This window comes from Coregonus lavaretus (genome assembly GCF_964263955.1).
Source record: "Coregonus lavaretus genome assembly, chromosome: 25".
Taxonomy (NCBI): domain Eukaryota; kingdom Metazoa; phylum Chordata; class Actinopteri; order Salmoniformes; family Salmonidae; genus Coregonus; species Coregonus lavaretus.
In genome coordinates, this window is record NC_140012.1 from 32,899,271 (window position 1) to 33,019,224 (window position 119,954).

Genomic DNA, 119,954 nt, shown 5'->3' on the forward strand with positions numbered 1-119,954 from the left:
GAGAGAGAGAGAGAGAGAGAGAGAGAGAGAGAGAGAGAACTTCAAGGCTCTAAGAGTGCCAGCTAGCCTTTAAAGCCAGGATATCAGTCAGTGATCTGGAGTGTGTGCAGTAAGTCTATAACTCATTGTGAGAGCCGGAGAGAACGTATGCCATAATAAACTACCTGCACTGTCTAACCCAGGGCAGAGGGTATACACAGCTTAAACACACACACACACTGCTTAAACACACAAGCCCACTCCCCCTCATCCTCCTTATAAACTCAGTAAACTTTGGTAAAGTCTCTGTGTCTGTCTCTGTCTGTAAGTTGTGTACAGTGTGAGTCAATTTGGCTGATGGAAGAATTCCATTTAAATTAATGCGCAGTAACCATGACCTTACTGTCTGTCTGTAGAATGAAGGCATCCATGTATGCATAGTTTACCAGGAAGGAACTATCTCTACATTATTTGATCTAATCCTGATATCATGAAGTGGATCTAAAGCAGTGTTTCTCAACATGGGGTGCTATTACCCATCGGAGTAACTGGCCTATAAGCAGGGGGTACTTTGGAAGACTCATGAGAAAATAGACGAGCAGTCGTTCATGAGGGGGTACTTCAGGCAGAGCAAAATCTAATTAGGGGTACAGTAACCCAAAAAGATTGAGAACCATTGAGGACATTCCTGTACCTTCGTACCAAGGGATTAGTGCTCGGGTCTGGTCCTGTACAGTTGGTGTGTGTGTGTGCGCGTGTTTGTACTTCTGTACCTTCATAGCAGGGGATGAGTGCTTGGGTCCGGCCCTGTAGCGTAGGAGGGATGATGGAACAGTAACCATGGGGAAGGATGTGCTCAGAGTCATAGTAGACGTTCTTCCAACGGTGGGCACAGGCCTGCATCAAACACATGATGAAAGGTTCAGTCAGAACAGAGAGACAGACACACAGACACTAACAGACAGAGAGACATGGCATCTCACTCAGGTATGACTGGATCTGCTGGCCTCCTCTGAGAGATAACTGAGAGAACGGACAGACAGACAGAAACAACAGATAGAAGCACATGCGCACACACACACACGCATGCACAAACACACCCACCCCATCCCACCCCCACACACATTAACCAATATTGCGCATTCACAAACACTTGCAGCGACATAATAAGTGTATTCTCCATTCTACCATCCGGATTACTTCACTCAATGTACGCAATAGTTCTTCCGTAACTCGATATCCACAAAGCAGAAGACAAGACCGACTCTGTATTATGAGAGCTGGAGTCAGTGTGTCTGCGTCCCGAATAGCAGCCCTATGGGCCCTGGTCAAAAATAATGCACTATATAGGGAATAGTGGGCCATTTGGGATGCAGCCACTGTCTCTGTGGCTGCCAAATTAACTGTTCTCAGAGAAGAAGGGGGATGAAAGCAAAGCCAACTTTGACCATAACGGCCCTGGTCTCATTGGTCTGTGGTGTGAATATCTGAACATCAGCTTAAGAACAATCCCTGCTTCCAAAACATACATTTTATATGCGGTGGGACGAGATGCTAACTCCTAGTTAGACCTAACTCATAACATCTTCATGTTAACATTTCAGTTGCTTCCCAGGTCTCTTTTCACACTATTGAACCAAACTGTGCTGACTCTTATTTTCTGGCCAGCACCGTTCCTGCAACTATGGTGGATATGTAACCAGGCCAGCTAAGTGCAGCTTGGTTCAGGTCAGCTAAAGAACATCTTGAAAAAGAAAGGGAGAGCCGCACACTCTAGCTCAGATGCAATAATGTAATAACCAACGTTTCAACAGACAAGCTGTCTTCATCAGGGTATAATGACAAACACTGCGGGTCACTAGTTTATATAGTTTGAAAAGACACACACAGGTGTCTGTAATCATGGCCGGCTGTGGCTTGATTTCATTGGTCGATTTACAGATATAAATAGAACATATAAAAAAGCATGAATGGATAACATATGATCATAGATACGATTTGGCTACATAGGCCTACAAACATTATTTACAATGGATAGTAAAAACACAATCCCAAGAATGGCTTTAGATCAAACTCTACATTGAGACCGAAGGGAGCAAGGGTCTTTAAATTAAAGATCCAGGCAGCCTCTTGTTTAAACATCCCCTGCTTCCAAAATAAAGAACATCCCCTGTCTCCAAAATAGCAATTTTATATGTGGTGGGATATAAATTAACTCAACATAAGATGTTAATAATAACCTCTGAATTCCTATCATTTCTCTTAACATGTTCATAGTAACACCCTGAGCTCCTTTCTAGTAGCCTACTCGTTTCACACTATTGTGCTGGCCCGAGCCAAACTTTACAAGCACAGGAGGATTTCTTCTTTTCACATGTCCTTTTCAGCATGCTTCCAGCAACTGCGGTGGATGCATAACCACTAGGGATGTAACTATTCACAGATATGCATCTGTCCCTGTGCGTTGGTCAGCAGGACCCCAAATGTTGCATGCATCGGTCAGAAATCAATTCAAATTGACGGTTCACTAAAATGTTTTGCTCAAATTACTTTCTTTCTACCTTCTGAAAATACCTCTCATCTTTTGTGACAACTGCATCCTATCCTTCAGTGTCTAACTAAGCATGTAATTATGTTGACAGTCATTGATTTACAAGGCATTTTGAATGCCGAACAACCCCAGGCAATATCAGCAGCCTAGTCAAACTGCGTGCTGTGCGCAGATTCGCGCTGACCAACGAGACCGGCTATTCCTGATCTGGCACATCTATCTGCCCATCACCTTCAGCATTCAAATGTTTGTAAAATGGCTTGCGCAATATTAGGCATATTAGTTGAGTTACAACCCATGTAATTTGCTAGTTTATTTTATGAAATGTGCTGTTGAAAATTGTGTTTTACCAGAATAAAAGTAGCCTAAGTTATCGCTGTAGACACAACTCATCTGGCTATAGGTAGGCTACACGCTGATCGGGGATTACATTAGATTTAATTTTGATTGTTCAGGTTCACCATCAGCAATAGTTTGGTAGTTTTGCTTGAATCAATAAGTAGGCCTATACAGTATATAGTCCCTTTTAGACATACAGGGTAAAGTTGAAAAAATCATAACGATGACAGCAATAATTTTTTAAAGATAAATATTGATACATTACTATCTCTAACACTTTTAATCTGCAAAGATTACAAATTCATTAGTGGCTGATGGTGATTCCAGATCAAAAGTGTGGGGGTGGGGTGGGGGACAAAAAGCAAACTAACTGATAGTGGGTGGTAGATGCCCAGAATCGTTTCAAACTAAAATGTACCGTTCCTGTATGATATCGGAGCCCATGTATCTAGATACGTATTGAATTGTCTTGAAAGGGAAAGATGCACATCTCTAATAACCTGGCCAGCTCTGTACAGCTTGGTTTGGCTCAGTTCAGTAGTGTGAAAAGCCCTTAACCAGTTCTATATATGCCATTTAGCAGACGCTTTTATCCGAAGCGACTTACAGTCATGCGTGAATACATTTTAAGTATGGGTGGACACGGGAATCGAACCCACTATCCTGGTGTTGCAAGCACAATGCTCTACCAACACAATGCTCTACCATGCTCTACCAACTGAGCTACAGTGTTCTCTACACTGCTCCTCAACTGAGTTCCTAAAAGTTCTTTACACTAGGCTTGGGCGGTACCAGATTGTCATACCTTCATACCGACCTTGTGCCATCCCAGGATATTCGGTAATAAATTCTTATTTACAATGACGGCCTACACCGGCCAAACCCGGACGACAATTGTGCGCCGCCCTATGGGACTCCCAATCACGGCCGGTTGTGATACAGCCTGGAATCGAACCAGGGTGACGCCTCAAGCACTGAGATGCAGTGCCTTAGACCGCTGCGCCACTCGGGAGCCCGAGCAATGCTAACAAATACATGTACTATCCCATAGCGAATGCTAACTAAATGTTAACGAGCGCATTGCGAAAATTTTATACAGTCTTTGACCTAAACTGTTGGGTTTTATTTTTCTCATAATTGGATCTGTATGTGATGAATAGCTTGGAAGGAATGCATTAATGAGGAGCACTGTACTGATATGGATTGTTTCACATAACAGGCTGTTATTCATGTGGGGAACGTTAGGGGTAGGACAGATAAGACTTGTATTTCTTACAGATACGAACACTCTCTCTTTGTAGTCTGTGAAACTGTCCTTGAACATGGAGTACAGTGGAATGGTGTCTTTTCGGTGCTGACTCCGCAGGTTATTATCATAGCAACTATGCCTGGCAACAAATGGAGTGCCGAGGAGTTGGGACCAACCCCTGCGCCAACGGATTGGCTGAATGGAGTCTGGACCACACTCAGTCCTTTGCTCTGGTTGGCCAACAGAAGAGGTAGAGGCTTTCTGTCAGAGTATTTGAAGAAGAACTTAGAACAATGGATCAGTTCTCAGAGTGCCCTGCATGGTATCTCAGCGGACCCGTATATACGAACCTTCATACTTATCATACATACATTTTGCATATAATAAATTAAGCTTGGATTGAAGATCTCTTGATTCTTATTCCAATACCAGATTTGAATTACGCAATTTCTAACAAAACTATTTGCAGGACAGACATCCCAGCTCATAAAGTTATACAAGTGACTCAAAAATGCTACAAGCAGTTAGACAGCAAGGCTCTTGATCCAGGAGGGGATTCTCTGCTGTTACCAAGCGAAAGCTTGATTTCGCAAGACTCTAACCACTTAGCTAGATAGCACATTTTAGACAGTTAACTTAATAGTTATAAGATATCTAGCTGGCAAAATGTAGTTGTGAATTCCATACTTTAACTAGATCACCTGGCGCATGCTGCACAACAGTGAGTGACTCACAAGGTTCCGGTCTCTTGTCGTTGTGTGCTTGTAAACAAACACCACGTGACGGGGGTCTACTGGTAAGCTTCATAATGAATAATTATGTGACAGGTGAAATGAAGAATGCAATCTTCTTTATCTCCTAACGTATTGCACAACTTGACCGCAGGTATTTACTTAAAAAGTAGCTACAAATATTCACATTTATTAAAATACTTCAAAGAAAAAAATATATACGGTATTGACGGTATTGAAAAACCATCCCGTGGCTAATTCTCGTATACCCCAACTCACAGACGTAAATAGATAAGCACTGTAAATCATAGTAACCTTTTTTTTAAAGAAGTGACCTCAATTTCAAGTTCATGTTCAAAACGTTATAGTGCTGTTTCTGTTATGTTAGTGTGAGTCTGGATAGGGAGTAAAGCATTGAAATTCCTTCTGTCCCAGAAAGTTGTTTTCTTCATTAATATTGAGTGTTGAAAGTGTTCCTCTAAATAATCCCTTAGCCTCTTGCATTTTGGATAAACATTCCAGAACTATCTCGATCTCTTTGTGTGTGTGTGTATATGTGTGTAAGGTTTGGTTTTACTATCCTTGTGGGGACCAGAAGTTCTCACAAGGATAGTAAAACAAAGAAAATGTGCCGGTCCCTACAAGAAAAAAGGCTATTTTAGGCTTAGGGGTTAAGTTTAGGGTTAGGGTTACAATTAGGGTTAGGGGTTAAGGTTAGGTTAAGGGTTAGGGATTAGGGAAAATAGGATTTTCAATGGGAATAAATGTTTTGGTCCCCACAAGGATAGCAAAACAAACGTGTGTGTGTGTGTTTTAAGTTAACCCATAAGAGTCTAAGCCCCTTCTAAGACAGGGCTTACCAACATATTCAAATAATGATTGACATATTTTCATTAAAACCATTATTTTGATTAATTTATTAATACTATTTCATCCTTCCACAAGATATAGTCCCGACACAAATCTAGTGTTGCTACCCAAGCCGGCTGGTCGATGTTCAATCGGTTCGGTTGCTAGAGATGCGACCAAGTCGTTCAGTCTTTTTGTTCTGCATCTATGGACGCGACCCAGTCGTTCGTTCTAAATGTTCTATTGCCATACTGGCTGGCAACGTTCTCATCCCTTGCTTGCTAGCTAGCCAACTATGGCTAACTTACAGTCACATCAAACAGTGCAGCCAGAATAACAACAAAGTAGCTTCATTTGCATTTGTTTAAGCTATTTTCTAGTGACATATATTTGGATACATCCATAACAATGAGCTAATGATGCACAATTTCACTTGGCATTGAAAATGTGCTCTCTAGTAAGGACACTGTTGTTCAGAGGAGCTAGCTAAAAACACAGCTAACACAATCACTTCAAACTGAAGTTGTAAAGACTGAAAACTAGCTGCACTTCGTTTCGTTTGACCTGTTTTCTATTGATATTAATTTGTATATATCCATACAATATTCTGATTCATGATTTCGACTGGCTGAGAAAAGCTGCCTGTCTGTCTCATCCCAACACGTTCATTACTATGTGACAGCTGGAGATCAAATTTGAATATTGAAACAATGTTGCAAATGTCGGAGAGACAAACAGCAAGGTTTATACAAATCTTTGCTGTTGAAAACTAAATGTTAGTCTAAAAGAAATGTGAGATAATGTTTAGATGCTTTTTATAGTGGAGATCAAGTTTATAAATTGCCTTGCTGGGCTGATGAGACAGTGGATTGCGCAGTCAGACGGAACAGAGTAAATAGGCATCTTAACGTCATAGATTTAGCCAGTGGTAACTTGTGGAATAGACACTGGCTGGAATGCAGTTTTAACCAATCAGCATTCAGGATTAGACTCACCCGTTGTATAATAAGCTATATGGACTGTTTTAAGAAGGTCATACCAAGGATCATTCAGCTATTTGATATTGAATTTTAAGACCCTTATAATATCAAAAAATATTATTTAAAAAATATATATATTTGGCCATACTACTATTAGCCCATACAAACACATTGAATAACAGATTCACTACATGGAACAACAGATAGTCCCCCCAAAAAATCAAAAGGAAGTTTGTTCTGAAGTGTCTGTCCTATATCTGAGAGATATAATAAATATCAGGAAACATCTTTTTAATTTTATTTTTACATGTATTTAACCCCTTATTATTGGCACTAATAAATCTCCATATATACTTCCATAATATTTTTCAACTGGTACTGGGGGACCTTCAGAGAAGTCTTGTGAGGCCTGTGGGCATCCTAGAGCAAAACAACATGTCCGTGTTCGTGAAAGTCTCACCTTTCCACAGAGGGGTCATATTAGTTTGTAGCCCAAACCGTTCGGACACTACAGATTTTGTGAGAAGACCGATTTTTGGGATGTCTCATGGTCTGACAAACACCGCTCTAGCTCTGTCACCTTTCACCTCAGATGCGGAAGTGTGACATAGGCGGATGCGGTGGATTGAGACGCAACAAATGCAAAACAGATATCTCTAGCTTAAACTGACAGATTTCTATGGGGAGTTTTGTATTATGCTAATTCGATTTCCGCAGGGGCGCGGACATCGACCTTAGGGGTTTTTAATAGGAAACTATGGCAGCAGCCTCCAAGCTTCTTTGCACAAATGGTGCCACAGAAATGTGGTCAGAATTTAGATTACATTACAAATGACAACCTGTTCCCTAGATAGTGCACTACTTTGATCAAAGTGGTCCTCTGTAGCTCAGCTGGTAGAGCACGGCGCTTGTAACGCTAAGGTAGTGGGTTCGATCCCCGGGACCACCCATACACAAAAAAATAAAATGTATGCATGCATGACTGTAAGTCGCTTTCGATAAAAGCGTCTGCTAAATGGCATATTATATATATATATTATTATATTATAAAGTACTTCTGGTCAAAAGTAGTGCACTATCTATCTAGGGAATACATCCCCCTGTAGCTCAGTTGGTAGAGCATGGCGCTTGCAAAGCCAGGGTTGTGGATTTGTTTCCCACGGGGGGCCAGTATGAAAATGTATGCACTCACTAACTGTAAGTCGCTCTGGATAAGAGCGTCTGCTAAATGACTAAAATGTAAAATGAATAGGGTGTCATTTGGGATGCAGTCTTAGACAGTGGTGCAAAGTACTTAAGTAAAAATACTTTAAAGTACTACTTAAGTCGTTTTTTGGGGGTATCTGTACTTTACTATTTATATTTTTGACTACTTTTACTTAAATACATTCCTTAAGAAAATATTGTACTTTTTACTCCATACATTTTCATTGACTCCCAAAAGTACTCGTTACATTTTGAATGCTTAGCAGGACAGGAAAATGGTCCAATTCACGCACTTACAGTGGGGGAAAAAAGTATTTAGTCAGCCACCAATTGTGCAAGTTCTCCCACTTAAAAAGATGAGAGAGGCCTGTAATTTTCATCATAGGTACACGTCAACTATGATAGACAAAATGAGAAAAGAAAATCCAGAAAATCACATTGTAGGATTTTTAATGAATTTATTTGCAAATTATGGTGGAAAATAAGTATTTGGTCAATAACAAAAGTTTCTCAATACTTTGTTATATACCCTTTGTTGGCAATGACACAGGTCAAACGTTTTCTGTATGTCTTCACAAGGTTTTCACACACTGTTGCTGGTATTTTGGCCCATTCCTCCATGCAGATCTCCTCTAGAGCAGTGATGTTTTGGGGCTGTCGCTGGGCAACACGGACTTTCAACTCCCTCCAAAGATTTTCTATGGGGTTGAGATCTGGAGACTGGGTTGGCCACTCCAGGACCTTGAAATGCTTCTTACGAAGCCACTCCTTCGTTGCCTGGGCGGTGTGTTTGGGATCATTGTCATGCTGAAAGACCCAGCCACGTTTCATCTTCAATGCCCTTGCTGATGGAAGGAGGTTTTCACTCAAAATCTCACGATACATGGCCCCATTCATTCTTTCCTTTACACGGATCAGTCGTCCTGGTGCCTTTGCAGAAAAACAGCCCCAAAGCATGATGTTTCCACCCCCATGCTTCACAGTAGGTATGGTGTTCTTTGGATGCAACTCAGCATTCTTTGTCCTCCAAACACGACGAGTTGAGTTTTTACCAAAATGTTCTATTTTGGTTTCATCTGACCATATGACATTCTCCCAATCCTCTTCTGGATCATCCAAATGCACTCTAGCAAACTTCAGACAGGCCTGGACATGTACTGGCTTAAGCAGGGGGACACGTCTGGCACTGCAGGATTTGAGTCCCTGGCGGCGTAGTGTGTTACTGATGGTAGGCTTTGTTACTTTGGTCCCAGCTCTCTGCAGGTCATTCACTAGGTCCACCCGTGTGGTTCTGGGATTTTTGCTCACCGTTCTTGTGATCATTTTGACCCCACAGGGTGAGATCTTGCGTGGAGCCTCAGATCGAGGTAGATTATCAGTGGTCTTGTATGTCTTCCATTTCCTAATAATTGCTCCCACAGTTGATTTCTTCAAACCAAGCTGCTTACCTATTGCAGATTCAGTCTTCCCAGCCTGGTGCAGGTCTACAATTTTGTTTCTGGTGTCCTTTGACAGCTCTTTGGTCTTGGCCATAGTGGAGTTTGGAGTGTGACTGTTTGAGGTTGTGGAAAGATGTATTTTATACTGATAAGTTCAAACAGGTGCCATTAATACAGGTAACAAGTGGAGGACAGAGGAGCCTCTTAAAGAAGAAGTTACAGGTCTGTGAGAGCCAGAAATCTTGCTTGTTTGTAGGTGACCAAATACTTATTTTCCACCATAATTTGCAAATAAATTCATTAAAAATCCTACAATGTGATTTTCTGGAGAAAAAAAATCTCAATTTGTCTGTCATAGTTGACGTGTACCTATGATGAAAATTACAGGCCTCTCTCATCTTTTTAAGTGGGAGAACTTGCACAATTGGTGGCTGACTAAATACTTTTTTCCCCCACTGTATCAACAGAACATCCCTGGTCATCCCTACTGCATCTGATCTGGCGTACTCACTAAACACACATGCTTAGTTTGTAAATTATGTCTGAGTGTTGGTGTGCCCCTGGCTATCTGTAAATAAATAAAAAAATCTAAAATTGTGCCGTCTGGTTTGCTTAATATAAGGAATTTGAAATGATTTATACTTTTACTTTTGATACTTAAGTATATTTTAGCAATTACATTTACTTTTGATACTTAATAATATTTTAAACCATATCCTTTCACTTTACTAAAGTAGAATTTTACTGGGTGACTTTTACTTGAGTCATTTTCTGTTAAGGTATCTTTACTTTTACTCAAGTATGACAATTGGGTACTTTTTCCACCACTGGTCTTAGAACCCAGTGGGGATAGTGGTCAGGGTTCCTTTGGGTGCTCATGGGGAGAGTTATATTCTCAACGGTTTTCCACATGCACACATTCACACACACACAGACACAAAGTTCAGCTCTTTTTCCCCATCATACTGGAGGATAACTCCAGTCCACATTGTTACACAGCCTATTGAAGCGGGTAGAAGAGTTGTGCAGCAGATTGTGGGCACAGAGAGAGAGAGCATCAGATGACTGTCTAGCAGAAGTATGGCTGTGTTGGAAAAAACGTGTTTCAGAGCAGAGCAGTCTGGCCTACAACACTAGCAGTACTACTGGTGCTCCAACAAGCTTGCTACTAAATCATATTCAGTACTACAACACAAACAGGCCTGACTCACTGTACCAGTATATTATAAACAAGTAATAAACTAGTAAGACCATAATGTTAATGTTTTGTTTCTCTGCCAGAATCAGAGACCAAATATGGAACTGTTCCATTGTCACACATGTTGCTGTCCAGTCTGAGAGCTGATTGGTTTAGACTTTCAGTTAAACACAGCTGATTGGTTAAACTTTAGGCTTTCCTTCAGCAACACACGGTTGAAATAACTGTACTTCAGGGGCTGTATGTATCTCAGAGTAGGAGTGCTGATCTAGGATCAAGTACCCCCTGTCAATGTAATCTTATTCATTGTGATCTAAAAGACAAAACTGATCCTAGATCAGCACTCCTACTATGAGACGCTTGATACATACAGCACAGAGCGACATCTGCCAAGAAGCCGGTGCTCTCCTCTTGCAGAGAAACGTGAGTCCACATGAAAAACAAATGTTATCAACCTGCTCCCCTCAGAATGGATAGTAGTTTGATCCTGAGATATGTCTATACACAGCGTACCTCTACAGGGGCCCATGAACACGTGGCTCTGGAACTTCACTATCATTCTGTTATTACCAAACCTGCTGGGGAGTTTAAAACAACTACTTGGACAATCTGCCACTTGATTTGCTGTAAAAGTTAAGGCCAGGCACCAAACCTTCATATGGTAATTTTTTACCCTTAATCATATCACAATCAACTTTTACCAGTTGAATGTAGACACAAATGAAATACTTTTTTGTATAATTGTATTTTTGAAATGTGTTATTAAAATATGCAAATGATATATGTCATTAAATATTTCATATTTGCATATCACACAAATCAGCCGAAATATTTTTGTTTAATTTCGCTAAGACACTCCAGGACCAGACTTTTGGATAAATACTTTTCTTCATCTTTCTATCTCTTTTGGCGCATTTCTTCAAAGATACTTTTATCTAGAATAAAACATTTACAAAATATCAATAACTCCCTCCGGGCAAGTCTGGAGAATATATCTAAGGATAGCCACACAACATTTGGTGAATGCAGATGCTTCTGAAGCTGAGAAAAATGTGTTGGCATGTTGGAAGAATCAGACTTTCGGGAAATGGCAGTTAAAGACAAGTACACTGAATTTAGACTACAACAAATGCCTATTTAGTCCCAATCACCATCCCTTCAAAGTAAGTTACTAAATATAGTCCAGTTTGTAACACGGTATGAAATGGGCTTTTAAATGATGTGTAATTTAATGAGCTTTGAAAATATTTATGTATGTCCCTTTTAGTGATTACATTTTACATTTTAGTCATTTAGCAGACGCTCTTATCCAGAGCGACTTACAGTTAGTGAATACATATTTTTTTATACTGGCCCCCCGTGGGAATTGAACCCACAACCCTGGCGTTGCAAACGCCATGCTCTATCAACTGAGCTACATCCCTGCTGGCCATTCCCTCCCCTACCCTGGACGACGCTGGGCCAATTGTGCGCCGCCCATGAGTCTCCCGGTCGCGGCCGGCTGCGACAGAGCCTGGATTCGAACCAGGATCTCTAGTGGCACAGTTAGCACTGCGATGCAGTGCCTTAGACCAAAAGTCATAACATTTTTGATGACAGTAGTATGATAAACTAAAGAAAATCTAAATGTTCATAAAGTTTTTGACATTTGTATGTTTACTTTTTGAAAATATTTATATTAATGGACCAAAATACCAACAAATCTCAAAATTAATGTCAAAAATGTCATTTCAGCCTGTGGTGCCTGGCCTTAACTAACATTTTGGTATCACTTAATTTCAAATATATATATATATATATATATATATATATATATATATATATATATATATATATATATATATATATATATATATATATATATATATATTACCTTTATTTAACTAGGCAAGTCAGTTAAGAACAAATTCTTATTTACAATGACGGCCTAATTTGATGAGTCCTTTTTTTTTCTCAAAGGGATAAGGTCTTAAGAAAACAGCCATCACCTACAAACAACTATAATACTGGTGCATCAAAGCTGGGACCAAGAGACTGAAAAACGGCCATCACTAGCACAGAGAGGCTGCTGCCTACATACAGACTTGAAAATCACTGGCCACTTTAATAAATGGAACACTAGGTCACTTTAATAATGCAATTTTAATAATGTTTATATATCTTGCATTACCCATCTCATATGTATATACTGTATTTTATACTATCTTAATAATGTTTACATATCTTGCATTACCCATCTCATATGTATATAGTGTATTCTATACTATCAATTGCATCTTAGCCTATGCCACTCTGATAATGACATTTCTCAACCATATATTTATATATTCTTATTCCATTCCTTTACTTAGATTTGTGTGTATTAGGTTTTTGTTGTGGAACTGTTAGATATTACTTGCTAGATATTGCTGAACTGTCGGGACTAGAAGCACAAGCATTTCGCTACACACGCAATAACATCTGCTAACCATGTGTATGTGACCAATAAATTTGATTTGAATACATTACCCAAGACAAACCACTCCTAAATCTCTTTATCTGTTATCATTCACGCATAATAACCATTGGAAGGGGTTTGAACATCATGCAAATATAATCCCTCCGCAATGATCAGATAATGGAAGCATTGAAATGGAGAATGACCATAGCAAAAAACATACAGTAGGTTTGAACACAAATTCTCAAGATTCCTCCAACTCCCATGAGGTGGGAAGCCTATCAACAAGTGTGTCAACACATTGACACCTGCCAGAGGTGTTTACAGACTGTCTCTACACAAGGCCAAGAGAGGCTACAAGTGTCCTTCTACTCTGTCTATTTCTCTACATGGGTTTATAGCCCTTACAAGTGTCCTTCGGCCCACTACGGACAACTCCAGCCTGCCTCCAAACCGTCCAGCCAGTCTCATGGCCATGGAATGTCCCCCAGGGCCATAGACAGGCTTCAGGGCCAAAGAGAGAGGCTTGGTCCTTTCATCGCCCACTGCAGGGTGCAGGAGTTAACACTTCATGAAAGTAAGGTTAGGAGACCACCACCGTGGAGGGGCCAGGGACTGAAGCCTAAACAAACCCAGCCAGCTGCCCTCTGATCTGGGAGTAAAGCGCCAAAAAGAGACCCTGGAGTAAAGACCCACGGCCACGCTAGCACTTCAGAGATTAGTACTGCAAATAGTTGGTCTGTTGATTGCTTTAAGATTACATAGGTGTTTTTAACTTCAACTGCTAACAGAATGATAGCGGCATGCATGGTTCACAGCTATCTTCGACAATAACCATTACAAGAAAACATAGATTTTTACATGCACATCTCACGCACATGCACACACAGAAAGACAGACACACACACACACGCACAGCTGCACACAAACACACAGGCACACACATACAGAAACACACACAAACTCACAAATAAAACAAATAAACAAAGAAGGATTTTTTTTTGTATTTTCACAGTCGCTGTGTCGTATAAGTAAATTATTTGGAATTAAGTTGTGTCCACTTATCCAATTCAAAACAATCATGCTGCATTGCCAAAAACATGTGCCTCTACTTGAAAACCAAAGAATGGAATAAAACATGCATTTGCCTGTTAAGGAGCATTTTGATATTAGGAAAAGCTGGGGTTTAACTATGTGGTTCAAGGAAAGACATTTGTAACAATGATGGTGGTTTAAACCCGGCAGCTTTTGCAAGCATACATGGTTTGTGTTAAACAATTGCTGAAGTAACTGCGTACATCAATCCAATGCTTTCAAATCCATGACAGAGAGTGTACAAGTGCATACTTCGGTAGACACAGATGAAACAGATTAAAACAGATGATCAGGGTCGTACTGTGAACTTTGAACTCACCAGTATTTTTCCGTTGGATTTGTCCTGCCGGGCGAGGCTGACCCCCATCCACTCATCATCCCTGTCTCCCTGGCACGTCTTCCCACAAGACTCCCTGGGCTTGTTCCCTACAGGAGACAGACAGAAGACAGCAGTGTGTTAACAATGACTGTAATATTTAACAAAGACTCAACAGATAAAAGGGATGCCTAGAGACAAGTCTCTAATACAGTTCTAACAAACTAGTTCTAATGTTGATCTTTCATCTGTTTTGTTTTTGTAGATGTAGCTGACGTGGTTCGGTGAGCTATGCTCCGATGATGATTGACCTTGCTTGAGGTCTGAGGACTTGTGTTAGCTGCCCTGAGATAATGCCTTGGCTTTAGCTCATCAAGCTAACACAGTCTTATGGCATCCATACATCCTGGGTTCCACCCTGGTTCACTATTGAACAGTCTTCCAATTTGAGACTGCAGGAAAATGTCCCATGTCAAGTTCCTTGTAATGATCTGAATACCAGACAGCCTTTTTTTTTTTTTTTTAAATCAGTGTTGACACCAAACAAACAACTCTTGGGTCAACAGATATGGCCTAAATCCCAGACTGCAGCCCAGATTGTCGTGTGTGTGTGTGTGTGTGTGTGTGTGTGTGTGTGTATAGAGCTCTGGTTAAAAGTAATGCACTATGTAGGGAATAGGGTGCCATTTAGGACAGAATCACTGTAAGGTCATCCTACCCTGTTTAATAATTACAGAGTGTGTAGCAGAACTCTAGGCCAAAGGAGCTGCCCAGTTATTTCATGTTTGCTAACAGATACAAGTGGCTTGATGGTGCTGGGCTATATTTTGACTGGCTTCTAGGCCTCTATGTCCATTTGCTCTCTGTCTCAGCAACTTTAAGCAATTCATAAATGTTAATGAAAATCAAAAAGACCTAAGGAATGTCTGAGAAAGGAGTAAGACTGTGTCCCCTCCCAAATGGCACCCCTATTGCCTACGTAGTGCACTACATTTGACCAGGACCTAGGGTACCATTTGGGACGCAGACCAAGACATAAAAACATTAGTGCCATTAAGACATGACTGCAAGGAGTAAACAGCAGTAAGAAAGGAACACACTTTAACAAGAATGCACTTAACCGGGCAAATAAAGTAAATTAGGATCTGTTGGGTAAATTAGCAGACATAGACATCACAAGATGAATCCTGCAATCAAGGCACTGCTTTTACAGAGTCTGAATCTAACTTAACTTTAGAAAAAAGCAGTGGGCTGATCTCTCTCTCCTTTAGCAGCATGGGTGCCCTTAAAAGGTTCAGTTCCTCTGCCTCCTGTCTCAGATCACAGGCTGTGTCCCCAATTGCACCCTATGCCCTATATAGTGCACTTTTGACCAGGCCCCATAGGGCTTTGGTGTAAAGTAGTGCACTAGGCTATATAGGAAACAGGGTGCCATTTGTGATTCACACACAGATTTACTGGAGCATTCAGTGTAAATAAGAAAAGTTATAATTGACGCTATTTCCAGAGTTCAACGCTAATATTTTCTCTGAGGCACCCTAGGGCTGAACTCCCTCTGTCTGCCGTGATTCATGGTAGCTCTCTCTCTGTATGTGTGTGTGTGCCGTGTCTGTCTGTCGTATGGTGTGTGTGTGTTGTGTGGTGTGTGTGTGTTTCGTGTGGTGTGTCTGTCGTGTGGTGTGTGTGTGTCGTGTGTCTGTCGTGTCGTGTCGTGTGGTGTGTGTGTCGTGTGGTGTGTGTGAGAGAGAGAGACGGGGAGAAAGAATAGGAGCGATCAAGAGAGAGAGACAGGGAGGGAGAGAGACAGGGAGAGAGAGAGAGAGAGAAAGACAGAGAGAGAGAGAGAGAGAGAGAGAGAGAGAGAGAGAGAGAGAGAGAGAGAGAGAGAGAGAGAGAGAGAGAGAGAGAGAGAGAGAGAGAGAGAGAGAGAGAGAGAGAGAGAGAGAGCGAGCGTGAAGGGGGAGCGAGAGAAACAGAAACAGAGGGGGAGAGAGACCAGAGGGACAGAGGGGGAGAGAGACCAGAGGGACAGAGGGGGAGAAGGAGCACTGCAACAGGACCCCATGTCTTTTATTTATTTATTTATTTGTATTTAACCTTTATTTAACCAGGTAAGCCAGTTGAGAACAAGTTCTCATTTACAACTGCGACATGGCCAAGATAAAGCAAAGCAAAGCAGTGCGATAAAAACAACAACACAGAGTTACATATGGGGTAAAACAAAACATAAAGTCAAAAATACAACAGAAAATATATATATATATACAGCGTCTGGCCTGACGCTTCTTGGTGACAGAGAGGGGTAAGTGGGGGTTTCTATTAAACCAACATAAAGCTTCTCTCTCTTGTCCACAAGAATAGGAACTGCAGAAAACCTTCTGGCACAACCACTTGGAAAATATTAGCTAAAACATTAATCATACCTATCAAAATATTTCTGGACTTCTAGCACACTGAGAATTTTCTCTCTTTCTGGATGTCTTTATTATTTATAAGTAAAAGGACCAATGTTAAAGACTGTAGCTGTCTATTTGAAATACTCAGGTCTTGTGGTTAGTGTTGTCAGTTGTCCTGTCTGTGTATGGTCAGTTGTCCTGTCTGTATATGGTCAGGTGTCCTGTCTGTCTATGGTCAGTTGTCATGTCTGTCTATGGTCAGTTGTCCTGTCTGTCTATGGTCAGTTGTCCTGTCTGTCTATGGTCAGTTGTCCTGTCTGTCTATGGTCAGTTGTCCTGTCGGTCTATGGTCAGTTGTCCTGTCTGTCTATGGTCAGTTGTCCTGTCTGTCTATGGTCAGTTGTCCTGCCTGTCTATGGTCAGTTGTCCTGCCTGTGTATGGTCAGTTGTCCTGTCAGTCTATGGCCAGTTGTCCTGTCTGTCTATGGCCAGTTGTCCTGTCTGTCTACGGTCAGTTGTCCTGTCGGTCTACGGTCAGTTGTCCTGTCGGTCTATGGTCAGTTGTCCTGTCTGTCTACGGTCAGTTGTCCTGTCTGTCTATGGTCAGTTGGCATGTATGTCTATGGTCAGTTGTCCTGTCTGTCTATGGTCAGTTGTCCTGTCTGTGTATGGTCAGTTGTCCTGTCTGTGTATGGTCAGTTATCCTGTCTGTGTATGGTCAGTTGTCCTGTCTGTCTATGGTCAGTTGTCCTGTCTGTCTATGGTCAGTTGTCCTGTCTGTCTATAGTCAGCTGTCCTGTGTCTATGGTCAGTAGTTCTCTGTAGAAGGTTGTGATCCATGGGCCTCATTTATAAATATTGCGTAGAAACCATTCTAAAATACTACTTACGAACAGAATTTAGAATGTTCATACACATAGAAAATGTGTGATTTATCAAACAATCCTACGAGCGTCATACACACACCGGTAGGAGATAAACGTTGATACATACCAATTGTTCTCAACCTCAGTGCACGACCTTGGCTATTTGTATTTTGAAACGCCCCTAATTAATCAAATATGGTCAAAATCATCCCATTAAAGCCTGTGGGCAATATACACTGGGTGTTCAAAACATTAAGAACATCCTAATATTGAGTTGGGGTATGTCTGTGTGGTTGTTTCTTGTATGCACGGCCAGTAGCTCTGAGCTCTGAGCAGAGCCCTCTATACATAGAAGCCTCCAGTCTTGAGTCCTGGGGGTCTGGGGGTTATACTTAACAGAAGGCTCTGGTCCTAAGGGTCAATATAGTTTGTGGTTGGTCTGTGGTTATCCATATGGCTCTACTGTGGTCCCTGGTGACTGTGTGGTCTGTGGTTGAGTACTGACCTCTGCCTAGGTCCATCTCAGTGCAGCGTCTCTCTGGGTTGCTGTGGACACGGCACTTGAACACGGCTCCCGGGGTGTGAACCGAGCTGCTGTATGAAGAGTTTGCCTTGGGTGCCCCTACCAGCACCCTGTAGACAGAAACAAAACATAGTTTGTAAACAGTGTAAACGCAACACATCCTGTCACAGCAGTCAAGAAGAAGAACAACAACTACAAGAAGAAGGACTGCTGTAGTAGGACGAGTTGGCCTTGCGGGGCCCTATCAGCACCCTGTATACAGAAACAATGGGAGGGACATTGTGTGAACCACACAGTGTAAATTAGTAAACCAAATACATCCTGTCACACAGTCACGTGACGTTGTGAAGAAGAAGAGCAGGAGGAGGAGAAGAACACCTTGTATAAAGAGACTAAGGGTGGCTGTCACCCAGCATGAAGGATAATGTTGATAACACACATCCTCCCACTGGGCACACTGGTTGAATCAATGTTGTTTCCACATCATTTCAATTAAATTATGTCGAACCAACATGGAATAGAAGTTGAATTGACTTCTGTGCCCAGTGGGCTGTCACAGTAAAGTCACATGATGACATCTCATAATCGTCTTCATAAGGCCCACTCTAGAACAGAGTAATTCCCCCCATGTTCAAGACAAATATGGTAGCCGAGTTCCCAAAGTGAAATGATTTTGATGTGAAAATCTGCTTTCTAAGGTGAATTCTAAAATGTAACATGGGTGAGTTCCCGAGTGACTCCACCCCTGGGTATATAGGTCAGTCATGGCATCAGCAAACTGACTCATGACAATGAAGACAATGGTGGGAGTTGTGACCACTATGGGGACATGATCACTTCAGCTTTGGCTACATGCTGGAATCTTGGACAGGTCAGCTAGGCTGCTACAGGAAAAAATGTCAAAAATAAACCTAATTACATGCACATTCTTAAATACTGCACATCAATCAAACTGTTGACATAAGACAATCGACTGTTTTATGAAACAAGAGGAAGGCGTTTACGCGCAGCAGTAGACTATTGAGCAAACTTCATCCACACACTGTCAATTGAGTAAGTCTATTGTTTTAGAAAATGATATTTATTTACTTTGTAGGCTATAGCTCACATTAGGCTATTTTTTAAACAACTGCATGCAGGCTAGGCTATTCTTTCATCAAATGCATGCAGGCTAGGCTATTCTTTCAACAACTGCATGCAGGCGACGCAGCGCGCACAAATCTGAATGCCCCAAATACAATCCATAAGAATTGCGCAACAACCAAACTGTGCCATTCATGTCCAAGGGCGGATACATCAGTGCATGAACAGTCCCCATTGCAATAACAGTCACTATAAGATATATACTAGGCGTTATAGGCTATCAAGAGTAAACAGGTAGCCTATGAGACTTACCAGCGCGTATTGTCATGATAGTGCTCCAGAACAGAATATCCAAAGAAACTCGAGTCAGGTCCACCGAACACAATAGGATGTTCTAAGTCAATGTTGTAGGAGTGAACTACAGAAACAGACAAATACACGTAGAGCACATCCAAAAGGCTCCTCTTCTGATTCAGAAAATGGGCCATCCTTTTGCGCATCCTTGAGAGGAACAACACTATGAAAAAAGTATCTAAAAACAAAACGTCAAGGTTTCAGTGCTACAGAAAAAGTTACAAAAACTAACAGTTCAACTAGTTTCTGAAGTCTAGCACTTCGAGCATGGAAAAATGACTGGGGTAGGGGCTCGAGAATATAGAATACCGGTCCGGTGAAAAGTAACGGTCTGGTCAGCTGCTCTCCATACTGTGAATCTGAGGAACTGGAGTCTCCAGCTCCGAGATGGTCGCGGCAGTGATAAGTGCGGTCATGGTGAAACGCGAATGGGTTCGGGGCCAGAGGATCACATTTCACAAAAAACCGCCTCGCGCTTCCAACGTTTACGAACGATGCTGCCCTCTGCCGTTCTGTATGTGGACAAATCAAGGACCAAATCAAATGACCTGTTTTTGACCAATTCAATTGTATATTGGCTGATGTTTGTGTATCATGTTGTCTTCATCACTTGTGCACATGTTTTGGAAACGCTTCCTTGCTTAAGAGAAGTGGCTTGCTTGCAAATTAAAATATCGGCAATAAAATACTAAGTAGACCTTCATTTTTGGTTTACTTAACAAGGACCTGGTTCCATAAGTTAAATTAAATGTATGTTACAACAGATTACTGCCATTCTGGCTGCCAAAGTAATCACAGAGTAGTACTGTATAAAGGCAACTTTAAATCTTGGCAGTTTCTAATACAAATATTATTTATTTCCTAATGTGAAACATTTGTTATTCAACAGTATGAAACAGATTTCCCCAATTTCCTCTATCAGTTTGCCAAACAGTTCTATTAATAGAACAGTGATATGTCCTGTTTGGTTAGAGTGGTTGTTATTATGTTCACTCTCTACAGTTAGAACACAAGCAGGTGATCACTTCATCACCCTCAGAACTGTTCTGATCTTCTTATCATACAGATTGTGTAACAGAAATTGTGAAAACCATTACTGAAATACCTCTTACCAAAATACCTCTGACTGACATCTCTTACTGAAAATTCAAAAAAGCTATCCTTACCACCGGACTCTTCAAAAGGTGACTATCCAGGAAAATTAAGAAAACATCTCTTACTGAAATATATCTGGTCATACAAGAATATAAAGGTCATAATAGGTTGTAACATGTGCATACTGTCTATACAACATTTAAAAATATCCAAATTTCAACAAAGGTGAAAAATGAGCACAGAGGAAGACAGAAAATCAGCATAAATACAATTGTATTAGCTTGTCTCAAAATGTATTAATATAGCCAACAGTCACATTGTTTAATTTACAATTTACATTATGTTTAGAGTTTATTTTTTGGTCAGTCTCCACAAAATAAAGTAGAAAAGCTGTGGGAAACAAACAAACATGGTACTAGAAGCCAGTGTGTCTTTAAGTGGTAGAGTGCACAGGAAGGTACAGTTAAAGGGTAATCTCATCCTTATCAATATAATTCAGATTCATATTAAGAATCCATAGAAATAGAATGTAGATATTCTATTTCTATGATCCCATCACAGGCAGAAGGGGGAAATGATACATACAGCAGAAACACAACCAAATATCAACTGATAAACAACCAAAGATTGACTCAAAAACAACCATGGATCAACTGAAAAACAACATTTAAAGTAACTGTCCAGTGAAAATCTCTAAAAAGTTAATATTCTGTTAACTCATACCCAAATATTGTTGTTGACTAGTCTTATACTGGTATTTGTGGCCAAAACATAAATTGAAGAAACAACACTTCAAAAACCCCACCTCAAACTTGTATCTCAAACAGACAGTTTAAAAAATGCTTGATATTTCCTCATAGAGAATGATGTCATCCTGCCTCATTGGCTGAGCTGGCCAATCAGCGGTCTACTCACATAAAACATTTTATGACCGGTATACGCCCACACCATTCTGTTGTTGGGTAGTCCCCAACAACCGGATGTTTCGGTTTTCAGGGGAAATTGAAAGAGAGCCTGTGTTGCAACTCCATCTTAACTCCTCCTCCACATTTACTGGATTGGCTGAACAGTGCAGAAGAGAACCTCCCACGACAGTTTTTCTTCTTCTTGTCAAGCCAGTGTGTAGGGAATCTAGTTTCAGGCATTTCTTTTACACCTGCTATGTTAGGTTAGTTGTTGGGGTACGCCCACACCATTCCAACACAGAAAATATGCTTAAATACCATGTTTTGGAAGGAAAAGTATTTCACTCATACTGTAATTAATTATAGGTCATATTTAATAGAAATCTGGAAACACTGGACAGTTCCTTTATCAGAAAACACAACCAAAGAATCAACTCAAAAACAAATCAACCAACCCAATGACCAAAACAAACGTATTGCACAAGCCATCTGTCCAAAGAAAATCTAATTAAAAAACAGAATTAACACTGGACTAAAAAACAAACAAATATTGTATAATTAATACATTAAAAACCGTAATTTCATCGCGTGATGGTAGATTGGAAGAATTAGATACTCTATCTTTACTTGCCATATTTTCTAGTTCCCTCATAAGATTAGCTACGCAGCACACACATATCTACACAGCGCACACACACACACACACACACACACACACACACACACAGAGACAGAAGCAAACGAGAGCAGACAGGCCAGCAGAAGACTAAATCTAGTCCACAGAGGTGCAGCAGTCTTCATTCTAGTCCTTCAGCAGCAGTTTAGTCCACCTCCATCTTTAAAGTACCAGCATCATTCTAATACCTGACCCTCAGCGTAGCCAGGGCTGAAACAACAGGGAGAACAGAGATAATGATTACTTTAACTGCACAGTACTACTTTGACTGGTAAGAATAGAATTGAAGCACAAATACCACCTACCCTGATCTGACCTAAAACACGCATATGACTAACCATTTCACGGTAAGGTCTACACCGGTTGTATTCAGCGCATGTAACAAATAAAACGTGACTTGACTTGAAACTAAAGCTAGATATTGTATGCTTGTACACTGTACTTGCCAATATGCCTTAATACTGTAACAGACAAGAGGCTAGACATGTCTTCCCCTTCACATCCCCCCATGTGTTTCCATTGCTGTAACAGATACTGTAGTTACGGGTAAGGGGTCTACATGGGTATAGTTGTTTAAGATGCAATATATCTGGATGAGTAGGAGATTATCGACATACTATACTATAGGCCAAGGCAATGTCTGTAAGCGATTGCTGACATAGCACGGACTGTGTATGTGTGTGTATGTATGTAGGTGTGTATGTATGCAAGTGTGTGTGTGTGTGTGTGTCCCCGTGTGGTTGCATATGGCTCGTCGTTAGTGGCTTTACGACGAGGAAGAACAGATGCTTACAATTGCTTTTGTGTCCTCTTTCTCCAGAACCTGCTGAGCTTGGTCTTGTGAAAACTTGAGCATGGATGTTATGACTTTAGCCATCGTCTATGGGAGGGAAGAGAAAACACAGAAATTACTTAGCCATCTTACAAAGAAAAGTAGGATACATTCAAATCAAAACAATAGAAAATTCCTTCAACATCAACTTTAAGGTGGTGGCTGCGGATGTTCGTGATATGTGTTGGGAAACTGATGACAGTTCACAATTGAGTTTTTGGAGGCAGTGCTCTCAATGGCATGGGTATGCAGCCACATGGTTCCAATGTTTTTCAGTGTCTCAATTCTTGGCACCCGGGTTGGGATCATGGCAGTAAACCTAGTATTAAAGCTCCCCATCTGTACAGCCATTCACCCAGCCCAGATCCAACATGGATGATCAGTGTCTAGCCATTCACTGACATCAGATCCCCCACTGCAACCCATGATGATCCAACATGGACACTCCGTCAACCTCTGTCCAGCCATTCACCAAGCTCAGATCCCCAAATGCAGTTGATCCATATCCAACCTGTCCAGCCATTTACCAAGCTCAGATCCATCATGGAGGCTTAGTGATCCCCTGTCCAGCCAACCACCCAACTCAGTCGCCCACTTCACCCCATAGTAATCCATCATTGAGTCTCTACTCTGTGACCCCCTGCCCTCATCACCACCATCTTCCATCAGATCAAAAATGGAGGTTAAGTGAACCCATGTCCAGCCATTCACCACCTCAGATCCCACACTGCAGCCCATAAGGCTCTGTGACCCCTTGGCCTCAACACCACCATACACGACTCAATCAAACCTGCTCAATGAGACAAAAAAATAAGATAAAAAAAAACTATTATTATCTAATCAACTCCAGGTCTATCTGTCAGGGTTAGCAGCATGAGTTAGCTAGCCTATAAATACTGGCCTTAATCAGAAACATTGCTGCTGTTTGAGGAAACCAGGGGAACAACCGACCAAAGACCTCTTCTTGTTCTAGAGGAGCTAAACAAGGCCAGTAAGTCTTTAAAATGGCAGCGTGCGTCATGTGAATAGTATATGTCTGTGGGGGGAACATCCTTCCACTCCCAGGGTGGCCATAATGATATGGCTATGACATCATAAAGCTTTACTGTTTACTGAGGACCTAGGGGGGAACCCCGCTAGTTTTATGTGTATGTGTGCGTCTGATACCCCGCTGTTTTTAGGACCGTGTCAACTAGCACTGTTAATTCCCATACAGCATCATTAATTAGCACCTATGCTAAACGGACACAAACACGGAATTACTTTTGTACGAGTCTCTAAATGGGTGACGGCTGTGTGGGAATGGAGAAGTTTATTGTCTCTCTCTCTCTCTATCCAGTCTCTCCTCCTTCCATACTTCCTCTCACATTTTTCATTGAGGGAAAGCAACTAAACAAATGGCAATGTATCCTGGGCTGAATAAAAGGGAAGTGAGGGAAGTGTGATATCGGTAGTTATATTTCAAGAAACTGGGATTATGGGCTCATATGTGCACTGTCAATCTTCCCTTATCAGAAAATGTTACTTTAATGTTAAAGGTGCATAATGATATATTGATAAATTACCTTAGTTTCCCGCCCCATCATGTACTCAAACAGCACCTTCCTCAGGTACTCAAACTCTGTGGGTTCTGAGAAGGACTCAGCACTGTAGTGGCCAGGATCTGGAAGACACAAAGGGTCAAATTAATTCATCACAGAATTAAAGTCACAAAAGCTTATAAAATGTATGGATAAAGTCATACAATCTTGATCATCATTGAATTCAGTCACCAAGCTATAACTAGGACATACAGTGAGCTCCAAAGGTATTGGGACAGTGACACATTTGTTGTTGTTTTGGCTCTGTACTCCACTTTGGATTTGTAATGATACAATAACTATGAGGTCAAAGTGCAAACTGTCAGATTTCACTTGAGGGTATTTTCATCCATATCAGGTGAACCGTTTAGAAATTACAGCACTTTTTGTACATAGTACCTCCATTTTAGGGGACCAAAAGTATTGGGACAAATTCACTTACACTGTATATGTGTATTAAATGTGGTAAAAAGTTAAGTATTTGGTCCCCTATTCATAGCACGCAATGACTACATCATGCTTGTGACTCTACAAACTGGTTGAATGCATTTGCTGTTTGTTTTGGTTGTGTTTCAGATCATTTGTGCCCAATATAAATTAATGGTAAATAATGTAGTGTGTCATTTTGGAGACAATTTTATTATAAATAAGAATATAATGTTTCTAAACACTTCTACATTAATGTGGATGCTACCATGATTACGGATTATCCTGGATTAATCATGAATAATGATGAGTGAGAAAGTTAGACGCACAAATATCATACCCCCAAGACATGCTAACCTTTCACCATTATACATTTTACATTTACATTTTAGTCATTTAGCAGACGCTCTTATCCAGAGCCACTTACAGTTAGTGAGTGCATACATTATGTTTTTCATACTGGCCCCCCGTGGGAATAATTATAATAACATGGGAGGTTAGCATTTTTTTGGGGGGTGTGATATTTGTGCGTTTAACTTTCTCACTCATCATTATTCAAGATACATTCAGGATTATCCGTAATCATGCTAGCATCCACATTAATTCTTCAAGCTCTGTCAAGGTGTTGGGGATCATGGCTAGACAGCAATTTTCAAGTCTTGCCATAGATTTTCAGGCATATTTAAGTCCAAACTGTAACTTGGCCACTCAGGAACATTCACTGTCTTCTTCGTAAGCAACTCCAGTGTAGATTTGGCCTTGTGTTGTAGGTTATTGTCCTGCTGAAAGGTGAATTCCTCTCCCAGTGTCTGGTGGAAAGCAGACTGAAGCAGGTTTTCCTCTAGGATTTTTCCTGTGCTTAGCTCAATCCCATTTCTTTGTATCCTGAAAAACTCCCCTGTCTTTGCCGATGTCAAGCATATCCATAACATAATAATATGCCATTTAGCAGACGCTTTTATCCAAAGCGACTTACAGTCATGTGTGCATACATTTTTACGTATGGGTGGTCCCGGGGAACGAACCCACTACCCTGGCGTTACAAGCGCCATGCTCTACCATAACATGATGCAGCCACCACCATGCTTGAAATTAAGGCGGCAGTTACTCAGTGATGTGTTGTGTTGGATTTGCCCCAACACCTTGCAAGGCTTTGCATTTTGGCCAGAAAGTGTATTCCTTTTATGTTTTTTTTCTTTTCAGTATTACTTTAGTGCCTTGTTGCATGTTTTGGAATATTTTAATTCTGTATATTTGTATTCTTCTTTTCTCTCTGTCATTTAGGTCATTATTGTGGAGTCACTACAATGTTGTTGATCCATCCTCTGTTCTTGTACTTGACCATGCTTAAAAAAGAGATATTCATTGTCTGATTTGTCATTGTTACCCATCTACCAATCACTGCCCTTCTTTATGAGGCTTTCGAAAAGCTCCCTGGTCTTTTTAGTTGTATCTGTGCTTGAAATTCAATACTTCACTGAGGGACCTTACAGATGTTATATGTATGGGGGGGACAGAGGAAGGGTCGATCATTGAAAATCATGTCAAACACTATTTTTTCAAACAGAGTTTGTCCATGTAACTTACATGATTTGTTAAGCCAAATTTTACTCCTGAACTAATTTAGGTATGCCTAAACAAAAGGGAGTGAATCATTTTTCAATCAGTTACAGAACATGGAAACCCTTACAGCAGTGCACAGGCGTGGGTTCAAACCAAGTGCCAAATACAAAAACGGCACATGGCCCTACATGAGCACTAGTACACCGCAAGAACATTACAAACAGTCCAGTTCAGATCAGGGTTTCCGATAGCCTGTAAATGCTTTTTATTCATTGATGGATATACCAGCCGATGTGCTCCAACTTCAACAGCAAATCTAGAATGATAGGCTGAGACGTCCTCAAGCTACTGGGACATTACTGTCGGTGTGTGGGTCTACATTGACTCACGCAAAAAGACGCCAGGTCCTCATAAAAGGACTTCAGCTAAGCGTACCACGACTGGGCAAAATTGGCGACGATCGTGTTGATTATCCCCGTTTCCAGTGTGCCCGCCGAGAGGGGATTCTTTCTCCAAAACAGAGTAAAGACGGCCTCAAGATCGTACCTTCTTGAGGACAAAGTAGTGAGGCTGATGTGCATCAAGCTGCTTCAAGGAGTTGGACAGTTTTGACTTCCCAACAGCAGCGGCTCACTTTGAGCAGGCCCGCAAATGCAAGTAAATTAGAGGCAAATTATTGTGTTAGTCAGGCCCGGTCCTTGATATTCATTTATGATTTATAGCAGGGATGAAGATGCATCTTTTCAATAAAACCTGTCATGTTGGTATAAGAACATCGTTCTACTTTATTTTATTACAACTTTACAGGCTCATTTCTATTCTGTTAAGATGAATTACAATAATCTAAATGTGATGTTAAGCCCCGTGGGTGGACGCACTAATGCATTACGCACCCAATGCGTATGGATGTCCGGTAAATTTCTCAAATGTTCAGTAAATTTAAATCTTGCCGGTCCTAACGGAAACCCTGGTTCAGATGTACTGCTCCATCATAACAGGCCAGTTCAAATGTATTGCTCCATTGTAACAGGCCAGTTCAGATGTATTGCTCCATCATAGCGGGTCAGTTCAGATGTATTGCTCCATCAAAACAGGCCAGTTCAGATGTATTGCTCCATCAAAACAGGCCAGTTCAGATGTATTGCTCCATCATAACAGGCCAGTTCAGATGTATTGCTCCATCATAACAGGCCAGTTCAGATGTATTGCTCCATCAAAACAGGCCAGTTCAGATGTATTGCTCCATCATAACAGGCCAGTTCAGATGTATTGCTCCATCATAACAGGCCAGTTCAGATGTATTGCTCCATCATAACAGGCCAGTTCAGATGTATTGCTCCATCATAACAGGCCAGTTCAGATGTATTGCTCCATCATAACAGGCCAGTTCAGATGTATTGCTCCATCATAACAGGCCAGTTCAGATGTATTGCTCCATCATAACAGGCCAGTTCAGATGTATTGCTCCATCATCACTGTAGCTAGGAAGACATAACTCGGTCTCGAGTTCCACTGTGTGAAATCACAACTGGCCACACTTCAAAATAGCAATCACGTTAGTACTTAACTGTCCTCTTCAAGTGAAACACAGTGTCAGGTGTGAAGGATTAATTCCATGTGGTTAATACCCTATTTTTAGGTGTGTTATTTCTGACTTCTGAGTTTATTTTTAGTTGTTTATTTCTTGTTGTGATTCTACGCGACTTGTTTTGATTCTGTGTATATATATATATATATATTTACAGTGGGGGAAAAAAGTATTTAGTCAGCCACCAATTGTGCAAGTTCTCCCACTTAAAAAGATGAGAGAGGCCTGTAATTTTCATCATAGGTACACGTCAACTATGACAGACAAATTTAGATTTTTTTTTCCAGAAAATCACATTGTAGGATTTTTTATGAATTTATTTGCAAATTATGGTGGAAAATAAGTATTTGGTCACCTACAAACAAGCAAGATTTCTGGCTCTCACAGACCTGTAACTTCTTCTTTAAGAGGCTCCTCTGTCCTCCACTCGTTACCTGTATTAATGGCACCTGTTTGAACTTGTTATCAGTATAAAAGACACCTGTCCACAACCTCAAACAGTCACACTCCAAACTCCACTATGGCCAAGACCAAAGAGCTGTCAAAGGACACCAGAAACAAAATTGTAGACCTGCACCAGGCTGGGAAGACTGAATCTGCAATAGGTAAGCAGCTTGGTTTTAAGAAATCAACTGTGGGAGCAATTATTAGGAAATGGAAGACATACAAGACCACTGATAATCTCCCTCGATCTGGGGCTCCACGCAAGATCTCACCCCGTGGGGTCAAAATGATCACAAGAACGGTGAGCAAAAATCCCAGAACCACACGGGGGAACCTAGTGAATGACCTGCAGAGAGCTGGGACCAAAGTAACAAAGCCTACCATCAGTAACACACTACGCCGCCAGGGACTCAAATCCTGCAGTGCCAGAAGTGTCCCCCTGCTTAAGCCAGTACATGTCCAGGCCCGTCTGAAGTTTGCTAGAGTGCATTTGGATGATCCAGAAGAGGATTGGGAGAATGTCATATGGTCAGATGAAACCAAAATAGAACTTTTTAGTACAAACTCAACTCGTCGTGTTTGGAGGACAAAGAATGCTGAGTTGCATCCAAAGAACACCATACCTACTGTGAAGCATGGGGGTGGAAACATCATGCTTTGGGGCTGTTTTTCTGCAAAGGGACCAGGACGACTGATCCGTGTAAAGGAAAGAATGAATGGGGCCATGTATCGTGAGATTTTGAGTGAAAACCTCCTTCCATCAGCAAGGGCATTGAAGATGAAACGTGGCTGGGTCTTTCAGCATGACAATGATCCCAAACACACCGCCCGGGCAACGAAAGAGTGGCTTCGTAAGAAGCATTTCAAGGTCCTGGAGTGGCCTAGCCAGTCTCCAGATCTCAACCCCATAGAAAATCTTTGGAGGGAGTTGAAAGTCTGTGTTGCCCAGCGACAGCCCCAAAACATCACTGCTCTAGAGAAGATCTGCATGGGGGAATGGGCCAAAATACCAGCAACAGTGTGTGAAAACCTTGTGAAGACTTACAGAAAACATTTGACCTGTGTCATTGCCAACAAAGGGTATATAACAAAGTATTGAGAAACTTTTGTTATTGACCAAATACTTATTTTCCACCATAATTTGCAAATAAATTCATAAAAAATCCTACAATGTGATTTTCTGGATTTTTTTTCTCATTTTGTCTGTCATAGTTGACGTGTACCTATGATGAAAATTACAGGCCTCTCTCATCTTTTTAAGTGGGAGAACTTGCACAATTGGTGGCTGACTAAATACTTTTTTCCCCCCACTGTGTGTGTATATATATATATATATATATATATATATATATATATATACACACACACACACACACAGTACCAGTCAAAAGTTTGGACACACCTACTCATTGAAGGGTTTTTCTTTATTTTTACTATTTTCTACATTGTAGAATAATAGTGAAGACATCAACACTATGGAATAACAGATATGGAATCATGTAGTAACCAAAAAAGTGTTAAAGAAATCAAAATATATTTTATATTTGAGATTCTTCAAATAGCCACCCTTTGCGCCTTGATGACAGCTTTGCACACTCTTGGCATTCTATCAACCAGCTTCACCTGGAATGCTTTTCCAACAGTATTGAAGGAGTTCCCACATATGCTTAGCACTTGTTGGCTGCTTCACTTCACTCTGCCGTTCGACTCATCCCAAACCATCTCAATTGGGTTTAGGTCGGGAGATTGTGGAGGTCATCTGATGCAGCACTCCATCACTCTCCTTCTTGGTAAAATAGCCCTTACACAGCCTGGAGGTGTGTTGGGTCATTGTCCTGTTGAAAAACAAATGATAGTCCCACTAAGCCCAAACCAGATGGGATGGCATATCGCTGCAGAATGCTGTGGTAGCCATGCTGGTTAAGTGTGCATTGAATTCTAAATAAATCACAGACAGTGTCACCAGCAAAGCACCCCCACACCATAACACCTCCTCCTCCATGCTTTACGGTGGAAACTACACATGCGGAGAGCATCCGTTCACCCACACCTCGTCTCACAAAGACACGGCGGTTGGAATCAAAAATCTCCAATTTGGACTCTAGATCAAAGGACAAATTTCCACCTGTCTAATGTCCATTGCTCGTGTTTCTTGGCCTAAGCAGGTCTCTTCTTATTATTGGTGTCCTTTAGTAGTGGTTTCTTGCAGCAATTCGACTATGAAGGCCTGATTCACACAGTCCCCTCTGAACAGTTGATGTTGAGATGTGTCCGTGACTTGAACTCTGTGAAGCATTTATTTGGGCTGCAATTTCTGAGGCTGGTAACTCTAATGAACTTATCCTCTGCAGCAGAGGTAACTCTGGGTCTTCCATTCCTGTGGTGGTCCTCATGAGAGCCAGTTTCATCATAGCGCTCGACTGCACTTGAAGAAACTTTCAAAGTTCTTGACATTTTCCGTATTGACTGTCCTTCATGTCTTAAAGTAATGATGGACTGTCGTTTCTCTTTGCTTATTTGAGCTGTTCCTGCCATAATATGGACTTGGTCTTTTACCAAATAGGGCTATCTTCTGTATACCCCCCCTACCTTGTCACAACACAACTGCTTGGCTCAAACGCATTAAAGAAGGAAAGAAATTCCACAAATTAACTTTTAAGAAGGCACACCTGTTAATTGAAATGCATTCCGGGTGACTACCTCATGAAGCTGGTTGAGAGAATACCAAGAGTGTGCAAAGCTGTCATCAAGGCAAAGGGTGGCTATTTGAAGAACCTAAATATAAAATATATATTTGTATTTGTTTAACACTTTTTTGGTTACTACATGATTCCATATGTGTTACGCCATAGTTTTGATGTCTTCTACAATGTAAAAATAAAGAAAAAGCCTTGAATGAGTAGGTGTGTCCAAACCTGACTGGTAGTGTATATTTATTTATTTATGTATTTATATTTATATATATAAATAAATAACTTTGAGCTGTGCAAAGAATTTCCTCCATTAGGACAATAAACGTAGAGATGTTCCATAGAGATGTTGGGGCCAGTGAAGGGTGTGCAACTGAACCCGATAGAGCTGGCCTTGATGTTGAAAGGTACAGGGTTAGGAAAGGGTAAGGTAGGAAAAGAAAGGAGTGATGAAGAGAAAGAAGAGGTAGCGCAAACTAGTCTTTGATCATCAGGCGTGGAGAAATGGCCTGGCTAATAAATCCTTTGAGCCCTCTGTCCTCCTGACCTCCAGACCCCGGGTAGGGTAGCCCAGATGAACCCACAGTAGAGTAACACTGACACAGGGAGCTGAGGACACACTCTACACAACACAGCAGCGAGCCCCTACCTGGAACCACTCCTCATTTGCCTCTTGACCAGGAGCCATTACTCTAAGGTGGTTTATAAACTATCTGTACTGGCATGGAAATTATGTTTTCACATTGTTCCTTAGCACATTACCAACAACTATGGCTGAGTACAGCTCAGCTCAGTGATGTTATTAGGGTTTCACAGTGGTCAAGACAGCAGAAGCCATATTGAGATGGTGTTAATATATGATGAGGCCATCAACAGTGGTGTGAGTGAGTCACTGGACCAGCAGGCTTCTCTGCAGCTAGAATAGAGAAGCTATGGAGTATGAAGTAACGGGGTATGCATAAAGGGGAGAGGTTAGGACGTGACCTGGCCAAGAGGGTTGTTCACTGAGGTCAAAAAGAGTGGACTACTAGTGTCTCGGGTTGGAGAGAGCGTTTGAAATTGAATGGTGAAACTTCAGGCCAGGAGGCCAGGAGGCCAGGAGGCACGGGGAGAGGCCAGGGAGGCCGTGTGCTGTGCGTTACGTTTTTCTTTGCGTGGGAATCACAAGACTGTAGCCTGCAAAAGCCATTATGTCCTGGGATGAATTTTCACCCCCGCCTCCCTACCACCTCCTCGCCCCCCTTTTCCTTCCGACAGCCGATTCTCTTTATTACGCCAGCAGGGAAGCTCCATGAAGAGGCTAGAATTTAGTTTAACAGTCCCGCCCTCCTCTATCCTGTCCTCCCCTGTCTTACCCCCTCCGCTACACCCTCTCTCAAAACCCTGCGACCCCTGTCCCATATTTTTTATCCATGTTCAACGGTGCGTGCCGTGTGTTCACAGATTGACTTGACAGATTAATAGCAGTGATGTAAGAGGTACTATTCTCCCACAGAGTCTGCAGCACAGCTGGGACGTAGGCCTACTAGTCAAACTATCGCTCACACGCAGCACATATTACTACAATCAATAACATGCCCAGTCTGTGGCATCTTTTAGTTTAAACTGGCTTGAACATGTTTACATTTATCTCTTAAATAAGGAAGACAGGTGAATTTCCTGCCCTTCCATTGGCATATGACATCAAGCCATATCAGTGTTTCCGTTAGGAAAATATGGCGCTGGACATTTGACCGGCAACATTTTAATTTACCAGACATTTGAGAAATCTGCCGGATCCATATGCATTGGGCGCATAACCTGATTAGGGTGTCCACCCACGGTGCTCAGAATGACAGAAATCTCAGTTAGATTATGGTAATTCTTATTAACAGAACATACAAATCGAGGATGCAACGATGTGCGGTCCTTCTTACCGAACTCTGATGTGCACTTTGAAGATGTTAGAATAACTGCCACATTTACTTTTACTCAGCCAAGACGAGTAACGAAGCGCAAAATCACTAGCCTATGTCAATCTACTATCCCCCATAGTAGAAAAGTTTACCTATTATATTGGTCAGCTTGTCGAGAAACAGCCTGTTCCAAACAGACTCTGGGACAGTTGTGGGAAGACCGATCCCAAATTCATACAACCAACAGGCCTAGACTACATAAAAATAAACTTTAAAAAGCAATGAGAGAGTCTGATGCAACAGATCAGAACATTTCGCTTAAAATGTTGATAAACTATTATTTCTTCACATTATAAGCACAGCAATGCACACAAGGCAGTACGCTACACGTGAACGTTCGGTACATAAAGCTCCTGAGTGGCGCAGTGGTCTAAGGCACTGCATCGCAGTGCTAACTGTGCCACTAGAGATCCTGGTTCGAATCCAGGCTCTGTCGCAGCCGGCCGCGACCGGGAGACTCATGGGCGGCGCACAATTGGCCCAGCGTCGTCCAGGGTAGGGGAGGGAATGGCCGGCAGGGATGTAGCTCAGTTGATAGAGCATGGCGTTTGCAACGCCAGGGTTGTGGGTTCGATTCCCACGGGGGGCCAGTATAAAAAATAAAAAAAATTAACTAACTGTAAGTCGCTTTGGATAAGAGCGTCTGCTAAATGACTAAAATGTAAACGTAAATAAAGCAATTATCAGAAAACACTGTAGTCAAAAGGGCACTGCACATGTGAGCGGTTTCATGTGACAGAGATTAAAATATCCATCACAAATTTAGAAAAAGAGGCGATCTAAAAGGTTACTTTGAAGCAAGGTAAGACATGACTCATAATACATTTTAAAACATTCAGGTTTCAAACAATGAAGTATGTCTTCAAAATGCATAGCCTACTGCCTCCAGCTCATTGCAAAGTGATGAAGCCCGTCTTCCGTTGCCGTTTGAGATGCTGCAGTAGCAGCTCTCGCTCTGTCTGACAGATTTTCTGCTCAAAGGCTCTGTATCTGTATGCTGTACGGGTGTGATAAATAAGATACATAACGAAAATGCCAACTGTAAAGTTTGGCGGAGGAGTAATAATGGTCTGGGGCTGTTTTTCATGGTTCAGGCCCCTTATTTCCAGTGAATGGAAAGCTTAACGCTACAGCATACAATGACATCCTAGACGATTCTGTGCTTCCAACTTTGTCGCAACAGTTTGGGGAAGGCCGTTTCCTGTTTCAGCATGATAATGCCTCTGTGTACAAAGCGAGGTCCATACCTCGCTTTGTACAAATGGTTTGTCGAGATCGGTGTGGAAGAACTTAATTGGCCTGCACAGAGCCCTGATCTCAACCCCATCGAACACCTTTGGGATGAATTGGAACGTCGATTGCGGGCCTAATCGCCCAACAGCAATGTTCCAATATCTAGTGGAAAGCCTTCCCAGAAGAGTGGAGGCTGTTATAGCAGCAAAGGGGGGACCAACTCCATATTAATGCCCATGATTTTGGAATGAGATGTTCGACGAGCAGGTGTCCACATACCTTTGGTCATGTAGTGTATAATTTTTTTTTTACCCTTATTTTACCAGGTAAGTTGACTGAGAACTTTCTTATTTACAGCAACGACCTGGGGAATAGTTACAGGGGAGAGGAGGGGGATGAATGAGCCAATTGGAAGCTGGGGATGATTAGGTGGCCATGATTGTACGAGGGACAGATTACTCTTACGATAGGTGCCATGGGATCTTTAGTGAACACAGAGTCAGGACACCCGTTTAACATCCGATCCGAAAGACGGCACCCTACACAGGGCAATGTCCCCAATCAATGCCCTGGGGCATTGGAATATTTTTTATAGACCAGAGGAAAGAATGCCTCTGTTATATAGATGCTTATATTTAAAGTAGCATAGATGTTTACGTTTACATTACCTTTGAACGTGCTCCCCATATGAGTCACCACTGAGTTCTTGTGGACACATCTCATCTTGTCCTCCAGTGAGTGGATCTAGAAGGGGAAAAGTATATTAGAAAAATACATGATTAAAAAAAGCACAAAATCAACAAAAAGGGATTCTTTTTTGGGAACACTTTAATTAAAGTCTGCAACTTTAATTAAACTTATACATGCTTATAACAACTTATGAAGTGTTATACCTACAGGCTTAGTAAAGTGTTACCATTTTATTCAAGTGGTTCTGTTCGTTTAAAATGACTTGTACTGAACAGTCTGTGGGAGATGAATAACAATCTACTTGCCTTCTATGGTCATCCAGGGTTTAGTTTATTTGGAGAATGCTCTGTCGACAAAATGTGTGAGAGAAATAGTGTTTGTGTGTATGTGTGTGTGTGTGTGTGTGTACGTGTGTGTGTGTATGGAGAGGTGTATGAGAGAAACAGTGTGAAGGGGCAGGGTAATTGTTTATAAGGTTACAGCAAGAATAAACAGATGTTCTATGTAATTAACTTAATCCAGAAAGATAGACTAACAGTCAGATAGGATGGTCAGAGGGTGAAAGAGTCCTGGAAAGGAAGAGAGGAATACAGTGGTGTGAAATGAGGGATGTCCTGTACTGTACTGTCCTGACAGAGACTGAAAGACCAAGGCCAACTGATGCCCTTTTCCCACTACCGAGCATAGCTGAGCCAAGCTGTACTGTGCTGGCCTGATAACACCTCCACCATAGTTGCTGGAACTACAATGGAAAGGTAGCCTAGCGGTTAGGAGTGTTGGGCCAGTAACGGAAAGGTCGCTGGTTCGAATCACCGAGCTGACTAGGTGGAAAATCTGCCGATGTGCACTTGAGCAAGGCACTTAACCCTAATTGCTCCTGTAAATCGCTCTGTATAAGAGCGTCTGCTAAATGAAGAAAATTCTAAAGGAAAAAAACAAAAAAAACATCCAAGCTGGAAGAGTACGGTCCGGCTTGGCACACTCACCCTGTCGGCAAACTGCTGCTCCTTCAGCCTGGCCTCACTCAGCAGGGTGGTCTTCTCAGCTAGCTGGGCCTGCAGCTCCTCTACACCCATCTGAATCAATACAACACAATCATCAATAACAGACATGAGCAACAAATCAATACAGGCGTTAAAGAAACTGTAGGTCTAGTTTTGCACGTTCCTCCTAAATGGGAAAATGGTTTGAAAATGGTTTCAGAGCTCTCTTGAACAGCAATTCCAATCTCAATGGGATTAACCTGAAAGATGGATAAATACAATTAATGTGACTTTAATAGGAGCATCATGTGAGTGCTCTATTTCACAGTGTCTGTAAAGCATGGAGACAGAGCGACTGACCTGACATCTACATGAGTAGAGAGTGGCCTGTGAGGCCCTGAATAGGGGTAGTTCTTTCTGAGTATAACCCCACAAAGATATTACATCAGCTTGGAAATATGCAGCAGCGAGGTGAATGAGAAAAGAGCTGCACTTCATTGTGTGTGTGTATTTGTGTAGTGTGTGTGTGTGCGCGATGTGGTGTATGCGTTCTGGCGTGTGTGCGTGACTGTGTGTGGGTGTTAGTCTGTGGGGGTCTCTTTACACCACAACACATGGAGGATAACACTTCCCTGCTGCGTATTCATTCTCCCTCTCCCGCCTGTCTCTCTCTCTCTCTCCCTTTCTACCTCCCTCTCTACACCTCTCTCTCTCGCTCTCTCCCTCTACACCTCTCTACACACCTCTCTCTCTAGCTCTCTCTACACCGCTCTCCCTCTACACCCCTCTCTCTCCCTCTACACCGCCCTCTCTCGCTCTACACCCCTCTCTCTCTCTCTCTCTACACCCCTCTCTCTCGCTCTCTCTACACCCCTCTCTCTCTCTCTCTCTACACCCCTCTCTCTCTCTCTCTCTACACCCCTCTCTCTCTCTCTACACCCCTCTCTCTCTCTACACCCCTCTCTCTCTCTCTCTCTCTCTACACCCCTCTCTCTCTACACCGCTCTCCCTCTACACCGCTCTCCCTCTACACCGCTCTCCCTCTACACCGCCCTCTCTCTCTCTCTACACCCCTCTCTCTCTCTCTCTCTACACCCCTCTCTCTCTCTCTCTCTCTACACCCCTCTCTCTCTACACCGCTCTCCCTCTACACCGCTCTCCCTCTACACCGCTCTCCCTCTACACCGCTCTCCCTCTACACCGCTCTCCCTCTACACCGCTCTCCCTCTACACCGCTCTCCCTCTACACCGCTCTCCCTCTACACCGCCCTCTCTCTCTCTCTACACCCCTCTCTCTCTCTCTACACCCCTCTCTCTCTCTCTACACCCCTCTCTCTCTCTCTACACCCCTCTCTCTCTCTACACCCCTCTCTCTCTCTACACCCCTCTCTCTCTCTACACCGCTCTCCCTCTACACCGCTCTCCCTCTACACCGCTCTCCCTCTACACCGCTCTCCCTCTACACCGCCCTCCCTCTACACCGCTCTCCCTCTACACCGCCCTCTCTCTCTCTACACCCCTCTCTCTCTCTCTCTCTCTCTACACCCCTCTCTCTCTCTCTCTCTACACCCCTCTCTCTCTACACCGCTCTCCCTCTACACCGCTCTCCCTCTACACCGCTCTCCCTCTACACCGCTCTCCCTCTACACCGCCCTCTCTCTCTCTACACCCCTCTCTCTCTCTCTCTCTACACCCCTCTCTCTCTCTCTCTCTCTACACCCCTCTCTCTCTCTCTCTCTCTCTACACCCCTCTCTCTCTCTCTCTCTCTACACCCCTCTCTCTCTCTCTCTCTACACCCCTCTCTCTCTCGCTCTCTACACCCCTCTCTCTCTCGCTCTCTACACCCCTCTCTCTCTCGCTCTCTACACCCCTCTCTCTCTCTACACCCCTCTCTCTCTCTCTACACCCCTCTCTCTCTCTCTACACCTCTCTCTCTCTCTCTACACCTCTCTCTCTCTCTCTACACCCCTCTCTCTCTCTCTCTACACCCCTCTCTCTCTCTACACCCCTCTCTCTCTCTCTACACCCCTCTCTCTCTCTACACCTCTCGCTCTCTTGCTCTAGGCCTCTCTCTACCTCTCTCTCTACACTTCTCGCTCTCTCTCTACACCTCTCTACACCTGTCTTGCTACACCTCTCTCTATCTACACTTCTCTCTTTCTCGCTACACCGCTCTCTCTCGCTAAACTTCTCTCTTTCTCGCTACATCTCTCTCTCTCTCTCTACACCCCTCCCTCCCCTCTTGCCCAGCAGGCAGTTCTTTCCTGAGAGCCCTCTCCTTTCTAAAGCATACATCTGCAGTCCAGAGAATGACTGCATCCCAAATGGCACCCTGTTACACATTTTACGTCATTTAGCAGACTCTCTTATCCAGAGCGACTTACATTATATATATATTTTTTCATACCCCCTGTGGGAATCGAACCCACAACCCTGGCGTTGCAAACACCATGCTCTATCAACTGAGCTACATCCCTGCCGGCCATTCCGTCCCCTACCCTGGACGACGCTGGGCCAATTGCGCGCCGCCCAATCACATATAGCTCACTACTTATAGGGAATAGAGTGCCATTTGTGACACAAATATCTCTGAGGTTAACTGGGAACAGGGATGGAGGATGGATCGTGTGTACCAGACCTGGGTTTGAATAATATTTAATAACGTTCACATACTTTATCTGGGCTTGACTGAGCTTGCCTGGCGAAATGGAACCAATAGAATAGTCACAAAACCTCCGCCCATCTGGCACCCCAGGCAGGCTGAAAAAAAAAAAAAAAACTTAAAGTATTGGAAAGATTTGGAATAGTATTTGAGCCCAGGTCTGGATGGAGGATGGAAGAGGGGGTGTACTGCCTCTTTAAACCTGTTTTCCAAAAGAGAACACTACCCAGTCTGATTCAAGAAATCCTCAGAGCATCCGGCTAGCTCTGGAGACCAGTCACCTCACTTGAACCCATCGCCTGAATACAGCTAAATATGTAAGCAACACGCTTTGACAATTGCCTTGAATGTAACTCAGGTCATTAAAGTGGAGGTACTGTTGTTAACACACACAAACACAGAGACACATACACACAAACACATTTTTACTCCACAACAAAGCAGAAGATAGCTGACACTAACTGTTAAGCACGTAAACTCTGTTTGAACTTTTGAATAAGATAACTTATAAAAGGTCCTGAGGGTAGGCCTATATCGACACAAGGCCCAAGTCTGGGTTTGGTTCGGCTTGGCTTTCCACACTGAACCGGTAATCTTTCCTCCATCAGACACATAGGTGTTTCAAATGTAGGACCACAGAGGCAGGATCAACAAAAATTGCAGTTGGTGTGTGTGTGTGTCTTTTGTGAGTGGGACGAGCAGGAAGCTGCATTAATGTATTGCTTCAACAGAATCCCATTCTATATGTCATCCAGCCAAGCGAAGCCTCCAGGGCTGTATGTGTTTCCCAAAAGTCACCCTATTCCCTTTATAGTGCACTACTTTTGACCAGGGCATTAAAGGCTCTAGTCAAAAGTAGTGCACTAAATAGGGAATAGGGTGCAATTTGAGACACACAGTGTCTGTCGGTTGAAAATCCCACAGATATGGCAACCTCTTTCGACATCCTGTGTGCGGGGGGTAAATTAAATACAGTATGAATAAACCGGTAAACCTGTAGCGATGGGGGCGGCAGTAGCCTAAAAGTTAAGAGAGGCGGGCCAGTAACTGGAAGGTTGCCGTTTTGAATCTCAGGGCTGACAGGGGAAATCTGGGAGGAGTGAGCCAAGCAACCAGTGGGCGGTGGCAGTTAACCCCCAAACTGCTCTGCGGCTAACCCTGTGCCGCTAGTTGTGCTCCTAGCTAGGGATGTGACAAATGGAAAAATGTTCTTAACGTTTAAACTGCCATTTTATTATCGGTTTTCTGTCAAAATTCATACGATTCCACGTGAATTCACAATGCAGATGGTCTATATCGCGCTTCCTGCTGAGAGAAAATGATATAATTTATGCTGCTGGTGCTCTTGCTTTTCACGAGAGTGGTACGTGTAGCTTTTACCAGAGCTAGAGCCTCTGTGTGGCAAGCTATTAGGAGATATCTAGACTAATCAATGGAGGTTGGAATTAAAATGAGAAGGACAGGCTACAACACCAACAGCCAACAGATAGGCTGCTACTTAATCATCTGAAAGGAGTTGTTATTTACTGTTGGATTCGGAAGGGGAGAAAGCGCACAGTTCAAGTTATGTAGTATCAACTAGCCTAGAAAACGTTAGCTAGCTAGCTAGCTTAACTACTCTCGGTTTGATGCAGTCAAGGCCAGTACTATGTAATCAGATGAGATGATAAATAACTAGCAATAAGTTAGTCTACGAGCACGAGTCGACTTGGTTGCCATCTCTCTCCTCCTCCCTGTTCCACTCGTCACTCACATTTGAGATGCTGCTCTGCTTCGAGCCTCTCACTCTCCCTCATTATAAAGTAGCTAAAAATAAAATACAAATTCTACTCCTAACGTTACAGCATTGTTGCGTTAAGTATTTGTTTCATTTTTATTTTCCCCTTGATGATGATGATGATGATCGGGACTTGTTAGTGGTAGTTTTGTGATAACTGCACTATGATTTTAATTTTGTGAGAAATAAATTATAATAGTTTTTTGGTTAGGGATTTTTTCTTAACATTAAGGATCCCAATTTGGTTAAAAAGGTTTTACGTTTAAACCCCTACTCCTAGCTTCACCCTGTGCTGCTCCCAATAAACATGTACAGTATGAACTGAGATACTGTACCTCTCCACTGCCGCTGTGGGTCCTTGCCTGCAGGTCCTCCAGCTCTTTCTGTACCTGCCACACTCTGTCACCCATCTCCACCTCTCGACTCTGATGGGAAGAACAGGACAACCACGGCCAAGTCATTTTCTCTCTTACAAAATACAGCAAGTCTGTACTCAAAAAGTACAGTACTTTCAAATAACTTTCCCCTATTTATTTTATTGTATTTATATATATTTTTTGTCTGCATTTTTTGGGGGGTACACAAGCATTTCGCTAAAAGCCTTTCATCTCTGTATATCTGATATCACAACCACACAGTATTGTCATTCAGTCAAATAACAAGTGCTACACTACTTCAGGCCTCCCCACTTTCATTATGTCTGGAGACAGTGATGAATGACAGAAGACAGCTTTTATTGTAGTTTACTTAGCTGAGCAGAGCAGACTATCCCTCTATAGTCATTTAGTCTAGTTCCAAATGTAAATCGTTTAACAGACTGTCAGATGGTAGACACACACATCATCATTTAGTCTAGTAGTCTTTAATGTAAATCGTTCAGCAGACACTACAGTCAGAAGGTCTCTGTCATTTAGCTGAGTTCTCTGTGGGACTGACTGAAGGGAGGTGGTTCCATGTCAGTAATAGTTTCCTGATGACTGGTGGAGTACATGTCCTTTTCTTATAAAGGTCAAAGCTGAAAAATGTCAAGAACTGATAGGAGTTTCCGTACTATAGTCTGGAATAGTGTTGTCATGACGATACCAGTATAACAATACTATGAGAATCATGGCATGGAAACAAAACACAAGTGGACAAATTCCTCTGAGGAACACAGACCCAATGTCGGACCAGTAAATCCTACTTGTAATCTACTTTCTAAAAGCAAACCAGTCAGTCTGTCTGTAATGATGAATGTCAATAATTAATCTAACCCTTTACTTTAAAATGGCCTTATACCCATGTTGCTACACAGTAATAGCTGTAGTAATAGCATTGTAGTTACATAAGAACTGCTATGTATTCACGTAGTGATAGAGTTTAGCTGTATAGGTTATTGCAAGTGCGAGAGACACATTAATGTGCTATTCATTCATACAGTACTGTACCTGCAGGACCTGCTCATATCGTTGGACTGTTCTGTTTAAGTCATCATCTTTCTGGGTGATCACCTTCTGCAGCTGATTGGTCTCCTCCCGATGGCTGTCCATAAGCTCCACCTCCACGCTCTGGGCCTTCCCTGATTGGAGGAGAAAAGAGGAGGAGGAAGAGAAGGAGGTAGAGGAAGAATGCTGATATGAGATCAGTTTGGCCTTTTAGATCATACCGAATGAGTAAATGGTTAGACCTGATCCTAGATCAGATTCAATACTCTGAGACAGTTTTTGAATACGGTCCCAGAAACGAAGCACGTAGTAGACCTTGAAGTTCACATATTACAAACCAGTTACTCACTTCCGTTTTGGAATGCAGTGTTAATGACTGTCCTACAGTGAAAACATATGGTGATTCTTTCAGACAGAGACAGTTTCCTAATTCAATCATCTCCCAACTCTGTTTCACCCCTATTATTCTCTGTCTAAAAAGTCACTCATCTTTAAAACTCATTTCATTTTCTCTATTGGAAACACTTCAAATGAATACTACAAGGACCAATTACACATTCATTTGTGGATTTTTCTCAATTACATGACAAATGATCAAACAATGAAGAATTTGTATTGGTGAAGTTTGAAAGCATAAACTAACAACTTAGACCATTTTAGTCACACAAACCGTTATTTATAACATATAATGATTTCATATGTGCATATTCATTTAGGTGTTTTGGCATTGACAGTCTAAATGTTAATAGTAGCATAAGTAGTAAGACGCACTTCCGAAAAACTTCGTGAGGTGCTAACTAACAGAAAGTGAACTGTAGAAAAAGAAAGCTGGGACTTTCTTTTTCTGAAGTTTCAATGGTAATACCTGCCAGTGTCTCATCATGCAACGGCTTGTCAGAAAACTCTGATTCCCTCTCACCAATGGTCTCCTTCAGTGCAGCAGTCATCTCCTGTTCTTTCAAAGCCATCTGTGTGTTGAACTCCCTCATCAGCTGCTTCAGGGATGAGTTCTGCTTCATCTCCAGATCCTCGACCTCAAGCCTGTTCAATGGGGAGAGAATAATTTAAAATACAGTATGGATAGAGAAAGAAAGGAAGTACCAAAAAGGAATAATGGAAAGGGGAACGAATGCATTTATTATTGTCTGACCTCAACTGACTACTTTAATGCATTTTTACTGTAAAACACTTGTGACTGCTGATGTAAAAAGTTATTTTTTTATAATTGTGTTTGTTTGACTGATTGACTGCACTAAGGCAGAACCATTAGGTCAAACTTACTTGAGCTTCTTCTTGTTCTCTTGGGCCAACTCTTTCTTCACATACTCCAGGTCCTGCTCATGCTCCCTCCTCAGGGAACGCAGGTCTTTCTGTAGCTTCTGCTTCTCCTGCGCCGCCTCTGCCAGCTTATTCTGCAGGGACGACAGAGATTCAGCATCCCCAACTTCCTGCATCAGAGAGTGGTTCTCCGTCTCTTTGTCTGCTGTGAGACTCTTGGTTTGCTCTGCAGTGCAATGCTCCACGACCTCCACTGCATTCGTACCCTGTTTTTCTAAGCTAGCCAATTCGGTCTTTTGCTGTTCGATCAGTGCAGTCTTCTCAATCAGATCTTCCTTAAGGCAGCTTATTTCAGCCAGAAAGTTTACTTTTTCCTCCTCCACTTCCTTAAGCTTCATCTTAATCTCCTCAAGCCTTGAGAGGGTCTCATCTGCTTTCGTCTCCTGCTGGTTCGAAACATCTCTCTGAAGTGACAATAGCTTTTCCTCGTACATGTTCTTCAAACTCTCCAACAACCTCTCTTTCTCAAGTCTCTCGTCGTTCTGTACCTGCTCAATATGTTTTTCTTGTTCTTCCTTCAGCTTGGCTAGGGCTTCCTCCTGGTTTAAAATGTCTTTCTGAACTGATGATAGCTTTTCTTTGTAAATGTCCTTCAAACTCTGTAAAGAGCTCTCTTTTTTCAGTCTTTCATCACTAAGTACTTCCTCAATGCGTTTCTCCTGTTCTTCCTTCATCTTGGCCATGGCTACCTCAAGGGACTTTCCTTTCTCCTCCAGGGTTTCCACCTGCTGCTTCTTTGTCGCTTCATCTATCTTGGCCTCTTCCAACTGTGTCCGAAGGTCTTTGATGGTCTTTTCCTTCTCCTCAATTTGTGAGGTCAACTGTTTCCGAATCTGGCTGATTTTCTGCTCAGCTTTCTTCTTCAGCTCTGTCACTTTCCCAGCATTGTCTTTTGAAAACCTCTCTTCAGCCGCCTTCAGACTCTCCTCTTCGCTCTTGAGAATCTCAGCCTTTGCCTTCTCAAAGGCTTCCCTCTGCTGCTCCAGCTCTTGTTTCAAAGTTTGGTTCTCGCTCTCCAGGGACTGCAGTTTCTGCTCTGTAGCCTGGACTAGATTTCCATTCTGGGTTCTGAACCGCTCCTGGGTCTGTTGTAGACGATCTGTGAGCTCACGTTTCTCGCTCTCCCTGATACTGTGCTGCTGCTTCAGGTCAGCAGTTAGCTGCTCACTCTCCTTCGTCCTGAGGACCAACTGCTCCTCCAGCTCACTGAGCCGGCTGTTGCAGCTCTCCACTTCCAAAGCAAGGGCACTGACTTTCTGCTCCTTTTCACTCAAGGCTTGGTCCATCTCCGACTTGCTGACGGACTGATTGTCGATGCTGGCAGTCAGCCTTTGTAAGGCCTCGTTCTTCTCAGAGATCTGTTTCTCCATATCCTCAAGTCTGGTCTGCAGAGACTTGACAGTATTGTGGTTCTGAGAGAACTTGGACTCTGCTTTCCTCTTGAACTCAGTGAGGTTGTTCCTGAGGGCGTCGCCTTGCTCCACTGCAGATTTCTTCTCTTTCTCTAGTCTGTCAATGATCTCCTCCATTTGGCAAACAAGCCTCTGTCTCTCCTCCTTGTGCTGCTGATCAAGCAGTGATATGGCTTCATCCTTCCCCGTAAGGCTACCTGCTAACTGGGTCTTCAAGTTGTTTATGATACTCTCCAAGTTGCTGATATGCACAACGTTTGTTTTGACATTCTCTGAGATGGTTCGGTTTTCCTCACTGAGCTGTTCGATGCAAATTACTTTTTCTGAGAGAGCTTGAGAGTGATTCTCAGCATCCCTCTGTAGAGACTCCCTCTCAGCAGTTAAGGCTTTGATATCATCTTTGTGTACATTTAGCTGAACAGTCATTTGCTCTAGTGAACTGAATAGGTTCTTACTCTCCTCTGTCCTCTGCTGGAGTTGCCCCTCCAAAGTGTGTATCCTGTCAACTTTGGTAAGGATAACATTTTTAAGATGTGCTAACTTCTTCTGATTACCCAGAACCCTGTCTTTCAGCTCTCTCACTCTGCTCTCGACTCGTTCAGAGAGTTCCTTCGTACCACCTTCGATGCTGGCCTCAATTTCCCGGCAGTAACGCATCAGTTCGTTGCTGATCCCAGTGAACTGCTTCTGCAGTTCTTTTTCCTTGACTTCCAGTTGAAGAGAATGTTGTTCAAGTCTTCTCTGAACGGCCTCCCCTTCTTTACCCTTAGAAGCCTCAAGAGCTTGAAGCTGCTTCTCGGTGTCTACGAACCTCTCAGACAGAGCCTTGATCTTCTCTCTTGCCTTCTCCTCAGTCTTGCTTACCTGATCCTGGAAGGAGTTCCTCTCATTCAGAGCCGTGTTTAGATTCCTCTCAACCGCCTCTAATTGCTCTTTGAACATCGCCTCAGATTGAGATAAACTCTCCATCTTGACTGCCGCTTCCTTAAGCTCGGCTTGCAGTTTCTGCACAGTGGTCTGTCTCATCACCAACTCTTCCTTCAAGTTCTTCACTTCCTGTACAACTTGCTCCTTTTCTTCTTTGGTGGTTCCAAGCTGCTGGATGAACTCCTCCAATTCCTGTACCTTCTCCTGTAGTATTTGTGTGTGTTTCTCCTGCATTTCCTCTTCCTGTTGTCCCAGCTGTTCCTGCCAATGATGCTCAAGCTTTTCCTTCTCTTGCTTATGGACTTCACGCATCTTCACTACTTCTTCCTTGTGGTTGGCCTCAAGCTGGGACATAGAACTGCTCAGGCCTTCTGAACTTGTCTGAGACTCCAGGATTTTCTCTTTAACTTGCTGTTCCTTCTGCTGTAGCTCTGACTCCTTCTTTGCCAGCTCATTTTTTGAAGATTCCTCTTGTTCCTGAAGCTTCTTCTTGAATTTCTCCTGCATCTCTTTGTTCTTTGTTTTAAATTTCTCCATCTTAGTTTCCTGTGATTTCAACTTGGCCTCTATGTCTGTCTTAATGTTTTCCACCTTCTCATGAGCAGCCTTCTGGTCCTCTAGCTGTTTCTTTAGTCGTTTTTCTTCCTCTTGCTTAGTGTTCAGTTCATCAGTGTAAGAAGTATCCTGTTCAGAGAGCTCCTTCTTAGCCTGTTGCAACTGCTTCTCTAGCTCTTCAAGCTCCTGTACCTTTTGTTGAAGATATTCCTCTTTCTGTTGGCAGTCACTTCGAGTTGTCACCAGTTTTTGCTCTAAGTCTATCAACTGACTCTTGCACTGTGAGAGTTCATCTCTGATCTTACTGAGTTGGGCGTTAGATTTCTCAAGGCCCTTCTTTTCTGACTGGGCCTGCTTTAAACTCTTCCTAAGCTCCTCCAATTCTTTAACCTTGGCATTCCGGTCTTGAAGAACCGTCTCTGATTCTTCTTTCAGCCTTTTCTCACAGACAAGGTGAGCCTCAAGCTCCTTCTCTTTCTCCTTCAGCACCATCGTCAACTTGTTGAGTTCTTCTTTTAGCGTCTTTTCCATTCCTCCAAGGGTCTGCTCGTGCTGCAACTTGATCTCCTCAATATCCACACTGTGCTTGATCAGCACCTCCTGCAGTCTCTGCTCCAGCTCCCGCCTGGCTGACCCACCAGCATTTTCAACTGCATCCAGTCTCTCCTCGAGAACCTGCTTGCTCCTCAACACCTCCTGGAGCTCAGAGGAAAGGGCTTCCAACTCAGTTTGTTTTAAATCCAGCTTCTCCATCGTCTTCTGGTTCATATCCTCTACATGGGAATGCAACTGGACCTCTTTCTCCTTCAAGATGGTCTCCACTTCAGTTCTGTGTTTCGCACTGAACTCCTCCATGGCAGCATTGTGTTGGGCTAAGGCCTCCTGGTGCAGCTCTACCTTGTGCTTCTCCAGCTCCTCACGGTGCTTCTCCTTTAGTGCAGTCACCTCCTCCACGTGTTTTCTCCTCAGCTCCTCCATCTGAGTGGAGAGATCATCTGATGGTGGAACTGACCCAGGTTGGGAGTACTTTTCCAGAGAGCTCTCCAGTTCCAGTATTTTCTGTAATGAGATGTGTTTGTATTGTATGTTTGCCATAGAATCAACCAACAATGTAAAGCTTCTAGATACATTAGAGTATATTATTTGCTGTAGAATCAACAATGTGCAGCATATTTGGATAGAGTAGCTAAACGCCAAAAGATTCTAATTCCAAATATCAATAATGCATTAGTCTTTATGTTCACTACCCATCTACTCTGCTCTTCAACCTAATGGTGCATCATGTTTCTCTCCAACATAGACGAGAACCACACAATCAACATGAGCACTTACAGTTCTGGCGGTCTCCAACTCCAGCCGTATTTCCTTAGCATTGGTCTCTGCCTCGGTTTCTATGGCAGCCTTCTGCAGCTCTGCATCTTCCAGGGCAAGGGCAGACTGCTGCTCCATCTCCTTGGCAGCCTGGGCAAGCTCCTCTTTACACTGCTCCTACACCAAACACACAATTCAAGTTAAGTTTATTTGCCATATGTAATAAATACATTGGATATCTTACTCAGAGCGCTCACAATAAAACAGCAATAGAAACATCAAGACAGTGCTGTAGAAATATTCACAAAATATACATAAACATGCAGCTCAAACACTCTGGTCAAAACTATAGCTGAGTTTGTTTTGCCGTATACGGGTAGAGAGGGAAAAATACAGTATTAAAGATATGAACTTACCACGGCCTGGTTGACTCGAGAACTGAGCTCTAGTTCTTTACTGGCCAGTGCTTCACGATGTAGCTTGTCCATCTCTGCCATCTTCTCCTCCGAGGATTTCTACAACACAAATAGCAACACAATATTACATACTCATGTGATTGCAATGGATGGGTAATACAGGTAGTCCTTTGTGGTTCAGTTGGTAAAAGCATGCTGTTGACTATATATGCAGTTATGCAGGGAGTTAAGTCATGGTCAGAATACAGCGTATCTGTAGACAAAACTCCACCACACCTTCATATCTTAGATCTCCACCCCGAAACGAATAGTGGGTGAATAGCATGTTATTCTCATGCTTAATTTCAAGTTCTGAATACTCAGAGAGAAAAATGCATCAAAAAGGGAATTACGTTCCATTTACATGCGCTTAAATCTGGTAGGAATCGGCCCCTTAGTGAATTTACTGGGATTGAAATGGAATTGACACCCTGCTCTTGGTACTGGGTGAGTAGTGATTGTGTACTATGTCTCCTGAGTGGCGCAGTGGTCTAAGGCACTGCATCGCAGTGCTAACTGTGCCACTAGAGATCCTGGTTCGAATCCAGGCTCTGTCGCAGCCGGCCGCGACCGGGAGACTCATGGGCGGCGCACAATTGGCCCAGCGTCGTCCAGGGTAGGGGAGGGAATGGCCGGCAGGGATGTAGCTCAGTTGATAGAGCATGGCGTTTGCAACGCCAGGGTTGTGGGTTCGATTCCCACGGGGGGCCAGTATAAAAAATAAAAAAATAAAAAATGTATTCACTAACTGTAAGTCGCTCTGGATAAGAGTGTCTGCTAAATGACTAAAATGTCAATGTAAATGTACTACTGCATGAGTACTGCATAAGTACTGAGTGAGTATTTCATTAGTATTTTGAAGTACAGTAGATGTCCCTCACCTTCATGATGGTGACCACCTCCTGCTTGACCCTGGTGAGCTCCTGCTGCAGACTCCTCCTCTCCTCTTCCCCAGCCCTCTCTACCTCCTTCACCTGCTCCTCCAGCTGGAGTTGCAGCAGCCTCCGCGCCTCCTCAGCCCTCTGGGCCACGGCCAGAGCCTTCTCCAGCTCCTCAAACGCTGGGGGAAGGCGCAAACACACATCATCGGTCAGATACTGTACATGTACAACTTACAAATTGTTACAGAGGAAGAAGAGGAGATCCACTGACCAGCTTTCTCAGACTTTTCCTTCTGCTCCTGCAGTTCCTCTCTCTGGGCGGCGGCCATCTTGCTTCTGGAGCGGAGCTGGGCGATCTCCTCCTCCTTCATCTCCAGAGTCTCATGCATCTGACGCTTCGTCTCTGCAATGACCATGCCCTGAAGGTACAGCCATGATTGGATTTAATTTAATTTTACTTTCGGAAATAAAATAATACATGATGTATATCAACAATATGTGCATGTGATCCCAGAGGATAGCACATTAATGAAAACACTTACACTACACGTCCAAAAGTATGTGGACACCTGCTCGTCGAACAGCTCATTCCAAAATCATGGGCATTAATATGGAGTTGGTCCCCCGCTTTGCTGCTATAACAGCCTCCACTCTTCTAGGAAGGCTTTCCACTAGATGTTGGAACATTGCTGAGGGGACTTGCTTCCATTCAGCCACAGGAGCATTAGTGAGGTCGGGCACTGATGTTGGGCAATTAGGCCCAAAGGTGTTCGATGGGGTTGAGGTCAGGGCTCTGTGCAGGCCACTCAAGTTCTTCCACACTGATCTCAACAAAACATTTCTGTATGGACCTCGCTTTGTGCACGGGAGCATTGTCATGCTGTAACTGGAAAGGACCTTCCCCAAACTGTTGCCACAAAGTTGGAAGCACAGAATAATCTAGAATGCCATTGTACTGTATGCTGTAGTGTTAAGATTTCCCTTCACTGGAACTAAGGGGCCAAGCCCGAACCATGAAAAACAGCTCCAGACCATTATTCCTCCTCCAGCAAACTTTACAGTTGGCACTATACATTGGGGCAGGTAGCGTTCTCCTGGCATCCGCCAAACCCAGATTCATCCATCGGACTGGCAGATGGTGAAATGTGATGCATCACTCCAGAGAACGTGTTTCCACTGCTCCAGAGTCCAATGGCAGCAAGCTTTACACCACTCCAGCCGACGCTTGGCATTGCGCATGGTGATCTTAGGCTTGTGTGAGGCTGCTCGGCCATGGAAACCATTTCATGAAGCTCCCGACGAACCGTTATTGTGCTGACGTTGCTTCCAGAGACAGTTTGGAACTCGGTAGTGAGTGTTACAACTGAGGACAGACAATTTTTACGTGCTACGCGCTTCATCACTCGGTGGTCCTGTTCTGTGAGCTTGTGGGGCCTACCACTTTGCGGCTGAGCGGTTGTTGCTCCTAGACGTTTCCACTTCACAATAACAGCACTTACCGTTGACCGGGGCAGCTCTAGCAGGGCAGAAATTTGACGAACTGACTTGTTGGAAAGGTGGCATCCTATGACGGTGTCATGTTGAAAGTCACTGAGCTTTTCAGTAAGGCCATTCTACTGCCAATGTTTTTCTATGGAGATTGCATGGCTGTGTGCTCGATTTAATACACCTGTCAGCAACGGGTATGGCTGAAATAGCCGAATCCACTAATTTGAAAGGATGCCCACATACTTTTGTATATATAGTTTATTTCCAAATAGGTCCTCAATGGACATGTGAAGCATTCATTCATTTTTGATCTGTACTGTTATGATTGTGTCTTTCCAATCGGACAGGTATTGTCTCTAACCAAGACAAGGACGCAGATGGAGAACATTTGTTATTCTATTATTTTGGGGGATGTGCGTAAAACTCTCTACTTTCATGTTTGGCATTAATGTACACACACACACACACACACACACACACACACACACACACACACACACACACACACACACCTCTCCTGCAGAGCCAGAGGTTAATGGTCAAGCGCAATAATCGTGGATAGAGTGTTTCTGACTCTGCACTCAGTGGCATAGCACACACATGTCTATATTTCACAGATTCACACTAAGCATCACTGCAGTGCGGAGGACATTTAAGGGGCACTCAAAGTTAGGACCAGAATAGTGGAGGCTGGTGGAAAGAGGGAGCAATCGAAGGATGAGGTAATTGTAATGGCTGGAATGAAAGGAAAGGAAAGGTATAAAACACTTCAAACACCTGGTCTCCATGTGTTGTTTTAGGATTCCATTCATTCCATTCTAGCCAATACGATGAACCTGATTGGAAGTGTCACCAGCCTCCACTGACAATCAAAATATATGACCAACCTTAAAAAAGGACAGTTCAAACAGTTTTTAAGTTCGTTAGCTGGCTTAGCAACGTCCAGAATCTCCTAGCTAGCATTTTTAACACCCTAGAATAGAACTAGGTAAGTTAAAAACGTTTAAAAAGTGAACTATCCCATTAAGAAGCCCTCTTCACTCACCTTGTCCTGCTCCAGCTGTTCGATAAGGTTCTTAGCATCACGCAGCTGGGTGATGAGCTTGATCTTCTCTGTGGTGTGCAGCTCCTGTAGAGTAGACAAGACAAACGGAAGGAGATACGTAAAAAATGGGTTAATGTGCAAGGTATCAAAGCAACAGCGAAGGCAGTGAGGACAGACAGACAGACGGAAGGAGAGATCAGATAATACATGGGAAGGGAAGGTGCTCTTTGGGTAAGGATTAATGGACCATCTTTGAAAGTAAAACATTGATTAATCTGCAAGTCATCAAAGGAACAGGAGCACCACCGTAGTAAAGGAGCAGGAGCACCACCGTAGTAAAGGAGCACCACCGTAGTAAAGGAACAGGAGCACCACCATAGTAAAGGAACAGGAGCACCACCGTAGTAAAGGAACAGGAGCACCACCGTAGTAAAGGAACAGGAGCACCACCGTAGTAAAGGAAAACAGGAGCACCACCGTAGTAAAGGAAAACAGGAGCACCACCGTAGTAAAGGAACAGGAGCACCACAGTAGTAAAGGAACAGGAGCACCACTGTAGTAAAGGAACAGGAGCACCACCGTAGTAAAGGAACAGGAGCACCACCGTAGTAAAGGAACAGGAGCACCACCGTAGTAAAGGAACAGGAGCACAACCGTAGTAAAGGAACAGGAGCACCACCGTAGTAAAGGAACAGGAGCACCACCGTAGTAAAGGAACAGGAGCACCACTGTAGTAAAGGAACAGGAGCACCACTGTAGTAAAGGAACAGGAGCACCACTGTAGTTAATGTCAGGGCACTGTTCTTAATAACACTGAACTGAATTTAGACAACCAACTACTCCTCATAACCTTTAAGCAGGGGTACAAACATCAGATTTCATACAAATGGATGTATTATTCCTTACAACATATTGTTTAAATCATCAGGACCGTGCTCAGGTTATTGCACAGGTTGCCCTCGCATGAACCTCCAGGCTCTTTCCTGGTAATCTGGTCCCATATGCGTTTGTGTTGTATAGCCAACTCCTATGGTCGTTTCAATGAACAATGAATACAGCACGAACAGCTCTGGGAACAGGCTACTTTCCTAGTTAGAAAAAGGTTAAATAAAACAAGGAAGGACCAAGACAGGTTCCAAAATGTTTCTGCATAACAGGCAGAGAGTGACCCCTTCAGACCACACCTCTCCTTAAGCTGCTCCCTAGTCTCCCTACACCACCCATGAGGCCCGGCCACCACAGCCACAAGGCGGTTGTCAACAGAGGCTGCATACAAGGCCAGCTAAACCAACACACAGATCAGGTTAGGTTGGGTTAGCAGCAGTGGTTTGTATGTTCTCACACAGTAGCTATGAAACTACTCTGTGAAAACATACAATAAGGCAAATAATAATTTAACACAAATACGAAACAGACCACAACGCCATATAAATACAAGATCCCAAAGGTGAAATGGTGGCCTGGGAGACAGCTGCTGTCTGTTTTACAGGGTGTGTGTGTCTGTGGATGAGCAAGCCCCTCCATGCTGGTTAGGAGAGCTGAGTGCCTGTTAACCTCTGGCTCTTTCTGTCACAGGAACAGCCCTGTTCTCAGACACTGGCCAGGTTCAACACACACACACACACACATCCTGTAACTCCACCCAAACACACGCACGCGCATTATGCAACTCCACACACACACACACACACCTCTGCCCATCGTGCAGAGCTATTGTCTGTTATCACAGGCCTGTTCTAACGCCCAGCATCACTCAACAGCCGCTAGTGAAAACGACAGACACCACAGCCAAACTAAACAGCCAAAAGTCCTAAATAGCACCCTATAGTGCACAATGTATGGAAAAGGGTGCCATTTGGGATGCATCTCTGGTTTCTAGCCAGAGGTTTTGGGGCATCTTAACAAGACAAAGCTCCACACCCTTTCTGAGCGATAGAGTGTGTGTGTGTGTGTGTGTGTGTGTGTGTGTACGTGTGTCATAGAAATAGATAGTGAAGCCACAGACCAGGCACATGATCACTAAACCATGAAGACTCCATTGGATTATTTATGACAGTGTTGTGAAACATGGTGTTACTGTTCACACCATAGAGATACATGTATTCTGTTGAATTCTGTGGTTGACACTCACTCTTCAGCCCCATATAATGAACTCCCTTCAACACTACAGTGTTCTAAGTACAAGCGGCCATTTCTGTGGTGACCATATGTGGAAAATGGCCTTCTAAAATGTGTATTCCTGGGTGCCGCTTAAGCAATCTTTTCCAAAAAAGTTGATTAGAAGATCCATGTAAAACAAAATGGCTAATTGTAATGGCCAGAATGCAATATTGCTAATTTATGATCGCACAACTTTATTTGCGTGTTTCATACCGTTCCATTCCAGCTATGGAATACTATCACAAAACATCCTCTCCATTTCTCCCTCCACCGACATTGGTTAACACACCTTGGTTTTCTCCAGCTCCTGCAGTCTCTCCTGCAGCTGCTCCTGCAGAGTGTCGTTCTCGCTGGTCAGCTGGGCACTGCGCTCCTTGTGTGTCCTCAGCAGCTCCTTACACTTCTGGAGTAGATTCTCCTGGCGTGTCACCCTCTTCTGCAGCGCCTCCATGCTTTTAGATAGGTCAGTGCTGCCCTCTGCTGATTAGAAGAGGCAACGCAGCTTTGTGAGAAAAAGGGATTCCCACTGAGAGGCATCCAGTGCATTCGGAAAGTATTCTGACCCCTTGACTTTTTCCACATTTTGTTACTTCACGGCCTTATTCTAAAATTTATTAAATTAATTTTTTCCCTCATCAATCTACACACAATACCCCATAATGACAAAGTGAAGAGGTTTTTATTTATTTTTCCAAATGTATTACAAATAAAAAAACAGAAATACCTTATTTACATAAGTATTCCAACCCTTTGCTATGAAATTGAGCTCAGGTGCATCCTGTTTCCATTGATCATCCTTGAGATGTTTATACAACTTGATTGAAGTCCACCTGTGGTAAATTCAATTGATTGGACATGATTTGGAAAGGAACACACCTGTCTATATAAGGTTCCACAGTTGACAGTGCATGTCAGAGCAAAAACCAAGCCATGAGGTCGAAGGGATTGTCCGTAGAGCTCCGAGACAGGATTGTGTCGAGGCACAAATCTGGGGAAGGGTACCAAAACATTTCTGCAGCATTGAAGGTCCCCAAGATCACAGTGGCCTCCATCATTCTTAAATGGAAGAAGTTTGGAACCACCAAAATACTCTTCTTAGAGCTGGCCGTCCGGCCAAACTGAGCAATCGGGGGAGAAGGGCCTTGGTCAGGGAGGTGACCATGAACCCGATGGTCAATCTGACAGAGCTCCTCTGTGGAGATGGGAGAACCTTCCAGAAGAACAATCATCTCTGCAGCACTCCACCAATAAGGCCTTTATGGTATAGTGGCCAGATGGAAGCCACTCCTCAGTAAAAGGCACATGACAGCCCACATGGAGTTTGCCAAACGGCACCTAAATGACTCTCAGACCACGAGAAACAAGATTCTCTGGTCTGATGAAACCAAGATTGAACTCTTTGGCCTGAATACCAAGCATCACGTCTGGAGGAGACCTGGCACCATCCCTACAGTGAAGCATGGTGGTGGCAGCATCATGCTGTGGGGATGTTTTTCAGCGGCAGGGACTGGGAGACTAGTCAGGATCGAGGAAAAGATGAACGGAGCAATGTACAGAGAGATCCTTGACGAAAACCTGCTCCAAAGCGCTCAGGACCTGAGACTGGGGCGAAGGTTCACCATCCAACAGGACAACGACAATGTCCTTGAGTGGCCCAGCCAGAGCCTGGACTTCAACCCGATCTAACATCTCTGGAGAGACCTGAAAATAGCTGTGCAGCGACGCTCCCCATCCAACCTGACAGAGCTTGAGAGGATCTGCAGAGAAGAATGGGAGAAACTCCCCAAATACAGGTGTGCCAAGCTCGTGGCGTCATACCTAAGAAGACGAGGCTGTAATTGCTGCCAAAGGTGCTTCAACAAGGCACTGAGTAAAGGGTCTGAATACTTATGTAAATGTGGTATTTCCCGTTTTTTTATTTTTTATACATTTGCAAAAAAAATCTAAAAACCTGTTTTTGCTTTGTCATTGTGAGGTATTGTGTGTAGATTGATGAGGGGAAAAAAACAATTTAATCAATTTTAGAATAAGGCTGTAACGTAACAAAATGTGGAAAAAGTCAAGGGGTCTGAATACTTTCCGAATGCACTGTACATGTTATATTACATAGATATACATACACGTTCTAATCCTATCCCTAACCATCTTTTTAAAAAATTTAAATTTCACCTTTATTTAACCAGGTAAGCCAGTTGAGAACAAGTTCTCATTTACAACTGCGACATGGCCAAGATAAAGCAAAGCAGTGCGATAAAAACAACAACACAGTTACATATGGGGTAAACAAAACAAAGTCAAATATACAACAGAAAATATATATACAGTGTGTGCGAATGTGGTAAGTTATGGAGGTAAGGCAATAAATAGGCCATAGTGCAAAATAGTTACAATTTCGTATTAACACTGGAATGATAGATGTGCAAAAGATGATGTGCAAATAGAGATACTGGGGTGTAAATTAGCAAAATAAATAACAATATGGGGATGAGGTAGTTGGGTGGGCTAATTTCAGAATGGCTGTGTACAGGTTCAGTGATCAGTAAGCTGCTCTGACAACTTATGCTTAAAGTTAGTGAGGGAGATAAAAGTCTCCAGCTTCAGAGATTTTTGCAGTTTTTTCCAGTCATTGGCAGCAGAGAACTGGAAGGAATGGCGGCCAAAGGAGGTGTTGGCTTTGGGGATGACCAGTGAGATATACCTGCTGGAGCGCAGACTACGGGTGGGTGTTGCTATGGTGACCAGTGAGCTAAGATAAGGCAGGGATTTGCCTAGCAGTGATTTATAGATGACCTGGAGCCAGTGGGTTTGGCGACGAATATATAGTGAGGGCCAGCCAACAAGAGTGTACAGGTCACAATGGTGGGTAGTATATGGGGCTTTGGTGACAAAATGGATGGCACTGTGATAGACTACATTCAATTTGCTGAGTAGAGTGTTGGAGGCTATTTTGTAAATGACATCGCCGAAGTCAAGGATCGGTAGGACAGTCAGTTTTACGAGGGCATGTTTGGCAGCATGAGTGAAGGAGGCTATGTTGCGAAATAGGAAGCCGATTCTAGATCTAACTTTTGATTGGAGATGCTTAAATGTGAGTCTGGAAGGAGAGTTTACAGACTAACCAGACACCTAGGTATTTGTAGTTGTCCACATACTCTAGGTCAGACCCGCCGAGAGTAGTGATTCTAGTCGGGTGGGCGGGTGCAAGCAGCGTTCGGTTGAAGAGCATGCATTTAGTTTTACCAGTGTTTAAGAGCAGTTGGAGGCTACTGAAGGAGTGTTGTATGGCATTGAAGCTTGTTTGGAGGTTTGTTAACACAGTGTCCAATGAAAGGCCAGATGTATACAAAATGGTGTCGTCCGCATAGAGGTGGATCCGAGCGTCACCAGCAGCAAGAGAGACATCATTGATATACACAGAGAATAGAGTCGGCCCGAGAATTGAACCCTGTGGCACCCCCATAGAGACTGCCAGAGGTCCAGACAACAGGCCCTCCGATTTGACACATTGAACTCTATCTGAGAAGTAGTTGGTGAACCAGGCAAGGCAGTCATTTGAGAAACCAAGGTTATTTAGTCTGCCAACAAGAATGCAGTGGTTGACAGAGTCGAAAGCCTTGGCCAGGTCGATGAAGACGGCTGTGCAGTACTGTCTTTTATCGATCGCGGTTATAATATCGTTTAGGACCTTGAGCGTGGCTGAGGTGCACCCATGACCAGCTCGGAAACCGGATTGCATAGCGGAGAAGGTACGGTGGGATTCGAAATGGTCTGTGATCTGTTTGTTAACTTGGCTTTCAAATACTTTCGAAAGGCAGGGCAGGATGGATATAGGTCTGTAACAGTTTGGATCTAGAGTGTCACCCCCTTTGAAGAGGGGGATGACCGCGGCAGCTTTCCAATCTCTGGGGATCTCAGACGTTACGAAAAAGAGGTTGAACAGGCTAGTAATAAGGGTCCAGATTCTAGCCCAGATGATTTGTAGGGGTCCAAATTTTTCAGAACATCAGCTGACTGAATTTGTGTGAAGGAGAATCGGGGGGGGGGGGGGGCATGGGCAAGTTGTAGCAGAGGGTGCAGAGCTGGTGTCCGGGGTAGTGGTAGCCAGGTGGAAAGCATGGCCAGCCGTAGCAAAATGCTTGTTGAAATTCTCGATTATTGTAGATTTATCAGTGGTGACAGTGTTTCCTAGCCTCAGTGCAGTGGGCAGTTGGGAGGAGGTGCTCTTATTCTCCATGGACTTTACAGTGTCCCAAAACTTTTTGGAGTTAGTGCTACAGGATGCACATTTTTGTTTGAAAAAGCTAGCCTTTGCTTTCCTAACTGATTGTGTATAATGGTTCCTGACTTCCCTGAAAAGTTGCATATCGCGGGGGCTGTTCGATGCTAATGCAGTACGCCACAGGATGTTTTTGTGCTGGTCAAGGGCAGTCAAGTCTGAGGAGAACCAGCAGCTATATCTGTTCTTACTTCTGAATTTTTTGAATGGGGCATGCTTATTTAAGATTGAGAGGAAAGCATTTTTAAAGAACAACCAGGCATCCTCTACTGACGGAATGAGGTCAATATCCATCCAGGATACCCGGGCCAGGTCAATTAGAAAGGCCTGCTCGCTAAAGTGTTTTAGGGAGCGTTTGACAGTGATGAGGGGTGGTCGTTTGACGCAGGCAATAAGGTAGTGATCGCTGAGATCCTGGTTGAAGACAGCGGAGGTGTATTTAGAGGGTAAATTTGTCAGGATGATATCTATGAGGGTGCCCATGTTTACAGATTTAGGGTTGTAACTGGTAGGTTCGTTGATAATTTGTGTGAGATTGAGGGAATCTAGTTTAGAATGTAGGTTGTTAAGCATATCCCAGTTTAGGTCACCAAGCAGTACGAACTCTGAGGATCGATGGGGGGCAATCAGTTCACATATGGTGTCCAGGGCACAGCTCGGGGCTGAGGGGGGTATGTAGCAAGCGGCAACAGTGAGAGACTGGAAAGGTGGATTTTTAGAAGTAGAGGCTCAAACTGTTTGGGCACAGGCCTGGATAGTATGATAGAGCTTTGCAGGCTATCTCTACAGTAGATTGCAACCCCACCCCCTTTGGCAGTTCTATCGAGACGGAAAATGTTGTAGTTGGGGATGGAAATTTCTGAATTTTTGGTGGCCTTCCTAAGCCAGGATTCCGACACTGCTAGAACATCAGGGTTGGCAGAGTGTGCTAACGCAGTGAATAACTCAAACTTAGGGAGGAGGCTTCTGATGTTAACGTGCAAGAAACCAAGGCTTTTACGGTTACAGAAGTCAACAAATGATAACGCCTGGGGATTAGGAGTGATACTGGGGGCTACAGGGCCTGGGTTAACCTCTACATCACCAGAGGAACAGAGGAGAAGTAGAATAAGGATACGGCTAAAGGCTTTAAAAACTGGTCTTCTAGTGCGTTGGGTACAGAGAATAAAAGGGGCAGATTTCCGGGCGTTGTAGAATAGATTCAGGGCATTATGTACAGACAAGGATATGGAAGGATATGAGTACAGTGGAGGTAAACCTCAGCGTTGGGTAACGATGAAAGAGATAGCATCACTGGAGGCACCGATTGAGTCGGTCTCCGCGTGTATGGGGGGTGGGACAAAGGAGCTATTTAAGGCAGGTTGAGCTGGACTGGGGGCTCTACAGTGAAATAGTACAATAAGAAATAACCGAAACAGCAATAAGCAAGGCATATTGACATGGGAGAGAGGCATAAAGCAATCACAGGTGTTATTCGAGAGAGCTAAGACAACAGCTGGTAATGGTGACAAAGTTTGGGCTGAGGCTAAACATAAACAGGATGCGGTACCGTATAAAGGAACAGTCCAGCAGGCATCAGCTGTATAGCTGAGTTATCATAAGGTCCGGTGAACAGCAATAGGAGAGTTCAGAGGTAGTTCGGGGGCTGCTACAGCACTGGCGAGCAAGAGGCACAGCTTGCGTGTGCTAGCGGGCCGGGGTTAGCAGATGGATTTTCGTGGTCGACGTCGTAACGGGAAGCCTGTTGAAACCACATCAGACGATTTCGTCGGCAGACCAGTCGTGTTGGATCGGCAGGGCTCCATGTCAACACTAGGAGGTCCCGTCCGGTTGACAGAGAGGTAGATAGCCGGGAGATGGGCCTGGCTCGAGGCTAGCTCAAGGCTAACTGGTGCTTGCTAAGGGGCAATGGTAATTAGCCAACGACAACAGCCATTCGGTTTCAGCTAGCAAGTTGCGATGATCCGGCGTTAGGGTCCAGTGATTCCGGCAGAAAATCCGATATGCTCTGGGTCAATAGCACGCTGTGCAGACTGGCCGACAAATTGTCCAGGCTAGAGCTAGAGCTGGCTGGTGTGTAGTGCAGGCCACGGACAATGGTTTAGACCGCTAATGGTGGCTAATAGCAAGTAGCTAGCTAGCTGGCTACAACAGCCATTCGGTTGCTAGACTAGTTTCAGCTTAATCCTTTTCACGTTGGGTGAGGCGGGTTGCAGGAAAGTATATTTAGTTAAAGAATGAAAAGTAAAAAAGTAAAATGGAGAAATATATACAAAATAGACAAAAAAAACTAAAGAACTGGCTATTAACACGAGGACACAACAGAAAATACGACCGCACTGCTACGCCATCTTGGAATTTCCATCTGCAGCACCTCCATGGTTTTCGATGGGTTAGCGCTGCCTTCTCAGGTTAAATGAGGTAATGTGGCTCAGTCAGACGAAGGGGAGTACTGACTATGACTGAGGCGTTAAGGATTGGTGGTTGTGGTTTTATGTGTTAAAAGGGATAGTTCACCCACACTACACATTGGTTTCCTTACCCTGTAAGTAGTCTATTGACAAGGTATGACAGCAATCCATGCTTTGGTTTAGTTTCCCTGGCACTGTTTCCACATGCTAACGTTTTAGCATTGATGGCAGAAATCCCATTCAAGTCATGGGACCGATATTAGCATTTTTCGCACATCATGTTCAAAACATCTATAAGTCACTTTGTTGAGCTTCACAATCAATTTTAGATACTTTCTGATGATTTGGACATGATGTGTGCAAAATGCTAATATCGGTCCTATGACTAGAATGGGATTTGTGCCACAAATGCTAAAACGTTAGCATGTGGAAACATTGCCAGGGAAACTAAATCAAAGCATGGATTGCTGTCATACCTTGTCTATAGACTGCTTACAGGGTAACAAAACCAATGTGTCATTTTGTAATTTGGGTGATCTATCCCTTTAAATATACTTGATAAACTTGATAAAAGCCAGATGGCTCTAAACATTTCAACACTAAATGACTCAGACCTGGGTCTAAACAGTATTAGAAATTAAAACACTAAGTGTTTGGTTGAGCCTGCCTAGAGTGCCAGAGGTGTAGAGGGTTTCCACCTTAGGCACTATTCAATTGGTTCCATTGTACCAGACAATACTATTTGAACCCAGGTCTGCTACTGTCCATCTACACATCATCATCTATCAGGGGTGTGAGTCAGCATAGTGTCTGTGCTGTATAGTACCTGGGTCTTTGGAGGGGCTCTGTGGGGCAGAGGCAGAGTCTGGAGGATCTTCAGCCTGGAGAGGGTGTTCAACCTCAGGGGCCACAGCTCCACCAGGAACCCCCTTCAGACGCTTCTTCATCAGTGCAACCTGGCAGAGAAGGAGGATGGGGGGGGGGGGGGAGGGGGGGGGAACACAGTCAAAACACAGAGCAACACAGGCTAGAGACCAGACATTATTCAACAGTCAAGATTATACTGACTGTGTTCAGCATACACCCATTGAAACACACATAAAAAAACAATAAATAAAACAATAAAAATGTAGACATTTGATCATTTTTCTTTACAGATCAGTGGGAGCAAATCCCAACGTGATGCATTTTACATTTAACAAAAATTTAACAAAATGTGAAAACTGGAAGAGGAGAGAATACTTTCACTATGAACTGTACTGTATATAAACACCTGTGTCTGAAGCACAGTAATCATTTGGTCCTTCTCCTCCAGGGCAGCGTCAAACTCCTCCTGAAGGTGCTTCTTAGCCTGCTGGTCCATGTGCAGCTCCTGGGGAGAAACATTGTCATATAACACATTGCCTTAATACATACAGTCGTGGTCAAAAGTTCTGAGAATGACACAAATATTACATTTTCACAAAGTCTGCTGCCTCAGTTTTTATGATGGCAATTTACAAATACTCCAGAATGTTATGAAGAGTGATCAGATGAATTGCAATTAATTGCCATGAAAATGAACTTAATCCCAAAAAACATTTCCACTGCATTTCAGCCCTGCCACAAAAGGACCAGCTGACATCATGTCAGTGACTCTCTCGTTAACACAAGTGAGAGTGTTGACGAGGACAAGGCTGGAGATCACTCTGTCATGCTGATTGAGTTAGAATAACAGACTGGAAGCTTTAAAAAGGAGGATGGTGCTTGAAATCATTGTTCTTCCTCTGTTAACCATGGTTACCTGCACGGAAACACGTGCCGTCATCATTGCTTTGCACAAAAAGGGCAAGGATATTGCTGCTAGTAAGATTGCACCTAAATCTACCATTTATCAGATCATCAAGAACTTCAAGGAGAGAGGTTAAATTGTTGTGAAGAAGGCTTCAGGGCTCCCAAGAAAGTCCAGCAAGCACCAGGACCTTCTCCTAAAGTTGATTCAGCTGTGGGATCGGGGCACCACCAGTGCAGAGCTTGCTCAGGAATGGCAGCAGGCAGGTGTGAGTGCATCTCCACGCACAGTGAGGCGAAGACTTTTGGAGGATGGCCTGGTGTCAAGAAGGGCAGCGAGGAAGCCACTTCTCTCCAGGAAAACATCAGGGACAGACTGATATTCTGCAAAAGGTACAGGGATTGGACTGCTGAGGACTGGAGTAAAGTCATTTTCTCTGATGAATCCCCTTTCCGATTGTTTGGGGCATCCGGAAAAAAGCTTGTCCGGAGAAGACAAGGTGAGCGCTACCATCAGTCCTGTGTCATGCCAACAGTAAAGCATCCTGAGACCATTCATGTGTGGAGTTGCTTCTCAGCCAAGGGAGTGGGCTCACTCACAATTTTGCCTAAGAACACAGCCATGAATAAAGAATGGTACCAACACATCCTCCGAGAGCAACTTCTCCCAACCATCCAAGAAGAGTTTGGTGACGAACAATGCCTTTTCCAGCATGATGGAGCACCTTGCCATAAGGCAAAAGTGATAACTAAGTGGCTCGGGGAACAAAACATCGACATTTTGGGTCCATGGCCAGGAAACTCCCCAGACCTTAATCCCATTGAGAACCTGTGGTCAATCCTCAAGAGGCGGGTGGACAAACAAAACCCCACAAATTCTGACAAACTCCAAGCATTGATTATGCAAGAATGGGCTGCCATCAGTCAGGAAGTGGCCCAGAAGTTACAGTGAGGGAAAAAAGTATTTGATCCCCTGCTGATTTTGTACGTTTGCCCACTGACAAAGAAATGATCAGTCTATAATTTTAATGGTAGGTTTATTTGAACAGTGAGAGACAGAATAACAACAAAACAATCCAGAAAAACGCATGTCAAAAATGAGGAAAATAAGTATTTGACCCCCTCTCAATCAGAAAGATTTCTGGCTCCCAGTTGTCTTTTATACAGGTAACGAGCTGAGATTAGGAGCACACTCTTAAAGGGAGTGCTCCTAATCTCAGCTTGTTACCTGTATAAAAGACACCTGTCCACAGAAGCAATCAATCAATCAGATTCCAAACTCTCCACCATGGCCAAGACCAAAGAGCTCTCCAAGGATGTCAGGGACAATATTGTAGACCTACACAAGGCTGGAATGGGCTACAAGACCATTGCCAAACAGCTGGGTGAGAAGGTGACAACAGTTGGTGTGATTATTCGCAAATGGAAGAAACACAAAATAACTGTCAATCTCCCTCGGCCTGGGGCTCCATGCAAGATCTCACCTCGTGGAGTTACAATGATCATGAGAACGGTGAGGAATCAGCCCAGAACTACACGGGAGGATCTTGTCAATGATCTCAAGGCAGCTGGGACCATAGTCACCAAGAAAACAATTGGTAACACACTATGCCGTGAAGGATTGAAATTCTGCAGCGCCCGCAAGGTCCCCCTGCTCAAGAAAGCACATATACAGGGCCGTCTGAAGTTTGCCAATGAACATCTGAATAATTCAGAGGAGAACTGGGTGAAAGTGTTGTGGTCAGATGAGACCAAAATGGAGCTCTTTGGCATCAACTCAACTCGCCGTGTTTGGAGGAGGAGGAATGCTGCCTATGACCCCAAGAACACCATCCCCACCGTCAAACATGGAGGTGGAAACATTATGCTTTGGGGATGTTTTTCTGCTAAGGGGACAGGACAACTTCACCGCATCAAAGGGACGATGGACGGGGCCATGTACCGTCAAATCTTGGGTGAGAACCTCCTTCCCTCAGCCAGGGCATTGAAAATGGGTCGTGGATGGGTGTTCCAGCATGACAATGACCCAAAACACACGGCCAAGGCAACAAAGGAGTGGCTCAAGAAGAAGCACATTAAGGTCCTGGAGTGGCCTAGCCAGTCTCCAGACCTTAATCCCATAGAAAATCTGTGGAGGGAGCTGATGGTTTGAGTTGCCAAACGTCAGCCTCGAAACCTTAATGACTTGGAGAAGATCTGCAAAGAGGAGTGGGACAAAATCCCTCCTGAGATGTGTGTAAACCTGGTGGCCAATTACAAGAAATGTCTGACCTCTGTGATTGCCAACAAGGGTTTTGCCACCAAGTACTAAGTCATGTTTTGCAGAGGGGTCAAATACTTATTTCCTTCATTAAAATGCAAATCAATTTATAACATTTTTTACATGCATTTTGTCTGATTTTTTTGTCGTTATTCTGTCTCTCACAGTTCAAATAAACCTACCATTAAAATTATAGACTGATCATTTCTTTGTCAGTGGGCAAACGTACAAAATCAGCAGGGGATCAAATACTTTTTTCCCCTCACTGTAATTGACAGCATGCCAGGGCGTATTGCAGAGGTCTTGAAAAAGAAGGGTCAACACTGCAAATATTGACTCTTTGCATAAACTTAATGTAATTGTCAATAAAAGCCTTTGACACTTATGGAATGCTTGTAATTATACTTCAGTATACCATAGTAACATCTGACAAAAATATCTAAAAACACTGAAGCAGCAAACTTTGTGAAGACCAATACTTTTGACCACGACTGTACAGCTCCTGGTGAGGAACATAGTGTGTTTGAGATCGACTAAACTGCAGTCGGACCACTCAGAATGACTCATCTACAATAACACCTTACTTCCCAAATAACTACTCCCTATGCGATCAAGATTAGTAGTTCTGTGAATTGCCTTGCTCACACTGATCACCTTATCAAACACTATCATGGTTCAGAGCCAGAGAAGTCTTTCTATACTTCCTACATGTAGGGCACACTGCACCATTTCAACCAGGGAAAGGTTTCTTTCCTACAAACGCAGGTTAGAGTCTCAGTGAATTACATCCTGAACACATCACACAAGTTCAAACAAGTCACATGCAATGCCTTATCTTGTTCTGATAACAAAAATATGCTGCTCCTTCCTCTCTTTCCTTGTCTTAGGTAACCTCCTGCTCCTTCCTCTCTTTCCTTGTCTTAGCTAACCTCCTGCTCCTTCCTCTCTTTCCTTGTTTTAGCTAACCTCCTGCTCCTTCCTTGTTTTAGCTAACCTCCTGCTCCTTCCTTGTTTTAGCTAACCTCCTGCTCCTTCCTCTTTCCTTGTTTTAGCTAACCTCCTGCTCCTTCCTCCTTCATTGTCTTAGCTAACCTCCTGCTCTTGACTACCTTCCTTTGGCTCAGCTACTGTTTTTTTGGGTCAGGACAGATAAAGAATTCAGGAATTCCACCTCTACTGCTGTGACTCAGTGGTTGCTTGTATCCTAAAAGCTTTTGAGTTCATGTCAGAGAGAGAGAGAGTAATGGGTCATAACAGAGTAAAATAAGACCCCATAGACAGTACTTTGATAGGGATAGAATTAGACAAACATAGTACAGACATATACCGGTATTCATCAGAAACAGATGGTGTTCATGGTCATACCTCTCTCAACTCCCCAATCCTACGGAGAGCTTTGTCTTGACTCTGACTGAGAATGGCCTGAGGAGAAAAGCAGAAAAGACTACATCAGCATTCAGCGAGTGTGGATAGAATTGTTCCTCTATCCTCCCGAAAGTACAGAGCATCACTATATGTAATCTGGTGTTGAGGTGGTTCATGAAAATCACCTGGGTTTTCTCCTTGTCTCTCTGGACTGTTCTGTAGGTAGTGACCAACTGGGGTGGGGGGGAAGAGAGAGAGAGAATGGTTAGAAAGGTAAATCAAATATAGCTGTACACAGAGATATATGCATTGCAGGCCAACTCCCTACTCTAGTCATCTGTATTTGAGACTGACTGGATGAGCAAGAGAAGACTGATCATAGTGACTGGTACATCCCATAGAGGTGTATTGTAGACATACAGCAGGCCAACTCCCTGTTTTAGCTGTTAGAAATGACTTGCTGAACTGGTAATTACCTAGTTATTATATAGTGATTACACTGATTTCTTTTGAGACTGATTTCCACAAGCGTCACTAAAGGATGTACCATGTGGTACCACTGCTCTATTGTCTCACGACCCCCACCTCTGAGTATTTCCCTCTGTAGTTCCCCAGGCTCTTCTCCACCCTGTGTAGCCGATGGATCAGCTGTTCTTTAGACAGGGCCGACAGGGACTCAGGGCTACCATACGACTCCTCTGCCTCGCTCTCGATGTCCGACGGAGGGTCATAGGCTGGGGTGGCCAGGGGCTCATTCTCCCCCAGGGGGGTGAGGGAGTTAAGAGAGGGGCTGCGGTTCAGGCTCTCTTTGGACGGGGAAAGGAAGAGGCCCTCGGCCCGGCTGGCACCGCGGAGGAGAGACTCCACAGAGGGGACACGCAGCTGTAGCTTCTGGGCAAACGACTGTGGCTCCTCTCTCTGTATGAGGACGGACAGGAGAGTGTATTACTTTACAGTATTCATTACCACATGGCAGTCAACTTTATTGAACTACAATGCATGGGAATGTACATATTTAGCCTTAGCTAGAGACATGTGGGATATGAATGAGTGTTTCCACATGCATGGGTTAAAGATAATCAACAAAACCACTCCTACTGTTAGGCCTAGACTTTATTCAAATTGCATGTTAATCAGAATGTATCTTCCTCTCTGCAGCTGATTAGACCTAACTGGCATAGCATCTTAAGAGATTTTTATTTTATTTTTAGTAATTATTACCCCCTTTTTCTCCCCAATTTCGTGATTACGATCTTGTCTCATCGCTGCAACTCCCCAACGGGCTCAGGAGAGGCGAAGGTCGAGTCATGCGTCCTCTGAAACATCACCCGCCAAACGGTGCTTCTTAACACCCGCTTGCTTAACCCGGAAGCCAGCTGACCAATGTGTCGGAGGAAACACTGTTCAACTGACGGCCGAGTCTGCCCGCAGGCGCCCGGCCCGCCACAAGGAGTCCCTAGAGTGCGATGAGCCAAGTAAAGCCCCACCGGCCAAACCCACCCCTAACCCGGACGACGCTGGGCCAACTGCGTGCCGCCCTATGGGACTCCCGGTCACGGCCGGTAATGATACAGGCTGGGATCGAACCCCAGGCTGTAGTGACGCCGCCAACACTGCGACGCAGAGCCTTAGACCGCTGCACCACTCGGGAGGCCCAGCATCTTAACTTTTATTCTTAGTTGCTTTATTACCTCTTCAGGACATCAATAACCGTATTTTAATGGAAACGGAAAAGCCAGAGAAAGGTGTTAGGAGGATGAAGTAACAACTTGCCTGAGGAGAAGCCCTCCCATCTCCATTGATGCTTCCTCTAGGTGATCCTGTGGCACTTCTCCTGCCACTCTATAGCAGGAGGCAGGAGTGAAAGAGGTTAAAACAAACTAGGCCAGGGTTTAACCAGGGCTGTGTCTGTAATGGCACACTATTCCCTATATACTGTAGTGCACTACTTTTGACCACTACTTTTGACTATGGGCCCTGGTGAAAAAGTAGTGCACTATATAGGGGCCACGGTCAAAGTAGTGCACTTTACATGAATAGGGTGCAATTTCAGACGCAGCCCTGGCACCTGGACCTGTTAGTCTTCCATATGTCCCACACCCAGCCAGCGTGCACTGTACCGCTACGCCTTGATTACTCTGTATAGGATCAAGCAATATTAGCAGAGCCATCTGATATACATGGCTCTGAATATTAGTATTGCTAGTACAGGAGCAATGCAGGGGCTTATGGGTACTGTAGTTGGGTACCCTCATGCAAACTTGGAGAAAACAGAGGGGTTAAATGACAAGATAGAAGGCATCTCTACTGTACAACATACAGTAACAGAACAGATAGGGGTTAAAATAGAACTACAACTGGTAGCCATTAAAAACTACAACTGGTAGCCATTTTTCTACACAGCAGCCATGAGGTCAAAACAAACAATCGAACTTGATTAGAGGGGCCAGTAGCTGAAGAGGTCGAACGGCATTGCTGTGGGTCACTCCAGCAGGATGTTATTGTAGGTTAACTAGAACGTAGTAGAGACAGGTGTAGTAGTGTTGTTGTGAACGTTAGCTGGGTAGCCTGGCTGGTTGGTTATAGAAAGGTCAGAGTTGGGTGCATCAGCCACCAAACAGAAGAAAATGGACTGAAAGAGGGAGGGGCTGCCTGAATTGTCCAAGAACCTCATCTTCAGTTTTAAAAAGGTTTTTAAGTATTTTGCTACAGAGTGACCTAATGAACACGACCCAGTTGTTGGCCTACTTGTAAGCTTGTTTGAGTTAACCTGTTAACAATTTCCTCCTCTCCTTTCTGTTCACTCTCCTCCTTTGAGTACCATGTCCGATATTGATACTAGATAAGAAAAGCAAGGGGTTTTCTACAAGCGTAATCTTTAAATCAGACCAGAGATACCAGTCAATAAGCTGTCCCAGTTACAAAGAAATGTTGAGAGCACACTTACACATGAAACATACGTATTACAGACAGAGTTATAAACCCATTGCAAAGTATCAAAAAGATTAATAAATGATGGTACAACAAATGAAAACCTATATACAAATGTATTATGGTAGTTTTTAGGTTGCGATTGGAGACACTGATGAGAAGGGACACGTTTCACAATGTGTCTGGTTTGCTGTGAGGCTACAAAGCAGCAGGGTCTGCTTTGACTACAACGGCCAGTCATTTCATTTGCCTTTGGGTCTGAGAGTGTGAGTAGGTCAAACCAATGCCCCCTCACCCTGCCTTACAGGCAGACAAAGGGAAGAGCCCCAGAGTGGCTAAGTGTGAGGTTCAGAGTAGTGGAAAACAGGCCTGACTGGCTCTCAATCAATGAATTATACATGGACTAATGTCTAGACACAACCCATCCCCACAACCCAGGCTGTGAAGGCTGCCTACAACTACACCCAAAACTGTCATTCCAAGATGCTGTTTAGGTTAGGCCATGTGTGCAGACAGGGCATGAGGGAGGAAAACAGTACTGTCACTGGATGTGAAAACTGGCAGTGGCATCATTAACCAGCAGACCAGCAGCCTAGTTTTGGTTGTTGTACACAGTCTGTCAGGCCACTGGCCAAGGCATGATGACTAACCGTACTGACAGTCTGGATGGGAAGACTGAAGACCGCAGGATGCAGTCTTTCTGTGGTTTTACAGTCTGTCAGGGTGACGGTTGTCTAATTTGCTCCCTACTTCTTTCCCCTTGGCCCTAACCCATCAATGTTGGCAGATCTGAGGGGCCTGGATAGGAATAAGCAGCGTAGTGCTGGAGCAGGATGTGCCAGGGCAGGTGTGTTAGGGATATCTCTAGCAGATGACAACAGTACTGGTATGGTGGTGCTGTGTCAACAGACATGCCAGTCAGTCAGGCTAGCGTAGCAGCAACCAGAAGCCTAGCAACATGTACCAGTAGCTTAGTCTCTGTAGTTCTACACAATCTGTCGGGGCAGGGCATGTAAAGGGATATCTAGCCAAACAGAAGGATGTAGGCTGTGTTCCCTATATAGTGCACTATATATTCCATATGTAGGGAATAGGGTGCGTCCCTGCCATTCAGGACACGTGGTAGCTTCCCCTCTGCAGTTATACTAAGCCAACAGATGACTAACGGCACTGTGTCAACAGACAACTATGCCAGCCTGGCTTCCAGACCCCAGGCGGTGGAAATCAGAGCTACACTGGTACTGTGTTTCAAGGTCAGAAGTAGAACATGTCTGCAGTCTCTGCACTCAAACACAGTAAGAAACCAGGCTAACAGGATAGCTGCTAGTCTAGAGGTCTCCAAGAGGGCTAACATGGACAGGTTAGTATGCCTTTGGGTTAAACTGAACAGCTCTTTGCCGTTATGAGGAACAAATAGGCTGTGTGTTTATAAAGGCACATTTAACATTTACTTTCAAGTTAAAGGTTTTGTATCAACACACAGTCACGAACGGATTACATTGATGGGCTAATATTAGGAAGTGATTCCTACTTAATATTGCTCAAAACAGTAACCTATCTCTGAGTCAGTACCTTTATTTAAACAAATACTACATTATAGTCAGGTGATGATATCTTGTTAGATGGTCCTGGGTGGCTCATTTGGTAGAGCACGGCGCTTGCAACGCCAAGGGTAGTGGGTTCGATTCCCACTGGGCCCACCAATACATACGCTTTGGATAAAGGCGTCTACTAAATGGCTTACATGTTGATGAAAGATGACATGGTTCAATGGTAAAAGCAGTGTAGGCACGAGGCCACATATAAAATAACATGTTATTAGTCATGTTTCTTAAACAACAGGTGTGGACTAACAGTGAAATGCTTACTTACGGGCCAGTCCCAACAATGCAGAGAGAAAGAAAACAGAGTAATAGAAAAATAAAACATGTAATAATAAAAGTAATAATAGATACACAATGAGTAACGATAACTTGTTAATTCTAGATGAGTGTGATGACAGCCTAGAGAAGGATTAGGCACATCTCTAAATGCAGATAATCTGCAAATCCTCCAGACAGACAGACAGGCTAGCCAGCCCATCCTGCTCTGTTTTTCAACAGCAATCTAGCCTGTAGCATAGTCTGTCAATTCCATTTCAATTCAGGAAATAAACTGGAATGTCAACCCCAACCCCGCTGGCTAGCTAAATGTTTCGGGGGGACAACTTGGTCTATTCTAAGAGCATGAGATTGCGACCAATGTATTGTGTGGTACTTTCCAATGGTATTTCAATAGATGAGGTGAGGAGGAATGGGAATGAGGAGTGTATTATTCTACTTCCTTCTAACACCAGCTTGGTTGTTTTGGTGTCCTATCTTTAATATAAATGTGTCACTCAACACCAATCAGAAGGGTATTGTATTGTTGGACGGGCTGTTTGTTTGACCACTACTAATAAATTATATTTAGATGGGGAAATATGTATAAAACAAAATAAATGAAAATCTTTCATGGCTCTAGGAAAAGCTTCAACTACGCAAGCTAAGTAGAGAAGGTCCGGAGGCACATCGCACGACTATAAACTCTCCAAACAAACAAAACAGAAGACTTTTGGGGTGAGAAGCAGGAACAAGGAAGGGAATGAAATCTATAGTAAACTATACAGGAGGTTGGTAGGGTTTCAGGGGCTAGCAACTATAAAGGATAACTAAAGAATCAGGATAACATCAATTTCTGTCAATGCCGAGACAACTGAAGGAGAGACTATTGGATAATAACAAACCGGCATACTGCACAAAGCACATCAAGCTTCTATCCCAACAGTCACATTTACAAACCAACAATCACTCCCAAGGGATAAGATGCAAGGTTAGGAGGTGGTGAGATGCCTTCAAGTTACGAACACCAAAGAAAACGGATAAGGAGAAGAAAAAGACAGAGAGAGCAGGGTTCAAGCAGTCTTCACTGGTTCTAAACAGCAGGCCAGCTCCTCTACCCTCTACCCAGGAGCGAGGGAAGAAGAACGAGGGGGGCAGGAGGAGAAGAGGCGGCAGGGGTGGGTGTGAGGGGGGGGGCGAACCGAACTCACCGCACTGGCTACCTGAGCAACCTGAGCTTGAGGAGCTTTGGGGGGTGGCTTTGATTGGTCCAGAGCAAAGATAGTATACTCAGAGAGAAAAGCAGGTTCGGCTATCATCCCGGCCAGCACCTGACCCCAGGTCAAAGGTCAGTGTGTCAACGGGACGACAGATGGGGGGGAGACAGAGAGCAATGAGAAAAACAACACCATGAGAGTGAGTGAAACAGTGCTGAGGAGAGTGTAGTCTGCCCAGATTCTCTGGAGAGACACTGGTCAGAGAGAGAAAACGAAAGTGAGAGAATCTGACAAAGAGAGAGGAAAACACAGAGCGAGAGAGTGAGAGACTGGTCAGAGAGAAACGGAGAGAAATAAAAAGATGGAAAGAACACCCAATCAACATTAGGACTATATGGCATTTACTGAATTTGACATCCCAGTATCTGTGTCCTCCATTGCGAAATTGCCTTTCATGAGATTGATAGAAAGGTAGGCCTAAATGTCAAATCAGGATGTCCAAGTCATCATTAACCTAAACATTATTTTCATGAGGCTAATTTGCCTACATTTATGTGGGGCACAGAAACAGTGAAGTCAAAGGAGTAAAGGCTGGAGCTGACGGTGATCTAGAGATGCTTTGAAGACGATGAGGAGAAGATGCCTCTAGGCTATCTGAAGCCATATAGTGGGATGGCCTTCCTTCAGGGGAGATGATAAAGCCGGGTGCTGTCTGAGAGGGCTACAATTCACTACCTCAGGCTGGATTTGGTTGGTGAATATCTTTGGCTTGGATTTAAAATGCAGAACCAATCAATTATTTGCTGAGGTAGCTTATTTCTTACGATGGATTTTGAAATGGATGTGTTGAAAATAAAGATGGTTAGCCTATGATCATGTGTATTTTTTTATTTGAAGATGTGGATATGCCTAATTGGATTTACTGTACAAAACGCTGTGATTTTAAGTCAAAGTCCTAATATTAAAATGTTGTTGTATATATTGCCATTCATCGAGATCCATCCAACTACACCTTAACTAAAGTCAAAAGTCTGTCTCAATTGATCAGAGTTCCACCAGCAGTCTTCAGACGATTATTGATTGTAGAAGCCGAACTGCTGCATATTGGCCGAGGCTACTTCCTCAGAACAGTCTGAGAACACGTCACTTCACTTGTTTAGGCTACATTCCAAAGGCAGAGGTCTTTCGAAAAAAACTCGGCATGCCGACACATTGTGGTTCACCCATGGAATTAATTGAAGTACTATCCTAGACCTGAACAATAAAACAACCAAACAATTGGCTAGGACTTGTTGAAGACAGTCAAAAAGGTTTAGCTACTTTTCAATAGTGCAAATGTTTCTTAACCCTATTCATTTGGTAATTTATTGTATAAAAACGTAGTTCAGGCCTAATAAGTGATTGAAATTAAGCAGGTCCTTAACTGAACCCCTGGGGCCCTGAATTGTCTGACTACTTAGTCCACAATTTCCTCTAACTAGGCTACATTGCCTCCATCCATGTCCGTCATGGTTTGTTTTAACCAGCTTTAAATCGATGCAGGGCTGAGACTTAAGGGATGATACTTGTTGAAGAGCTTATCTTTTGGGTGAGGCTACAGAAACTTTAAACCCTTGGAAATGCATTAGGGCAGTTTTATCATGATGCAGCAGAGCATGGGGGCGTAGTCCTCTGGAAGCACTGCAGACATAGGCCCAAGTCAGGGTCCAAGTCCTGGAGGGCCGAAACACTTCTGGTAGTTAACTGCACTCACCTGGGGCCTCATTTATCAATCACGCAATGGCACAAATCTGTGCGTAAACCATTTGTGGGATAATTTCCACAGAAAGTGTGAGATTTATCAATATGAACGTTTGCTTGCGAGTGTGTGTAAATGTCCACACAGCCATGCCAAGTGGTGGAATAAGGGAACTGCTGCTTGTCAAGCGTAGAATGGGGAAAATATATGTTGAAAATGTCTGAAATTGTGAGAGTAATAATTCAATAATTCTCTGTTTCATTGTATTTCCATTGTGAATTCATTCATATCTTGACAGGCATATAATTTGACCACTTCAGTGCAGTTGTTACGATAATAATCAATTTAAGTACTGTCATTTGTTCAATTAGAGGCACGTGTGAAAGTGAAACCATTGTTGAAATACTATAAAATAATTAGATAATGGGAAATCGAATTAGGCTGATCTTGCTCTGTTGGGAGATTTGTCACACGCTGCATTTAGCAGAGAACGTGTTTTAGAGACAAGTGGGACTTTTTTTTTGCAGAAAGTACAGATTGGCTCATCAGATATTGTTTCCCAAAACCAATCTTATACGATTTATGCGAGGATTTAAGACCTACTTTAAAAAGGCAAACGCATGCTATTCCGGTGCACATCCAAGTGCTATCCACCCTCGGGTTTTTGGCAACGGCCACTTTTCAGCGGGAGCTTGCTTGATCGGCATCTCACAGCCCTCGATGAGCCAATGTTTTGGATGCAAATCAGCAGCAAAACAAACATACAATTTCCATACAGCATCGCACAACAGGTTGAAGTCAAGATGGGTTTCTTTGCAATCAATGGGTTCCCAAATACGAACGGTGCAACAGACGGCACAAACATCGCCATAAAAGCACCATCCCAATACGAGTTCAACTATGTGAACAGAAAAGGCTTCCACTCTTAATGTGCAGGTGATAGGTTATGTGATGTGCAAAAGACGTTGCTGAACGTGGTGGTACACACAACCCTTTCATTCTGCAGAACAGCAATGTTGGCCTATACGCCTACATGAGGGAGCTGTTGAGGACGGATGGCTTATTGGTGAGTGTTGCCTACTCATTTGAAGTATATTTGTCATTGCTAAAGCAACTAATTGTCTTAATGGTCTTCTCTTTATAGCTATGTTTTTATTTTTACTGGTCAAGCCACAACTGAGCGAGTCAAATAAAACCTTTCGTTGTACTCAATCTCTGACACTAGCACCTCTATCTAATCTCGGAAACGTTATTTTATCATAGCTTTTTTTGGTTACGACGTTATATTCCATAGTACGGTGTTGTATATTCCCCACTGGCTTTAAAGGGATGATTTTGACCATATATAGAAATGCAAATAGCCAAGGTTGTGCATGAGCACTGAGAACAATTGGTATTTATCAATGGTTATGTGGGGGGAAATTACAAATTAGACATGTTATGCTGTTTTTTTACTTAAAGAATTGTCTATTGTTATTAGTTTGTGTTTGTTTACTGATACAAACTTGTCTTTGTGTGACTTAGTCATAAGACTGGGCGTATAGCTAAGAGACGTTTGGGTGCGACCGCAGCATGTGACACATCCCAAGTTTTACAATCTGCAGGAACTCAGCTGTGTGGAAATGTGTAGGAAGGAACAGACAATGGTGTGAGCTGTGGCAACGTCAGATATCTTAGTCTCCACAGCAAAGCTAATCACCTTTTACACTATGTTCCCCGCCACTGTTTCCACACATCTGCTAACTGCCACGTAAACAAAGAAAGTTGTACTTTTCTATAAAAGCTGAGACCCAACTCTGTTCGTTGGGTCCTTAACTCTGCACCATTGAGTGATTGCTAACTGCTCAATTTTTGCAAATCTTATAATAAAGTTGTTTGAAGAATCTACAGTCAATCTTCCTTTTGGTTAGAATTTCCACGACAGTTATCTCCTACCGGTGTGTGTATGAGGCTCGTAGAACTGTTTGATAAATCACACCTTTTCTATTCGTACGAACATTCTAAATTCCATTCGTAAGTAGTATTTTAGAATAGTATACACGCAATTTTGATAAATGAAGACCCTGGTGTCCGAGGTCTGAATCAGTCCCTGAAAACCAAACGTTTTTCGGCCCTCCAGGACCAGAGTTGAAGAGCCCTGGCCTTAGTCATCGATCCATGAGGTGATAGAGGAACAGAAGTAAACCAGGGCTTTAGGACCTACACATCATATCACTGATCTACTAGGCCTATGTCTAATGATGAACAGTAAGGGCCAGTTTCCTGAACACAGATAAATCATAGTTTCTACAATCTCCATTGAAAGTCTTTCGTAGTTCAGGTAGGACTAGGCTTAATATGTTTCCGGGAAACTAGCCCTAAGAGTAAGATCTAGGACTAATATAACATTATTGCAAGCAATCCTTACAAGAAAGTGATCCTAAGGTGGCAGTGCATTCTGTAGGCCTATTTCTCCTGGCTGTGCAAGCTGCTGTTGCAGTGTAGAGCCAAAGCATATCAACAGAAGACTGTAGTGTAGGTCAGATGATATTACATACATCATTGGATGACACTCATGTCTTACCTCTCTATCACTAGGGGAGGCTGAGGCATCTTGGTGCAGGGAGGGGAGGGTGTGGCTGCTACGTCTCTCTCCAGGGCCAATCTTAGGGAAAATTATTGATATTTATCATGATATAAACAACACGTTTGTCCAACATGTTCAAGCCCACAGAGTAAGGATTTCACACTACACATAAGAAAAAGGCATCTGTTAAAGCTAGATAATATTGTTGTTTACTTGGCTATCTTTAGGTAAGATTCTAGTGTTGACTCACTAACAGACCAAGCTACCCTTACTAAACAATAGGCTACTATTTTCTGTAAACATTGCCAGCTTGACAGACAGGTTTTATAGACACAGACTATGGAAACACATTACCTTGAGATCCACAGATATCATGGGTTAAAATTCAATGATTATCCAGTAGGAGTGACATGCATGGAGCTGTCCAAATGAAGCCACCAGCTGACTGGCTAGACAGCTACAAGGAACTGTAGCTACAGTATTAACAAGTCCACTCAATCAATTATTTAAAGATGATCTGGCTGGAGAACATTTAAATAGTTCCACAGACAGCTACAATTGATTTGATTAAATGTACACAAAACAATAACTATTGTTCTGTTATTGTGTTTTTAACATGTCACATATAGATTAGCCAAGCTAGCTAGCTAGACTTTGGTTCGGAGCTGCTCAGACGTGACTCCCTAAAAACACAATACATCTACGACCGGAAGTGACTTTTGTGGATATTTTATAGCAGTTGGCAACCAACTTTATGGTGCATTACTGCCACCAACTGAACTGGAGTGTGGACTAGAGACAGAGAAGGTCTAAATCCTACCCAATATTTTCATCTCCCTAAGGAAACAAAATACAGAATTAAATACTACATCCCTTGAAGATTACCCCAGCAGTTCACTTAAAATCTTGGTTCTTCAACCCCATTACTCCTCAAATCTAATAACAATCGCTCCCTTTCCCTCCCATATTTCTGGCACTGAAATAGAATGTGTTCCACTGTTTCCATCTACTCCTGACAATGATCATACCATCAATGTTTCCTCACCAATTTCAATGTACTATGGAGCCTTGTGTGTCCCAGTATCAGCCTTGTGATTACACTTTCCTCCCTTCTCTCGGCCTGAGGACCTCCCTGCCCCCACCTTTTCCTGAATCTTATACAGGTGTCTTCCCTTTCCCACAACTCTTGCCATTTGTTTTTAACCACTGTTTTTATCAACCCCTTGGCTTATGCTTTACTGATTGACAATTCCATCTCAACATTAGGATGTTTAAGAGCCTAATTGGCGATAACATCCACCTCAATCCCCTCTACTCCCACATGAGCTGGTACCACGAGGAACATCACAAATACCCCCATCTGTCTCACCCTATACAAGCACTGCAAAACCTCATTCAATACATCCTGTCTGCTCCGAGACACAAATTAATTTAAGGTCATTGGTGCTGCACAAGAGTCAGAGCAGGTGACTACCCTGTCTGGCCTCATCTCCTCCACCCACTCTGCAGCCAAGAGTATGGACATCAACTCCAGATAAATGATCCGTTGCTCTTTTTGTCACTGCCACCTTAAACTCAGGAACACTAAAAGCTGTTTTAGGGTCCTTAGATCCATATGTGAATATATTCAAGAAAACATAGTATTGTGTTGAATCTACTCCTTCCTCAACAGCTCTTACCCTCTCAAGCAACCCAAGATCTATCACTGGCTGAGGGAGCAACCAAGGTGGGATAGCAGGAAGAACCACCGAGGGGCTAAACTCCCTCCCAACAACCCCATCTCTCTGGCCATGCCATTGCCTATCCACCCAAAACTTGTATTCAGATTTTGTTCATGTTCCCAGCACTCTAGGAGCACCTTTTTTGTAGGATGTGTAACCTTATGTCCTTGAAGATTTACCCAATATATCATGGTTAGCTGTTGTCTTCTTAACTTTAACGGCAATTCTCCCAACTCTACCTGTGTTGCTGCCACCGCGGAGGTCCTGAGTGCTCCACAACATATTCTTAGGGCTTGGGCCTGGATTACATCTAGTTTTTTTAAAGATGTCTGAGCCGCTGATCCATATGCTACACTTCCATAATCCATTGATTACCTTAACAGCGCTATATATAGCATTTAACGCCATTCTATCAGCCCCCCAGTCCATTCCTGACAGGCAACGCATCACATTCAATATTTTCTTTCCTTTGACAACTACTCTGTTAATATTACATTTACATTTTAGTCATTTAGCAGACGCTCTTATCCAGAGCGACTTACAGGAGAAATTAGGGTTAAGTGCCTTGCTTAAGGGCACATCGACTGATTTTTCACCTAGTCGGCTCGGGGATTAGAACCAGCGACCTTTCGGTTACTGGCACAACGCTCTTACCCACTAAGCTACCTGCCGCCCCAATATGCTCTGCCCATGTCATTTGAGTGTCAAACCAGACCCTCAGAAACCTAAACACTCCCACCCTCTCCAGATTCCTTCCATACAACTTCAAGTACATATCCTCCCCAACCTTCCTCATAGAAAACTTGAAGCCCCACCTGAGGGACCACTGCTCAACTTCACTGATCGCTTCTTGAACTCTCCTGGCTGTATGGGTAATATTTCTCCCTCTCTTCCACAGTGCCGTGTCATCCGCAAACAATGACCTCCCAATATCAGGTCTCACCTGGGAGAATACATTGTCAATCATAATGGATAACAACAAAGGACTAATTACACTTCCCTGGGGGGTACCATTATCTACCGCATAGCTTTCTGACAGAGCTCCCCACCCTCACTTGTATTGATCACCCAAAAAGAAAGTCCTTTATCCAATTAAAAACCCTTCCTCCAACCCCCATGACATCCAGCTTGATAAGTAGGCCTTCCTTCCACATCATAGGCCTTCTCTACATCGAAGAAAACAGCTACCACCACCTCCTTATTTGCCTGTGCCTTTCGTATGACTGACTCAAGGCACAGTACAGGATCCATCGTTCCCCTGCCTTTCCTGAACCCACTTTGATCTGGTGACATTAGTCCTCTACACTCCAGAAAGTAAGTCAGCCTTTCCGTTATCATCCTTTCCATAAATTTACATACATGAGATGTCAACGCTATCGGCCTATAGCTTGAAGGACTAGTAGGGTCTTTCCCTGGTTTCTGTATCGGCACCACTACAGCCTGCTTCCAACTTCCAGGAAGTTTCCCTTCCTGCCACACCTTATTGTAAAGGCCCAATACTTTCCCCTTTGCAGTGTCACTGAGATGAGCCATCATGATGTAACATCTCATCCTTCCCAGGAGATGTTACCCCAGCTTTAGCTAATGCTCTCTTCATCTCAGGGGCATTCAATGAATCCCCTACCATCTCTCTCTAATCCAGGACCCCCGGATGTTCTCCTCTGACCAACTCTCCCACGCTGCCCCTCTTCTGTCAGATTATTTGAGCTGTGCACCTTCACAAATGCCTGGGCTAACATCTCTGCCGTCTCCATATCTCTCACTGCAACAATCTCCTTACTTTGCAGCACAGGGAGATCCCAATCTCATCTGACCCTATTCATCCTCTTAATCATCCCCAATATCTCTCCCACAGGAGTGGTCCTGCCTCTTAGCTGTCCTAATGATCCTCCTTACTACTGCTTGTGCTTGTTTATACTGAATCAGGTGTTGGTAATTATGGGACCTTTTCAACTTTCTGAAAGTCCTGTTCCTACTCTTCACTGCTTTTCTACACTCTTCAGTCCACCATCCGATCCTCGTTTGTTAAGACAAATGACACTGCTGGTCCTGCTCACACTGCCCTACCCTATGCTTTGACTTCTTTCTCCCCTCTCTCTCCAGATAAAATCTTGCGACTTGTGACTGCAGGCCGCCCAACAACCTGCCCGCTTGACCCTATCCCCTCCTCTCCTCTCCAGACCATCTCCGGTGACCTTCTCCCCTACCTCACCTCGCTGATCAACTCATCCTTGACCGCTGGCTATGTCCCTTCCGTCTTCAAGAGAGCGAGAGTTGCACCCCTTCTCAAAAAACCAACACTCGATCCCTCTGATGTCAACAACTACAGACCAGTATCCCTTCTTTCTTTTCTTTCCAAAACGATTGAGCGTGCCGTCTTTAGCCAACTCTCTTGCTATCTCTCTCAGAATGACCTTCTTGATCCAAACCAGTCAGGTTTCAAGACTGGTCATTCAACTGAGACTGCTCTTCTCTGTGTCACGGAGGCTCTCCGCACTGCTAAAGCTAACTCTCTCTCCTCTGCTCTTGTCCTTCTAGACCTGTCTGCTGCCTTTGATACTGTGAACCATCAGATCCTCCTCTCCACCCTCTCCGAGCTGGGCATCTCCTGCGCGGCTCACTCTTGTATTGCGTCCTACCTGACCGGTCGCTCCTACCAAGTGGCGTGGCGAGAAGCTGTCTCCGCACCACGTGCTCTCACCACTGGTGTCCCCCAGGGCTCAGTTCTAGGCCCTCTCCTATTCTCGCTATACACCAAGTCACTTGGCTCTGTCATATCCTCACATGGCCTCTCCTATCATTGCTACGCTGACGATACACAACTAATCTTCTCCTTTCCCCCTTCTGATAACCAGGTGGCGAATCGCATCTCTGCATGTCTGGCAGACATATCAGTATGGATGACGGATCACCACCTCAAGCTGAACCTTGGCAAGACGGAGCTGCTCTTCCTCCCGGGGAAGGACTGCCCGTTCCATGATCTCGCCATCACGGTTGACAACTCCGTTGTGTCCTCCTCCCAGAGTGCGAAGAGCCTTGGCGTGACCCTGGACAACACCCTGTCGTTCTCCGCTAACATCAAGGCGGTGACCCGATCCTGTAGGTTCATGCTCTACAACATTCGGAGAGTACAACCCTGCCTTACACAGGAAGCGGCACAGGTCCTAATCCAGGCACTTGTCATCTCCCGTCTGGATTACTGCAACTCGCTGTTGGCTGGGCTCCCTGCCTGTGCCATTAAACCCCTACAACTCATCCAGAATGCCGCAGCCCGTCTGGTGTTCAACCTTCCCAAGTTCTCTCACGTCACCCCGCTCCTCCGCACACTCCACTGGCTTCCAGTTGAAGCTCGCATCTGTTACAAGACCATGGTGCTTGCCTATGGAGCTGTGAGGGGAACGGCACCTCCGTACCTTCAGGCTCTGATCAGTCCCTACACCCAAACGAGGGCATTGCGTTCATCCACCTCTGGCCTGCTGGCTCCCCTTCCTCTGCGGAAGCATAGTTCCCGCTCAGCCCAGTCAAAACTGTTCGCTGCTCTGGCACCCCAATGGTGGAACAAGCTCCCTCACGACGCCAGGACAGCGGAGTCACTCACCACCTTCCGGAGACATTTGAAACCCCACCTCTTTAAGGAATACCTGGGATAGGATAAAGTAATCCTTCAACCCCCCCCCCCCCCCCCCCCCACAAAAAATAAAATAAATAAAATAAAAAACAATTGTAAAGTGGTTATGCCACAGGCTATAAGGTGAATGCACCAATTTGTAAGTCGCTCTGGATAAGAGCGTCTGCTAAATGACGTAAATGTAAATGTAAATGTTTCTCCCCTCAGTACCCATAGGAATCACCTGCCTTGCTCCTTCTCCTCCCTGTACCCATAGGAATCACCTGCCTTGCTCCTTCTCCTCCCTGTACCCATAGGAATCACCTGCCTTGCTCCTTCTCCTCCCTGTACCCATAAGAATCACCTGCCTTGCTCCTTCTCCTCCCTGTACCCATAGGAATCACATGCCTTGCAGGCCCCTGCTATTGCTCCTCTTACTCCATCATTGACTGTTTCTTTACCTGAATTTAGATTAACCTCAGACAGCTCCTGTTCACCCAACTCCTGAAACTGACCACACTCTGCTTTTGCAAATATCCATCTCCTCAATCCATTTCCTACTGAATCTTCCACCCTCATTCCTACAGTACACATGATAGGATAGTGATCACTACCCCCTGTAGAGTCCTCCACAAACTCCCAACTACATTTCATTTTAATTTTAGTCATTTAGCAGACGCTCTTATCCAGAGCAACTTACACAGTTAGTGAGTGCATACATTTTCATACTGGCCCCCTGTGGGAAACGAACCCACAACCCTGGCGTTGCAAGCGCCATGCTCTACCATCTGCCTGCCATTGAACTTGAGTTCAGAGTAAGATCCAGAGCAGATTCATTTCCCATTACTGGGTCAATCCTGGTTCCCCGGCCTTCATTAAGACTCACAAAGCCCTTTCTCATCAGGTAGTTCCTCCAACACTTGTCCATTTACATCAGTACGTAACCCTCCCCAGAGCGCACTATGAGCATTAAAATCCCCACACCACATTACCCATCTCGACCTTCTACATTCCCAAGGGCCATCAACTCTAGTCTCTTACACGGGTTGTAAAAGTTCACTATGACCATATTCCCCCCTCCCAACCACACCTCTACCACTACATATTCCTGTTCCACTCCCTCTCCCACACACCTATATGGAATCCCCCGCTTTATAAAGGTAGCACATCCTGCCCCTGCCACCCCTACAGACTGCAACATAACCTTGTATTACAAAATCTAGAGTAGGTTTAAGCCATGTCACATCAGGTTTGGCTGGTAACTCTTCAAGAAACTGTTTGAACTCTTGCCCATTAGCCATCAAACTTCTGGCATTGCATTGAAGGATTAACACCATTATGAAAATTAACCAATACATGATTCCTGGCTGGACTGATTCTCAATCTTATTGAGGTCATCCTGTACATTTTCCCATGTCAGTCCTGTGATCCAAAGATACTTCACTGCCTGCTCCACTATGATCGGAATCTTCTTAGTCTTAGATTGTAATTTTTCCGTGCAATTGATTGCTGCTGTTACAAATGTAACAACCTTCCTCATGTCTCCTACCAGTCTTGTGTTCTCCTCCACTCTGCTCCCTACATCACTCCCAACCTGCATCTCAATCTGCCATGGAATACCTGCTCTTCTAGGTGCCCCGCTTGTTTCTGTGTGAACTACCTTCACTGCTTCTGCATACGAGATTTTACGCTCACTCCGCGCCTGCTACGTTTACACCTGTCTTTTCATTACTGCACAACCCCCATATGCCACACTATGGGTTGATAGTAGTTACAGCACTTTAACTGGACCCAGTCTTCACATTCCCCATATGCATGTTCTCCCCACACTTCACACATCTTCTTTTGCCTTTACACACCGCCATCACATGCCCAAACCTTTGACAGTTATTGCAACGCAATGTTTCGGAACATAAGCTCGCACATAGTAACTTATATACCCAATCCTACATTTCTGGCAGTACCAGCTCCTCAAAGTTTAGTAGCACTGACAGGCTATTCTTCCCATCTCGTGTCATCTGAAGGCACTTTGCCTCAATAAGAGAGCCTCCTCCTTTATTTCTTTCATGTTAACAATTTCTGGAACTCCTGTAATAACTCCCTTCACCCACTGCCACCCAGTTTGATCCATCACAAGAACTTTAGCAGACACAACCTCTCCTACTTTACTCTCCAAATCCCTTGTTAACGCGATCGGACTCACCGCCGTGACTCCACCCTCATCCTTAAATTTCACCAACACCTTGAACTCCAATTCTCTTAGTACAACACTGAAAACCGAACCTCCCTCATCACTACTTTCCTCCGACAAGACCTGCAAAGGCTCCTCAGGCTTCCTCTTCTTCTTAACCTTTAGTCTCACTACTTTACCTCCACCTTTTCCCACTCCACTCCTTCCCATCCTCCTCAACTCGTAACCCCCCTAGCTACCTTTCCATCCATCTCTGCTCCTGTCCAGCCCAGTGTTGCTCAAACACCTCCACAGGACCTCGCGCCAAACAATAAAACAATATCACTGGCTTTCGACGTTTCGTAGCAGGTTAGGAGTTCTTACTTTACCTCAGTGGTTAGGAGAACATATGGCGCTTTCAAGACAACTGGGAACTCGGAAAATCATGACATCAGTGATTTTCAGGTAGGAAAGTCGGAGATCTAGAAAGATGCCAGAGTTTCCAAGTTGGAATTCCAAGTTGGATGACCATTCAAAACGATTTTTCCCAGTCGGAGTTCCCAGTTATCTTGAACACACTGAAGAGTTCCGGAGTACCCAGTTGTTTTGAACGCAGCAGGTTAGGAGAATTAGGCGTTCTCCTAACCTGCAACTAAAAAGGTCACTTCCGGTTGTAGTTATATCGAAGGGGCGTGTTTTTAGGGAATCTCCAGACTCTGAGATGCTAGCAAATTAGTCGTTTTGCAGAATAGTGGAAGATACTAGACATTTGAATGTGGATACGGTTGTTGTGTTTGACCGAAAACATTAAGGTATCAAACTAGCTAGCGCGCTAGTTATCTAGTTAGCTACGCAAATCAAAACCGAAATAGTTCTGCCCTACTAGCTACCATGACATGTTAGTTCGAACAGCTGAGCTTGACAACTGGTAAACCAACCTGGGCCTGTTGGGGTGACTGCGCATTCCTTTGCGGCGATTGCTCCTCGTTTATCTTTTGCTTTAGTTTCTTGAACATCTTTTCACCCCGATGTTGCTTCCAAGCGAAATGTATTTTATTTTAATGTAATTCCTGCATCCAATATTGTGTATTATTCCTGGTCACTCGTCTCTTCTTGCAGGTGACCAGTGTAGTGCGCATGTGCAGCCGACGTGGAGCAAAATGAGCGACAGAGTATTAAGTAACGGCAAGCGGAATGGGACAAACGATGCCAGTGTTGCCGCGTTCATACACTAGTCGGAACTAGGAAACGTTGACATTACCGACTTGCTGGTTCGTTGAACGCGGCACGTGTCTATAACTACAACCAGTTAGCAAGTCGAACATTTCAGAGTTTGCTAGTTCCGACTAGTATCTGAACGCAGCATGTGTGGGTTTGGGAGACACTATTTTCAAGCCATTTCGCCTGGTGGGCGGTGTTATACATCACAGTGCATGGGCGTACAGTCGTGGTCAAAAGTTTTGAGAATGACACAAGTATTGGTCTTCACAAAGTTCGCTGCTTCAGTGTTATGAGATATTTTTGTCAGATGTTACTATGGTATACTGAAGTATACTTACAAGCATTACATAAGTGTCAAAGGCTTTTATTGACAATTACATTAAGTTTATGCAAAGAGTCAATATTTGCAGTGTTGACCCTTCTTTTTCAAGACCTCTGCAATCCGCCCTGGCATGCTGTCAATTCATTTCTGGCCCACATCCTGACTGATGGCAGCCCATTCTTGCATAATCAATGTTTGGAGTTTGTCAGAATTTGTGGGGTTTTCTTTGTCTTGAGGATTGACCACAAGTTCTCAATGGGATTAAGGTCTGGGGAGTTTCCTGGCCATGGACCCAAAATGTAGATGTTTTGTTCCCCAAGCCACTTAGTTATCACTTTTGCCTTATGGCAAGGTGCTCCATCATGCTGGAAAAGGCATTGGTCGTCACCAAACTGTTCTTGGATGGTTGGGAGAAGTTGCTCTCGGAGGATGTGTTGGTACCATTCTTTATTCATGGCTGTGTTCTTAGGCAAAATTGTGAGTGAGCCCTCTCCCTTGTCTGAGACGCAACCCCACACATGAATGGTCTCAGGATGCTTTACTGTTGGCATGACACAGGACTGTTGGTAGCGCTCACCTTGTCTTCTCCGGACAAGGTGTTTTCCGGATGCCCCAAACAATCGGAAAGGAGATTCATCAGAGAAAATGACTTTACCCCAGTCCTCAGCAGTCCAATCCCTGTACCTTTTGCAGAATATCAGTCTGTCCCTGTTGTTTTTCCTGGAGAGAAGTGGCTTCTTTGCTGCCCTTCTTGACACCAGGCCATCCTCCAAAAGTATTCGCCTCACTGTGCGTGCAGATGCACTCATACCTGCCTGCTGCCATTCCTGAGCAAGCTCTGCACTGGTGGTGCTCCGATCCCGCAGCTGAATCAACTTTAGGAGACGGTCCTGGCGCTTGCTGGACTTTCTCCAGCCTTGTCCTCGTCAACACTCTCACATGTGTTAACGAAAGAATCACTGACATGATGTCAGCTGGTCCTTTTGTGGCAGGGCTGAAATGCAGTGGAAATGTTTTTTGGGGATTAAGTTCATTTTCATGGCAAAGAGGGACTTTGTAATTAATTGCAATTCATCTGATCACTCTTCATGGCATTCTGGAGTATATGCAAATTTCCATCATCAGAACTTAGGCAGCAGACTTTGTAAAAATTAGTATTTGTGTTGGACTCCCGAGTGGCGCAGCGGTCTAAGGCACTGCATCTCAGTGCTTGAGGCGTCACTACAGACCCCCTGGATCGATTCCAGGCTGTATCACAACCAGCCGTGATTGGGAGTCCCATAGGGCAGCGCACAATTGGCTCAGCTTTGGCCGGTGTAGGCCGTCATTGTAAATAAGAATTTGTTCTTAACTGACTTGCCAAGGTAAAAATAAATAAAAAATCTCAAAACTTTTGACCACAACTGTAGATTTCAGCAGCCAAAGGGGTGACACAGTTGGTGCTTTAATGACAACTGGGAACTCTGAATAAAACGAGGTCAAATCATGACTTCCGTTCAAAACGGATGACCGTTCAAAAGATTTTTCCCAGTCGGAGCTCGTTTTTTCCCCGAATTCCCAATTGTCTTGAACGCACTGACGTCTGATGAGATTTCCGAGTTGTTTTGAACGCGGCAAGTGCTAAAGCAGCAGCTACTCTTCCTGGGGTCCACACACAAAACATAAAACATTACATAGGCTAATACAGAACATAGACAACAACAGCTTGGTCCCCACAACCCCTCAATGGTCATGCTGCTCCCGCTGTGGTCATTCCCCCACACCCCCTAAACTCTCTTTACTCTTTTTCCACCCCAATGGACATTTATTTATTCATCACTGCTACAGGTAAAATGTATACAGTGCTATTTATATTTATATTTGTGTTGTTTTTTACAATTTCTATTATTTTATTTCACTTAGTCCTACAAGATTTTCACTGTACCCTGCAATCACACCTGCAACCCTGTACATGTGACTATTAAACACTGAATCTCTTAATATGAATCTTAAGGAGAGAACTACATACATCTAAATACATTTAAGCGACTAGCAACGTTAAACATGTCCAAACCACGTTTTGTGCGAGCTAACATAAATGTGTGGCTAGCCATGCTGTTTTCAGTTGAATAGTTACTGTTAAAACGTAACGAAATAGCTTTTAAATCAACTTCTACTGGTTACAGCCAGGGTTGCAGCATGACTCGCTGTGTATCCTTTGTGTGAAGATGCAGTGTAAGATCTGAACAGAAGAGGGCACTGTAAACCATTAGATCGATAATGGCTGGACAAAACTAGAGTAATGTGACGTCAACGCATCTGGAACCAAACATTTGCATCTGGTAGGTATAGTCAGAGATTCTATACCGTCTCTGATATAGTATCACAATAGTCAAGTCTGAATATTAATATTTAATATAATATTAATAATAATAATAACAATAATAAATTGCATTTCTATAGCGCTTTTCATAGAATCTCAGAGCAAAAATCAAACAAGCAATATACAGTATCATGACAGGTCAACCAATAGAGGCCAAGTATTTGAAAGCTGCATCCTCCGAAGATGGAGAGTGTCAGTTCATGGCTTGAGTGGAGATAACTGGTCATAGGATGGTAAATGATGGTGATGGAGTCTGCTGATGATCTTGTAGCCACTCTTATATGTAGTATAGTTAATGAAGTAGTGATACTTTTCTTGTAAAAAATAACCAAAATGACTCCTATGCAAGAACCTTCAACCAATCAGCTCCACCATTTTCATTGACCCATCCCGTTTAACACTTTCTAAAGATACCTTCGTGAAAAACAAAAAATTGTGATGTCGAAGAAACCCTATTTTCCCTTTTCTTGAGAAGACGGTCGTGTAAAGGTGTTGTCGGCTGTGCGCATCGTAGAAAGACATCTGCTCTTAAGGAAATTGTGAATGTCATGGATACATTAGAACTAGTAGATATATGGAGGCTTAAATATACTGATCTAGTGAGATATACATGGCGGAGACTGAATCAAGCTAGTCGTCTTGACTTCTTTTCTTATCTCATTCTCGTTGGCACCAAAAGTAAAAAAAAAAGTGTTGATAGGGGACAGAATGCGGTCGGACCATCATATAATAGGCATATACATTACTCTTACTGAAATTCCACGTGGGCGAGGATATTGGAAATTTAATCAAAGCCTGTTGGATGATAATTTATTTATAATTAGAACAAAGGAATTTATAACTGACTTTTTCCAACATAACATAGGTACAGCGAATCCCCTTATTGTATGGGACACCTTTAAATGTGCCTTTAGAGGCCATGCAATTCAGTACTCATCTCGAAAACAAAAGCAATTTAGGTCAAAAGAGTTTATACTAAGAAAGGAAATAGAAAGTCTAACAGAACAGATAGATGGCAATAAAAACTGTAACATAGAGGCTCAGAATAAATTAGAGGAAAAACAAAAAGAAATGGAGAAACTTATTCAAGAAAGATCAAGTGTAATATATTATAAAAATAAAGCAAACTGGATGGAATATGGGGAAAAATGCACAAAATTATTTTTTAATCTTCAACATAGGAATGCTACCAAAAAGAACTTAATGAAACTGGTTACAATTGACGGAGTCACCCATAATTCACCAAATGATATTTTGAAGGAAGAAACAAAGTACTTTAAGCATATGTTTTCTTTTCAGTCGCCTCCATCTCCTCTAACTGAAGCTAATTGTAGAGATTTTTTTTCTATTGATAATGTTAAATTAACAGCCACACAGAAAGACTCATGTGAAGGTGAAATTACAGAGGAGGAACTTCTGGATGCAATTAAAGACTTTAAGTCCGGGAAAACTCCAGGGTTGGATGGCATACCAGTCGAGGTATACCAAACCTTTTTTGATACACTAAGAGGACCATTATTAGCATGTTTTAACCACTCCTATGTAAATGGTAGATTATCTGACACTCAAGAAGAAGGTCTGATCTCATTATTACTAAAACAGGATACAAGAGGAAAATATAAAGATCCAGTCCATTTACAAAATTGGAGGCCCCTTACACTTCAGTGTTGTGATGCAAAAATCCTAGCAAAATGTATAGCGCATAGAATTAAAAAGGTATTGTTGGATATTATTCATTCTAATCAGACAGGTTTTTTACATGGAAGATACATTGGAGATAATATAAGGCAAGTATTGGAAACAATAGAACACTATGGAAAATAAATAATATTGTCTGATGGTGATGTGGATATACTCGGAATACATATCCCAAAGGAAATAAATGATCTCAATTCAATACATTTTAATAGAAAGTTAGCAAAAATAGATAAGATTTTACTACCATGGAAAGGAAAATACCTGTCAATTTGTGGAAAAATCACCCTGATTAACTCTTTAGTATTATCCCAGTTTACCTATTTGCTTATGGTCTTGCCTACGCCTAGCGAACAGTTTTTTAAATTATATGAGAAAACAATTTTCAATTTTATTTGGAACGGCAAGCCAGACAAAATTAAAAGGGCATATTTATATAATGAATATGAATTCGGAGGACAGAAATTATTAAATATTAAAGCATTAGACCTATCACTAAAAGCTTCAGTCATACAAAAGTTATACTTAAATCCGAACTGGTTCTCAAGCAAATTAGTAAGATTGTCTCACCCAATGTTCAAGAAAGGCCTTTTTCCCTTTATTCAGATTACAACCTCTCACTTTCAGTTATTTGAAAAGGAAATAATCTCCCAAATATCACTATTTCTAAAACAAGCCATAGAAAGTTGGTTGCAATTTCAATGTAATCCTCCAGAAACGACAGAACAAATAATGCAACAATTATTGTGGTTAAATTCAAATATACTAATTGACAAAAAACCTTTATTTTTTGACAAAATGTTTAAAAAAGGTATAATCTTCATAAATTATATCATCGGTAGGACTGGTGGAGTTATGTCGCACATGCAGCTAACAAAACATATGGAAATGTCTGCTCTACCCAAAATTACAACCAAATAATTGCAGCCTTACCGCAAAAGTGGAAGAGGAAAGTGGAAGGGGGAGAAAGTAAGGAACTTGTCTGTCGGCCTTGCATTAAAGAACATAATTGGTTAAGGAAAACTGTGATAAATAAAAAAGTATATCAGTTTCACTTAAGGACCAAAGGATTGACAGCCGTCCCATATAGATTGCAAAATAGTTGGGAAGAGATCTTTGACGTACCGATCCCATGGCATAGCGTTTATGAACTGGATTATACACCGGATTCAAAAATTAGAATCTTTCAATATAAATTATTGTATAAAATTCTTGCTACCAATAGAATGTTATTTATATGGGGTATACAATCTTCCCAGCTCTGCAGATTTTGCTGTGAAGAGACAGAATCATTAGATCATTTGTTTTGGTTCTGTCCATCTGTAGCTTGTTTTTGGACACAGGTCCAGGAATGGCTAAAGGATTGCAATATTTACCTGGAGCTAACCTAGCCGATAGCATTACTGGGTGATCTGAAAAGTCATAGTCAATCAATCAATAATATAATAATACTTTTAGCAAAAATGTTTATTTTTAATTCACAATCTGTAGAAGCAATGAGAATAGAAAGGTTCAGAACTTTTGTAAAACATCACAGTACGGTTGAAATATATATGGCAAATAGAAATCCTATATGGATGGTGTTAAGAGATAGATGGGAGGTATTGAATAGAGTTGAAGGATGGGACTAATAACAAATAACAACAAATAATAACAAAGATAGCTAATAATGGAAGCATACTGTGTCCATAATAAGTATATAGGTTGTATGTTGGGAGCTTTTGGGAAAGAGCACAGTTAGAAAGATATGGCATATAGAAGCAAACCGGATAGACATCAGGAAAATGATCGGAGAGGTTGAAGAAGTTCAGGAGCAAAACAAAAAAAAAAAAATATATATATATATATATATATATATATATATATATATATAATATAATTATTGTAAAATTAACTCTGTCCATGAGGTGTAGATAGTAAGTATAGACCGGAAGTAGAGGCCTGGGCATTGTTGTTCACTAATTTACTCCAAGTGGGGAAAGGATGGTGGGGTTGAAAAGTAATAAAGGGGAGTATATATATATTTTATAAAAAACATGGGGGATTGGAAGTGATGCAGACAATTACATTGATAGAAGATACAATCTATCTGCAATATTAAGCTGATCCATTCCCCCCCCCCCAAAAAATAGAAATCTGACCATGGGGAGGTTCCACATAGATTCCAATATCGGCAATTCTTTGGTACGAAAGGATCCTGATGGGTTCCTCGTAGACAACAATTTGTCCCATATTATTCAAACCAATGCGGTAGAATCCATCATCAGGAGGAATGGTCTCAGAGATGTCTCCTCTGGCCAAAATCAGCTCCACGTGACTCGATTATCCACTTCCACATACATTCGGGCACTACTCCGGGCTTTCTTCAAAGGTTCATGTAAAGTTCATGGCTCCACGGTGTCTCCACAGTGATTGGCATTGAGACTTCCGTGGTTGTGGTAGGTGTGGTGGATGGTGGTGGTTCAGTCTGGAGAGGCTTGGTAGGTGTGGTGGATGGTGGTGGTTCAGTCTGGATAGGCTTGGTAGGTGTGGTGGATTGTGGCGGTTCAGACTGAAGTGTCTGGACGGACTTGGGCAGTGCCAGTCCACATTTGTCTAGTTCTACAGAAATGTCATTGAGGAGTTCTTCAGAGATCTTCAGTTTACCCTTCAGTCTCATGCTCTGTAAAAAGTTGAAGCCAAGTAGCCCAACGATGAGGAGGATGCCAAGAACAGACACAGAGAGAATCACCACAGAGACTGTCTTGGACGTCTGAACCACACCAGTAGGCCTATTGCCCTGAGGCACATCAAGATTATGTCATCGTCGTCCAGATTATCTCCATCGTTGTCAGGTGTAGCTGGTGTCTGCTGTGTTTCCCCATTTGGCGATGAGCTCCAAAACATATTTTTGCAACCTTTAGGAGCTTTTTCAGACTCATTTGAGTTCACTGGCAGCAATTGCCATCAATCGACATTATAAGAAATACATTAATTTAGCATAATTTGAATGCATATTCTACATTACCATGGCATTCCAGCATCAGTTGAAAGAACATTCTAAATTACCATAAACATTATTGCATCACAATACCAGGACAGCCATAGCGAGTGTATCCATGAGTTTACCAGTCAAATTGTCAGGGTTAGAGGCTCTAAGCCACTTCTATAGATTATATTTGTATGGTCACAACAAAACATAGCAGAAATCACGACTCGAATGTGTGCGGCTGCTGTCCATGGTGCTGAAGTTGATTTATCTTGTTGTGTATTTATGGAGGCCTCCCTCCCTCGCCTAACCTGAGACCATCATGTAATAAACATATACATCAACATTGAATTGCATGTTTTCAAACACCCCTCTATGAAATAACAAGTCTATAATATTATTATTGCTTTGTGTTTTATGTTGTAAATGCGTCTGAAACTTTGTGTGCTGCTATTTTGGCCAGGTCTCTCTTAAAATAAAAATGAATGACAAAATTAGTGAATACTTCATCACTGGTTAGTAAAAGGCTTTGTTGAAGGCATGTTATTTGTATGATGAAGTGTGTGTAAACTGCTTTTAATCTCTGTAAAAGAGGTAGGCCTTCTCCCTGCATAACATGTCAGCAATCAATTTGTAAACGATCTATGAAGCCCATGGAACTAACCTCAACGGAGAATGTGCACAAAAGTGTATTGGTGAAATTTCCAAACCTTGTTTACCCACAGCCGCTGTATGATTTTGTTATTGTGTGATGTTGCTACGGAATGTCTGGAATATCTGTGTTCGGTCTGCATACAGTATGAGCTTATGTACAATGGAGTTTGTTTGTGCATGGTCACTGGTCAGGCATGTAAATGACTGAGTGGAAATACCAAATGAACAAGTCAATCTTGCTACTGGGTCTAAACACTTGATAATGGTATGATCTTAACGCTTCTTGTCACAAGCCTATAGGCCAGGGGTATTCAACACTTCCCCTACAAATTCCGGAGCTTGCTGGTTTTCAGTTGTACCTAATAATTAATTGCACTCACCTGGTGTCCCATGTCTAAATCAGTCCCTGATTAGAGGGGAATAATGAAAAAATGCAGTGGAACTGGCTTCAAGGTCTAGAGTTGAGTTTGAGAGCTATAGGTCATAATACTGTACCTGTTCATGCAGGGCAGTATGACTTGCCTGGTTAAAATGTAATCAGCAGACAACTGTCAGCTGTCAGTCCTCTTCTTATCCCGCACACACACACACACACACACAAACACAGACGTTAGCCCTCCTCTTTTCCACATGATCACATCTGAAAACACTGCATCATCTGTGGACATTACTGTATGGATTTCTTACCGGATGCAAACTCGTAGTGTATTCGAGTTTTAAAAAGGCTTCTAAAGTTAGTGATTTACACTTTTAAATGTCAGACTTGATTTGCCCTAACGAAAAATGTCCATTAATTATAATCCACATAACAATTCACTTTCCTGTTGCTGCAGGATTATTTTCCTGCTGTAGCAAACTGGCTCAAATTAAGATCCTACATACAGTGGGGAGAACAAGTATTTGATACACTGCCGATTTTGCAGGTTTTCCTACTTACAAAGCATGTAGAGGTCTGTAATTTTTATCATAGGTACACTTCAACTGTGAGAGACGGAATCTAAAACAAAAATCCAGAAAATCACATTGTATGATTTTTAAGTAATTAATTTGCATGTTATTGCATGACATAAGTATTTGATCACCTACCAACCAGTAAGAATTCCGGCTCTCACAGACCTGTTCGTTTTTCTTTAAGAAGCCCTCCTGTTCTCCACTCATTACCTGTATTAACTGCACCTGTTTGAACTCGTTACCTAATTAAAAAACACCTGTCCACACACTCAATCAAACAGACTCCAACCTCTCCACAATGGCCAAGACCAGAGAGCTGTGTAAGGACATCAGGGATAAAATTGTAACCCTGTACAAGGCTGGGATGGGCTACAGGACAATAGGCAAGCAGCTTGGTGAGAAGGCAACAACTGTTGGCGCAATTATTAGAAAATGGAAGAAGTTCAAGATGACGGTCAATCACCCTCGGTCTGGGGCTCCATGCAAGATCTCACCTCGTGGGGCATCAATGATCATGAGGAAGGTGAGGGATCAGCCCAGAACTACACGGCAGGACCTGGTCAATGACCTGAAGAGAGCTGGGACCACAGTCTCAAAGAAAACCATTAGTAACACACTACGCCGTCATGGATTAAAATCCTGCAGCGCATGCAAGGTCCCCCTGCTCAAGCCAGTGCATGTCCAGGCCCGTCTGAAGTTTGCCAATGACCATCTGGATGATCCAGAGGAGGAATGGGAGAAGGTCATGTGGTCTGATGAGACAAAAATATAGCTTTTTGGTCTAAACTCCACTCGCTGTGTTTGGAGGAAGAAGAAGGATGAGTACAACCCCAAGAACACCATCCCAACCATGAAGCATGGAGGTGGAAACATCATTCTTTGGGGATGCTTTTCTGCAAAGGGGACAGGACGACTGCACCGTATTGAGGGGAGGATGGATGGGGCCATGTCTCGCGAGATCTTGGCCAACAACCTCCTTCCCTCAGTAAGAGCATTGAAGATGGGTCGTGGCTGGGTCTTCCAGCATGACAACGACCCGAAACACACAGCCAGGGCAACTAAGGAGTGGCTCCGTAAGAAGCATCTCAAGGTCCTGGAGTGGCCTAGCCAGTCTCCAGACCTGAACCCAAAAGGAAATCTTTGGAGGGAGCTGAAAGTCCGTATTGCCCAGCGACAGCCCCGAAACCTGAAGGATCTGGAGAAGGTCTGTATGGAGGAGTGGGCCAAAATCCCTGCTGCAGTGTCTGCAAACCTGGTCAAGACCTACAGGAAACGTATGATCTCTGTAATTGCAAACAAAGGTTTCTGTACCAAATATTAAGTTCTGCTTTTCTGATGTATCAAATACTTATGTCATGCAATAAAATGCAAATGAATTACTTAAAAATCATACAATGTGATTTTCTGGATTTTTGTTTTAGATTCCGTCTCTCACAGTTGAAGTGTACCTATGATAAAAATTACAGACCTCTACATGCTTTGTAAGTAGGAAAACCTGCAAAATCGGCAGCGTATCAAATACTTGTTCTCCCCACTGTATATATGTTCTCTTCAGAGCACAACATGTAGCCTACCATTACGCGTTGCCTCTCCTGTATGTCATTGCTGTGCTTTGTTTTTGAACGGTATCAATAAAACCAGATAGCACATACAAAACTCTACAGTAGTACTGCAATGTTGAAAAAGAGCTGCAAATAAGCATTTCACTGTACCGTTTACACCTGCTGTATCCTGTGCACGTGATGAATAAACGTTGATTTGATTTGAGTAGCCATAAGGGCTTTTGTGCAACAAAGAAAACGTACACCCTAGTGTTGTAGTTCCTTTCTTGCACTAACATACTACTTACTATGACTGTGAGATGTGGTTGTCGTACCTATAACAACTGTACCTTAAGATGAATTCACTAACTGTAAATTGCTCTGGATTAGAGCATCTACTAAATGACTGAATTGTAATGTGTATGTAAGTGCTGTTACGTTCAAGGAGTTGGCTAGAAGGTCAGGATATTGGACATTACACTCTTGTTGAAACACATGTAGACTAACTGTACTGTGTTGTTGTCTCTCCACAGTCTCTCCGAGATTCTCCATCCCCCGTCGCTAGGATCCATCAAATCAAATGTCATTTCACTAAAGCATAGTACATTTACATTTACATTTACGTAGGGATGGCTTCCCAGGTGATACAGTTGAAGTCGGAAGTTTACATACACTTAGGTTGGAATCATTAAAACTCATTTTTCAACCACTCCACAAATGTCTTGTTAACAAACTATAGTTTTGGCAAGTCGGTTAGGACATCTACTTTGTGCATGACACAAGTAATTTTTCCAACAATTGTTTACAGATAGATTATTTCACTTATAATTCACTGTATCACAATTCCAGTGGGTCAGAAGTTTACATACACTAAGTTGACTGTGCCTTTAAACAGCTTGGAAAATTCCAGAAAATTATGTCATGGTTTTAGAAGCTTCTGATAGGCTAATTGACATCATTTGAGTCAATTGGAGGTGTACCTGTGGATGTATTTCAAGGCCTACCTTCAAACTCAGTGCCTTTTTGCTTGACATCATGGGAAAATCAAAAGAAATCAGCCAAGACCTTAGAAAAAAAATTGGAGACCTCCGCAAGTCTGGTTCATCCTTGGGAGCAATTTCCAAACGCCATCTGTACAAACAATAGTACGCAAGTATAAACACGATGGGACCACGCAGCCGTCATACCGCTCAGGAAGGAGAAGCGTTCTGTCTCCTAGAGATGAACGTACTTTGGTGCGAAAAGTGCAAATCAATCCCAGAACAACAGCAAAGGACATTGTGAAGATGCTGGAGGAAACAGGTACAAAAGTATCTACAGTAAAACGAGTCCTATATCGACATAACCTGAAAGGCCACTCAGCAAGGAAGAAGCCATTGCTCCAAAACCGCCATAAAAAAGCCTGACTACGGTTTGCAACTGCACATGGGGACTTTTTGGAGAAATGTCCTCTGGTCTGATGAAACCAAAATATATATTTTTGGCCATAATGACCATCGTTATGTTTGGAGGAAAAAGGGGGGTTTGCAAGCCGAAGAACACCATCCCAACCGTGAAGCACGGGGGTGGCAGCCTCATGCTGTGGGGGTGCTTTGCTGCAGGAGGGACTGGTGCACTTCACAAAATAGATGGCATCATGAGGAAGGAAAATTATGTGGATATATTGAAGCAACATCTCAAGACATCAGTCAGGAAGTTAAAGCTTGGTCGCAAATGGGTCCTCCAAATGGACAATGACCCCAAGCATACTTCCAAAGTTGTGGCAAATTGGCTTAAGGACAACAAAGTCAAGGTATTGGAGTGGCCATCACAAAGCCCTGACCGCAATCCTATAGAACATTTGTGGGCAGAACTGAAAAAGCATGTGCGAGCAAGGAGGCCTACAAACCTGACTCAGTTACACCAGCTCTGTCAGGAGGAATGGGCCAACATTCACCCAACTTATTGTGGGAAGCTTGTGGAAGGCTACCCAAAATGTTTGACCCAAGTTAAACAATTTAAATGCAATGCTACCAAATACTAATTGTGTGTATGTAAACTTCTGACCCACTGGGAATGTGATGAAATAAATAAAAGCTTAAATAAATAATTCTCTCTACTATTATTCTAACATTTCACATTCTTAAAATAAAGTGGTGATCCTAACTGACCTAAGACAGGGAATATTTACTAGGATTAAATGTCAGGAATTGTGAAAAACTGAGTTTAAATGTATTTGGCTAAGGTGTATGTAAACTTCCGACTTCAACTGTATCTTTGGCCAGACTCCCAGAACCTGTTACAATGCGACGGTCTCCTGTGGTAATATTCCTCTGTCTTACTACCACAACACGCACTCACACATGCACGCACGTACACACACACACACACACACACACACACAAATCCAAACACACAGACCCTACACGCTCCCCTGACATCCAGTAGTGTTGTGTTTGTTCAGCGTGCTACTGCTGTTTCTGTTTTGTGTCGTTGTGACAGGTGCCATGTCTCTCCTTTGTGCTGTTTTTATGTTATTTGATGTCCTACAACAGTGAGCAGCAGGCTACACAGGTACTGGTTTAAAGTGTTTCTTAGCATGGCAGGATACCCCAAAAAGTAGACTGAATCCCCCATAAGCTTATGCCTAGTCTTCCTGGGGTCAAACTGTATACTGTATTTCCCTGAGATTGCTATGTGTGTGTGTGTGTGTGTGTGTGTGTGTGTGTGTGTGTGTGTGTGTGTGTGTGTGTGTGTGTTTGTGTTTGTGCGTGTGTGATACACATGCAGGGAGAGGCATGCTCTGTTCTTCCATCATCATTAGTCATTTTTCTTATCTTCAGAGGCTGGGTATGAAAAATTCATCTTAGGCTGGTCGGTGCCAAGTTGCCAACCAACGCCTGTGTCAATTTATGGAAACAGAGGACAAATGAGGTGAGGTCTCATTGATCGTACAGGTTGCATGCAGTTGAGGTCTGCTTTGCAAATGGCACCCTATTCCCTTTATATATTTCCTTTATGCACTACTTTTGACCAGGGCCCATAGGGAATAAGGTGCCATTTGGGATGCAGACGAGGTCTCATTGATCGTCCAGGTTGTCAGATGGTGTCTGTGGAAAGTTAGGAGGAGGTCATGGAAAACAAGGAACAGAGAGAGGATGAAAAATGAACTAACCCCTACATAGCCTACATTCTACAGCCCATTATACACTGCAAGAAAGTAATCTACCACTGTCCTTGTGTGTTTAATCTACCACTGTCCTTTTGAGTGTAATATACCACTCCCCTTTGTGTGTAATCTACCACTCTGTTAAATTTAGCATCAGCATATCATTAAAATCCCCTATAACAGTTTCCCAAGAGTAAAATAACAGCACAGATACGATATCCCACAGTTCCTTCTTCATCAAACTGCATGGAGCGTTGTTTGGCCTGTGGGCCAGTCACGACCTTGGTATTATCCCAGCTGAGTAGCTGTATGTATCATGTAGGAGCATAATGATACAGAGCCTGCAGAGGGATGACACACACACACACACACGCACGCACATACACACACAAGGTATGCAGTCTCTTCCCATAGCTGCTGCGTGTCAGGGCGGTGAGGCTGGCAAAGCACCGCAGGGCAAATGGGGGACTCCATCATACTGGCATTACCCACCCATCGCTCCTCTCATCCTCCACCTCAGGCTCTCTCTCGTTCAGTTTTTTTTTTTTTCTCTCTCTCTCTCTCTCTCTCTCTCTCTCTCTCTCTCTCTCTCGCTCTCTCTCTCTCTCTCTCTCTCTCTCTCTCTCTCTCTCTCTCTCTCTCTCTCTCTCTCTCTCTCTCTCTCTCTCTCTCTCTCTCTCACTTTCTTTCTCTCTCTCTCTTTTCTCTCTCTGCCCCTCCCGTAGCATTACCCACCCATTGCTCTTCTCATCCTCCTCTCCTCCACCCACGGACCACACACACCCAGCCCAGCCGGGAAGTCCTCGAGGAGTTGTGAGAAGCGTTAGAGGGTGGAATGGGGGAAACATTTAAATTGTATTCATGACATTTTCTTTCCACAGGGGGTTGAGCTACAGGGGAGCAGCCTCACCCCTCCCACTCGCTTTCCCTCTCCTCTCTCTTTCTCTCGCTTTCTCTCTCTCTCTCTCCCTCTCACTCCCCTCTCTCTCTCTCTCTCTCTCTCTCTCTCTCTCTCTCTCTCTCTCTCTCTCTCTCTCTCCCTCTCTCTCTGTCTCTTTCTTTCTCTCTCTCTCTTTCTTTCTCTCTGCCACCCCCCTCTCCCTCTCCCTTCCCACCCTCACTCTCTCTTATTGTCTGTCACAGCGGTGCAAGCCTGCCAATAATTCCACCCAGAATCCTATTTGTGTGTCTGCAGCATTTTGGTCTATTTCCACTGGGACAGAGATTCAGGAGACACACTCACATTTCACACCCACATAGCCATCTTTCTCACCCCACCTCCTTCTACCTCCATATAAAAAGGGAGTTTTCGTAACACTTCTCCAAAAAGATGATCATTTATATAGATCAGCAACTAACACATTAAGCCTATTTTTAGACAGTGAAAACACTGAGTCAGCCTTTAATCACGTTGAAGTGCAAGGAAGCGAAAAACAGTGAAGAGAAAAGAGAGCAGAGAGTTTAAAGTGCTGAGAGATGTGGCTGTAGATTAGTCACTTCCTCCTCTTCTAGACCATATCAACATACATTGCAAAGTTTCCTACACATTCCCTGTGATCTTATAGGCTGGAGCAGTGGTAGGGTATACTGCTGAAAATAATTGCTACACACACACACAATGCTCTCCTTTCTTTTACCGTTTCCCTGACCTCCTTTTCACCTAGGTAACATACCATAACAGACACCATCTGAGAACCTGAACAATCAATGAGAGCTCACCTCATTGTCCTCTGTTTCCATAAATTGACTCAAGGTTGGTTGGCAACTTGGTTCTGGCCTAGAATAAGATGCATTTTTCATACCTGGCCTCTGCAGTGAAGAACAATGAGTAATGACGATCAGAGAACAAAGAGTCTGCCTCTCCCTCTTCATAACACACACTCCACATAACAGTATCTAGTCTTGAAGCATCTTCACCTGACTGAACGGTTTTCCTTATTTATGGGGAAGGGTCTTGCTCCGGCACTGCACAAAGTGGTAAGAAATACTACTACCCATTCCTCCTGAGCAAGCTGGCCCTTATCCCAATCAGTCACAAATAATGTTTACATTTGACACCCACCATAAAAAGCTAGCTAATGTAATCGTCTATATACCAATACAGACAGATTGATGCACCGAGGGAGAGATAATTGATGTGTATGAACAGTGCCTTCAGAAAGTATTCATTCCCCTTTCCACATTTTGTTGTGATACAGCCTGAATTCAAAATGTATTACATATATTTCCTCAACAATCGACACACAATACCCCATAATGACAAAGTCAAAACATGTTTTTAGACATTTTTGCAAATGTATTGAAAATGAAATACAGAAATATTTAATTTACATAAGTATTCACACCCCTGAGTCAATACATGTTAGAATCACATTTGGCAGCGATTACAGCTGTGAGTCTTTCTGGGTAAGTCTCTAAAAGATTTGCATACCTGGATTGTACAATATTTGCACATTATTCTTTAAAAAATTCTTCAAGCTCTGTCAAGTTGGTTGGTGATCATTGCTAGACAGCCATTTTCAAGTCTTGCCATATATTTTCAAGCTGATTTAAGTCAAAACTGTAACTAGGCCACTCAGGAACATTCAATGTTGTCTTGGTAAGCAAATCCAGTGCATATTTTACCTTGTGTTTTAGGTTATTGTCCTGCTGAAAGGTGAATTTGTCTCCCAGTGTCTGTTGGAAAGAAGACTGAACCAGGTTTTCCTCTAGGATCTTACTTGTGCTTAGCTCTATTCCATTTATTTTTATCCTAAAGAACTCCCTAGTCTTTGCCAATGACAAGCATACCCATAACATGATGCAGTCACCACCATGCTTGAAAATATGAAGATTGGTACTCGGTGATGTGTTGTGTTGGATTTGCTTTGTATTCAGGACATAAAGTTAATTTCTTTGCCACATTTTCTGTAGTTTTACTTTAGTGCTTTATTGCAAACAGGATGGATGTTTTGAAATATTTTTATTCTGTACAGGCTTCCTTCTTTTCACTCTGTCATTTAGGTTAGTAATGTGGAGTAACCACAACATTGTTGATCCATCCTCAGTTTTCTCCTATCACAGCCATAATTCTCTGTAACTGTTTTAAAGTCACCATTGGCCTCATGGTGAAATCCCTGAGCAGTTTCCTTCCTCTCCGGCAGCTAAGTTAGGAAGGATGCCTGTATCTTTGTAGTGACTTGGTGTATTGATACACCATCCAAAGTGTAATTAAGAACTTCACCATGCTCAATGTCTGCTTTTTTATTTTTATCCATCTACCAATAAGTGCCCTTTGCGAGGCATTGGAAAACCACCCTGGTCTTTGTGATTGAATTTGTGTTTGAAATTCATTGCTCAACTGAGGGACCTTACAGAGATGAGGTAGTCATTCAAAAATCATGTTAAACTCTAGTATTGTCCATGCAACTTGTGACTAGATAAGCACATATTTACTTCTGAACTTATTTAGGCTTTCCATAACAAAGAGGTTGAATATTTATTGACTCAAGACATTTCAGCTTTTCATTTTTAATTAATTTGTAAACATTTCTAAAAACATAATTCCACTTTGACATTATGGGGTATTGTGTAATCCATTTTAAATTCAGGCTGTAACACAACAATATGTGGAAAAGATCAAGGGGTGTGAATACTTTCTGAAGGCACCGTAGAGACTTGTTAAAGGGAGGATGATTGATGAAGGTAAAATAAAAGCTGAGTGTACTTGTGGCAAAGAAATGCTGAGTTTCTCACTGGGATCTAATCACCCACATGATATCTTGAAGTTAGTCTATACTCCTTAATGACACAGCTCAAATTGACCTGTGTACTTGACTTAGCCTATCCTTTTAGCTCCTAATAGCAAAAGTGCTTGAGCACTAGGAACAGATATTAGGCTTTCTTGACCTCTTGCTTCACTTTATGACAGTAGTGTGTTCTTATGGGATCCAAACCATGATCAGGAACAGAAAAACAACATAAACCCTCAGTACATTAAATTATTGATAGTATATTATACAAGTGAATATTCCTCAACCATAAGTGGTCTTGTATCTATTGTGACAGCTGAGCAATGCTCTGAGCCATCCTATTATCTGGTTTAGGCTATGTACTGTAACTCTGATTGTAACAGTAGGAGTTGCATAGCAACCACTCTAACTAGACCCCTGGGACAATATCGTATTACAGTAAAAACCTTTGACCAGTAATACTCAATATTCCTGGATCTGTGTAGGAATATGTTTTAAGGCCCCAAGCAACCCTGAGTTATACACAGTTGGCTTGCACACACACACACGCACACACACACACGCACACACACACACACACACACACACAGGGTGAGATGGGGAGAGAGAGAAAGAGAGAGAGGAGGAGAAAGAGAGCGGGGGGAGGGGGAGAGAGTCAAAGAAAGCATAAGAGAGAGAGAGGAGGAGAAAGCGGGAGAGAGTGAGAGAGATAGAGAGAGAAAGGAAGGCAGAGTCAGAGAGAGATAGAGGGAGAAATGATGGATGGACACAATTGTTATCTTACATCAATAGACGTAGAATTGACGTCTGTGCCCAGTGGGTATGCATTACCTTCAGGAGATAACGCAAGTCTTCAGGTCTCAGGCAAGATTAGTCATCACGTCAGCGACGAGTGTGGTTCATGGTGTGTGTGTGTGTGCGTGTGCATGTGTGTGGTGTTGGTAATGTAAGCTCTCTGTTAAGTCAGTAAACAAGCTGTGAGCCTGCTGGATTTCATGCTTATTGCCTTTGGTAATCTCTCTGGCTTCTTCCTATGCCAAGACACAGTGTATGTGTGTGTGTGCGAGAGAGAGAGAGAGAGAGAGAGAGAGAGAGAGAGAGAGAGAGAGAGAGAGAGAGAGAGAGAGAGAGAGAGAGAGAGAGAGAGAGAGAGAGAGAGAGAGAGAGAGAGAGAGAGAGAGAGAGAGACAGAGAGAGAGAGACAGAGAGCGACAGACAGAGAGAGAGAGACAGAGAGAGAGCGAGACAGAAAGAGAGAGAGAGAGACAGCGAGTGAGAGAGAGAGAGAAAGAGAGAGAGACAGAGAGAGAGCGAGAGAGACAGAGAGAGAGAGAGACATAGAGAGAGAGAGAGAGAGAGAGAGAGAGAGAGAGAGAGAGAGAGAGAGAGAGAGAGGAGAGAGAGACAGAGACAGAGAGATAGAGCGAGACAGACAGAGAGAGAGAGAGAGAGCGAGACAAGGCAAGAAGGGCCTTCTATGCCATCAAAAGGAACATAAAATTCGACATACCAATTAGGATCTGGCTAAAAATACTTGAATCAGTTATAAAACCCATTGCACTTTATGGTTGTGAGGTCTGGGGTCCGCTCACCAACCAATAATTCACAAAATGGGACAAACACCAAATTGAGACTCTGTATGCAGAATCCTGCAAAAATATCCTCTGTGTACAACGAAAAACACCAAATAATGCATGCAGAGCAGAATTAGGCCGATACCCGCTAATTATCAAAAACCAGAAAAGAGCCGTAAAATTCTATAACCACCTAAAAGGAAGTGATTCCCAAACCTTCCATAACAAAGCCATCACCTACAGAGAGATGAACTTGGAGAAGAGTCCCCTAAGTAAGCTGGTCCTGGGGCTCTGTTCACAAACACAAACAGACCCCACAGAGCCGCAGGACAACAACAACAGCAACACAATTAGACCCAACCAAATCATGAGAAAACAAAAAGAGAACACACTGGAAAGAATTAACAAAAAAACTGAGCAAACTAGAATGCTATTTGGCCCTAAACAGAGAGTACACAGTGGCAGAATACCTGACCACTGTGACTGACCCAAACTTAAGGAAAGCTTTGACTATGTACAGACTCAGTGAGCATAGCCTTGCTATTGAGAAAGGCTGCCGTAGGCAGACCTGGCTCTCAAGAGAAGACAGGCTATGTGCACACTGCCCACAAAATGAGGTGGAAACTGAGCTGCACTTCCTAACCTCCTGCCAAATGTATGACCATATTAGAGGCACAAATTTCCCTCAGATCGACAAAGAATTCGAAAACAACCCCAATTTTGATAAACTCCCTTATCTACTAGATTAAATACCACAGTGTGCCATCACAGCAGCAAGATTTGTGACCTGTTGCCACAAGAAAAGGGCAACCAGTGAAGAACAAACACCATTGTAAATACAAGTCATATTTATGTTGATTTATTTTCCCATTTGTACTTTAACTATTTTCACTTTGTTACAACACTGTATATATACATAATATGACATTTGAAATGTCTTTATTCTTTTGGAACTTCTGAGTGTAATGTTTACTGTTAATATTTATTGTTTATTTCACTTTTGTTTACTATCTACTGCACTTGCTTTGACAATGTTAACATACGTTTCCCATGCCAATAAAGCCCTTAAATTGAATTGAATTGAATTGAGAGAGAGAGAGAGAGAGAGAGAGAGAGAGAGAGAGAGAGAGAGAGAGAGAGAGAGAGAGAGAGAGAGAGAGAGAGAGAGAGAGAGAGACCCCTCAGAGCCCCAGGACAACAACACATTTAAACCCAACCAAATCATGAGAAAACAAAAAGACAATTACTTGACACATTGGAAAGAATTAACAAAAAAATAGAGCAAACTAGATTGCTATTTGGCCCTAAACAGAGAGTACACAGTGGCAGAATACCTGACCACTGTGACTGACCCAAACTTAAGGAAAGCTTTGACTATGTACAGACTCAGTGAGCATAGCCTTGCTATTGAGAAAGGCTGCCGTAGGCAGACCTGGCTCTCAAGAGAAGACAGGCTATGTGCACACTGCCCACAAAATGAGATGAAAACTGAGCTGCACTTCTTAACCTCCTGCCAAATGTATGACCATATTAGAGACACATATTTCCCTCAGATTACACAGATCCACAAAGAATTCGAAAACAAACCCAATTTTGATAAACTCCCATATCTACTGGGTGAAATACCACAGTGTGCCATCACAGCAGCAAGATTTGTGAGCTGTTGCCACAAGAAAAGGGCAACCAGTGAAGAACAAACATCATTGTAAATACAAGTCATATTTATGTTGATTTATTTTCCCATTTGTACTTCTGAGTGTAATGTTTACTGTTAATATTTATGGTTTATTTCACTTTTGTTTACTATCCACTTCATTTGCTTTGGCAATGTTAACATATGTTTCCCATGCCAATAAAGCCCTTAAATTGAATTGAATTGAATTGAGAGAGAGAGAGAGAGAGAGAGAGAGAGAGAGAGAGAGAGAGAGAGAGAGAGAGAGAGAGAGAGAGAGAGAGAGAGAGAGAGAGAGAGAGAGAGAGAGACAGAGAGACAGAGAGACAGAGAGACAGAGAGAGAGAGAGAGAGAGAGAGAGAGAGAGAGACAGAGAGACAGAGAGACAGAGAGACAGAGAGAGAGAGAGAGAGAGAGAGAGAGAGAGACAGTCAGCAATATCAGATGCCTTCTCTCTAGTACTCTCACACACACGTTCTCTCAAGTACACCGGCAGCAAACTTCCTGTTTCCCCCCTGAGGTAGTGACACTGTGTTTAATGAAGATCTAGAATGCAGTCCTCTGGGTAATATTAGGAATGTAAGGCCCACACACACACGTTCACATATGCTCGCATAATTCATGGGTTTGATACCATTCCAGTCACTCCATTCCAGCCATTACACTCCATTCCAGCCATTAATATGAGCCGTCCTCCCCTCAGCAGCCTCCACTGATGCACACATGCAAGCACACACATGCGCACATGCATGTGTAACGGGGTAGAACTGTCAACCTATATTGAACACACCCTCGTTGGTCTGCCTCTGCCAGGTGTATGTGATTGTTAATTAAGGGCTTAGCCTTTTGTATAAAAGCCTTCCTGTTTTTTCATTTGGGGGATCCCCTTACTATGTGCTGGTCAGTGGGCCTTGGGAGGATGGGAGTGGTGACGGTGGTTTTCGAATTATGAGAAATAGGAATTATTGTATATGTGGTGTTTTTAGGCGTTGGTGCCCATATTCCACCTAGACCTGCTCTCCTTCTCCCTGGGCATGCCCTCTGAGTGTTGCAACACATTATTGTCTGTTTGACTATGTGAATGAAACGTATAAACCTAGTGATATTTGTTTGAGCTCTGATATTGCTATCTGTTGAAGTCTCTTGTAGGATAGTTGTATCTCTTGTAGGATAGTTGTACGGAGCGCCTGTAGCTGAAGATCATGTATGGACATGATGTAGGCCTATGGAGATTGCTTTTCTTGTGACTCTGAAAATAAATTGTTGCATCCTGACATTGTCTAATTTCCATGTTCCACTCCTTGACGCAAAGAACGTTATGTTTAGCTTAGTCCTGAGGACCTCACCTCGCGTATAAAAGTTGGTATAGTATGGCTACAGGAATAGGTTATTTAAGTAATAAGGCCTGAGGGGGTGTGGTATATGGCCAATATACTGTCATGATTTAACTGGATTAGAACCCAAATGCAGACAACTACACTGAGCCAGAGAAGGTTTAACAGGTTTATTTACAAAGTTCAATTTGTCCAGGTTTCCAATAATAGGGGAAGAGCAAGTCCAGGTTTTACCGGGAGGGTAACAGATCCAGGTTCAGAGCAGGAGTGGTACCGTAACGTCCTAGTGTCCGTGGTGAGTCCAAACGGGAGGTCCGGTAGTGGAAAGCAGGATGGTGGTGGCAGGAGTGAAGCGGAGGCAGGTTCCAATAATCTGTGGCACAGGAGAAAAGTAACTAGAACAGGCCAAAAACACAAAGGGCGAAAAACAAGCAGGTTGAGTCAACAGCGAAACTAACATGGTCGTCTTGACTATGATCTGAAGATGAGTGGCAAGTTTGACCGGGTCTTTAAGGCTGAGGTGATTATGGTGAATGAGCTGCAGCTGGAACCCTGACTCCCGCACACCAGACTTCACTCCTGCAATCAAGGACAGACAGAGGGGAGGGGGAGAGTAGAGAGAGCTACCTAGCAGTAGTAGGCCTAACAGTACCCCCCCCTCTACGGACGCCACATGGCGGCCGACAGGGTTTATCGGGATGTAACCTATGAAATTCACGGACCAGAGCAGGATCCACAATGAAGCTCCTGGGCACCCAGGAACGTTCCTCAGGACCATAACCCTCCCAATCCACCAGGTACTGGAAACCACGACCCCGGCGGCGAACATCCAGAAGTCGCCGGACAGTGTAGACAGGACCCCCACCCACGATCCTGGGCGGAGGAGGGGGACGAGAGGGCGGGCACAGAGGGCTAACCGACACAGGCTTAATCTGGGAAACATGAAAGGTGGAATGAACCAGTAGGGAGGCAGGAAGCTGTAGCTTAACCGCGCAGGGGTTAACAATAGACAGTATCTTGAACGGTCCTATAAAACGCGGCGCCATCTTCTTAGACTCCACTTTCAATGGAAGATCACGTGACTTAAGCCATACCTCTTGACCAGGAGAGTAACTGGGAGCCTGTGTCCGGTGACGGTTGGCTTGCCTCTGCATGTACGACGAAGCTCGGGACAGAGCTACCCTGGCCTTCCTCCAGACCTTGAAGCAGCGGCGCATGTGGGACTGCACCGAGGGTACCGCCAGTTCCCTCTCTTGAGAAGGGAACAGGGGAGGTTGATAACCCAGAGCACACAGAAAGGGAGACATACCAGAGGAAGCGTTAGTCAAGGTGTTATGAGCATATTCCACCCAGGGAAGCATGGAGCTCCATGACCCAGGGTTAGACCCTGTGACACAGCGGAGAGCGGTCTCCATCTCCTGGTTCGCTCTCTCGGCTTGCCCGTTGGTCTGGGGGTGATATCCCGAGGACAGGCTGGATGTGATGCCCAAAGCTTTACAGAAAGCCTTCCATACCTGGGAGACAAACTGGGGACCCCTGTCAGATACAATATCAGAGGGTAGACCATGAGAGCGGAACACATGTTCAACCAAAATATCAGCCGTCTCTCTGGCCGTGGGCAGTTTAGGTAGGGCCAAAAAATGAGCGAACTTAGAAAAACTATCAATCACAGTAAGAATGACAGTCTTTCCAGACGAGGGGGGAAGTCCAGTGACAAAATCCATAGCAATGTGCGACCAGGGCCGGCTGGGTATTGGCAGAGGTCGTAGATGACCAGCGCTGGCCTGGGTGGAGTTTTTACTTCGTGCACATACCGTACAAGCAGCAATGAAGGCTCGAGTGTCCGCCTCCATCCTGGGCCACCAGAACTTCCGTCGCACAAAGTCAAGGGTCCGCGTAACTCCAGGGTGACAGGTAAGGGGAGACGAGTGAGCCCACTGAAGTACCTGGGAGCGAACAGCCTCAGGGACAAACAACCGGTTAGGAGGACCCCTCCCAGGGTCAGCTTGATGATGTTGAGCCTGTCTAACAATCCCCTCGATGTCACATGTGATGGCCGCAATACTGCAGGTAGGAGGCAAGATGGGTTCAGGGTTACTACCAGTATCAACAGCCGAATGAACACGAGACAGGGCGTCAGGCTTGACGTTGCGTTACCCAGGACGGTAAGACAGAGAAAAATTGAATCTCCCAAAAAATAGTGCCCACCTGGCTTGACGGGGGTTGAGCTGCTTCGCTGACTGGATGTATGCCAGATTCTTATGATCCGTCCAAACGATGAAGGGTTGTTCCGCCCCCTCCAACCAATGCCGCCACTCCTCGAGAGCCAGCTTAACGGCGAGCAGTTCACGATTGCCAACATCATAATTCCTCTCTGCCTGAGAAAGTTTCCGTGAAAGAAAAGCACAGGGATGCAGTTTGTTATCTTCAGGAGAACGTTGTGACAACACCGCACCTACCCCAGTGTCGGATGCATCCACCTCCACGACAAACTGGCGGTCGGGGTCCGGCTGCATCAGAATGGGAGCCGAGGCGAAGCGATGTTTCAGTTCTTCGAACGCTGATTCGGCCCCTTCATTCCAAGCGAACGGTCGTGAGATGGAGGTGAGAGCGGTGAGTGGCGCCGCAGTGCGGCTGTAGTCCTTGATGAACCTCCTGTAGAAGTTCGCAAACCCCAGGAATCATTGAAGTTGTTTGCGGGTGGAGGGGGCTGGCCAGTCCGTGACAGCAGAGATCTTAGCTGGGTCCATCCGCAACTCCCCCTGACCTATTATGTAACCCAAAAAAGAGGTCTCAGACACATGAAATTCACATTTCTCCATCTTCACAAATAGTTTGTTCTCCAACAATCTTTGCAACACTTGGCGCACATGCAGTTCATGTTCCTGGGAGGACTCTGAGAAAATCAGGATATCATCCAGATAGACAAAAACAAACCGATTCAACATGTCCCGAAGGACATCATTCACTAGTGCCTGAAAAACAGCAGGGGCATTGGACAACCCAAAAGGCATCACCAGATACTCAAAATGTCCCAAGGGTGTGTTGAAGGCAGTCTTCCATTCATCACCTTTACGAATGCGCACCAGGTGATACGCATTTCGTAGATCCAGTTTGGTAAAGATAGTTGCACCATGAAGGAGGGGAAAAGCAGAATTAATTAAAGGCAGAGAATATTTGTTCTTAATGGTGATGTTGTTAAGTCCACGGAAATCAATACAGGGTCTGAGGGTCTTATCCTTCTTTCCAACAAAAAAGAATCCCGCTCCTACAGGTGACGAGGAAGGACGAATAATACCTGCCGCCAAGGAGTCCCGAATGTAGTTCTCCATAGCCTCCGTCTCCGGGCGGGAGAGATTGTACAGGCGACTGTTGTGGAGAGGGGCTCCTGGCTGGAGGTCAATGGCGCAGTCGTAAGGCCGGTGAGGAGGAAGAGAAGTAGCTCTGTGTTTGCAGAAAACGGATGCCAGGTCATGATACACGTCAGGGACAGCAGAGAGATCCATGGACTCCAGTGGAGGTTGAGGCACAGTGCTGGCAGGGGTCTGAGCAGAACACAAACAATTCACATGACAAAATGTGCTCCATGAAACAATTCTACCTGTCACCCAATCAATGTGTGGATTATGTCTTATGAGCCAGGGGATACCAAGGACCAGGGGGGTCTGTGGGCAGTCAATGATGTGAAACTGAATGTTCTCCTGATGATTACCCGACACTCTGAGACAAACAGGCACCGTCTGATGAGTAATACGGGTCAACAATTGTCCATTTAGACCCTTAGCCTGCAGCGGACGGTCCATAGGTACAGTCTCTAAATCCATTTGTTGAGCCAACTCTTGATCCAAAAAGCTTTAATCGGCACCAGAATCAACCAGCGCACTAACAGGGAAATTCTGGGACTGCCACTGGAGGGATGCCTGGAGCAGAATGCGGGGAGAAGAGGAAGAATCCGCTGCTCGGCTCACCAAAACTTCTCCCATTAATGATGAGCCGGCCCTTTTCCCGGACAAACGAAATGACCAGCTTCTCCACAATACAGGCAGACCCGAGCCTGAATACGACGTGCACGCTCCTCTGAGGACAACCGTGCACGACCCACCTTCATGGCTTCGGGTTCAGTGCTCCTAGTATCGACTCGGGAAGACTCGGCCTTCTCCGTAGGGAAGAGGCGGGGAGGAATAGGTTGACGACAGACAGGTTGCTTGGAACTACCACTCTTCTCCCGGCGGCGCTCCCGAATTCGATTATCCAACCTGATGGTGAGTGAAATAAGATTATCCAGCGTAGGCGATTCATCATATGACACCAATTCATCTTTCAAGGTCTCAGCCAAAGCATTAATGAACACTCCTTGTAATGCCTCGTCATTCCAACCACTCACTGCCGCTAAAGTACGAAACTCCACTGCCATCTCCGCCACACTGCGAGACCCCTGCCGAAGAGAAAACAAACGTTTAGCAGCCTCCTTGCCCCGTACGGGGTGGTCGAAAACCTTCCTCATCTCAGTGGTGAAGGCAACGTAAGCGTTGCAAATGTCCGACTGACTCTCCCAGACCGCGGATCCCCAGGAACGAGCGGAACCGCTAGTAGAGTTGATAAGGTAGGCAATACGGGCTCTTTCTGAGGCGTAGGTGAGGGGCTGTTGTTCAAACACCAACGAGCATTGAGTCAAAAAATCACCACAGGTTCCCATGTTCCCGTCATAGCGCTCTGGAGCAGGAACAAAAGGCTCTCTGATCTGGGCTGGAGGAGCCGGAAAAACAGGCGGAGCATGAGAAGGAGCAGTTTGTATGCCATGAACGAGGGGTGCATTATTAACTTGGGTAGTAAGAGCAGACACTTGATTGGTGAATAATTGAACCTGATTAAGCAGCACCTGACTGTTCTCGGATATAGTCTTAAACAGGGTATCATGTTGGCCAAGTAAAATGCCCTGATTGGCTATGGCAGTCCGAATTTGAGTGCACTCTGGGGTGGTATCCGAGCTACTGTCTGCTGGGTTCATCATGGTCAGATCATACTGTCATGATTTAACTGGATTAGAACCCAAATGCAGACAACTACACTGAGCCAGAGAAGGTTTAACAGGTTTATTTACAAAGTTCAATTTGTCCAGGTTTCCAATAATAGGGGAAGAGCAAGTCCAGGTTTTACCGGGAGGGTAACAGATCCAGGTTCAGAGCAGGAGTGGTACCGTAACGTCCTAGTGTCCGTGGTGAGTCCAAACGGGAGGTCCGGTAGTGGAAAGCAGGATGGTGGTGGCAGGAGTGAAGCGGAGGCAGGTTCCAATAATCTGTGGCACAGGAGAAAAGTAACTAGAACAGGCCAAAAACACAAAGGGTGAAAAACAAGCAGGTTGAGTCAACAGCGAAACTAACATGGTCGTCTTGACTATGATCTGACGATGAGTGGCAAGTTTGACCGGGTCTTTAAGGCTTAGGTGATTATGGTGAATGAGCTGCAGCTGGAACCCTGACTCCCGCACACCAGACTTCACTCCTGCAATCAAGGACAGACAGAGGGGAGGGGGAGAGCAGAGAGAGCTACCTAGCAGCAGTAGGCCTAACGTATACAACGGCTAAGGGCTGTTCTTAGACCTGATGCAACGCGTGCCTGGATACAGCCCTTAACTGTGGTATATTGGCCAAATACCACAAACCCCCAAAGTGCCTTATTGCTATTATACACTGGTTACCAGTGTAATTAAAGCAGTGAAAATAATTGTTTTGTCATACCTGTGGTATACACTATGATATACCAAGGCTTTCAGCCAATCAGCATTCAGGGCTCAACCCACCCAGTTTATAATTATTGTTAAATCCCCCACATTACACATGCAGTCTTCATCCTGTCTGTCAGACATGACACGACTGTAGTACATAGTGTACAAAACATTAAGAACACCTTCCAAATGAGTTGCACCACCTTTTGCCCTCAGGACAGCCTCAATTAGTCGGGGCATGGACTCTACAAGGTGTTGAAAGCGTTCCATAGGGATACTGGCCCATGTTGACTCCAATGCTTCCCACAGTTGTGTCAAGTTGGCTGGATGTTCTTTGGGTGGTGGACCAGTCTTGATACACATGGGTAAACTGTTGCGCGTGAAGCCAGCAGTTGAGACAAACTGGTGCGCCTGTCAACTACCATACCCCGTTCAAAGGCACTTATCTTTTGTCTTGCCCATTCACCCTCTGAATGGCACATACACAATCCATGGCTCAAGGTCCTTTAACCAGCCCCTCCCCTTCATCTACACTGAAGTGGATTTAACAAGTGACAGTAAGGGATCATAGCTTCCACCTGGTCAGTCTGTCATGGAAAGAGGTGATTATGAACAGTGTTTTGTACACTGTGTACAAACCCAGCTAAAATGGACACTTGGGAATCCGATCATGGGAATCCGATCATGTACATTGTGAGACTGCAGAGAGAACAATGGGGGGTGGGGGGGGGGAGAAGTAGTGTATACATGCAATGTTATTGATTGAGGATGCTGTAGCTGTACAATAATTCAGCTGCTCTCAATGCCCTGTGTGTGATGAGTGTGTATCTGTGGTAATTGCACTTCTGTAATAATTTCTCCCTACTATCTCTCCCTGATGTGTGTTGGTCATTGTGTAAGTGAGGATTGAGGATGCTGTATCAGTGCATGTAGCTGGAAGGAGATTCAGCTGCTGACTAAACTCTATGTAGTAAAACTCTGCTGTACTACATAATCTCCTGATTCTCTTCCACAATGGCAATGCATCTCTGGCATATGGAGATGTGAGTCAGTTTAAGGAGAAAGACCACAGGCCTATATTTGGATCTCAATTGAAGTCTGAGACCGACAAGCTGATGTACTATGTCGTGTTTTCCCCCCACTACAATAACGATCCCTGTAGAGATGGTGAAACTTGAGTACCCAAATTAGTTTTTCCTCCATCTTCTCTCCAAGAAATGTCTGTCTCACAGTTAAACACTTTAAGATGAAGTGTCGCCGTGGGAAACTGACTTTTCAGCATTTTTATGATGAGGCTGGATGACAGATTTATTCCTGGAGTTGAAGAGGGAAGAAGTGACACACTGTCAGGGATGACCAAGCAGGCAACAAGAGACAACGCAGTAGGGTGCAAACAATATAAGGGTTTTATTCCTCAAAACTTAGAATATACAAATTATAAGGAAATAAACCAAAGTGCTTTAAAATATACAAAGGCAAAATGAATTGAAATGAAAAACGGACTGTCCTATAAAGTCTTAACTTAAAAAAATAACTAAGATCTAACGTGCAGGAACAGTTCCAGTCCAGGCTCCAAGGGGGAGTCTGCAAACCATCAAGGTTTACATTTAGGCACTGTTATAACGTTTAGATATACGGATCATGTTCTTAAATACAAGAATTATATTAGCAATAACCGTACACAATATCAATGTATAACTGTACTTCGCTATTTTAAACTCAAGGGGAATTTTCTTTAGATGATTGAGTTCAATTATACCAATGACTGTTACCACGTAAACTATGAAGCGTTCACTCAACAGAAAACAATGATAGCAAATGTCAAACTTCATTTCTGTATTTCTGCAATAAAGTTATGGGATATAAGAAACAAAAGCTGTGTGTCGCGTCATCATTTATATATTATGTGTATTGCCATGTGCAAAGTGAGCGTTAACGTGAATAAAATGAGAATGATATTTGTTAGGCAGGGGTATTTACTGTGCGGCTTTCAGTGGATGACAGAAACACTTCCTGCTTATTGATTTGAAAAACTCATTAATCAGCAGGGACGGTGACAGAGCTGGCAGAGATTCTTGATAATATTGAGCATCCAAAGTTGCGCAGTGAGAATAAAACAATTTCCTTGTCTTCGATTTTAGGCTTAGTCAACCCCATAATTTGTAAGATGTGATGCCAGTGAGATGTGTCCCAAGCTATCGTATACAGTACCCTCCCTACCCCTTACTGACACTGACACAACATGATTGATAAATAGGTAGATGATGAGCAGTGAGATGGCCCGATAAAGTAGTTGAGACAGAGGACAGTCAATATACATTATGCTTTGCAGTTGACAACGCTAACTTAATGCAGATGTCCCATTGTGTGCATGACAGTGTAGATTCTGCCTTAGCCAGTCAACAGAGAGATTGGTACTTCATAAAAGAGTTGATGATTGATATTTTCTCATCAGTGGTTATCTATTGAAGCAGACTTAACATCAGCACTGTTGCATGTAGATTAGAGCTGGTATCAACACATGTTTATTTTCATACATCTCTGTAACTGTCTCTCTTTCTGTATCTCTTCATTCTCACTATTTCTCAACCCCCTGTCAGTGTGAATTCACTTTGCCTTCAATTACCCAGCCTGATCTTAATCATGTCACCATACTGTAGAACATCAGACAAAACGCATTGCTTTAATCTTTCTGTTCTATCAAAACAGTCTTTCATTATTCATGTAGCGGAATATGTGCCTTTTTAGATCAATGTGACATGCATCTAAACAGCAAACAGAAGAGTCTGCAGTCAAGCCCTTGAGTTGGCTGCAGTGAGTAAAATATAGTTTGAAACCCTTTTGTCTGAAACCTGTCTTTCTCGTTCACACACAGCCAGCTCCAAAAGTACTGCATTTTAGTTACTTTAGTGCAATTATTCAACACTAAGTTCATTCTTTATAGTCTCTCTCCACAATCCCATCAAAACTCTCAGCGATATTACCCTCGGATTGCGTCAATCATCTACTGTAGATGATTGAATGAAAAAACAAAACAAAGGCAGTTTCTAACAACGTTTTCAATTGCTAAAAATATTGTCAGCAATGTTTGTTGTTATGCTCCCCTCCAATAGCTGCTGTCTGTCGAAGCAGCTCCCTAGCTCCCCTCCAATAGCTGCTGTCTGTCGAAGCAGCTACCTAGCTCCCCTCCAATAGCTGCTGTCTGTCGAAGCAGCTCCCTAGCTCCCCTCCAATAGCTGCTGTCTGTCGACGCAGCTCCCTAGCTCCCCTCCAATAGCTGCTGTCTGTCGAAGCAGCTACCTAGCTCCCCTCCAATAGCTGCTGTCTGTCGAAGCAGCTACCTAGCTCCCCTCCAATAGCTGCTGTCTGTCGACGCAGCTCCCTAGCTCCCCTCCAATAGCTGCTGTCTGTCGAAGCAGCTACCTAGCTCCCCTCCAATAGCTGCTGTCTGTCGAAGCAGCTCCCTAGCTCCCCTCCAATAGCTGCTGTCTGTCGACGCAGCTCCCTAGCTCCCCTCCAATAGCTGCTGTCTGTCGAAGCAGCTCCCTAGCTCCCCTCCAGTAGCTGCTGTCTGTCGAAGGAGTGCCCTAGCTCCCCTCCAATAGCTGCTGTCTGTCGAAGCAGCTCCCTAGCTCCCCTCCAATAGCTGCTGTCTGTCGACGCAGCTCCCTAGCTCCCCTCCAATAGCTGCTGTCTGTCGAAGCAGCTACCTAGCTCCCCTCCAATAGCTGCTGTCTGTCGAAGCAGCTACCTAGCTCCCCTCCAATAGCTGCTGTCTGTCGACGCAGCTCCCTAGCTCCCCTCCAATAGCTGCTGTCTGTCGAAGCAGCTACCTAGCTCCCCTCCAATAGCTGCTGTCTGTCGAAGCAGCTCCCTAGCTCCCCTCCAATAGCTGCTGTCTGTCGAAGCAGCTCCCTAGCTCCCCTCCAATAGCTGCTGTCTGTCGAAGCAGCTCCCTAGCTCCCCTCCAATAGCTGCTGTCTGTCGAAGCAGCTCCCTAGCTCCCCTCCAATAGCTGCTGTCTGTCGAAGCAGCTCCCTAGCTCCCCTCCAGTAGCTGCTGTCTGTCGAAGGAGTGCCCTAGCTCCCCTCCGATAGCTGCTGTCTATAGAAGCAGCGCCCTAGCTCCCCTCCGATAGCTGCTGTCTATAGAGTACCACAGTATGAGTCATAATACCCATAAAACCTAGAGGTCAAACAGGGAAATGGTTCCAATCGTTTTTCCACCATTCATTTTTCCCATAGTGGATTTTAGAAACACTTTAAATAAGGACTGGGTTTCGTGTAGGCTTACCCTGGCGTGATGTTTTGATAACCGTGTAAATCTCTCTAGGACGATAAAGGATAAACTTTCCTCTAGTGTGGATGGTCACTAACGTGGGTTCTAGTTTATGTACTGTACATAACCCCCCCAAACTAAGTCCGCTTCGATGTCAGAGTCATAATAAAGCTGTTAGGCTATACTGAAGCTATACTTTCTTTAAAGTCTCACTGCCTCCTTCTCACAAATGATCCAAAAAATATAAAAATTAAATAAAGTTGGTTCAACACAGTGGCGGGTCATTTTGACCCGAGGACAACAGGAGGGTTTTAAAGGAGTTTATCGCGAATCCGGACTAGAACCCACGTTAGTGACCATCCACACTAGAGGAAAGTTTATCCTTTATCATTCTACAGTACACCTGTCAATCAACCCATCCTACTGCACGATGGAGGCCTACTAAGTTGGTAACACAGACCATTCAGTGCTTTCAGGGTGTGTGCATTGTCATAGTGACAACTGCAAATAATACTTCAATGTAGGCTACATAATAAAAATAATATAAAACAAATATATAAAAGTAGCAATTCAACTGCAAACAACGTTTAGCCTGCACATCTTTTACAACATATCCTTGCCTCGTTGCTCAAGTTTGCAAGTGATTTCCATGATTCTAATGGTTGTCAATTCCTTTGGGTCTTCTTTTTCACAGTGCTCATCTCTCTGTCTGTCCTGTGCAACTATGTTATCATAACTGGCCAAAGTGATCCCACCAACACACTTTCTCTCAACTTTCCCAGACAGTTAATTAGGCCTATGCTGTAGGCCTGTTTTACATACAGCAATTAACAAGAGCAAGCCTGCTTCCTCAAATAGCCTATTAGAAACACAGCAAGTCTGCTTCCTCAAATAGCCTATTACAAACACAGTAATAGCCTATGCAAAACCATATTTGCGAAACAACATAAATCACTCACTTCACAAGGCTTGGTGGGGTGGCACACTGTAGACTTAGGCTACCCTTCAAATGTAGGCCTACATATTAGGCCTACACTAATTGTGGTAGTGTGTTGTGAATAGAAGAGAAGTGCAGGCAAAACCTTGTAAATTAAGATTACAAATACATTTTATGAGGAGCTTCTTGTTGGAGTCTGTCTTGCAGACTACTGGCACTGCTACATAAATAATCATCGCTACTATAGGCAACATTACATAAGTGTAGGCTACACTTAAATGTTCAACGATTTTTACTTTGTCACATATGCGTTATTTGACTCGAGGACCAACAGTGGAGCGTTTTTTCCTCAAATAAAAACCTTACCCCAAAGGGAATTCGAACTTGCAGACGTCGTACCTTGCCGTCTCTGGAGCTTACCGCCTTAGTGGATCACGTCACCAATTACTGATTACAGTCCGGGTAAATGACAGCTATTTGACAAGACTACGAGAATCTTCAACTTATATTTTACGATGTACTTATATAAACATACATGTTGTATAATCCTCCTAAATCTTTGTTGCTGTGAAAGCACACGAATGTGTGTGAAGCAGACAGCTAGGCAAAAATGTGGGATTTTATCATAAATGCGAAAACATGAATTTGTCTAAGATTAGTACAAGTAGCTAGTAACGTAGTCAAGGATGCATCAATGCAATATTGGCATACGATTTTGTTACAGACCATTTGGAGGATTAAAATATACTTCTGGCAAGGGTTGACCTATTTTAAGAAATGCCATTGGTTGATGGACATTAAGTCGAAGATCTTTGATAGGTTGATGTGGAATTTTGTTACAGGAATAATCATTGTCATCTGTTGAGGTTAGCATAGGGCTAACGTGCCAGGTTATCTGTTGAGACCAGCTCTACAATGTAGCGTTCTATCACATGCAAGTAAAACAACCATTTTAATTGGCTGATGCACATTTTGAGACTGAGAAACATTTAATTTAAACTGTTTCTAATGTTCGCAAGTATGGCCCCTGTGTCTCTCTAGTCTCCATTGGCATGACGTATTGAAAAGCATCAGTGGATTAGGCTGACCTCTCCTCCTCTCCTCTCGTGCCTCTCCTCTCCTCTCTTTCCTCTCCTCTCTTTCCTCTCCTCTCCTCTCCAATCCTCTCCCTCTCCTCACCTCTCCTCTCCTCTCCTCTCCTCTCCTCTCCTCTCCTCTCCTCTCCTCTCCTCTCCTCTCCTCTCCTCTCCTCTCCTCTCTCTCTCCTCTCCTCTCCTCTCCTCTCCTCTGTTGCCTCTCCTCTCTCCTCTCCTCTCCTCTCCTCACCTCACCTCACCTCTCTTGCCTCTCCTTTCCTCTCCTCTCCTCTCCTCTCCTCTCCTCTCCTCCTCTCCTCTCCTCTCCTCTCTCTCCTCTCCTCTCCTCTCCTCTCCTCTCTTGCCTCTCCTGCCTCTCCTCTCCTCTCCTCTCCTCTCCTCTCCTCTCCTCTCCTCTCCTCTCTCCCTCTCTTGCCTTGCCTCTCCTCTCCTGCCTCTCCTCTCCTCTCCTCTCCCTCTCCTCTCCTCTCCTCTCCTCTCCTCTCCTCTCCTCTCCTCTCCTCTCCTCTCCTCTCCTCTCCTCTCCTCTCCTCTCCTCTATTCTCCTCTCCTCTCCTCTCCTCTCCTCTCCTCTCTTGCCTCGCCTCTCCTCTGTTGCCTCTCCTCTCCTCACCTCTCTTGCCTCCTCTCCCTCTCCTCTCCTCTCTCCTCTCCTCTCCACTCCTCTCCTCTCCTCTGTTGCCTCGCCTCTCCTCTCTTGCCTCTCCTCTCCTCTCCACTCTTCTCCTCTCCTCTGTTGCCTCGCCTCTCCTCTCTTGCCTCTCCTCTCCTCTCCTCTCCTCATATCTCCTCTCCTCCTCTCTTCCTCTCCTCTCCTCTCCTCTCCTCTCCTCTCCTCTCCTCTCTCCTCTCCTCTCCTCTCCTCTCCTCTCCTCTCCTCTCCTCTCCTCTCCTCTCCTCTCCTCTCCTCTCTCCTCTCTTGCCTCGCCTCGCCTCTCCTCTCTTGCCTCGCCTCACCTCGCCTCTTCTCTTGCCTCGCCTCTTCTCTCTTGCCTCTCCTCTCCTCTCTCTCTCCTCTTCTCACCTCTCTTGCCTCGCCTCTCCTCTCTTGCCTTTCCTCTCCTTCCCTCCTCTCCTCTCCTCTCCTCTCCTCTCCTCTCCTCTCCTCTCCTCTCCTCTCCTCTCCTCTCCTCTCCTCTCCTCTCCTCTCCTGCCTCACCTCTCC

General features: G+C 43.7%; 2 protein-coding genes across 4 annotated transcripts in view; both read right to left on the minus strand.

Moving 5' to 3' along the window:
* The window catches only part of LOC311100891 (integrin alpha-9-like), a 46,045-nt gene extending 26,093 nt beyond the window's left edge, over nucleotides 1-19,952 (minus strand). Inside the window, exons 1-4 of the mRNA XM_084141882.1 lie at nucleotides 19,550-19,952; nucleotides 18,137-18,264; nucleotides 14,373-14,479; nucleotides 753-876 (exon numbers count right to left, since the gene is read on the minus strand). Of these exons, the coding sequence (XP_083998008.1) occupies nucleotides 753-876; nucleotides 14,373-14,479; nucleotides 18,137-18,264; nucleotides 19,550-19,737 (547 nt within the window). The 5' untranslated portion in view covers nucleotides 19,738-19,952. The remainder of the gene's footprint in view (nucleotides 1-752; nucleotides 877-14,372; nucleotides 14,480-18,136; nucleotides 18,265-19,549) is intronic.
* A 990-nt stretch (nucleotides 19,953-20,942) lies between these two features.
* LOC311100844 (golgin subfamily A member 4-like) lies at nucleotides 20,943-84,713 on the minus strand. Of its 3 annotated transcripts, XM_084141820.1 has the most exons (24): nucleotides 84,517-84,688; nucleotides 76,078-76,158; nucleotides 71,771-71,890; nucleotides 67,543-67,611; nucleotides 66,355-66,687; nucleotides 65,955-66,002; nucleotides 65,770-65,826; nucleotides 61,648-61,746; nucleotides 61,201-61,330; nucleotides 53,977-54,167; nucleotides 51,528-51,611; nucleotides 49,266-49,413; nucleotides 48,995-49,173; nucleotides 48,075-48,173; nucleotides 47,680-47,835; nucleotides 43,397-47,406; nucleotides 42,981-43,156; nucleotides 42,119-42,249; nucleotides 41,027-41,116; nucleotides 36,255-36,344; nucleotides 35,247-35,322; nucleotides 24,665-24,762; nucleotides 23,061-23,147; nucleotides 20,943-22,477 (listed from the first exon to the last, which is right to left on the minus strand). In XM_084141820.1, exons 1-24 carry the CDS (start codon nucleotides 84,592-84,594, stop codon nucleotides 22,463-22,465), a joined length of 6,645 nt encoding a protein of 2,214 aa, XP_083997946.1. In that variant the 5' UTR covers nucleotides 84,595-84,688; the 3' UTR covers nucleotides 20,943-22,462. The 3 variants fall into 3 exon arrangements, with proteins under 3 accessions (XP_083997946.1, XP_083997947.1, XP_083997948.1); XM_084141821.1 differs by lacking the exon at nucleotides 71,771-71,890 and having other exon boundaries at nucleotides 84,517-84,713; XM_084141822.1 differs by lacking the exon at nucleotides 71,771-71,890 and having other exon boundaries at nucleotides 53,977-54,164; nucleotides 84,517-84,711.
* Nucleotides 84,714-119,954: the final 35,241 nt, after the last annotated feature.

Coding starts and splice junctions, on each gene's coding strand:
- LOC311100844 (XM_084141820.1), bottom strand. CDS start 84,594: ATGTTCAAGAAACTAAAGCAAAAGATAAACGAGGAGCAATCGCCGCAA. Junction 76,159..84,516: donor AGTCACCCCAACAGGCCCAG/GTTGGTTTACCA, acceptor ATTTTCCCTAAG/ATTGGCCCTGGAGAGAGACG. Junction 43,157..43,396: donor GAGAACAAGAAGAAGCTCAA/GTAAGTTTGACC, acceptor CCCATTGAACAG/GCTTGAGGTCGAGGATCTGG.